This window comes from Lepisma saccharinum, chromosome 1, assembly GCF_977018435.1.
Source record: "Lepisma saccharinum chromosome 1, izLepSacc3.1, whole genome shotgun sequence".
In the NCBI taxonomy this organism is placed as follows: Eukaryota; Metazoa; Arthropoda; class Insecta; order Zygentoma; family Lepismatidae; genus Lepisma; species Lepisma saccharinum.
This window is the reverse complement of record NC_139229.1, coordinates 174,600,014-174,744,192: the sequence shown is the minus strand read 5'-3', so window position 1 is coordinate 174,744,192 and position 144,179 is coordinate 174,600,014. Positions and strand designations below refer to the sequence as shown.

Below are 144,179 nucleotides of genomic sequence, written 5' to 3'. Positions count from 1 at the left end.
AAAGCGCCACTGAACAATTTCTTACAAGATTTCTGTGATTATTCCCATCTGCCCACCGACCCCCTCTTTTATTTTGGCATCGCTACTGGGTGACTACGATTAAGTCCTCCTCGCCCGAGTTGTCATTTACTGGGAAAGATCTCGTAGCGCAAATAAATTGCATCTAAGCTTTGCAGTACTGTCATCACTCGTCACAGATATATGATGTTATATAATCAAGACAAGATCAAAGAAAGAAGAGTTGACTAGCAGGGAATCACCTCACGGAAACACATCCATAACTCATGCGAACGAAAATAATTACCATTGTTACCACGACGTAACAATTGTCTTCTTCGTACGAAATTTCCCTTTCATAAGCCTCCTAGCGTAATTCCTATTATCTTAATTGGGAACAAAATGAAGAATATTGGAATGAATAGCTTTAGGAGAAAGCCCCTGCTCACTCGGTTGCATTAGATTGTGCGTGTGTTCATCGTAATAGCTTTCAAAACGGTGAAACCAATATTTCTGAATTACCATTCAAAAAAGTCAACACACTCCACACGTATATGGCCTGATTGGCATTGTCTATGCTTTTAGCACATACCCCGTATTCTGCTGGTGTTTTATTTCTTCCCGTGAGCGACGCAAGCAGTGGAACCATCATAGTTGCTCAACAGTGGGTTAAGGAAAAACAAAGCAGGCACCTACTGTTACATGCATAATGAAATACATTTATGGCAGTCACGTACCAGCTTTTCATTCGTACCTCATTATAAGTGAGGAAGGGGCGGAGTCAACTGTACGATTTATTACTGTCCCTGTGATAAAACTACCCAAAAATTATGAACATGTATTATTATTAATTCAAACCTTAATATCTCATTAACCGAACGATTGTTTCCTCTTCAACGTATCATGCCATACATGTCTTCCCCTCTTAGCCATGTCTGTCGGTGCTTCACAATGTACGCTAAACGCAAACTTGGCGATACTTTTGGAAAATATGTTTTGGGTTCTCAATTTATATTATCAATAGCATTCACAGCATCGTATTTATTATTTTCAATTATGTTTTCTAGAAATAAAATCTTAGTAACTTTAGAAAGACACACAAATTCTCTAAATGATTAGTAAAATATTTGGTTTCAAATAATTGTTAGCTTGCTACAAACTTGCATTATTATGAATGGATATGGAAGGCATTAAAACTGCCCGGAATAAAACTGCATTGCTAGCTAATCACAGAATTTTAGATTTAGTCTTATACTATTATTGATCTGGACAACTGTATCTGTTCTACAAGAATGAAAATTCACACTTTCTTTCAAATTAAATGAAACATTGAATGGGTACAGCTGTGCATACCTATAGATTTTCTCATTACACGAGCCACTTATTTCATTATGCTTTATTCATGCGTTACTATTAAGATCCAATAATAAAAGTATTGTTGAAGATGAAGAAGTTCTCTCGGGATATCAGCCAAGTGATCTCTAGATAGGCTTATGTGTAATGTTATGTGTAATAACAGTATTGTTTTACAAGAAGCTTAATACGTGATGTTTCATTCCCCAGTAGTTAAAAGAACTATAAGTGTGTGAACTGACGAAACATAAAAATTAGGGCAAGTTATTTACTTTGAGAACAGTTGTGCAGATATAATTTTAAAGTCTAAAATAAACCTTTGAGTTATTTTTAAAAAAATATTATCCTATTCCTTTTGGAGTGGAAATTAACCATTATCTAGGGACATTTAAATTGCATCCTGAGAATAAGTAATTAAGTCTGGTCATACTTTGTTATCGATTCGATTTGTTATTATGAAGATGTAATTTTGTACACTTTCAGAACACCCCAGGAGAGACAATCGTACCTCACCCCCTTCCACACACTCTCCTAGTTCTGCAATAGCTACAATGTATGGTCAAACCTGAATGTACATATAAATTATGTACACGACGTTACACGCTAGATACTTTTTACTGTGTTCTGTAGGTTGCACATAAAGCCTTATACTTATTTTTTCCAATGAACGATCTTATCTGCTGTGGTGCTACATTTCAAACTGTTGATATTCCCTCGAGTTGTAAAAACACAGGTCCATTTCACACGCACACGCAAAATAAATGACTTCGACGAGCGAAAGAGCACGTAAGAACAATGACAGTAAACAACAAAGTAAGTCTGCAATTCAGTGCATCGAAACTTAGTATTGCCGAACATTGCTCATAAACTGTAATTTTGATTGGAGTAATTTGAGGCAACTGTTATCACTTAATGCTAGCAAAAGCTATTTAACATAAATGAAGGAAGACGAGATGGGAGAAACGACACGTTTTCATTGTTTGCTTGTTGCGTGACAGGTCAAGAACCCGCTGGCTCGCAAGATGGGTGCATAATTGAAGATGCAATCTAGCATGGAAAGTTAACTAGCGACGTGGTGTGAGAAATCGAAAGCAGAGGTGTGTGTAGCTGTACTTTTGACACCTAAGGCAAGGCAACACAGCACAGAAATAAATAGGTTTCGTCGCGCCTTTCTCCGATAAGCCTGTAGGTGTTAAAGATTTAAAGAGCTTACGTCTAATGGACGAATCGTGTTGGATGCAGTCGATATGCAACGTAGATGTGCTCTGAAATGCTAAAAAGCATCTCTTTAAACTCAATCGTTTCAAACAGTGATATGCAAAATAGCTAAGCCTCCTTTACCAGCAAGAGGTTATTACTTGCTCAAGTACAATGTTCTTAGACAAAACTTCCATCCATGAATAAGAAACTTCAATATTCGACGAGTATACCCTTATCTGTGGTACAACGCGTTATTGAATATTCATTATGCAGTCGATAGCTCCTTAACACCGGTATTAAAAGTTTTTTAATTAAGACTATGGGTGAAGCTGCGAGTTTCATTCTCATTCTCCAGACTGTTATGATGTGTTTAACAATAAAGATAGGATTTATTTGAACCACAAACTTATCTAGGCTACTACTCTTTATTTTAAAGTAAAATGTGATATTAAATTGGATAGAAAATTATCATACCGTCGATCAATGACTGGTTTCTGAGCATTGTATCTGAAAAGCAAAGAAAGAAGTACCAAAGGATATGGCACATGTCTACTGAAGCCATCTCATTTGCCGTGCACGTTGATTGCATGCTTGGTCCAGGCTCTCTTCACTTATGGTTCCAGATTCGAATCCTGGCGTGGACATATGTGTCCTTTGCGAGTGTCACTTTATCAATTTCATATAATCACAATTCATTCCCATATTCAGGATCATCCTAAAGAGGCAGAATAGTGTAAGAATGATGTAAGATAAAAATCTCCCACTCCTTAATTGCACATTGCCATTCTATACCTAGAACGGACAAAAGCGTAGTTTAGGAATCAACTTCGTGGAGTACTAAAGGAAAGACTGCCATCCGAAGAAGAGTATTTCTTGGAAATTTTTTTTTATTGTAACGGTCAGATGAGGTTTTGAATCAGCGATCTACGGAATACGAGTGCCAACAATAGAACTATATGCTGAATTGAAATGAAAAGTTAGGTGTGGTCGATATCAACAAACAGCAAAGTGTCAAACGTTTGCAAGACCAGCGCAACTATCAATTCCCCATTGTTTTCTACAGGTTCCTGTGAGAAAATGCTGACATCTGAACTCAGGCAGACTATCTCATCACTTTCCTCTTCACCCTCTGAAATCTCAACAATCTGTTACGACGACGACAGTTTCTTGGAAACAAACTGTTGTCACGAAAACACTTTAATGTCATTAGTGTAACTTCTAGCGTCTGTTTTGAAGACAGCCTTCTCTCAGAAATGTCACGTCTTGTATATCTCCTTCCGAAGTGAGCACCTTAACTTGTGTTCTAATACTTTTAGTATCGATTCCCGCCTCGCAGCACAAAACTTAAGAGTCATATCAAAATTCAAATCCATCAATGTCACAAGGCACCGATGCCACTTAATGCAGTCGTGATTGATTAGCAAATATATACTAACAAAGTGTCCTATGAAACCAACACACGTCGGCATCCATGGCGGAACGGTTATCATAGCGTGCTACGACGCCACGGTCTCTGGTTCGAATCCGGACCTGGGCGTTCCTTGTGACTGTCCCCTCATCAATTTCATCATATCATCTCTCATTCTCGTCTTCGCTATTAGCCACAAGTGACAGAAAAGCGAAGTAAAATAAATCAAATAAAGAAACAAAAAAAAATCGCACACTACCACTTTTGAGCAAACAGTAGTATTAAGCGCACATTGATGAAATCGGAAATTCTAACTTAATGTAGCCGAAGATATTATATTGTGAAAAGGAGTGTAAACTGTCACACAATGTGACATTACATAGTTACTGCCGACTTGGTATCAATCGTATCGTTATATTTCTGATATTGCCAATGTTGTAACCAATGGCGGAGATTGGGTTCCAAAACCGGGGGGCAAGGTATCAAAACTTGGGGGGAGGGGGGCAAAGACAATATAATTCCCTTTGTAGATAAGATTAGCTTAGTGTGGGGGCAACTGCCTTCCTCGCCGCCACTGGTAGTAACATATAGGTATCAGAATGAAATAACACGAAGTGGTTGTGACAGCCCTTTATTTTCATCCCGTTCCGACCTTTTTCCAACTGCAGCCAGCGCATGAAAATGTACCGAGCTCTTTTTAGCACATACTCAGGCATTTTATTTGCTTCTTATCAGAATCACTGGTGATATGTATCCATAAATTATTTATTTTAATTAGTTCCAACATGTGCGAAATACATTTGAATTTATTTTGTCACTTAGATTGCCTCAAAAATAGGTCAAAAACTTTTTTATATCAAAGCGAACAAATTTTCGAGGTGTTTGTATGTTTTTTACACTGGGGCAGTAAGTATATTCTGAAGCACTTCGTTCACACCATTTCATTTTCCCGGCATGGGTATGGGTATTCCTTTGTGATTTTCCGTTCAAGGATTGTATCTGCTCATCAATCATCTTCATCTATATTTAGGTAATAGCCTAATAAACAGAGAAGCGACATATAATAATAAATACATATAAAAAATAATTTCACTCTAATGGTTTCACAGTTTCTGGTATGTTTACAGCAGCTTCAGCAGGGAAGGAGAAAGGAGGGAACGAATGCATTACAGAATTACCGGTCAAGTCGTTTTCCAACCCTCCCATAAACCCGTTTCTCCCACTCCATCGGATTTGTAGTTTCAGTGAACTTTGCAAAAAGAAAAAAAAACGATTTCAGGGTCTGGGAATATGGTAGCATTACCTACACCACACTTGAGATAAGAGTTTGTTCTGGGATTCGTATTCCTAATAACTTCAAATGACATTCATGGAACGTTATTAAGAATTTATAATGAAAAGTATATTACATAAAGTAAAATAGGGATGGTATCGAGATTAGACTGAGGTAACAGTTAAAAATTCAAGACTAGAACAATTGAGACGACACCCATTTTTATTGTTTGAAACGCTTGTAAACTTGACTACATGCCACATGAAAATACAGTCCAAAGCAAAATTGCTCTAACATGCAACTTGTTCGTACATACCAAGAGGGTGATTGACAGGTTATTTATTAAGAAGTTCTACATATATTTAAAAAGCTGTCTCGGTACTAAAATCCTAAGTTTTCTCAATTCGTACTTGTTAGCTTTCTGTACAGCACTTGCACACCTGAATTCCCAAAATTATCAACATATAACATGTTTTGGACTGCAAAGAGCCTTGTTAATTGCCAAAAGAACAATATTTCTACAGAAATCCTGATTTATATTACATAACATTCAGTGAAAGACATGTGACATTTTTGTCAAGATTAATGGCTATAAATAAGAACAGTTAGCCAATTGACGAGTTTGAATTTAGGTTTATAAACACTTTTGAAAATTTTAAACCATGAACTGAAAGGCTTAAAAAAGGAACTAAATTTGCATGAAACAATGAAATTATTTTGAAATACTCTGACAACTCTTCTGAGCCTAAAGCTAAAAATGAGGCACGATTACAAGAAATCGTAGCTGCAAATTTCCAATTTTCACCTTATTTTTTCGCCACATGCGCGAAAAAAGATTAAATTTGCATCAAACGCTGAAAATCGTGATAAAGATCAATTTATCGCGCGACGTAAAATGAAATATACACGCATTTTATGCATATTATAAGCACATAAAATACACAAGGTACGTACAGAGCAAACAAGGAGATGCAGCTACAGATGATAAAACTTTTATGAAAAATTAAGTGAAGGACATAATCCACGTTGTTCTGTGTGAAGAAATTGTCAGTGTAGTGCGCTGGGAAATGTACATGGGCGTCCGGAAGGGGGGGCAAGGGGGGGCCGTGGCCCCCCCTGGAAAATGAAAGTCAACCAAAAAATATGTATTTCATACATATAATTTCATTTTAGCCACAATAATATGTGTTATTTATTGCATGAACACCATAAATTCAAATTTAAGCATTGTTTTTAGGGAACAACACTATTTTGGGGGAAAATTTGCCTTCGTTTGCCCCCCCCTGGAAAAAATCCTGCGGATGTCCATGGAAATGTACATTCGTATACATATTCAAAACAGTAACAATATGGCACATTAATCGGCGTGCACATTGGCGTGACAATGACAATACACCCTATTACCTCAGACAACTTTTAAAAAGTTAAATACGCGAAAAGAAGGGGGATGTTACCACTGTGGCATGTTTAAAATAATAGTTTTAGTCTTCCCCATTTTTACGGGATTCTTGGCCACACTACTGCTTATCAGGGAAGGGACCGACACCAACATTGTTTTCAAATCCTAACAGATATTTACAATAGTGATCAGGAAGGTACATATTAATCCAATGTTATATCTGTTCATGCAAAAATAATTGGCAAATATCTAACTGGCACATAGGCTAATCGAAATTCGATGAATGTGGGGCTAAATCTGGGTACTCACCTTGTCCATGGGCATCCTGGCAAAGTCCTAGAAGAAGCGTCCACAACAGAAACACGAAGGGATTCATTTTCAACAAAATCACTTCACAGAGCCCATACACACTCAAGCAACTGCAAGGCACAGTTTCGCCCGCTGCAAGAGAATCCCACACAGACAAACGACACCCATTTGAAAACCAAGTAATTCCGAGGGTTCAAACAGAGTCAGTTCTTGGCACAAGTTGTTTGTAGCCTTGGAAGGCAAAAAAAAAAGAAGTAATACCTCTATTTTTAGCTTCCAGAAACGGTATGCAGAGAAACCACTTCCTACAGTTGCCTTCAGCACCCAAAACACTTTCACAAATCTCTTCTGTGCTTGCGAGTGTCTCCCTGTGTGGCGCTAAGGCCGAAATCTGTTTGGTTTTAAACACCGTATAAAGTCATACGAAGCAACGAACGCACCACAGCCGTGAGTAAACTTCCACAAACTTGCAAGGACGGAGCCACAAAGGTGGAGTCTTGGATCACCACCTGTTTGTATTCCAGCGATGGGAGTGCACACCTCCGCGCTGTCGCTGGGAACCCGCTTCGCCTGTTGCTATAACAACACCACCTGTTCGTCTGCGGGTTCTTGCGCGCAGAGGAGCAGCAGCGAACCGACCAGACGTGACGTCACCGGAGCCGGATCCTTTCATTGGTTGCGGTCGAGCGGTACCTTGTCACGCTGAATACACAAATACGTTTTGAAGCCTTGTCGATGGGCCGATGCTTACGGGATTATTTGACTGCAAACAAGGTTCTGTCCTACCGATTTGATTTTATGGGTTAGGGATTGAAAATAATTAATGGTGGCAATGCACCTTTCAGTACGAAAACTAGGGATAGTAGACTTTCGGACGTTATTTACCGTTTTGCTTCTTCTTTCTTTTCAATTAGATAATTTTACGTCGCTTCTCTATCTCTCGCGCTTATCGTGACGATGAGAATGGGTGATGAAATCGATGGATAACGGCACAGTAACGGGCACATCTGATTTCCAACAATCCAATAGCAACTCAATAGGATCGTTGCAACCCAGAAGTGACCGTGACACACTCATGCCTTGCCCAGGGTTCGAACCAGACGCGGATCCACGAAGAGGGCCACAGGAGCGATCGCCCCCTCCGAGCTGCAGGTTTTTGAGAATATTATTGTGCCTAACATCTTTGAAGACTCAAATATTCTGCCTTTTATCACCAAGTTTAACAGGCTCCCGAATATATTTTTTTAAAAAAAAATTGATTAAAATCAATGTTATGCTCATGATGGGATAATCAGAATTCGACCTACAGTTAAATTAGGTTCTTTGGCCTTATCGATGGAGCGAGAACTGCTAACTTTGTCGCCTTCTAATCAAGAGGTCTTGTGTTCAATATCCACTGGAGGCACTTGGTGGGTAGGATGCTTCTTTAAACTGTAGGTGATCTCCCGCTTAGACTACCTGTGCATAAAGTGGACATTAAACAAAAAAACTCAAAACTAAATTTTGATCCAAACCAGTGTGCAATATACCTCAAAACGGTATCGAACCGTAGACCCCTTAAGAGAATAGGTATTTGTTTAATTTATTTATTTAACCCATATCTAATCGTTCGATTTTCCGGGGCAACGACAGACAAAAAGAACCATCTATTCCAGCCCTGGACCCCCATTTTTGCAAATCAATACTCTAATCTTCAGAACATTGAAGTCATGTTCCTGCATGTGTAGGTTAGAATCGATTATCTGCGAGGTAAGGTATCCGCCTGAAATTCGCCCCTCCCAACTGCAACTTCTGAATCCGTCGCTGGTTGGGACGTGGAATCCTTGGCTCCTCAGCATGTTATCCTGATCACACGCTGCGAAGGTTGTGCCAAGTTTCTTTTTGTGTACGTATGTGCACCCACATACACACACGTTCCGTTTTTCAATTATAGTTGTAAGTACGTACAATTTCTCATGTGCCTAAATATATAATTTCTGTTTCTCTCCTTTCCTTTGAACAATTTTACTTATCCATTAGTATTGGAAAAACACTATTTTGAGCACCGATTTACATTCAACTTTGTTTGACAGCATGATAAGTGATTGTGACAGGCGGATTTTTTCGATTGGAGTGCAGTGGATATAATAATAAGAAATATATATTAATACAGACGCAGATTTAGTTTATTTCTTATTCTCTCCTATTTTCTATCTCTTTCTTTTTCAACTTAATCTCAGACACTGGCGTACGCAAGGAGAAAGGGGGGGGGGTGCTAAATGGGTTTCAGCCAACTCCAAAATTTTGGTAAAAAAAGAAGTTAAAATGAAACCAGTAGGCTACAGAACTCGCGAAAAACCTAAGTGGTAAGTGCAACCTCCCCTTTCTCTCTTTGAACAAATTTTAAAACGAAGCTTAAATATGCTAATTACGAAATATTTTATTGTACATTCCGCCTCGCCCCTAGAACGCAGCTCTGTAATATTCACCTTTACAATTCCAGCCTCCTCCGAATAAAAGTCCTGCTATTTTTTTGGTTAATTCTGTTTCCTTGATACTTTTCTTCCTGTTTCTGTTTCCTTTCCCTCGACTCCCTCTGTTACTTATTCTTATTTGTTGCACTCTCTCAAGATTTATATGTATGTATGTCAGTCATTGGGACTTTGATTTTTGTTCGGGTTGGTATCTAAAGGGGGAATGAGGAGGAAATACTGGCCTCTGATTGATAATTTTTGGTACTTGGGGGAACTCTGTATAATTGGTATAATCTATCTCTACTAGGGAAAATTTGCTTTAAAAAATACCACGATAATGTCACATCACAGATGAATCCCGCCATCTTTACCTCAGGTAAGATACTTCACCCTGAGATTTCCAACAGCTTACAACCTGTGCCATCACGTTTGCGTCACTAAGAAAGCAAATTTATTTAAATATTTATGCAAAAGTAGATATTACAACGTAGCTTTCCGTTATAATGAATACGATAATATGCTGTCACACATGAAATGCCTGATGCCGTCGTGAAAGAACAGAGTACACAACGCACTAAAAGCTTCACCTAATTTTTTTTCATAACGTTTCGTACTTCTTTATATTTTGCATGCATCGTGAAGACGTATGTTTTGAATATTTAATTTTGCGTAGGCGTGATGTGTTGCAGGCACGGGATTTTTTATGCTACGCAATAAAACCCGTAAGGAATGCGTCACATTCGCATGTTGACGCGTTAGATGGGTATCAATATAGAACTTGGGTAGGTAGTGGTACAGAAACTGTGTTTTTTTACTTGTGGCTGTCTTCAGTTAATCAAAACATCACAGTATTTCCACCGTCTACATACAATGAATAATTCATTCAGTGGCAGAGGGGGTGGGGAGGGGGGTGAAGCGGAGAACGGTTCACAGTCGATCAGTCTGCCCCCAGAAAATAGGAAAAGGCTGGTCTGTTTAGCCCAAATACGCAATTTTCGTATGTTTTTTAGGATAGGCTATATTAACTTACCCCCCAGTACAATTCCTGTCCTTCCCTCTTCCTTCCGAATCATTGTTTCATCTTTGAAAAAATCACTTGTTGGCTGTGAATTATTTTGTAAAAGCTTAAGTATTTTTAATCCTTAATGCGGAGCACTTATATGTATTTTGAATGTCATTATTCCTAATAGGACAGAACCTCCCTGATGTCGAAGTGATAACGTAGTAGCCTAGCAAGGAAGGGGTCCCCGATTTGATACCGGCGGTGTAGGCACCAGGGTTTTGGAGCGGAGCGGATCAACGCTCCGGCTGTTGCCCACGCTCCGTAGCGAGGAGCGAGATTCTAAGAAATGGTTCGCTCCGCTCCGGAGTGGAGCAGCGGGAATCGTAAAATTTCTCGCTCCGCTCCGGAACGAGGAGCGTAATTTTAGATAATGGTTCACTCCGCTCCGGAGCGGAGCGCTCCCTTGACACGCTCCGCTCCGGATCGGAGCAGAGGAAGTTGGAAATTTTCTCGCTCCGATCCGGAGCGAAATTTTAGGGAACAGTTCACTCCGCTCCGGAGCGGAGCGATACCTTGTGACGCTTCGCTCCGGAGCGAGGAGCGATATTCAAAGAACTTGCCCACTCCGCTCCGGAGCGACTCCGGAGCGCTTCAAGGTTGGATAATACGAGTGTATACAGAAAACTAACGATCAAAGGTTCCGAGTACTTTAGTAATTTTGTTTGTGGAATTTGTACGCCATTTGAAAATCGCCCGTTATTGTTGTTATAAAACTGATTATTACTAAAGTTAACGCCACGGAAACAGTGCAGACAAGATTACGTCACTCACCTACAGTGTTGCCAATAAGCAAGGAATAATCCTTACACAATACACCAGGGAAGGCACAATGAACCGCATACGTACAACGCGCAATGTGTCAACTGTGAAGCGTAGAAGAAGTGTGGCAAACCTGGAGGGCCAGGGGTGTGGAGGAGGCAAGGGGAAGCTTCGATCGTCACTGGACTGTTGTCGTGAAGAGAGCGATATTATTATTATTACATTTTCATTATCACTTTTACTACTCTACTACTACTTCTGGGGACAATATATTTCAATAGCAGGTGTGCCACCTGTGGTTTTATAAGTTGAGAGAATGGAACCACTCTCTCATTTCCTGCCACCACGGATGGCGACTGAAACTCATTTCGGTTCAACTTCTGGTTCGGGCTAAGCACTTCGGCATATCGGCCCGACGTTACAGTCCACGGCGCGGGAGAAGTGAGTTATTCCGGAATATTGGTTCGAGTAACACTGGCGAAACTACTGCAGAGAATCCATTCGACCTTCTAAAGGCCAGGAGCACGCAGAGGAAAGGCGAAGCAACTTGTACGTAGGAAGATAAAAGGCAGACAGGTGCTCATGCAAGACACTCGCTGGTGCACGATAGCCATATCTAACTTTCTTTTACGCTGGTTATGTATGATACTTTGAACGTAGCGAAAGGGAAAAGTTTAAAGTAATTGGAAATTCAGGTTGCTAATTTTAACTTTTCGATTTTTGAATGTATGAAGTTGAAAATCGGAATCATGCTTATTAATGTTACCGTTAAACACGGCCAATTAGGAAACGTTTTAATTTGAAATACAGAGTTTTCATATCTAACTTTTTAAAAATCCTGACACTAGAAAGTTGAAAACCGGCTTAACCAAAAATGTAAGTTGCCACATTTGGTTTAATTTTATGAGATATAAAGTCGAAAATCGGAATGCTGTTTGTATACAGCCGAACAGGGGAATTTAAATAGTATGAAATACAGGGTTGTCATATCGATTATTTTTCCCAATTTTAAAGGCAGGAAGTTGAAATAGGTATTTAATGGTTACATACGTATACTACTGCAAAAATTATAAAATGTCTGGTTGCCATATCTAAGATTTCAAGTTTGTAAGCAGTAACTTGGAAATAGGCATGGTGGTTATAAGAAAATTGCAAAAATTTTGGAAAAACGACAAATGGAATGTTGCTATATTTAACTTTCTGAGTCTAGAAAGCCAGAAAAGTATACGTATAAAATTAATATTTTTTTGTATTAAGTACGTTATACACAGCAAACTGAAAGCAAGTTTTCAGTCATGAACAATGTGTAGTCAGCAGATAAGTCGAAACAAGATGTATAAACCTTAATAACCGTGATAAACACAAAATGTAATATTATCTACTTGGATAGGGGCATGTCCTGAATTTTATGGTTTCATTTTGGAAAACAGGGCTACGAGCAATACGTGCTTTCCTCACTGATGGCATTTGATTTGATTTTTGTTACTTAGCTTTGAATTTTTGGCTAATCGCGACGATGATAATGAGAGATTTGATAAATGTGTACTAAAAAAAAAAAAGTAGCGCGCTGTACCCCGATAACATAGTGGTAACAACGTCGCCTTGTAATGAAGGGGCACTGGGATCGATATCCGGTGGAGGGACATAGTAGCTCGAATCCCACTTTAGGTAAAATTTAAACTGTAGGTCTATTCTCGATAGCGTATTGTTGAGTCTTAAATCCACCAAAAGTCCATAACAAAAGGCATTGTTTCAACATGTGTTGAATGTATAATTGCAATGTATATTGTGATAAATTAATCCTTAAGCAAATATACATTTGTAATTCTGTTTAACAATAAGAGACTTCACTTTCCTTTACATCTATTCACAAGAGCATAAAAATACAACTTGGAAATTAATTTCCAAATGAACAACCTGTTATTCATATCTTTTACGTATGTGTGTGTGTGTGTGTGTGTTTTCTGAAATCTGGCAAAGTCCTAATAATGTATCACTTCATAAGTGTCTATTACATAACAGAAAGCATCATTGGGTATTTAATATCAGACGAATAACGAATTCCATGGGAATATTTCTGCGAGTTCGTGGATGTGAGTTCAGCTCTCAACGACAAATGGTATTGGTTTGACCCGCGTTAATGTCATTGCTGTTTCCTTAGTGTTTGTTTCTCTATCACAGTATATTTCTTTTCCATAGGTTCGGTGTCCTATTTTTTTTTACCGACTTATCTAGAATTTGTTTAAAATTACGGATCATGAGAAATATACGATTAAAGGCAAGGCAAAGGTAATAGTCCGGAAAAGACAAATTGAAACTTATAGTTAGTTGAAAGGACAATTGGTCATTGTTGATTACAATTATAGAAATAACTTGATCGAAATACTTGGTTTTCTTTTACATACATTTTTGTAATTCTTTTTGTGCTCCTTTCCATTCCTACTTGAACAGGTAGACTACAAATAAAAACTTTGCATGGCTTCCTTCAATTCATTATTACAGTATAGAACTTCCATGATTCTCGTGCTTATGATACATAGAATTAACAATTACGGATTTTTCTTTGTTATTTTTGTATATTGATTTAACAAATCTAGTCACCTTATAATTCCATTAACCGAGACTGGTTGGAATGATTTCTCCATACGCATGGACGTCCGGATGGGAGGGGGCCACGCCACTCGGAAATGAAAGTCAAACAAGAAGTACATATTTCACGCATATAATTTCATTTCAGTCACAGTAATATATGTTAATTATTGCAAGAGCGTTGCAGGAACATGATAACTTCAAACTGCAGAATTTTTGTTAAAGGGAGTAATACTATTTTGGGGAAATTCTGCCTCATTCTGCACCCTCTTCCTTGGAAAAATATCTTGCTTGTCCCTTCCTGAAAAATTCCTGAAGACGTCCATGTATCAGCGGCGTTAAAAATTTCATTAAATGTCCATACACCACCGTTGACAAGCACACATACTGTAATATGCATGTAATGTTACAAGAGAACACAGCTTTTAAAGGCTTCTTTTTATGACAGTGAAGAGAAGAACAACACGCGCATGTAATACTTTTAAAAGAGAACAATCTAGTCACAATTGGTGTAGCATAATTCTAATACAACTGGCAACACTGGATCTGTCTGGCAAGGACGATGTCTCTACCATGTACGGATAAGTCGAACGCAACTTACAGCGCAGCGAACGAAGTTCTCAACCCCGAAAGCACACACAAACAAGCTATGTGCCAGTTTCACTCTCCTTCCCTCTTGAAACGGGCACAAGACCAATGCGCTAGCCGATTGCACTGAGTCACCTGCAAGGAACACGGAATACGGCACAAAACGAAGCTGTCTGTTGTATGGGGGAGGTGGGTCGGACAAATCCGCAAAGCAGAAAAACTGATTGCTTGAAATTATTCGTAACCCATTCAACACATAACATGCAAACTCTTATATCTAAGAGTCACAATACAAAATAGTACATTTCAATACAGAAATACTATTTACGTAATTCATATTTCAACTTACATCAAATGAACAATTTACGTACTATAGCTCTCTCTCTCTCTCTCTATTGAGCCAAAACAACATTCTTGTATTCTTTTACCAATGTTTAATGTACATGATTGATTGATTGATTTGGTTCATTTTACTTCTCTTCTTTGTCGCTTTTGGCTAATCGCGAAGATGGGGATGATCGATGTTATGATTAAATTGATGAACGATACACATAAAGATTGTACGCTCGCCTCACTTAGTACTCCGGCAGTTTGTTTATTTATACAGCATATTTGCAGAAGATACAATTCAACGTACTAGTGTATAAAACAAACTTATTACTAACTTCCTTGACCCTCTACAAGCCCATGCCGGGATTTGAACCCGACCACAAACAAAAAAGCTTCGGCCAAAAGTCCCCGCGCATCTCCCCCTTCACCCGTTCGACTAGGGTCATAAGGAAGCATGATCCACTCTGTCCCTCCCCTCCAAGCGGGGGCGATCATACAGACAAACAACTAGAGTACGTGGAAACAGGACTGCAGGTTCTTTTCCACGTGGTTCTACTATAACCACTCCGTCACGGAAGTCGGCTTTAATGTGCACATTCCCATTATTCATAGTTGCATTACAGCATTCGTGTAAAAACAAACCCCTAACCGGATCGGAGCGTGCTGTCAAAAGCACCACGCTCCGGAGCGGAGTGCTGTTGTCTCACGCTCCGCTCCGGATCAGAGTGTGCGTCTCAAAAAGCTGAACCACTCCGCTCCGGATCGGAGCGTGTCTCTCAAAAAGTCGAACCACTCCGCTCCGGATCGGAGTGCTGTCGTACCACGCTCCGCTCCGGAGCGAGGAGCGGAGTAGAACTGACGCTTCGAAGTCGCTCCGGAGCGCTCCTTTAGTACGCTCCGCACTCCGCTCCGAAACCCTGGTAGGCACTCTTTGATTCGCATCCTATATTAAAGTTTGGGTCAACTCCCAATTAGAGTTAATTGAGAAACAAGAGGAATTAAACAAATCTCAAACCTAACGTAGGACTATGACATAATTGTAGAGCGTTCACACCAATCAGCACTCGCTCTTCTCCCTCAAGTTTTAAATACACAGATTCACTACATACAGAAAAAAATATATTCCTTGCTCCGGTAAGTGGATAAAAATCAAATTTTGAGCACGTGTTTCAGGGAAAAATTCTGAGCTCGACTTTTGGCTGAATATAACCAATGGATGAGCCAATTGACACTGGAGTAACAGTTGAGCGTGAGACTAAAATGTGCTGCTACCGGTAATTGAATCCGGGATATAATGGTGTCAGTAACATAACATTTGATCAGCGAGATGCTCCCAGGGTGTCAAATCATTGAAAACTGGTGGGGGAGGAAGATCTTAAGCTATACACACGCTCGCGCGCAATAAATAAATATATTATGTTATACATATTTATGATGTTATTAAATATAAAAGTAAATTACTAAATATTTACAAATGCATTATTATTGAATATAAAGGAATTAATGTGTTACTTTTATATACTGTATATCAGATATTTATAACGTAACAAACTAATTACTTTGCTCAATATGTCAATAAATTAGAAAATAGTCGAAATACGAGTAGTTATAGTATTTACCTTAAATTCATGTTTTACTTTTATTGTGCGTATATTGTTATTGGTTTGCAACTGTATCTTGAAAGAGAGAGAAAGAGAAAGGATGCAACACTCACAAACACTCTAATTTGGGCCTGTTTCCGATTTTATCCTTAGTAAAGTATATTTGAAGTCAGAACTGCTTTTCTTTTGATGTTACAAAAAAAATCCCCCGGAAATATTTGGCGGGGGAGGATTTTTGAGTCCAAGATTGTTGCCGGGGGAAGTTCTCCCTGTTCTTTCACAGTTTGGCACCCTGGGTGCCCCTGTTTTGTCAGCAATGTATTATTGCAATTCATTTCGCAACCAGAGAATGACCCATCTTTTAAACCATGGTCAGCGCTCACGAAGTCTGGAAGGGAGAAACAAACAATGCCTTATATGCATACTCTGTTCTCGTAACAGCATTTCACAAGAAGGGAAACCAGTTGAAATGGTGGTGGTGTAGAGGGGGCGGGGGGATATATATATACATGTACTTCGTCAAGGCACGTGATTTGTGACGACGCATGAGAATCGTGTGTGATGGTTTCCCATATGCATAAGTGGTTTATGTGGGAAAATGGACGGCCGTAGTATAAAAGCAGTTACGTAAGAGTGGGTGTTCCGAAGGAAAGAGGCATAACTTTAGCGTAACATACAGATTTTTTGTTCTCTGCTCTTGAACTCAGTGTCGGCTGGTAATCTAGAAAATCTCGTGGATCGTCCTTCAAGATGGGAGGGAAGAAGCAGCGTAGCAAGAACTCATTTGCTGTCATGGCTGCCAGACGAAGAGAATGACAAGACTTTCGCCGCAAAAACTGTTTCAAGAGAAAGGCAATTAATATTTTTCGTGCCTTATGAAAACTGCTATGTAGTATGTGGCACGGGGCCACGGATTAAATTAAAGAACTTCACATTCAGAGAGAACTATTTCTTTCTTTCGTTTTGAAGTTATTTCACGTCACTTTTCCAATCTCTTGAGTTAATTGCGACTATAAGGATAATTGACGAACTAATCAAATGGAGGATGGGGTAAACACAATGCCTTACCTAGGGTTTGAGCATGGGATCTCTGGCTTTGTAGCGCGTTACGCTTACCACTCAGCCACGGAGGCCGGTGAAGTTTCATCGGCAAGTTATTGGCATCGAGGAGGGCTAAGTGGTAACTCTTTGTAATTAAGAGGTCCCGAGTTCGATGCCCGGTGGAGGCACAAGGTGATTGCTTATCACACTTTTAAATGTAGGTCCAGTTCCGAATAGCTTATCTCAAAAACTCAAACCCTCACTCCTGGTTAAAATCATATGGGTAACGGTTCCGATTATTTCCTAGCAGAAAGACCAATTATCGTAGAATTTTGGCAATCATTGTCACACGGAATTTGAACCTTCCTTAAAGTAATGAGCAATGTTTGGATTTAGAAGAAAAGTTATTTATGTTGAAAGAAAAAAAACAACTTTAAAATTACCTTACGCAAGCATGCGCGATCCCCATGGACAAGGCATTCTCCGTTGATAGAAGCGACAGTAAGTATCGTAGACTAGTGGGAATGAATGTAGAAGTACGTAATTTAGAACCTTTTTTTTAGAAAGCATTTAGGGATATCATTTTAATGCTAAGGGAACTAAACCTGACCCACCTACGAAAGCATGTATTGAACAAAATCTTCAAACATTCTGGCGTAAGTAATCGCTAAAACTGCGCAGCATGTGTTAACAGACATAAATCGAAATCGCACCATGTAAAAAATTACATACGTAGCATGATGAAATCGCAATAAAACAAAAGGAACTTGGGCCATCATAGCACCACTTTAGTACGACCAACTTACAAGAAACAAATCGACTTTTCTAGCAACACTTTCAAAAGTTCTTTCATGTAAATGTTCTTGACTCCCCCTACCCCTTCCAAGATACGCCCCGACAAGGATATGAAGAAGCAAGCATAAGCGAAATTTGAGGATGTCAGGAATTCCTGGTGGTCTATTTTCTTGTTAATGTTATTGAATTTCGTCAAGGTGACGTCAATTAACGTGTTTCCTGTACGGGTGAAAAACAAAATGTGGAAAACACTATTCTTGGTAAACAATTGGAACGAAACCTTCAGAGAAAAGGCCAAGGTGAAGATATTAACACGAATTTGAAATCGGAATGCTTAATGGATGATTGCTGATGTTGGTTCAAGGTGTAACCTTTATTGCAATCATTGAAATCTGCAAATATAACAAAGAAAAGTCATGTCAGAGTTTCTCAGCATTCGTTTAAATCAACTAATTTTGCACAGACAGATTGGAACGGTCCTGTACAGCTTAAAGTTGAATAGGAACTATTGTGTGTGTTCCTACCGAGATTTGAACCGGAAAAGTTTGATTACAAGGCGACAGAGTTAACCTCTACATTACTAAGAAAGATGTGTCAATGGCTTGTTCAAGTAAATATTTGTTAATACGAACCGTGTCTAGCCATTACCTTCTCAATCTGAAAGCCTCATGGCTTGCTCCGGTCACGTGACTAAGCGTCATCAACTGGAGGCGAGATAGCCGCCATGTTTGATTTGCTTCTTCGGAATCAATGTTGGACCTTTTTAGTGAATATGGAATTGTAATGCAAATTTAAGAACTGCAATCGAGTTTACATGACGTGTAAATATGCTTAAATGTGGAAGAGGTATGGTGTATAAGTCTTGTGTACTCAATTGCAGAGGCAATTACAATGAAAAAGGTAAGAGTAACGTTCACATTTCTTCAAGATGTTGTTAAAAATGAGAATTTTTTAGGGCAATTCCATGTGATTCAGTCACTACGAAAAGATACAAGTTAAGTAACAAATGTTTTATACTAAAAAATAAATAAGAGTAATAGTTCATGATGTAAACATTTCATGTGTCCGGAATAGGCATCAAATATACTCGTGAATGTGGACAACATGTCTACATTTTTTTAGAAATATCAAATAATTTACCCTGAATTACGAACGTTGGTTAATATTACGTCTACCAAAGCAATTTGTTAGTTTAAATTTTATGCAAGCATTCGATAAATTATTCATATTATTTACACAAAGTTTCAGTTTCATAATGTGCTTAATGAAAGAAAGCTATAGAACGGGGCAAAGTTGATACATGTGTACATTTACTCTTATTTTATCCCGCTTTATGCTTCTTTATGCTAATCGGAGGCTAATGGAAGATATCTTGTACATTCAAATACAAAGGTGCGATGTGTAACAAGAACTTCGATGAAATATTCGTGTGTAAAACTATCCAAGAATATATTACTTATGTTTCAAATACAAATGTTTTCACACAGAAATCATTTTGTTACCTAGCTATGTTAATACGAACTACAAATGTATTAAATTTTTAAAACTGTTTCATATGAACTGCTTTTTATACGTTAAAATGGAAATATTAATCTGCTTTTTCTTCCAATGAAACTCTTAAGTTATTGTCACAGATCTTACTAACGACAATGAAAAGATTCAATTTGTTTAATATCTTTCGTTCAATAAAGTCCATAGGATCGAAATTACAATGTGACAAATGATTTAGGTTTAGTCTTTATCACAGAAATGTAACATTGCCCTTGTACCAATTTCTTTCGCTTTTGCTGCAAGAATATAGAAATTAAGGTTTTGTATTGAGATTGTATAGCTACACAGAATATCTGCATTATCTGGTTGATTAATTTTGGGTAAACGTAAAGACAATTTAATTAATTAGGTAACTTGGAAAGTTTACGGTTAACCTAACATGTTTTTTGTTTTATTTAATCAATTGATTTTACATACAAAATTTCATACAAAAGCGGTTACGAGTTTTACTGTAGCTGACCAATATTCCCGATAATATTTTTCAAAGATATACAATGTTTAAATTTTTCCGCCAGGAAGTTTCTAACGGTTTTCAACTCTTTCTTTGTGCTATGGTAGGAATTTTTGTGGTGGCCATTGTGACTTCCTGAATGAAAATTTTGGTGCAAATATTCAATATTATAATTTTTTTTTGTAACTATATTCGTCGGGAGGGTAAATGTCGAAATTTAACTTCATAAGAGAAATTAATATACCTTAATTATCTACGGTAAAATTACGACAAGGAGTTTAGAGCGTTAAGACGATCGCCTCCAGATGATGACGTCTTGAGTGAGCGCTGTGGCCTGAACCTCAAGATGGTCTTGGTCTAGCAGTTCAACTTCTGATGGGAAAATGCCGAACATCCGACCATCAACAAAAGTGAAATTTTTACAGGTGGATCCGTCCAGGACATTTATCGAACACTATGCGATGGTGTCACATTGAAACTTTTGACTTTATGAAGAATAATAATGTTGTGAACTTAACAATATTAGGGAGCTCTTTCTCCGACAACGACGTCTATGTATAAACTTGCGTTGAATTGTCCTTGCAAAGTCCTAAAGGAGGAAATCCATTGTGGTACTTCACCTGACCAGCCGCCAACCTCCGTGGCGGAGTGGTTAGCACAGTTCGAATCCCGACCTGGGCATGGGTGTTCTTTCTGAACGTCCCTTCATCATATCATCACTCATCCTCATCTTCGCGATTAGCCAAAAGTTGCAGAAAAGCGAGGTAAAATAAACCAAATCAATCAATCAAAAGTGAAAAAAAAAACTGAGCAGCGAGAAGTTGCTCATGGTTGCAGCTTGAAGGGCGGATGAGGGGTAGGAACAAGAGGAACAGAAACTTGGCACTCGGAAACGTAAGTGTTCGGTGCATGATATAATTGTGAAGAGGCGTCATAGAGGAATTGATACTTCTACAAGGAGTTCCTGTTCACTTTCCCAGTCCAATGAAATTAATATTGTTGTCAGTTTGCAAAGAAATGAATCTAAAAAGTTTATTTCTCGCTTCGCTCGCAATTCAACGGTTTCCGTTATCAAGTTTATACGTATTCCCTTAAGCAGATATTTTGCATGCGATCTGTTCTTGTTGGAGGCGAATCCAAGGTACCGAGTAAATTACTAATATTGAGGAGCGATATGGTGAAGGGATAGTGAAAGTACTTAAAATAAGCCGACCCGTTGACCGAGCGCGTTAAGAGAATGATTTTCGATCTCGCCACAGAAGTTCCCGGGTTCGAGTGCCGGTGTCACTGTAAAACGCCCCTCCTGGTAAATTGTAAAATGTCCCCCTCCTGGATGTAAAACAAAAGATTAAGTCCATTGTGAACTCCCCCCCCCCTTCATGGTAGAAAGCATAAGGGTTACGAAACACAATGGGACTTAGGGTAATTATGGTGTATTATAACCCCGAAAAAAATATGGTTACACATTTTAATTTATCTAATATATATAATATATATATATATAATATAATATATGTAATATATATATATATATATATATATATATATTACATATTTCTCATGTCTTGGCTACATAAAAATCCGCATCTTAGTGATCGCTTGAATCAATATTTTAAAGCAGGTCGGCACTTCAACTGTGCCTCTACTATGAACAAATTTACACCACGTCTGTTAAATAAATCTGCAGGAGGTGATATTCTAAAATGTTCCCAATTTACCGCAATTCTGTAATTCTCCTTCTTGCAACAACTAACAAAATAAACGAACTACGACCACGTTTTGCTTAGAAAGTGTATTTCTTCTATTGAAGTATGTATGGTGTTATCATTTCCGATCTTTTCTACCTAAGTTCGCTCAGCACGTGCAACCTTGTTCGGACAGCATCTGCGTTAACTGGAGACCTGCCCTGGGGGAGACGGGCTCATTCGAAAACATCTTGAAAATTACCGAGATGTGGGATGTCGCAAGAACACAGGCGAAACGAAAACAAATACATTAAAGCACTGATTTTATGTGTCTTTAATGGCTCGGAATTCCACATTCGCAAGCCCTAACTTTTCGGAAATAACTTGTAAATTGAGAAATAATATTGCGTGATTAATTTCAGGTTCGTTGACTTCCAAAAAATATGTCCTCTGATGTTACTCGTATCTGTTTACGGATCAGGGTATCACATTCACTCAACGATAATATAACTGCTGATGCATTCTCACAGGATATGAACCCTCAGCATCTTGTTCCATTTGCACAATAACAACACATATACCTTATTATATAAATGCTTCTAGCTCAGGGCAATTTGGTATTTTTATTAGGCACATGTTAGGAAACAAACAGAATACGAGGTATTATTCACGCTGGAACGTTATAGGAAGAGATGTACTATGTATATAGTTCCGGAGAAACTTTAAGAAACTCGGACTATGTTCTTCATAATCTTGACTACATGTGCCTTGTTGCCAGTTATTGCAAGGAGACGAAGGAAACCGGATGTCAAGTACACCAGAAGCAAACGTTCTGCACCCGCATCCCTAGCCATCTACAGTATTTAATTTTTCAGATTTTGGAATATCATAGCAGTTTTCCGAAAGGAGAAGGAAATTGTAAGAAAGCTGGCCTGAAGTAGCCAAAGGTCCATCAAATGCAGTCCAGAGTGTACTCTGTGGAAATGAGATTGGCATTTGGGTGCCTTCTGAAAGAATCACTCCTTTCTTTGACATATATATATACATACACACACCATATATATATATATATATATATATATATATATATATATATATATATATATATATATATATACTGTATATGTATTTGTCAGACTTCTTTAAATGGTAAATTTCACGGCATATGGTCGCTGAGACAGGAACACGCGCTGGAGATTACTGTGAACTTCGAGATACTAGGAATTATTGATGGCAAGTCCTGGGTTACTGGATGTGTGAAAACGTTGAACACTCTGGGAAGTCTTGGGTACTATATACACAGGCAAGAATTATGCCTGTGTCTAGTCGGTCAAAAGTGCTGTCTTCTCGCCAAAAATGGCGGCTTGAATAATCTACATAGGCGCAAAATCAAAACTTCTAGTCGCTCGAGACGGTTAGTTTATAACACTGACTGCAACCCTGCTACTTATTCACTCTTGGTACCGTGACCACAGCTACAGCGTGTTTCTATCTGATAAGTAATAGGAGGAAACACCCCTCTCTCCTTTCTCCTGATCCACGATCCCGTAACCTTCGGTCGTTCTTGTCGAACATCTCGGTCTCTTTTCACACAAGAAAATAAGCAATGTTTTCCTGATCGATCGAGGCGTTCAAGTTTGTCCTGTTCCCCATTTCTTCCTCCTAACCTGCGACAGATTTTCAATACCCCCTTTCGGACCGCAGCAAAGGTTGCTATGACAACAAGATGCTATATCTTTGCAGCGGATGCGAAAGAATGCCCATCCCCCGTGCTGCGATGCGAAGGTCACAACGCCCAAGTGGGTTTTCAACATCAGGACCACCGAGATATCAAGATACTTCAGAAGCAACGAAATTACTTTCTATTGGAGAGGTTCTAAAGGATAAAATAAAATATATTCGTAACCTCAAAAACTAAATTGTTAGAAATTCAACTGAATAGGCTCAAAGATAATAAAGCAATATTTTAAGAAAAATGTTTTAAAAAAGACAGGTTTGGAGTTTGAAGCAGATAATAAATATACGAGGTGCCATCAAGAAGTAATGTTTGCGAGTTATTGCTGCCCTTTACTGAAGCCCCAGAGCATGTTCTTACCGCCTATCATGTAGTTGTCGAATTACCGAATTAATGTTTATGTGGTATAGGCGTGTTTCACCTAAGTCACAAACTGTTGACTTGTGGCTTCGAGCAGCCATGATGTTGTCCAGTTCTTGTAAGCATTCGGAATTCAAGCAGGCAGGCGGGAGATACTAACACATACATTCGTCATATAAAACAAAAGTTTAGTTAGTGCACATGTAACAAACGCTACGTGGTGAATATTTCCTTGCAAACAATAAATTGGCCGCAAACATGGCGGCTGTGCGCATCCTGACGTCACATGAAACCCACGTGAGCAAGGCAATGAGAATGTTCTAATGAAAATGTTCATATACAGTGCATGCACCAAGCTGGTAATCATTGACAGAATCCTTGAGAGGAAGAAAATAGTAGAGTTGGCTGAAATGGAGGACAGAAACGAGACACGAATGTTTTATGAGAAAAGAAGAGACTTGAAGAGAGGATATGAATCAAGAGCTGTTTTCTGCAAAGACAAGGATGGTACGAAATCAGACAATAAGAAATTATATCAAGCTTCTCTCTTTCTACAGCTCCCGCTCAATTGAATGGTTAGCACTCTGGCTTTTGGTGCGAACGTTCCACGCTTCGATACCCGGCAGAAGATACATAATTTCGGTATTAACCCAGCATCGTGAGGGCAATTAGGGAGTTACTTGAAAGCGTTAGTAGCGGACTACGATCTCGGAATTCAGAAAACAGCGGAGATGACACTCGATGCGCGACCACGCATCACCCAATGAAAAGCCGTTCGGCAATCTCTAGCCCTAAAGAGACTGTTGCTCGTCAGAGTTTAGTAGTTTTGTATTCTCATATACAGTACTTTCATGACCTATGTGATAGAGTTATGGTTATCACTTTTGCTGCGTAATTAAGGGTTCGATTCTCGATGGAGACACAATTCGGTGGTATACTTTGGAACGTAGCTTCAGTCCCGATTAGCCTATCTCTGCGTAAAAATGAAAAAGCGTGTCCTACTTTAATAAAGATCGTGGATTCACAGCTTCTTTTCGATTCACTCGAAAGGGCAAGAAGTACAATGCGAGTCCGAAAGTTAACGTCCCATAGAACTCAGGTTCCTAGGCAACGAAGCATATACGGAGAGAGTCAACCAAAGGGTCAAACTCGATGTCCGAACCCTTTCTCCTCTTCCGTTTATCTCCGGACGTCAGAGAAGACGAGATTGGTCCGGCCTTTGGGGATTTACTTTCCCCCCTTGACGAGCCCCTTGTCCCGCTGTCGAAGCCGGCCCCTGGAAGCTCAGACAACTTCTCGCAAACGTTTTCCGTTCTTCTGGAAATTGGTTCGAGTTCCCGAACAAATCCTCAGAGGAAAGCCACCGGGAAGCCAGATTCATCTCCGCGAACGTTGTGGGACTTTGCTGGTCCCTTGTTCCTCGCTCGCACGCGAAGAGTGGTCCCCGAGGGGAAACAACAGCTCGTTGATTATGTCCAGATTCTTTTTTTCACCGGAAGAAAATAGATAAGGAAAAGAAAACGCCGCACGGTATCATGTCGCCTGGTTGACATATGTCGAGGCTTCTTCAAAGACGTGCACAAGTGAGATCCAGGTTTCTATCATGTGTCTCACATTTTATTTTAGGAGAAAAAGAATATTGTTAGATCGTAAAGGTGGCAAAAGAAAAATATGTAACACTGACATGCATTCCTGTTACTAAATTTCTGTTACTGAAGAAAGTGGTGAACCAACTTACTCTCCCACTCTCCCCCCCACACAGAGTATTACATAATGATAAGAGGCAGTGGATGCGAGAGAACGACATGTAGAATTAGAGGTAAAGCGAGAGACATGCTTTTATGGGGAGAGGGGGAAAGAGAGAGAGAGAGAGAGAGAGAGGGAGAGAGATATAGAGATGATTGGAAAGAGAGAGATAGAGAGAATTGTAGAAAAAAATCACTTTCAGTAAGAAGAAATAAAACTAAGTACATGCAAAATAGAACATTCTAGTTAAAAGCAATGTAATTATGTTGGTCAAACTGTACATTGGACGAATATGCTGTATAAAGAAGTTAATTGCGTCCCTACTATGCGGGGCGAGTGGATATAAACAGTTGATTACATGTCGAAAGCGTTAACCCTTAAGCTATCGCTTAAACGTTTATGTCAATCAAAATACCAGGGACTCCCCGATGGTGTAGTGGTAACTACAGGGTGGTCCGAAAGTCTTGTCACCCCCTACCGAAAAGTAATAAGATCAATAGAGGAACAATATAATAATATCAAACACATGTACTGTAAATATTGTTTGAATTGTCTATTTAATGGCTGACACGAGCTCCTACAGTTTGGAAGAGAGGCTGATTGCAATTGTATGTGCACATGAGCGTGTGCATTCTGGCAAGAGCATGGAGGATGTGAGACATGACTTCATTGCAAGATTCGACAGACTAGCCCCTATTACGATCGCATCCCGGTCCCCCGGTGACATATTTTTCATTCCCCGGCACGGGGCCAAATGTCACAATGGGCAGGAGGTGCCGTTCATGCGATTGCAAACGATCCAGGTTTTTAGCTCGGGTTCTGAGACGGTCATTGTTGTCGTACTAGTGCGAGGCGGGGATAAAATACCTTGGAATATGACACCTTAAAATCTACCTGACATCTGTCGGCACTGAAACAAAAACACAGCAAATAGCATTGTACCTGAAAGCATCAAATGATAACTCGGACGAACAGTTATAACCCTCTGCCCACAAATGCATTGAATGTGCTGGTAACATTGCAACTGATGTCATACCTGGATTTGATTGGCTGTTATGCTCAGAGCCGCCAGGAGGAAAAGAGCACGGTTTGTCTTGAGGCAACGGTCACTGGGGAAAGAGCGGTGTAGCTCTGACTGTAAACGTGTATGGTAAGTGTGGCGATATGATGGGGAATTTACGTAGTGTGGTTCCTTTAAAATTCTATAGTTTATTTGTTCATTTCTTTACCCTATATTAGGTTTTTGTTATTCTAACTTCTAATTAAATTAATATTAGTTTGGGTATTGAGGAACCTATTCTTAGAATTCTCGGTCGTATGGCCGCATTCACTATACACGCATTGACCCCTAATTACTTGTCAATTTAAGTTGTAGAATATAAATTTCAGTTGCATATCATACAGTTGTGTGATTATGGATATATAAAGAAAGGGAATTTATTTACTTTTTGATTGTTACAATGCTATAAAAGTACTTTGCACCGTTAAAATAAAAAGGAAAAGATCTAAGTTTCTGGTTTTGAATTCGTAACTAATTTCCTAGAATAATGGACTCTGATAACAGCTTGCTTTCACTGTGCCTCTGTATGGTGGATCCTGCTTTATGCAGTTGAGGTTGAGCGTGTTGAATATGAGTAAATGGGCCTTTTTTACAGCTTAGTTGCACAGTAAAATATGAATATATTGCAATCAAAGAAATATTGGGATAACAAATATCTTACAGGCCCCCCCTGATTCATTCTCTCACTCATTCACTCTCCTGGGTGTGTCAACATGGAAATACACATACAAGTCACGGATTTAATCAACGTACCATTTCCTTTTTGTTTAAACATTAACTTGAATTTAGGTCGTTAGTCTGCCCGCTCCTGTGCTCATTTCAATCAATATGCGCCAGCCCTCGGAAAAAAATGATCAGAAAAATTAGGTCGGCGTAGTTGAACCTTTCGTTCGAATGAACATGTGCATCAGAACGGCAAGTATGACATATACCAAGTTTCTCGGATGGGGGTAATACACACAAGTCTGTCTCGTCCCTTGAGAACAATTACACCTCTACATAATGATGCAAAACTTAATTGGCTCCAGCTGCCGGTATACACAAATTAATCATCGGCGCGAGTAAAAATTACAAAATCACTATACAATAAAGAATATCACACTCGCACGACCTTGCAATTTAACATACACATTCAACAAATAAAAGACTAATCAGTCGACCTTCGATAAGCTAATTGACACGGCTGGGCGGTTAGTTATACTAAAATGGAGCACACTTTGACAAGTTACACGAAAATTAACGTATTAAAAAGGAGTTTTTATCTTTAAATGCAGACGATCAAAATATTAAAAATATAAACATGAAACGACCTTTATATAACCATTACTCAAAATACAAGAAACGAAAGTTAGGTTCGGAATTCCTGAGTCACGTTGCGAATCAATGTGATTTCGGCTTTTTATGGTACGGCGTTGACACAAAACAATACATTCATACTTGAACATGAACCTGCTGAAGAATACTCTACCCAGACTCTGCTACACCGTCGGATCATCCATCTTTCCTGGATACTGGAATTCGCACTAGATTCCTTTAGTGGCAAAAAATGTTCCTTCAGGGGTCGACCGCGACGAAGGGTGGTGGAGACGATATCTGGCGCTTTCACTTTCACTGGATGTCGCGTATCCCTCCTTCTCTCAAGCGTCGGCTGTACGTTCTCATCTCGAACGTCGGCTGTAGCTTCTCAAGCGTCGGTCTGGAACCCTTCCTCTCTCGGGCATCGGGCATCTCCCAAACGTCGGTCTCTCTCTCTCTCTCTCTCTCTCTCTCTCTCTCTGGCATCTATCAAGCGCCGGTCGGGAATCCTCGTTCTCGGCGTGGGACGTCTCTCCGTCGTTACCATATGGGTGCTGGAAGTTCGGATGTAGCGTCGTGGTGGATGGAGTTTGGCGTCGGCGTTGGTTGGCTTCGCGGCATGGTGCGTCGTTGCGCAGTTCGGGGAAAGCCGACAGCCCCCTTCTCTCTATCGTCTTAGCCGCCCATGGTTCTGGATTGTCCTTGTTTCACAAAAACAAATCACCGCGAATGATATCTCCGAAACAAGCACACGCGGATTACTTCAGAGGCGGTTACTCGCTGACGGTCCACAAACAAAACGAAGTCCACGAAAACAATAGGTGCACGGGAGTCTAGTGGGGAGATGCTCCCGCTACAAAAATCCTGTCAAACTGTGTGGAAAATGGATGATAAACCTTTTTACGAGCAAGGCCTCATCTCCAGGAAGCTATCAACTCGCGGCAAGCCACGGCACCTAGCGACCTGTTGAGTGAGATGAGTCAAGGCAAAATGGATAATAAACCTTTTCCTGCTCCCACAAAAATAGGCAATAATTAGGCTGGAGAGTTCACTGAAGTAACCGATCTCTAACTACGCACTGGTAATGATCAGGCTGGAAAGTTCATACGAACTAACCAATCACTGATCATACTTCAAACTGTGTGGAAAACTCGAAGTCCCGCAGATTTATACGAGATTCGGAAATGTCAGTTGGAAAGACGTTGCACTTGGCGCGGCTTCAGTTCGAGCGGGGTACAACCTATTGTGTCTAAATGCGGTCAAAGGGCGTGTCTTCAGTTTGGTGCAGGGGATTAAGTATTGCTGTGACTCAGAAAAACCGTCCCCCAACTCCCGATGTCTTGCTCGAATTTCAATTTTACTACAGATACTCATTGGAAATATTAAACGACAAAAACCAAAGCTCACACTTTATACAAGTCATAATATGATTAATTATACAAAATGATAAATATTGAACTGTGATTTTATACGTCACTGAATACCGTGACACCCCTCCGAAGAGGACGATACCTCAAAGCAGTAGTTTTTTATAGTGATAAAAGATTAATATTAACTGGTTTGAGATGTTGTTAAACTGATTAGGAAGCCTATGGAATAAGGAACGTTGAACGAGCGAGAGCCTGGAAGTTGCAATCTGGAAAGTTTCCTTGCTCCATGTTTTATGTCTAGGCCTGTAGGTCCAGTCCCGATTACCCTATCTCAGCATAAAGTGGACTTAAGTGAAAACACTTAATTTCTCTCCTGCAAAGCTTAAATCTTAACCTGAAACATTGCTTTTGAAGCATGGGGTTTGGCAAGCCTTGGAATTTTCACAACCACTTTTGATGAATGTGACAGAAGGATGCGGATGTGTTAGGGAAGACAATAAAGAACTTATGGAATCACGGAACACTTTTCATCGACCCTGTTGGACTCCATCTTGCATATTACAGGCTAAAGCAAGGGCACAAGGCGGCGCGGCCTTCGATTCCACACCAGCCACGTTCCAGTGTGCAGAAAGTGACGGCCCGACATGCGATACGAAACTATAGCTTTACGCGGCGTCTAATTGCTACTCAAATCTTTCGACCTTCCATACCTGCATGAGAAATAGTGCAGGCACGCCATTCGACAAAGTAACGGATCGAAGGTTACAGTTTCTATAATTTAGCCTTCCTTCAACAAAACGGTGCAAGTCGCATTGCAGAAATATTATACATTACAGCAGAAGTGAAAGTCGTCTGGATTGTCATCCGATATGTGGCTCTTCCGCCTTGTGAGTGGTTATCGCAGCGCGCCGTGACGCCGCCAGGGTTCTCTGGTTCGAATCCCGGCTTGGGCATGGGAGTTCTTTGTGTCATTTAATCCATTTCATCATAACATCACTCATCCTCATTTTTGCGATTAGCCAAAACTGGCAGAAAAGCGAAGTAAAAATCAATCAATCAATCTTCAATATTTTAAAAGATACGGGTTATTCTCCGGACACAAAACAATGGACCGGCTTGTCCAGTTCCGTTTATCTACCCGTTCATATAATTTTGTTCTGCATAACATCTATATTCACTCATAAACTCGCAAATATGTTACTTTACACAGATTGCAAAACCAGCCACTCCCCCCCCTGCCAACAAATAATAACTGCAATATAAATAATTACAAAACTGGAATGAATAACTAGGCTTTGAATACTTCTTTCCGGTAACTAGTTTACTGTGCATAAAGTGGACTTAAAAACACTAAATCAATCAATCATTTCCGGTAACTAGTGACAATGTGCCTGCACTTAAAAAAATCTTAGTAAATATGAACGAGCTGAATTTGAAGTTACCCTTTCTCATAACTGTGTTGTATTATAATGCATTTGTGCAAAGATTTAAGCACCCAGTAATTTTGAATTTGATTTTTCTTTTTAAGTGCACTATATGCACAGATATGTTAAACTGGACCTACAATTTAAAGTAGGGTTGTTGAAGGTCCAGGAATTTTAAATAAATTCAATTCAAATCAGCAAGCCTAAATGTGTTCGGACCGTAAAGAACCTTTTTATCTGTAAAGTATTTCAAATCGGTCCAGGAACCTTTTTTCCGGCTGAATTTAAATACGGTCCAGGAACTTTTTCCGGATCAGTTTGAATAGGGTCCAAGTTACGTATTGAAATGAAACAGTGGCGTAGCGCAGTTCTCTGTGGCCCCCCTGCAAGTAAAATATTGGGGTCCCCTTAGTTATTTATATATATATATATATATATATATCGAGATGATTCTAGAGTGGGACGCACGTACAATAGTCAGCTAACCCCCCCCCCTTTACCAGTTGTACAAGAAATTAACTTTTACTCCAAATACTATGCCGTCCCATTGTCATCGACTAAGGCTATATATTAGTGTAGTAGCTTCTCGAAACTAAATCCGGATGGTCTGAATCTCTGAGAATAACTGGAAGAAGTGATTAGAAATATTTTCTCTTACTTCACCGCAGCGGCACAGGCAGCATTCTCTTTTGAAAGAGAGAGGAGAAGCTTGATGCAGCCAAATATTTTGTTCGTAATCCTTTATACTTTTTGCTTCAAACATTCTTTTTAAAAAAATAGGTTAGATATAATGCTCAGATATTCAAAAAAATACTGGGCCATCCCGATGGTGGTAACGTCATAGCCTTGTAACCAAAAGGTCCCAGGTTCGAAAGTCGGTGGAGGCATATAGTGGTTCGGATCTCACTTTAAACTGTAGGTCCAGTGCCGATAAGCCTATCTATGCATAAAGTGAACTTAAACAAACCGGCGATGGGAATATTCACTGAAAATTTGTCACTCAATGAAATGTGGATTGGAAAGAGTGGGCCTCCAACAAGGTTGTTGCCACACGGATATTGTGTTTAATTTTGTTGTTAGTGGATCTCAATATTATTATTCATAAATTTAACGATGCCATTTATTCTTTTCGATAGATCACTGAACAATTTCTTAAATACTTTTTCATGAAACAGGAATCACCTTATTAATAGATCATCAGTGCTCGAAGTGTGTGTGTGTATGGGGAGGGGAGGGACAAAAGGGAATGCTATCCCCCAGGTAAGAACAAAATTATAAAGCATCCCCCCACAGCTAGGATAATTTGCGTAAGCAACCTCCTCCATTGCCTTCAAGTTAATTTCAAACTCGAAAAAGCAAATTCGCAGCTAAGAACACTGTAGATCACATAATCGTAACGCACTGGAAAAGGAAGTGGTTCGACAGACATGTCCGTAAAATTTCAATATGTAAGAAAAAATGAACTTCACAAAATCCTCCAAAATAATGGTGACATTAAATTCCTACGCTGCATGCCCTGCGTGACAGAAGAGGTGTTATTGGACCTTACGGTAAAGGGATAATTTCACCTGGACTCCACCTCTGTCGAGTTTTTGGGCCCCTTTGAAGTAGAACGTAACAAGCGTGGAAAATGTGGGAAATTTCTGTCAGCACTTATTTCAATATGAAAAGGACTGGGGCCCCTTGAAAATATTTGGTGCGAAGTTACATTTTAAATATCACTTGTAAAACTAATATTAGCGGTAAAAGATCATGAATTACCAAGTGTGTTTATTGTATAGCAATAAGACTGGTTGAGCAACTGAATATTTCTACTGGATTCATAGACAATTGACACTACTACGTCAACGAAAATCTGTAGCTATAATGATATGAGATGAGGGATTTTCCTTATCAATGGCCATCACGAGCAAGTAAGATAATTCTGCATTTCGGAGAACACCCACATGTCAAGTTGCCTGAGCCCGTCTGGTTGGAACAATACTTATTATCGCAGACGTCATGTGATACGTTACTGGGAACCCGATTTCTGTCTCGTATATACAGAGTGAGTCATAAGTCTCCATACAAATGGTTGAAAGGGTGACTAATGTTTATTTTTCCTTTCAGGCAGATGAACCAATGAAAAGGAGATGCCACTAACGAAGACAGAACAGATTAACATCATTCTGTTGGGTGGGAATGGTACCACCCGTCATGTAGCACGTACATTCAATGCAACCCACAGAACGCAGATAACCCATGACACCGTGGCACCTGCGTTACCCTCCTTTCATCTGTTGCTGTCTTTGGTCTTCCAGGCCTGCTTTCTTTGGCGACGGAACCTGTCCTTCTGAATTTCTTGATAAGTTTGGCCACAGTGTCATGGGTTATCTGCGTTCTGTGGGTTGCATTGAATGTACGTGCTACATGACGAGTAGTACCACTACCAGCCAACAGAATGATGTCAATCCTTTCTTCCTTCGTTAGTGGCCTCTCTTTTTCATTGGTTCACCTGCCTGAAAAGGAAAAATATACATTAGTCACCGTTTTCACCATTTGTATGGAGACTTATGACTCACCCTGTAGATTTCTTTACAAGTGACACACTCTGTTGAATTACCGGGAGTATGTAAAATTTCAGCACTACAGAGAGAGAACATTGCGGGGTCATTACACCTCGGGGATCCCCCTGCATTGCGGGGGTGGCCGCTACGCCACTGAAATGAAACAATACGCAACTTAAACCGAATTTAAATTGTAAGAAAAAAATATTCTGGTCCTGTAACGGAATCCAATAGAACCCATTAGAATCAAGGACGTATTTAGGGAAGTCCGGACCCCCCGAAAGACTTACTAAGTACTAACATTAAACAATGAAATAATAAAATAACTACAATTAAACAATGAAAATTATACTTGATGTTTAATCGAGGGTTATTTATTTCAGCCGAACTAAGTGGAAGGCAAGGATCACATTGGGATCATTCGACTTTGAATGACAGTACCAAAGGAGATTTATGCAAGATCTGTTGCTACTTACAATAATATGTGTAAAATATTACCAGGAACTTTACTTTTCGTCAAATGGATCTAACATCCTTTTTTGGTAATCAATAAATATTAACTTCATTACCTATTTGACATTAATTTCTTTGCCAGGTCGTTTTCTTGTTGTTTTGTTACATTCTTTTCTGACCTTAGCTATACGTAAGTTAGATAATGAATACGTGCTGTTGCATCATGATCCTTAACCTGTCTTTTTACCTATTCATGTAATAAAAATATAATATAAATTAATTAGAATATTTTAATTAGTACTATTAATTATAATCATTTTCAATTAATTTAATCTAGTTATAATCATTTTAATTTAAACCTTATTATTATTATTATTATTATTTTGAGACACTTGGTTCAGACCCCCTTCGAGATATATTTTAGATACGTACCTGATTAGAATGTATGGGTTCCAGGATCTTTAACAATCACAAGGTTGTTAATGGTCCCAGGAATTGTAAATAAATTCAATTCCCGTCCGGGAGAGAAAATCAGCAAGTTAGACTGTAAAGAACCTCTTTATGTTTAAAGCATTTCAATTCGGTCCAGGAACCTTTTTCAATTAAACAAATTAAATTCTTAATTTAAATTTAAATTGTGCGAGAAAGAAGGTTCCGGTCGTGCAGTGAACCCTATAGAACCTATTAGAATTTATGGGTTCCTGGAACATTAACAACCCTGATTTAAAGTAGTACCAGAGCCACTAAGTGCCTCCACCGGGTATCGAACCCGGGACGAAATAATTTTGCTTGTTTGTGTGTGTAACTACTAACTTACACAGGATTTTTTTTTCGGGGGGAGCTGGATTTGTAAAGGTGGATATTACATAGCACCGTTGTAAGGAGGACGCGGGATACAGTATACCAAATTTCGTAATTATGATTTCTAACCTTCGTTTTAAAAGTTGTTCAAAAACAAAAATGGTAATCAGAGGTCATGAAGGGAGATTTGCATTTCTACTCCGGTTTTTCTCTAGTTCTTTATTTCTTTTACTTGAAAATTTTGCTTTTAAAATTTCTGGAGGGTCGGTAGCCCTATCAGCTCCCCCTGAGCACGCCAGTGTGTGTAACAGACTTAACAGCAACGTTTCTTGGTACAAAGGTTTAAATTATGAAAAAAATACGGTAGATTACTCATTTTAAACGGGATGTTTGTGACTCTTTTTAACCTCGCAAATTAAATGATACAGTTGGATATGTTAGCAATTTAAGTCGAGGGGCCTCCCCGATGCCTTGTAATCAAGAGGTCCCGGGTTCGATACCCGGAGGAGGCACATAGTGGTTCGGATTCCACTTTAAACTGTAGTCCAGTTTAGCCTTACTGTGCATAAAGTGGGACTTAAATCAGCAAATCAATCAATTTAAGTCGAAATTTGTTATTGCTCAGATAGACGCATAGGGACTGGACCTATAGAGTCAAGTAAGATCAGGACCATCGTGCAATGTGCCTCCACCCGGAATCGAACCCAGAACTCCTTGATTACAAGGGGACAGCGTTACACCATCGGACACGTGTCTTGGTAATCGCTAGTGTATTCTTTGGGTAGAGAGTTCTCGCCAGAATTAAATTCAGCTATTATAATTTCGTAGAATATATTTTTAAATTGCATGTTTTCGTGCATTTTCGTTCTCAAGCGTGAAAACAAATAAAAGCTGTACGAATTACACACCACTTTATAATTCCTTGACACTATTGTAAAACCACGTTTCATTAGGCAACAAAAACAGCATAGAATGAAGCAATTTCTTGCATCAATCTTGCAGCTAAATGGAAAAACGAAGCTCTACAAATAGAAGATTTGCATTCAATTGGATCAAACAATGAGTCGTTAAAATGGACAACTAAGAAGTTCAAGTGTTTGAGTAAAGATACGTGCTAGAGGCTCGATGTATATCAGCTACTTTATACACAGTTTTCTCTTGAAAGGAGCAATTTAATACCGATTTCACCTTTATTATACTTGGAAATTCAATGAAGGAGGCAATTTGCTTCTTCGATGTGTCTTAAATGGTACCAGCTCCAGAATATCTAGTTATTACGTAATCTTTTCCCCTCATGCTCGAAACCTGTTAACGGTGCGAAACAACTTCGCAAGTGATTTTTATACAGCTTCGATTTCTAGTTATGGAAAGATTAGCCGAAGGTGCCTGCATAGGCCGGTACAATAAGCTGGGAAACAGTTATGACAGAGGAAAAAGTTACCTCATTAAGAGGAATTGCATAATCTGAAAGAAAATTACAAACACGAACTAAGTCTATTATTATGAAATTTGACAAGAGAATTAGAGATTATATTCATTGTTCTTAATCGTATAGGCTTCAATTATATGACTTTAGAGGGAAATGTTTCATGGACATTAACTTGAGTGCATTTAACCAACATAATATGACTAACTAAAACATCACGACATCACCTTCCAACTCTGTTTAATTGCTAATCAGTAAAAGTACCTACAGCCTACGTCACGATTACAACTTACCAAGATGCCCGACATAATGTGGTCTTTTGACCCATCCACCTGGATTCACACAAAACAGTAAATGTATCAAACATATTTTTTTAAATGCATTAAACAGTAAGTCAATGTGCATAACATTCGTTTCTTTATCGCCATTTATCGAAATTTTGATCTGATAATGAATGTTCTTAGCTTTTTATCGATCTTTCGCATGTAATCATAATAAAATCAAACCGAGGATTATTGTTTATGCAAGATAAAAGACGAACTTGGTCCGCTTAAAATATATCCAGTGTGAGAATCAAATTTATTACTTTGGAGGTTTCCACAAGGATTCTATCGGGGGGCGGGGGAATGTAAAGTCGTTTATAATGGGGAGTGCAAAGGTAAATTTAGTGACAAAATGACCACATTTTGGGTCTATCCGACGCAATTTAGGGGACGTCGCCGAAAATTTATGGTGTGTTAGGGTTGTGTGAATAAATTACTGGGATGCAATCGATAGCACACACAGTCAGCAAGAAGAACTCACAAGCTGCCCCGTCTCCAGTGATAAAATGGATCTTTTCAACGATCTCCAAAGTCAAGCGGCTCTGCCGGGACAACACTTGGATGGGTGAACGTTGTGAAGGAGCGCGACGGCTCCTCCCTCCAGACCACCAAGAAGTACAAAACTTCGAAAACAGAAACTTCCACTCAACCACTTCTCGCCTGTCAATGTTAATTCAAACCGTCAGCTACAACATTATAGTAGAAGCCCGGAGGCAAAGATGAGAAGCTGAAACTCCCAACCTAAGAAAAACCGTCAAGATACGATACATAGCTGGATTCAACGTAAGCAGCTAATTGCAATGGATTCAACTATCGTGTTTAAGAGGGCTTACACGATGGCATAGTGATAACGCCGTTGCAATGTAATAAAGTGATCCCAGGTTCTATACTCTGTGGAGTGGTTCGGATACCACTTTAAACTAACTGTAGGCCCAGTCCCGATTAGCCTAACTATACATTATGTGAACTTTAAAAAAAAACTCAAACTCTCTTTTTTTAAGCAAAATTCAAGTGTAGGTTATCATATATGTTATCTATCTATATTAAGAACACAAAGTACGTGAGAATGACGGAACAAGATAAAGTAAGGTGGGAGGTTGAAATGGTGTACATTTTCTTGTGAGAAAGCTATATTTTAAAAGTAGCTTCGCTACAGCTACAGCTACTCCGCTACTCCTGTGCACTATTCGCTACTTCGCTACTTTTGCATAGAAATTAAAACAACATATGGATATTTAAAAGAAGCCCTCAATAGTTGTACTCACGGGAAAATAGATTCCGTTATTATTATCATGATACATAAGTATATTGTTAGCAGTGTTACCATCTGAGACTTGTTTTTGAGAATTATAACGTGACTACATGTAAGTGCCCTAAAATTCAAATTTGTTATCTTTGTAATGTAATAAAGATTAATATTACAAATATACATAACTATAATTTGGTAGGATTATTTACTTATATATCAATATATTTTATTAGAAATAAACATTTAATTCTTTAATAGGCGAATATGAAGTCAGTATTTGTAAAATTTTCGATTTGCAAAAAAAATTAGTGTTAGCAAACTAGGCTTATATTTTTAATGATTGCTTTCAAGGCAATGCCCGTCGGCAAAATTCTGTCTGTGCACCCTTGTGGACACCATTTCACAGTGAGAGCACTGCAAATTTGATTACATATAATTTGATATTTCAAAAGTATCCAGACAACATTGACAAATCCTATTTCTGTTAATACAAACTAGTGAACTCTTTTTGCATAGAAGTAACAATAACAACCACTCAACCCGATTGGTATAGGCCTCAATTCGTTTTGCTTATGCAAGAATACACGCCAGTCGGTAACACATTCTACGAACTGGAAAGTGAAACACTTAACGTTTAGCAATATCGAAACTCTGTGGCAGGGACCCATTCGCAAACAACTCGTTTTCGCTCTAATGAAATTTGTCGCCTCCCACCACCCACCAATCACAATAAACAGCTGAGTCCGTAATGGCCGTCGACCCAAATAAGTTGGAAACAAAACAATGACTCAATTTGCTGTAGAGAGAAGATATTGCTGACAGTGTAACCGCGGACCTCGTTGAAAGTGATCGATTTTTTTTTTTTTTTTGTTCAATCGGGTCGCTCTTGATGGACTGAAACCCTGCAATTATTAGACTGCTACGAGAGAACAAACACTCATGAACTATGCTGCTCTGGTTCAGATATGACCTCTAAACTGCCGAAGTAATTAAAAAAATGACCTTTCAAGAAATATAATTTCGCGTGCTGGTTAAAAAAGAGTTGTATATGTCAACTTCATTTCCATGTTTTTCTAAAAATTAACTTTCCAGTGATGTGTTTGTTTCCATTTATATTTTACGTTGCTTCTCTATCTTATTATGTTAGTCGCGACGATGGATATGAATGATGAACTCATAAAATACACGATGACATAGGCCTTGCACAGGATTTCAATCTAGGGCGTATTCTTTATATATTGTATACTGTCATGACACTGATCAAGGGCCTCCCCGATGGTGTAGTGGTATCGTCGTCGCCTTGTAGTCAAGGGGTCCCGGGTTCGATACCGGCAGAAGCATATGGCACAGTGGTTCGGATCTCACTTTAAATCGTAGGTCTAGTCCCGATTAGCCTTTCTGTGCACAAAGTGGACTTAAAACAACAATTCAAACAAACACTGATCATACTAAACAACAACCGAAATGTATCTGAGACAAAGGTTGCTACTTTTAAGTAATTTGGACATGACGATCTCGAAAATACATGTAAAACAAACGTAAGAACGCGAGATACTGAAGAAAGTATAGATTCAATCTATTATATTGACATCTGCAAGTAGGGTTAGTTGTGAAGTACACGAGTAATTATCAAAGTAAGTTCTCTGATATCGTAAGCTTTCATTTGATATATTATAAATAATTATTTATAGGCTTCTATTACAATAAAAAAAATATTTGTAGTTGTCGAATTCATTTTGAATTATCCTATATATTCCGTTTTTCAAATGCTCATAGCATCGAAACAAGGCGTCAAATAGAAAAACTTTGCTAAGAAAAGTTGTTAGCCTCAGTGATCTTCTTACGCTGTGAAGGTTTGTACCGTGGTGTATTACAATTGTCCCTAAAGGTTGTTTAAAACTTCACACCCCAATAACAAGAACTGTAATTGACATACAAAGGCATACTGTAGTTCATATGACACACCAACTAAAAAAAAGTCAATGTCTTACATTTTCCAACAAGATGGCGCACCACCACATTTAGCCAGGATTGTGAGTGATAAGCACGCAGCCTGGAAGTGGGGGTGAGGGGCTGACGCCACTACGAAATCCTACAAAATTCTAATTTAAATAGTGGTTAGTGGCAATTCATTTTACTTCATTAGCAGGATTAAATATCTTGTTGCTATAAGTTGTAATATATTGTGAAATTCATATTCAGGGCTTCTACTCCACCGCCCCCACTTCTTGCCTTTAGATGGCGGCTGCTGATAAGGGAGGAGCCCCCGAAATAAAATTCCACCTGCGGGCCTGGTGAGTGATGTCCTGAACACAACTTTCACAGCACGTTGGGTTTGTCTAAATGTCTGGCCTCCTAAGTCCCTGATATTATACCCCTCGACTATTTTTTGTGGGGTTGAGTAACCTTGATGACGTGAATTACCACGGTTGGTGGAATACCGTTTAGATGTTGCACGTGCAACCAGAGGGGCACATATCGAAGTGGACTGAACACCAAAAAACTTTTTGAGTTTGTGCATAATTTGAACTGCAGTACGGTGTTTCCGTATATCAATTACAGATCTTGTTATTGAAGTCTGAAATTCTAAACAACATTTATGGACACCCTGTGCTATATATTTCGGTATTCGAAACGAGACCGAGAGCTTGCCTAGTCTCGCATCTTCTCCGCGGTCGCAGAAGTGGAAAATTCTCGTAGCACTCGTACGTCTGCATTGGTCCGAAAGAAATACCATACCATCAATAAAGGAGCAATGTTAAGCAGGTACTACGAAAAGGTCACATTCTCGAACCGAAGGACGAAGAGACACCGCCCTTGTTAGGCGTGTGCCAATGGCTCGTAACAATGGGCAAAGAGATGACGTCATGGTTTTTGCCTAAGGCTTCCAACTTCAGTAAAACCGGATAAAAATGCAACCAGAAAACTACGTGCCGTTCCCACGCATGAAATCACTTAATAGTTTATTTCTCTCTTAAAGCCACAATTTTACATTGTCCTTTCACTTTCTTGGTTTCGTTTGTGGCTGAATTATGGACACGAAGGCGTTCAAAATTTCGTTGGTCGGAGCCCTACTGAAGTGAACGAAAGTTAAAGATTTCTTCCTCTAACGTTTCATCGCTTTAGTTTACTGAGATATGTTACTCTGTGATTTCTTTTATTGGGTTATTACCATCTCAAAATAGTTTCGTTTCATTACTTTCGAATTTCAATTGGCACTATAACGAGCCCCCGAAAGAACAAAGATTAGCGTTTTTTGTTTCTAGTTAGTCTACGCTCGTGTAAACGAATTGTTAGCGCTCTAGTCTTTATTGCAAGCGGTCCTGGGTTCGATCCCCAATGGGCGCTCCATTGGCCGTAGGCAGGAAAAATTTTCGGAAGAGTTCATTCATAATTGTTCCCATGGGCGTCTCCAGAAATTTGAATAATTGAAATAATAATGATAATACAATAATAATTAAAATTTCATAATAAAACAATTTTATTCCATAATATTAATACTACTACTAATAATAATTATTATTGTTATATCCTTGAGGGGGCTTACTCAATCCAGCAGATGAGTGAATATAAAGCACAAGGTTTTTTTTTTATTACGTTTCATACAGTGTGTACTAATATGCACAATTATTATACTTCGTCATTAAACTTTAGATTATAGTATTGCCCACGAGACGAGACTTTGGCCTGTCTCGTCTCGTGGAAATGCTGTCTCGTCTCGAAAATATTCGTTTGTCTTATGGCACATGGTCAATCTCGTCTCGTCTCGAATTTTTAAAAGCCTGTCCCGTCTCGTCCCGTGGCAACACTACTTTAGATATCTTCAAGAAAAAACTTTAAAAGTAAGATGGAAATTTTAGCCACAAAGTTTGTGTTGTTTGACCTTAAAATTATTTTTTTGGAATTTTGAAAAGTGTGGAACCAGTTATTCTTTTTAAAAACTTAGCCTGGTGCATTGATTATAACCTCAATCGCGAACGTAATGCGCTACGAAACTGGAGATCCTAGGTTTGAACTCCTATCAATGGGTATTTTCGACTTTATTGGACAGGGAATTTAAAAGCTGGAAAGGGAATTTTGGGACGGAATTTTCAGTCTATATTCCTTGTGACGCAGGAACAACACTAGAAAGAGGACAGCAGAAGTGATAATGGAGGGGTCGCGGGTGGGCTACGATTCCGAGAATAAATCCTGTTTCACTCAAGTTTCAGAATTCTAAATGTATGAAAATTCTAGCTCGATCGTTTCAACATTGTCTCCTTGTATTTTTGTGATGCTTCGTAAAAAAATAGAAAATTAGTTACAGGTTTTGGTTTCTGAACTTCCATTAATCCAACATGTCAGAAGTTTCGGACGGCCATGGCGCTCCACAATTTCGGTGTTGACCTAGCATTGCGAGGACAATTGTGAAGCTACTTTAAAAAAGTAGCGAGCTTCGAAAGCCAGGGAACAGCTGCGATGGGACTGATGGGAGACGCGCCACCCAACGATAATCTGATTGGTAGGCCTTGGCTCTTCAAGGGTTGTTGCTTTGATTTGATTGATTTTGTTTATTTTACTTCGCTTTTCTACCACTCTTGGGTAATCGCGAAGATGAGGATGAGTGACGATATGACGAAGGGACACTCGCAAAGAACGCCGAGATTCGAACCCGGGACCCCTGATGTCATAGCGCGCTGTACTAACAACTACGTCACGGAGGCCGGCTCAAGGGTTGTTGCGCAACAGAGGTTTTCTTTTTAAGTCTACTGCTACATTATTCCTTCAATATTAAAATGGCTCTTGCTGTCACTGGTATACCTTTTATTTATTTATTGTTTTGCGATTCTTGAACAAGACTACCCGCTTTTGCCAATTGAAGTTTTTTCAATTCAGAACTGGCGTAAGTTTTACTCTTTTCCATCAGGGAACGATGTAATTTGTAAAAATAAATGGGTTCACAAAACTGTGATTTGAACATTTAAAACGCGTATAAAGAAATACAAACCATATTGAAAGTATTTACAGTGTGTGGAAATTATTAGTTCTACTCATAGAATTGTATTAAGAACCACAATTGCCTATACGATAGAGTAGTGTCGCCTAGTAGTCAAGGAATCCCGGGTTTTGGTTTCGATTGAAATCAAAATAAATTTCATCTAAGCATCACTCATCCTCATCCTCGCACTTAGTCAACAGTCAGAATGTGACGCTATATAGCAAACACTCATCAGATTTCACTTTTGATCTTTCAAGTCATTACCATGTGTTCCGATATTTCGATTTTGCCCAGCTAAGCCCATTCATACGAATTGAGGCGATATTGTTTCCACTGTCTACGAAAATTGATTTAAGACTTCATACAGAACTGCCTACAACAACGACAAACTCCCCACTTCGGGAAGGAGGCACAGGGCTTAACTTTTCAATTCATGAAAAAAGAAAAAAAAAAAGGAAGCGAATAAGCCCTATTATAGAAGACTGAATTGTTTTGCTTTTCTATTTTGCACACATTTTTCAGAAAGGAATCAGCCTCACAATTATACGAGTTCCCTCTATACAATAAATATCAAGAGAAATACAATAGTTATTAGTTGATAGCCATAAATATAATTGGTTAATATTGCAGTTGTCGATCGATACGTTTGCAACATTTTGATTCAGTTTCATGCGCAACTAACATGCCACCTTTCCAGAGTTGGTTAAGTTACTTAAAAAAGTAACATGTTACCGTTGCGTTGCGACTGTCATACAATTAAAACATTTTACTGTTTACACAAGTATAACATCTGTTCTCTGTAGTGTATGTTTTTCACTTTACATGCACAAATTTAAAACAACACAACAAATCAGGTTTCATCCCGGCATATAAGTACATCCGTTCTGAATTTGTAAAGGTAACGAAATACCGTTCCAATGAAATTTGGAAATTCGTTACGTTATTCCAAAACTCTACGTCTTGTTTGGTGATTCGATTATACAAGTACGAAGAACGCAGATGCCGATCAATGCACGTGATGCGATGGGTAAGAGGCTGGTTGCTACGACAACTACATGTTATTCAACTACGATCTGTCATTCAAGCGCCCTTATGGTTTCACTGTTACGTATAAGTGGCTTCGCTGACGTGTACACGCTTATATCAAGGTAAAACTTTATATTTTCCTCTCTCTCTTCTATTTAAAAACACTTTTAAAAAATCCGATTTTCTTTTGGAAACGGCGAATTTTATATATTCACTCCCAAAGAGGTGGTTGAATAGCTCTATATTTCGGTTATCCATACTAATAGTATACGATTACATATCGACTGCTTATATAAGATCTGTTAACACGGTCTACTAACGAAACATTCACCAAATTGCAATGTAGTATTGATTTCTGTCCTTCAGTTTGTAAGGCATACATACATTACTTCTGCTACACGTCATGACTGTCCATTTTCTTGACAACAGTAAAAAAAAAAAAGACAGACACAGTTGCTCAATAAACAAGAAAAGGAGGAAAAGAAGTGGCCAAGAATTAAACAACAAAGGCAAAATGATAGTAGAATGCACGAGACGAGACAGGCCAGGCCAAAAGTAATAGGAACATGAAAGTGCACTGCAAAGGAATTTTGCTAATTAGAATTCTGCGACAGTCACAGAGTTGGCAGACGGCATGTATTTTAACTGCACCAGTTCACCTTGAGAAGAAAAGTTCACGAAACCTGCTTTCCCACTGGGTAAGCAGATCACGAGTTAACATTTAGTGCAAACTTTGTGGAGTAGGATAGCAGAACATGCAGAATAAGAATATAGGTTCCAAAAGAAAATTAGTTTCAAATTGAAACCCTTTTCTGATTCTTTTAAAAGGTAGGCTTAAATTCATTTGAAAATCCGCTGACCGATTTTGCTCAAAATGCAATTGAGGTATCCAATTGCCGACACCACCAGCTCAATAAGCTGTAATTTCACGACCGCGTCCTCTACCCTTGCCCCTCCTCAACTATTTCGAGGTGTTTATTACCAAATTGTAGTACAAGTGTAAGTGACGTCCGAGAATTTTGTTTCTTATGCTCCGAAAATCTACCTACCTGCACAAACAAGGGTGCCATTTTTTCCCCCTGAAGGGCTCAACCTCCAATTAAAAAAAGTGTTAACAACTTGCAATGTCTACCACTCATCCCCCTACGAAATGTCTTGGTCTACACTAGACTTTTTTTTCTTTATGGCTTCTCATTCGTGAAATAAAATACTGTCTCCTTGATTTAACAAGAGAAATAATTCTCTTTCATTGTTTGTTTGTTTGTTTGAATTGTCGTCTTAAGTCTGCTTTATGCACAGATACGCTAATCGGAACTGGACTTACGGCTTAAAGTGGGATCCGAACCACTGTAACTCATTGATTTTACACAAGCTTCTTGATTGTGTGATCAACACGAGCTGTCGCTTCAAAGTGAAGATCACTGTAATCAAATGACATGGATGGAGAAATTCAGACCCTTTTAAGATTTTGCGTGAAGACAGGGAACAAGACTATAAAGGACCATATCCAGGGCTGCAATAAAAAAAAAAGCATCTTAATACAGCTCAGTTGTCCAACAAATATGTGATACAAACTTGTGTTCAGCTGATTTTACGTAAAAACCTTGAATCGGAGATCAATAAATTGCAGTTTGCCAACCTCACTTCCACGTAGTACATTCTGGACTGCATTTTGCAGACTAACAAGACACTGACGTCTAGACCTACAACCAGTATAATCTTCGTAAGACTGGGTGTGTTTTGTTGTGCTGAGTGACTTTTTACAGCCTCAGCTTTTAACCAAGGTAAGAATATTTTAATCCTCAGAAACGTGTTATATTTTTATTATGATAAGGGACTGGGCCTTGTATAGTACGACGGGTGCAAAATAGCCTAAGTGCTGACGAACCCAAAATTTTAATTTCAAATTTAAAAATTCAAATTGCAGTATTTTACCATATTGAGAGACGAACCTCCAGACTAGTTGGAACAGAATAAACTTCAAAGTGATTTCATTTGTTTCTCTATCCAACTACTGTATATTAGGGATGGCCAGATCCGGATCCTGGCGGATCGGGTTGGTTCCGGACCCTAAAATTTTTCGGATCCGGATCCAAAAACTTTCAGATTCGGATCCGTTTTGCCATCCCACATGAGCGCTTCTTTGGAAAGTAAGAATGTGTTTATAACATATTGTTACCTGCTAATATACATATATATATATATATAATATAGTACATACATACATACACACACACACACACATATATACAGGGTGTCGCAAAACTCTCTCAACAACGCTTGGGTGCTGGTAGATATCATAAAAACAAGTAACTTTTCCCTATAAAGTTTACCTCGAAAGCGCTCAGTTTCTGCGCTATAAGCGCTTAAAATCTATCCTGTACGTATGCAACCCAACACAGCAAACGCTTGCTCTGACATAACTACCAGGGGCGCGTGGCAGGGTTGCCACTAGCGTTCCTTGGTAAGAGAGACCACTTGAAAACAACAACCTGGGAGTCTTGCCTGAGCAAAATCCAAAACATTAATTATACTTGCGATGTTGTAAGAAGCATTGACAGTATTTATAAACTGACCAAGACAAATAATCGGCAGACTGAAATTCAAGATTACGTACTCATTCTAAAATATCTCCATAATTGATCGATTGATTTGGTTTATTTTAATTTGCTTTTCTGCTACCTTTGGCTAATCGCGAAGATGAGGATGATAGCTATGATGAAATAACAAATTACACCATTGTCAAGGCCAGGATTTAAACCGGAGATACCTGTCGCCTTAGCGATCTTTGCTAACAACATGACCACGGGGTGTTTCGTGTATCATGCAATATCAACAATTGCAAGGGACACGTAAGATAGGGGAAATCCACGAAGGAACAAAGGTAAACATGATGTGTTTGCTGCCTCGTTTCGAACACGCAAACTGTAATGTTATTACAATTTATTTGAAAATTATTCCTATCTGTGCTACCGTTATTGCTAATCGTGTCCGTCTCATTAGGCATCCCCGATGGCGCAGTGGTAGCGTCGTCGACTTGTAATCAAGGAGTCCAGGGTTCGATACCCTGAGGAGGCACAAAGTGGTTCGGACCCCACTTTAAACTGTAGCTCCAGTCCCAATTAGCCTTACTGTGCATAAAATGGACTTAAAACACCCAATCAATCAATCATAAGGAAATAATTGCAAGGCTCTTTTACTTTAATGATTCATTGATTGATTGATTTGCTTTATTTTACTTCACTTTTTGTGCCACTTTTGCTAATTTGCGAAGATGGGGATGAGTGATGATATGATGAAATTGATGAATGGACACTCACAAACATTCATACCCAAGCCGAGATTCGAATCCAAGACTCCTGGCATCGTAGCGCGATGTTCTAACCACTACACCACAGACGCCGACTTTCAATTTAATGAAAAACTTCGTTTAGACATGAATAAAATTCACACATTAAAACTAGTGCTTATTAAGAACCAAAGCCAAGAAATGCATACTTATGTCAAGCGCTGAACTGTAAAGGGCACTCGTATTGCACATTTGCGCATTATTTACATTTGTTCGTTAGTGGATTTCCCGTATCTTACGTGTCCCTTGCAATTGTTGATATTGCATGATACACGAAACACCCCGTGGTCATGTTGTTAGCAAAGATCGCTAAGGCGACAGGCATCTCCGGTTTAAATCCTGGTCTACACATTGGTGTAATTTGTTATTTCATCATAGCTATCATCCTCATCTTCGCGATTAGCCAAAGGTGGCAGAAAAGCAAATTAAAATAAACCAAATCAATCGATCAATTATGGAGATATTTTAGAATGAGTACGTAATCTTGAATTTCAGTCTGCCGATTATTTGTCTTGGTCAGTTTATAAATACTGTCAATGCTTCTTACAACATCGCAAGTATAATTAATGTTTTGGATTTTGCTCAGGCAAGACTCCCAGGTTGTTGTTTTCAAGTGGTCTCTCTTACCAAGGAACGCTAGTGGCAAACCTGCCACGCGCCCCTGGTAGTTATGTCAGAGCAAGCGTTTGCTGTGTTGGGTTGCATACGTACAGGATAGATTTTAAGCGCTTATAGCGCAGAAACTGAGCGCTTTCGAGGTAAACTTTATAGGGAAAAGTTACTTGTTTTTATGATATCTACCAGCACCCAAGCGTTGTTGAAAGAGTTTTGCGACACCCTGTATATATAGTGTGTGTGTGTGTGTGTGTGCGCGCGCGCGTGCGTGATTTGTAATTAATACACTTAGAAGGAAGGTCTAAGTCTCCCCCTCCGATTTCCATGAAACTTGGCAAGTGTATAGAGCGGCTCAAAGAAATACGTGTTTTTTTGTTTAGGCTAAAAAACTGTCTTAGGGGGCAACCCCCCTCAAATGTCAAAATGAGGACAAATTGAAGTGGGTATTGACCCCTATGTCCCCCTCCGATTTCCATGAAACTTGGCAGTGTATAGAGGGGCCCAATGGAAGAAATACGTGTTTTGTTTCAGCTAAAAAAACGGTTTTAGGGGGCAAAACCCCCCTCAAATGTCAAGATGAAGACAAATTGACGCGGGGATCTGACGCCTGTGTCCCACTCCGATTTCCATGAAATTTGGCAGGTGTATGGAGGGGCCCAAAGGAAGAAGTACGTGTTTTTGTGTTTCAGCTAAAAAATGGTTTTAGGGGGCTACCCCCCTCAAATGTTAAGATGAGGAGAAACTGAAGTGGGGATCTGACCCCGAAACCACGTAAATATGGCATAGGAAGAAACAGGGGGCATAGGGCGCCTCTATGCACCTGCCCACTTAAATTTGTCCTCATCTTGACATTTGAGGGGGGTTTGCCCCTAAAACAGTTTTTTAGTCGAAACAAAGAAACACGTATTTCTTCCTTTGGACCCGTTTATACACCTGCCAAGTTTCATGGATATCGGAGGGGGACACAGGGGTCAGATCCTCGCTTCAATTTGTAATCATCTTGACATTTGAGGGGGGGGGGGTGTTGCCCCCTAGAACAGTTTTTTAGCCGAAACAAAAAACACGTATTTCTTCCTTTGGGCTCCTCTATACACCTGCGAAGTTTCATGGAAATCGGAGGGGGACACATAGATAACCTCCCTTGTTAGTCTTACACTTTGTAATTATATAACACTGCATATATTATAATGTTCTATTTTAATTTTTAAAACTGTAACTGTAGAACAATTGTATAATTTTTGTATAATACGTATTTCTATCTTGTTAAATGTGTTAGAGGTTTCATCCTGGAATGGAATGTCTCACATTTATGTGTGTTTCCATTTCCAATACATTCGAATGAATACATATTCGTTTCAATGGCATTTACAAAATCACCTCTGACATTTTATGTTAAACAAGTAAGATTATTTGTGTGCACAAGTGTGTTAGCCAATGCGTAGCAAATTATTTTAGGAACAACACTTGAAAAAAATCTTGAAGGACTAACTAATGAAAAATTTCTTTGTAATCGAAGATCATAATACCTTTTAAGGTGTGGTAATATAATGGGATTTAGATACGAAACTATCGGATCCAGATCCAGACCCGAAACTTTTGAACCCGGATCCAGATCCAGACCCAAAACTTTCGGACCCGGATCCAGATCCGTTTGGCCATCCCTACTGTATATGTTCGAGAAGACAGTTCATTTCATGCTGATATACAGGGTGAGCATAAAGTCTTTCCCTGATTATGAATATTTATATCTCAACTTCCACGGTAGATAGGCAAATAAAACCTATGGCAATAAGTAGTGCAATACATCAAGTTTTTTACATTTCTTTGTTTTGTCTGATTCTTATTCTCTTGTCTGATTTCTTCTTCTCTTGTGTTTCAGGTAGCGTAATTTTCAGATGAAGTGACGTTTCACATATCTGGGAAAGTAAACAGACATAATATCCGGATATGGGGGTCTGAGAACCCACACGTCGTGTTACAGCACATAAAGGACAGCCCAAAAGTGAATGTTTGGTGTGGCATAATGCACTGCACAACAAAATTATTGGACCGTTCTTTTTCATTGAGCCTCAGTTCAAGGAATTTCAACCATGGGTAGTGTTGCAACAAGATGGTGCACCGCCACACTGGGAGTTAACTGTTCGCCAGTTCTTGCATGACACCTTTCCAGACAGATGCATCGGTAGATGGTCCCATATCTTGGCCACCGCGTTCGCCGGACATAACCCCTCGATTTTTTTTATGGGGTTACGTTAAGGACACAGTGTTTAGTTCACCAATTCCTGATATGCAAACTCTTCAGACACGAATACGGGATGCTATAGAGATGGTGACGGAAGAGATGTTGGCAAATACATGGAGAGAAATTGAGTATCGCCTAGATGTTCTAAGGGCAACAAAGGGAGCACATGTCGAAGCGTACTGATAACAAAACATTACGAGTTAAGCTACCATTTCCAACAAACCACATATCTGTATCTAGCATAGTTCTTTAGCAATACAAGTTTGTAATCAGGGAAAGACTTTATGCTCACCCTGTATTACGTGGCTGCTGAAACCAGGCCAGCGACAATTTTGAACACTTGTTAGTACTTAGCCTGAATATGTACAATTTATTTGGCCTCTGCTTTGACAAATCTGTAAACATCCACATCAATGGTGCCAGACTTGAACCAGGGTCACCAACAGTTTGAATCTCGCAGCTACGAGCAAACTGTCAATTCATGCGATTCGGTGTAATGAGACACACTTGTCCTTTCTTTCAAAGAACATATGAACAGCGAAAATGCTCAAAGATTCCATGGGGTGGGTGTGTGTGTGTGTGTGTGATATGACGTTTATCGAGACACATGACTAGTTATCAGGTTTCTTCACCACATGAAACCTATTGTAACCTCTCTAATAATCTGTGTGAGAAAAATAGATCTTCAATAAAAGCGTAATTGTTGTCTCTAAGTGAAAAAATTTGCAACCAACCTCAATGCATTGTCAACATTTCTACATGACTTGCCAAATTTTGGGAAGAGTCTGGGCCTGGTGAGCCCATGTCTGGCCACGACAATGCATACAAACAAACCCCATGGTGTAAACAGTCTATTGAGGGCTAAGACCAGCCAAGTTGCTTTCGTTGGGTGGTGCATGATCAGTGTACCCAGTCCCATAACTGTGGTTTTATGGCTTTAAAGGCTGGCATCTGCCACTATTGCTCACAAGAAGGCTCCCCAATTGTCCTCACAATGCTGGATCAACACAGAAATTTTGAAACTAGTTAACCAACCAGTAGGCTAAATGGGAGCAGCAGTTTTTGGAACACAAGCAGAAGATAAAAAGGGCATTCACACCACAAGGAAGATCGTAATTCAGTTTTCTTTTCTAAATTCAGAACCCTGGGGGGTAAAGGCGGTCAGGGGCGTGATGCTGATCACATCACCCCCACTCACGACCGGATCAAGAAAGTGTGGGGCGTTACCCCCACACCCCCTATACGCCTTCATGGCATGGTGCTATGCACAGGGGAACACTTTACTTTTTTTTTTACTTTAAATTCAGAACTAGGCCTCTTTCTCAGCTGGACAAAACTGGTCTTGCACCAGAATAAGAAAGCTTCCTGTTTCTCAGACTTCAGAAGTGGGCCTCCCTCATGGCATGGTGGGAAAGTCACCCCATTGTAATCAAGGAGTCCTGAGATAACTGATGGAGGCACATAGTGGTTTGCCTCCCACTTTAAACTGTAAATCCAGTCCCAATTAGCCTATCAGTGCAAGTGAAGTTAAAACGAAACTGACCAAGACTTCAGTATGGTTGCCTAGATGTAAAGCATCCAAGCAATTTTAGTACCAGAGGAGAGGGGGACAGCTACTTCCAACTGCCCACAACAAACTATTGGTGACTAAAGTGTGTATGTAGATGTTTGGTTCTTTTTTTTATGGGGGGAGTCAAACTTTCTGAGCTTAGCAAATATGATTCCATTCTTAAATTTGCATTTATACTTTTATTAACTAGCATTGCTTTTCTGCTACTTTTGGATAATCACGATGATGAGAATAAATGGTGATTAAGATGAAATTCAGGAAGAACATCTATGCCCATGCTAGAGTTTCAACTTGGAATTTTCCATAGTAAAATATCAAGTCAACCCTCAACACAGTCAACCATCAAGGCACCAAGTGCACTTGGAGTCTTAGCTTGCACCAGCTAAATCATTTTCGAAAATTCCTCTACTTTCGATATACTGATATGATAATGCAAATTCTGAAAAAAAAAAATTTTTAGAATTCTGTTGAAGCATTGAAGTGAATCTTCGCTTTCAGTTATAGATATTTGTAATAGAAAAAAATCTTAGTGCCACAAAACTATCAAATATCTAAGGAGGGGGGGGGGTAAACTACACAAATATCCAGTTGAATGCTATACAAGAAATTCTAAACTGATGTTATCTTTCATAATTTAGAATATCATGATGGTTTATTAAAAGGAGGAGAAATCTTAAAAACAAATTTGCTGCTGGAAGTCCAAGGTCCAGCATGCCTTAATGTCGAATATTTATGTAACTATATTTATTGCACAAAAGATGAAAAAAAAAACTATTATTCATACCTTTTCTTCAATTTGGAGTTCAATACGTTAATCTCTGTGCTAGTGCAAGTGTTAGGCATATGTTGATAAGGAAATAATATTGTTTCTTGCATACTTTGGAGAATGTCTAAATTGGATGGTATAAGCATGCATACACACACATCAGCTCACCCTAATTCATAAGACATTCTACGTTAGTAATCCTTCACTACCTTGAATTTTCAAAAACATTTCATCCTGATTATATTCTTTATTTCAGTATCAAGTGACAAAAACAACACATTAAAACCAAGCAAGCACATATGACTATATTTATGCTCTGAAACATCTAGGTACAAAGTTATAAAAAGAAGTAGCCTCCTACTTTTGAAGCAGTATAGAATTTTTTTAAAAAAATTTTTTACAAATCATTTTATAGTTCCTCTATTAAAACAAACCATTATATTCAATGTCACACAAATACAGGGATTTCAAAATAATGAGTAAGTTTTCCTTGATATTGGCTGTCATAGACAAGACCAGAACATACACTTTTTTCCTTAGTAATCTACACAGATGTTTTACAAACATCAGTTTTCAAATCACTGTCTAAGCAAGAAATGCACACCGTTGTTTCAAACTTGGCTGCAGCTTGCAGAAGCAACCTATCAGAATTCCTTTGAACTTTAAAGCCTCTGTAAGTTCCGACGTGTCCGACGAGGTTTTACATTTTCTTTCACTTCATCTTGCTCTAGAAGTGATGCTAGAGAAGAAAGGCTTGATGTTTCAGACTTGAATAACTTTCTGTCGAGTTTTTGAGCTGATTTACTTACAGCTGCTGTTCTTGTAGCATTGCCATCTTTTAAGGTATTTTCATTAGCAGATTTGGTCTTTGCCTTGCAAGGACGACCTCTTGGCTTATTTTTAGGTGGTTTTTCTGTTGATGGTGAGATGAACACGCTATCGTATGGATCAATGTCATTGCTTTTAGATCTGTATGAGGGCAAATCACTTGATAAAACATTTCCTACTGATTGTGAAGGTGTGTGCAGAGGACGAAGTAGATTCTTCGACTTGTTCCCGGCACCTGTTTCCTCAGGAGGATCGATGAATATTTCAGGAACTACTTTGCTCTTTCCTGCAGTACTTCTCTGTTGCTTTTTCTGCCTCACTATATCTCCTTTTGATGTCTTCTCTGCTGGCTCTTCTTTTGTCTTCTCTTTTGAACCTTCTACTGAATTTTGCACATCGTTGCTATCCCCGTCATCATCACTGTCAAATACCAAAGGTCGAACTTTCAACCTTCCAGCAGGTTTGATCTCATCATAATCAAAATCTGCCATCTTGGTACTGCTCTGAAGGATCCGCAAAGGTTTCATCTGACTATGTGGAGTTATGCATACTTTACGAACAGGTGTTACTGGTGCAGCCTCACAATTATCTGTACTTGCACTTGACAACATGGCTGCATCACGTAATGCTGAAAGACAAGTTACAAAAGATGTTATTTTATTTCCTCTTAGTGGAGGATAAACATATTTCACAGAATAAACTATATTTTCAAAATATGCATTAACAGAATACTTTTTCCAGTATGGTATTATTAGGGACGATGCAAGAATAATGACCGAATTGTATCACTTTGTGTTTTGGAAATATTTTATCTAAAACTTCCTGTTGATCATATTGAGTATTTATTATATGTAATTTTAAAGCTAATTTATTGCTTATTTATTAGATGTAATTTTAAACCTAATTTATTGCTTAATCTATGTGCCATAAAACAGTTTTTCTAACCCTTGATTTACATCGATTCTAGACTATTTCATATCACTGTCTAAGCAAGAAATGCACACCATTGCTTCAAACTTGGCTGCAGCTTGCAGAAGCAACTCGAAATGTCATTAAAGCATGGGGTGAAGGAAGCGTTTTTGTAAAGTGCACAGGTAGTTTGAAAAATTCCATACCGGTGATGTGAGTCTCGAAGATGATGAGGGTCATTGGCATCCATTGGAAGGTGACAATGAACAACTGACAAGATGATCTGCTAAAAAAATACACAAGAGGTTGCAGAAGAACTTGATATTAACTAATTGATCGCCATTTGAAGCAATTTGTAAAGATGAAAAAACTCTATAAGTGGGTACCTCACAAATTGAAACAAGAACAAAAAAAATAGCCGTTTTGAAGTGTGCTCTGCACCCCTTTTGAATATCAATAACAACCCATTACTCAAACGTATTGTGATGGGCAGGGCTCGAAAAAGCCAGGTCACCATGGTGACTAAAAATTTCAGCTTGGCGACTGATCTATTGCTGTAATATTGCCATTTTTTAAGTTTCAGTGTACGAAAATTTGAAGATTCTAAGTTCAAATTGCAGTACAGCGTAAGTTAGCAAATGTTTTTTTTTTATCAACGTTGTGAACATTCTGTAGAATCAGTAACAATTTCTTACTCTTTGTCCCCCAACCCCCCATTTCCCGCTTTCTCACATAATTTAGCGATGTTTTGAATACGGTTATGCTCAGCTTATAGACTGATTGATTTGCTTTATTTTACTTCGCTTTTTGTGCCACTTTTGGTTAATTTGCAAAGATGGTAATGAATGATGATATTGATGAATGGACGTTCACAAACATCCAAGCCCAGTCCGGGATTCGAAACCGGGACCCCTGGCATCGTAGCGCACTGTGCTAACCACTCCGCCACAAGGGATGGCTCAGCTTCTTATAGTATCCACAATTACTAGTAGGTGGTTTCCTGATGCCTGATTTTCAGAACTGGCACCTAGCTCTGAAGAAGATTTTTCGAGCACTGGTGATGTGTAACAAAAATTGGATCCTATACGACAATATGATGTTCAGTACAATGGTTAGATCAAGACGAAGCTCCTAAACATTTCCCAAAGACAACATTGCATCAAAAGAAGGTCATGGTGTCTTTTTGGTAGTCTGCTGCATGCAATACAACTTTCTGAATCCTGGCGAATCCATCACAGCAGAGAAGTATTGTCAAAAAATCGATGAAATTCACCAGAAACTTTAACATCTGTGTCTAGCATTGGTCAACAGAAAAGGCGCAATCCTTGTGCATGACAATGCTTGACTGACTTGCAGAAACTGAACGAATTGGGCAATGAAAGTCTGCCTCACCCACCATACTCACTGGACATTTTGCAAACCGACTACAACTTCTTCAAGCATCTCAACAACTTCCTACAAGAGAAACACTTCAACAACCATGATGCTGCCGAAAACGCCTTCCAAGAGTTAGTCAACTCCAGAATTTTATGCTACCAGAATAGAAAAACTTGCCCTTTATTGGCCAAATGGGTTGATTGTAATGGTTTTTATTTTGATTAACGAAAACAAGTTCTGACCAAGTTGTAGCATTTCAAAGTTGTCATTCAAAATCTGCCATTATTTTTACATCAACCTCATACCTCATATGTACAGAAGTTTTATCTTTAAGTATCTTATATACTTATTTAATTCATAACAACTGAAAATAGATACAATCATCATTGAAATATTACACTATGAGCAAAACCAGAACTCACAATAAAATAAAATAATCCTTGCTGATTTTCTAACAAAGCCTAACCAAATGTAGTTTTCAAGGTTTACATCAAAAGGCGTAATAAGATTGATAAAATATACTGAAACTGTTGATGAATTAATTTTAAGTGATTAAGGCAAAATAGAAACCAGTATAAATGTGAAGTTGCAGGGAAAAGGACATATACTTTCTTGCAAAAAATGTCTGGGATTAAAAATTATAAGGTGTATTTTATGGCTTTGTAAGATTTAAACAAAAGAAACCAAATGATTCATTGAGTAAGTGAGGGAGGAGGAAGGGGGGGGGGCTTAACACTTCATAGTAGAAATGCAACCTACAAATGTGTTTGTATGGTAATGGACACTTCTAGGCTGTAACAACCCTACTGAAAGAGAATGATGTTTATAGAACCCAGAAGTGTCCATGATATTAGAGATGTTCAAAAAAAAAATCTTGATTTTGAATTATGCAGTATCTATCAAAAATCTAGGCAAAAGCAAAACGATAACAAAATGCTCTTGTTAAAAACTGACAAGGATAAATATAACCCACTTAGTCTAAGATGGAGGATGGATTTCCATGGTCTTCCTCTTTCTAGAAGTAACTATTCAAGAACTTCATTTGAATAAAAAAATAAATATTTCTGATCAGAGTCTGACATCCTAGAGGGCCTCCCGATGGCGCAATGGTAGCGTCGTCGCCTTGTAATCAAGGGGTCCCGGGTTCGATTCCCGGTGGAGGCACATAGTGGTTCGGATTCCACTTTAAACTGTAGGTCCAGTCCCGATTAGCCTTACTGTGCATAAAGTGGACTTAAAACAACAAATCAATCCAATCCAATCTGACATCCTAGCCAATTAATTAATTCAACTGAAAGTTATTTCATTCATCCAATTTCACTAAAGAGCACATACATGGGCGTACCCAAAAGAAACCGAATTAATTTTGTGGTTGGCAGAGCTTTTGTAGTACCATGTTTAGCCTCTAGGAGCGCATAGAGCGAACTTTCCTGAGTCCGTAAGCCAAGTGCCGTCGCTGAAGCAGGTCAGTGTTTGAGTGGTTTTCCAGTTTCAAAAATGGTGAAATGCCAATTGATGACAAACCTCGTTCTGGTTGTCCTTCCATGGCCCAAACACATGACAATGTTGAAAAAATTCGTGAAATCATCAACAAAGATCGACGACGGACCATTGAACAAATTGTGGAGCTGTCGGGAGTGACTTGGAGTTCAGTGCAGCGAAGTTTTGAAACAATTGCGCAACAGTGTGTCCCGGCTCACACAGCACTGTCTGTACGGCAATTCTTGACCAAAAATGGTATGACCCCTGTTCCTCACCCGACCTTGCCCCATGCGACTTTTTTTGTTTCCTAGAATGAAAGGAGACATGAAAGGAAAGCATTTTGCTGATGTTGCTGAGGTGAAGAAAAAAACGACAGAGGTGCTGTCACGCATCACAAAAGATGACTTTAAAAAATGTTTTGAAAAATGGAATCAAAAATGGACAAGTGTCTTAATGCAAGTGGAGAGTACTTTGAAGGGGATTGAAGGTTTGTACTTAAATTGTGAATAAATAAGTTCACAAAAAAATTAGTTCGGTTTCTTTTGGGTATGCCCACGTATGTATATAACCAGGACCTAAGGTTTGATGCTAAAAATGAGAAAAAAAAATATTTTTCACGTTCAAAATTTGCATTGTAAAATTTAAAGTGTGTCTGGCAGTACATTATTTATAATGTGCATTTAATAGTTCATGTCTAGTCAGATTTATTTTCATACACTGAATGCATTTTTTTCCTGCATTCTCTTCATAATGCACAAGGCAGTAGTTGTTCTAATTCTAAATGACTTATTTTAAGTAGTAGTACATCAGCTGAAACAAATACTGCATGCAATTCCAATCAAGAAGTATAAAATTTAGAAAGACCTAAGGAAGAACACTGTAGTTAGCTATGCATGAGTTACAAAAAAAAAGTATTAAAGAAGGTGCTCAATTCAATTATAAAAGAAACCTGTAAAAAAAAAAGTGCATCCAACTTTTCAGCTCCACTCGCAAATCTTTCATTGGCCTAAGTCATTTCACAATAATGAATTATTGCACACATAGGCAACAATACAAAAAGTATTTTCGTCTTGTATTTTTATGTTATGTTGATTTTCTACCAAATTTAGCTCATCACGATGATGAGGATGAATGCTAATTAGATAAGGCTTTCACATGCCAACCCTCAGACTCCAACTTGAAACCATCAATGGCAAGATTGTGAGTCCAGCACTCAATGCGTTTGGCCACAGAGCTAGCAGGAAAGAAAGAAAAAAAATGTTGTACAGGTGTGTATATGTGTATATTGAGGAAAGAGATTATGAGAAATTGAGCTTAGTATTTGTGCTATAGTTACAATGTTCAGTACTTAACTCTGATAAACTTACTATTAATTTTTCGGCATAAGTTTTGTACAGCATCAAAACCCCGAGGCACGCCAACAGAAGGAAGCTCTACGCCCGCACGAGAACGACAAAAAGTGAAAGGACTGCTTTAACGAGCGCCGGCAGAAGCGCAAACGGAAGAAGAAGGAACCACGCCAGCTGTATCAAGACAGTTCACGCCTGACGAAACCACCAGACGAGTGGCGAAATTGATCGCTGAAAAAGAACTTAGGCGGAAAAATGAATAGTAAGTTTATCAGAGTTAATTACCTATCTCCACATAACCACCAAACTGATATCTTTAGATACAATTTGTTCAGTACTGTATTTATAATGAAATTTAAGAGTTCATATTTAAATGCAGGAATATACATGTATGTCCACGAAGTGGCTCATATATCAATTAATCTGTATTGACTAACTGTGTAAAACTTCATATGGGTTTCAGAGGGTTCTAGGAAACTAAGACAGAATGTCACCTTTTGATGACTGGAAAAATGATATACCTGAAATTCTGAGAATTATATCTACAACTTACCTTTAGTTGATTCTTCCTCCTCCTTAATTGCAAAGTGAAGAGACAGTTGTTTTTCCAGTGCAGAATGAAAGAGATGAATCTGTGCCTCCCACAAATTACTCAGAATGCTCAAAGCTTCCAAATTGTAAAACTGTGCATCTGTGAATCTTCCACGGAAGCCAAGATACTCACTGTACGCAAGCAGCACCTTGGCATTGGTGATCTCCAGGGGAATTTCTAAGCAGCTCCTTGATATCTCAACCTTTTTTGTTTGGGCTCCGAACTCCAGATCCCACGCATGAGAAATACTTGCAAGAATATGTTTACGTTTCAGCATCAAGTGGTTGTACACGGTAAGAGCACCTTTAAAGAAAGAAACTGCCTTTGTGTTGTCGCCCCGTAAGGAACTCAACTGCGCTTGTATCAGAATGCTTCTGAGCACCTCGTTCTGGTGGACAACGTTGGTGCACCGATAGCAACTGCATTTGCGTGGATGAAAGATGAAGTTCGGCATTTTGAACAGTGGGTGTTCAAGAGATGGAGATCCTCTAAGTTCTGCAGTTGAAGCAAGTTTCTTTCTGTTTGGCACTTCTCTCACCTGTTCGGTCCAGTCATTAACCAGCTCTTTCACAATACACGCTGTTGGCATTAAAAAATTATCTGGATCATCATTGACTTCTGTTGTTTTTAACTTTGCCATCAACTCTGATTTTTGTACAAGTTCCTTGGCTGCTTCCTTTTCATCACACTCTAACACCTTTGCCAGCCCAAGCAATTTTACTTGACAATCATCGACATTGTGGCATAAGATATCCACGTCAGCCAATATAGAAAGAAATTGTGCAGTTCTGCAAATAAGGAAGAGGTAACAATAATAACACACTACCATGTAGCAGTTAAAAATAAATTGTCGATCATGCAATTAAGAAAAAATCAGTACACCACACATAGGAACTAATAATAATACAACTGTACTTGTAGTAGGGTTAACATATGTAGGAAAAATACATAGAAAATAATTGCTAATTTAAACGTCTATTTACAATAACTCTCACTTTAAATATACCCCAATATGTAAGGTGAATAAAATATCATTATAAATGATCTAGTATTAACTGCATTCCACAATAGACCAAAGTGAACAAAAAATATGTAGTAAAGTTGCACTAAAACGAGGCTGATACTTTTTTTGGGGGAAAAATAACACTGTACTAGCAAAGCAGTGTTGCCAGCTTACAGAAGAAATTTCTGAAAATCACGTCAGGCACCAACCCTATTGACACTGGATATTCTTTGATGACATGCAATGCCAATCACCAGTATTTTTTTTTAAAAAAAAGGGGGGATGTGCTAAATTTTGGAAAACCATAATTTTCAGGTAATTTGAAAATTGGATGTTTCCTGCTGGACACCTAATTGTCACATGTTGTGAAGACATTATTTTGTTTTGTACTTCTCTAAATTTATAAATGATAAGTATTGTTATTAGTTCTATGAATCAGAACACACAAACTGCAAACATTTGATGGCACAAAAAAAGATGTGAAAAGGGTTGGCATATAATAGCTGCAACATTACATACACATGATATGAACATACTAGACCTGAGTTGATACTGGTATTTTAACCTATACCTCTTTTTTAAATTTTATCAGCAATGACCTACTGATATTTTTCTATGGTATGTGTATCTTGCAGGGTCTGAAACATGCCACATTACTCTGTTGCAGTGTAAATATCCTGTAAATTATGCAAAATGCATAGTTCCTCATCAATTTTTAACCAGTGGTGTATGGTAAAATGGATTTTCTGATTAATTCTAAAAAAATTGATGTGGGACACACTTTGTCCCAGTAGTTGATAAAATTTAATAAGTGACTATGGGAAATAACTGTGGTTCAGATAATGTTCTGGACATTCATGTTTGTATTGATACATGAGCTTTAAAGTGTGGCATGAGTAATTTGATTGCTGTTGACACTATTTATTTTGAAAAGTATATAATTTCATATTTCACACTTAAACACCTGTGTTGAGGCTCTTAACCCTCGCATTACCAAGCGAGGTATTCTGACTACCCCCGGTTGATTTTTCCCTATAATAATTTAACTGAAGAGCTGCATACTTGTGGTTTCATGACTCTGTCCTAAAATGATTGAAATTGTATTCACACTCGTGACTGACAATTTTTTTTTTTGTTTTTATAGTTATTATTGACGGGATATATTGGTGGGGTTGTAAGACTAACCTGCTTGGTATGAAATGTCTTATCTTCTTATTTGTCAAAAATGAAGGATTTACGAAATATGTCTCTCATTCATCTTCGTTATTTAATTTTTCCATTGTTGAGTTTTACCATACATCCATTGTTTAGCTCAAATAACATATATTGTTCTCTATTGTGTCAGGTTACTATTGTTGAGTTGAATTAGAGCGCGCATACATGGCAATGCTGCACTAGTGTCACCATACGGTGTTTATGTTCAGTTTAAATACTTTTAATAATTTGAAAAACTGTATTTCAATACTAAATAAAGATATTCATTGAAAATAACAAGAATCTAAAAACAAATATTACACTAAATCACAAAATTTTATTGGGGTAGTCAAAATACCCTGCTTGGTAAAATACAGGTATCGAAAAGCTTGGCAACGGGAGGGTTAATGCCTCGACATCTAAGGGTTAAAGGACTGCAATTTTAATATTTTGATTATCTCATATGCATGTAAATGTAGATGTAGATGTAGAAAATCCTCAATTTTATGTTCTTGGTCTATACATCATGGTACACTTCTGTTCAGATAAACTGGCACACCCGTTTCAGTTAAAGTACAACTTCGGAGGCGATCGAGCGTGCCAGTACAGCCAAAGTAAATGTTTGGAAACAGCACTCTGCAGTGGTGCTTACCACTAAAGTTTTTCACCGCATGCAGGGAATTTTCTGAAAGGAAATGGTTACAGGAAAGCTTTGCATTGTAATTATTAATGCAATACAGTGTCCAATTCTACAAGCAAACTGAGGGGGAAAAATTCGAAAAAAAAAAGAAAAATGTTCGAAAAACTCTGTATCCCACAACTAATGTTAAAAAAAATCTGCCTCAATTCCTTCTCTTGGGGGAAATCTCATATTTATTTGAAAGCAGAAGGGAGTGAATGCTGGTTCCATTACCCCCTTCCCATAGCTTAATGTAAGAGCAACGTTGACGTTTCCCAGGGGACCCAGGTTCGAATTCCGGCCTGGGCATTGCGAGTTTTCCTTCATCAATTTTCTTATCCTCATTGTCGCGATTAGCCAAAAGTGGAAGAAAAGCGATACTTGTCACACCTTCACATGTATACTAAAGATAAAAAAAGACAGAACTGAAAATCATGTATAGTTTTCAAGAAATGGTGGATTGTTGCTGCGTGCTGCTGCTCAAAATATGGACCATCCTTCCTCAATGGGTATACATGTGGTGGTCGAAATTTTGATCAGTTGTACACTGAAGGTTGAGAGATGTTTTATATCAGATGATTTTAAAAGAAAAACTCAACATGCATTGTTTTTTTTTTCCACTAAATTTGATCCACGGTTGCAGACAGATGAACAAAAGGAACGTATCTTCAAATCAGAGATCATTTTATCCCTCCCCTATTCGCCTAAGGATTTCTTGTTTCCAAGGCTAAAAATAAACACTTAAAGGATATTGTTTCCAGATGATAGAAAACATTAAAGAAAATTTGTTAAGGAGATGTAAGGTCTATTCCACACAAGGATAACCAGAATGCATTCAAGCAGTGGAAGAAACACTGAGAGTGCCGTGTGGATTCACAGTGTACTACTTTGAAGGGTATAAGTGATTCAGTTGCACGAGAAATTAATAGAGAGATATTCAGTTTCTTCTTGGGCAGACTTTGTAAAACAAAACTCTGGTGCACTGAAATGGTATAGTCCAATGGAATACATACTAACATTTATAAAAATATTCTGCACTATCCTACGTTATTACAGTGTTTTGTTATAGCTCGGTGTTGGTCAACATGTTAGCACTGCGCTAACATTGATTCATCTGTTTATATATCTATTGTAAAATATGAAAACTCTTTGAGATGCAGTCTAGCTCTTTTGTTTTGTTATGGTTGGAAAAATATAAGAGAGCGGAGCATTCCCTTGTTTTTAGGATCTGTGCAGTGATCCTGTCAACAAATTGTCAAAATGTTAACATGACGCTAACGTGTCAAGCAACCATGGGACTGCTTTTTTTTTTCAAATTTTTTTTTATTTTTTGTTTTTGTGAATTTTATTGGCAGTTTTGTGTTTAAGTGACTCTTTTCATGATGGACAATACTCATATCTTGCAATGGTTAATGGATGATAGAGACTATGAAAGTGCATGTGAGGAGCAATGCAATATTCTTTATTCAGAAGATAGTCATGTGGAGAATCGAAAATGAACATCAAACTCAAAGAAATGTTCATGGGTCACAGTACACAAGACGTGACGAAACAACAATGTGGTACATTCACATAATGAACAAAAAATGATATTAAGAACCAAAAAAGATGAACGAAATTTGAAAAATGGAGGTGTTAGCATTGTGCTAACATGCCGACATAGTCAACCAACCCCAGGTTAAAATCACACTTTTATGCACAGATAGGCTAATTGGGACTGTGATCCAAACCACTATGTACCTCCACCAGGTATTGAACCTGGGACCCCTTATTACATGTGCCATCAGAGAAGCCTACAATGTCTAAGTATCAGTTTCACGTCAGTCATAGAATATAGTACATGGTGTCAACATGCACTGGGTTCAAGATCTGTCTGCATTCGTTCTATATTTTGTTTAAGATTGAAGAACCAAAATAGGAGGTCGATAAAAATGTTCCATAACAATTCAAACTTCAAGATGTAGTTTTAGTGAAGGGACTAGATGCGCTGACTTCACATTACCCACTGAAGAGTGACTTGGCAGATCTCTAAACTTAAAGGGGTGTTGTGTCACAGAATTTTTAGTTTTCAGTTTTGATCATATGTTGTAATCTGGACTGGACTACAGTTTAAAGTGGAATCCAATCAACTGTGGAATTCATCTTCCTCAGGAATTGAACCTGGACCCCTTCATTACATGGTGCTTTGGGGAACATCAAACTAGAATTTTGCGTACATTGCCAAGTAGTGTAAAATCGGGAAAGTGTAAGTTTAACAAATAAAACATAAATTTCACAATACAGAAAATATCACATGTTGCAATGCAGTTTGTATCAAGAATATACAAGTCCATCATGATATGAAATTCTCAAAAAATGAAAACCTATGTACAAAGTTTGTTTTGTGTCCACTTTATGCACAGATATCCTAATTGATTGATTGATTTGGTTTATTTTACTTCGCATTTTGTGCCTCTTGGCTAATTTGCGAAGATGGGGATAAGTGATGAAATTGATGAATGGACATTCACAAACAACCAAGCTCGAGCGGGATTCAAACCCAGGACCCTTGGCATCGCAGCAGATATCCTAATTGTTACAACCTACAGTTTTAAACTGGAATCTGAACCTTCACCAGGTTACCCTTGATTACCAATGTTGAAAATCTGAGAACCAATAAATAAGAAGTTTACAATTATATGGCATGTTACAACATCACAGGGTGGCTGTCAGCATTTGCTGCTCAACCACATTCGTGTGGAAGATGCTTGTGTTCACAAAAAAATACAATATTCTTGTTAAACAAAATGTAAGCATTTATATAAAGAATAATTATAGGAGTGATTGCTTCCGAAGTGTCTCAGTTTATAGACCCCATGTAGTTGATGAAATCATGAAGTTTTCAGCACAGCAAGTATATCACATTACTCATTTACATCCACAAAATAACAAGAAAAAATGCAATACCTGTTAGAAAGAGCCAGCTTCTGAGAAAGAAGTAATTGCTCCTTTGCATAGCACCGTGCTTCTCGAGGTGAATCCAGTAGAAAATACTGTCGAGCAAGCCAAGATGTAACATCAAAAAGTAATGATAAGCCCTGCATATATGTATCCTGGTTGCCTGAAATAAGATTTTTTTTTTTAAAAAAAGTCAGATTCAGCTACAGGTATATACGAGTATTAGCATGAATGTTAAATGGACATTATCCATTGTCTAGTGCTTTTACCTATACTTATCTAACACCATGATTGGGAGAGATCTTCTCTCATCTTCAGGCGAACAATTAGGTTTATTATGGAAAAGGAACAAAACAAATTCCTGCTATTTCTAGAGGTCCTAGTGGATAGATCAAGGAATCAAATATCAGCAACTGCATGTACACTACACACTACAAATCAAACCATCCCAAGAGTACAAAAGAACACCAAAATCCACTGCCTAAACTCAAGGTCAAAACAAATCTGCTCAAATACAGAAACACATTATAGATACAATGAAACTCAATGGGTATTTGCCAACCATAACCAACAGACATCCGTAGCCAAGCATACGAACAGTGCGACATAAAAAATAACTCACAAGACACAGTATGCATATCATACCTCCCTGGGTTATCAGAAAATATAAGAAGAATTGGTTCAAAATTCCTACTTAGGACATCATTCAGCAGTAAGAAGACACTTAAGAAGCACACTATCGAACAACAAACCAGAAAACCCCATAGACGGTACCAAATCTGCATATATAGCATACCATGCGAATGCAGGCGAACATACATAGGAGAATCAGGACACACTGTACACAAGAGGATAGATGAACGCAAGTAGCACACATGCAAAGGTGAAATAGATAGGTTGAAAATAGCTGAACATGTACGGAATCATCACACGGAATTTAGTGAAACAACATAACAGTATTATACAAAGAACCATATTCGAAACACGAAAATCAAAGAAGTAGCCATCATAGCAATGGTCCAAAAGTCATCCCAGAACAGAATTCAAGCAAATTTGGTCCCCCCCCCCCTCCTCAGAAAATAGGAATGGTAGCCTAAGTGGAGCAAAAAGTAGAATAGAATTCTGGGGTGCACCATGGAGTAGTTAGAGCACCAGATAGTGATATCACAGGTCTGTCATAGGTTCGATATCCAGCACCAGAAAAAGAAATTTGTTCAACTGAATACAAGACAGGAGGTGCTCTCTTGAAACAAAGTGCTAGAGTAAGTATAGGTAAAAGCACTAGACATTAAGTATTGTCCAATTAACATAGCATTCTAATAAAGAACCATTCTCACTAAGATTCAGATTTATATGCTATATTTTGCATATTTTATATTCTACAATATGTAACAATATAATTGTTAAAAACAACAATAAACACACGAACAGCACAATAAAAACACTTTAAGAGTTAGCCCAAGCTTTCGATTCCATCTCGGAATCATCATCAGGGCTGGTCAAGAGATGATGAAGGGGACGTGGTTGAAGTTCTGCTGGCGCTACTTGCTGTATCTTCCGGAAGATGCTGTTGCGGTCTTGCAGTGTTGGTAAGTTCTTGTTTGTTGAGACTGATGGCTGAAGAAGATGGGTTTTTAAGCTTAACTGTGTTATACCATGCTAAATAAAGATTTTCACATAAATTGTCATTGAGATTATGTATTTGTCTTTTTGATCACGTGTGCATGTAACATCCCATTCAATTTTTCCTTTAGCCCATGCCAAAAATGAAACTCAATCCTGTGTTAATTGGTGCTTAGTTTTTGGGATGTGTTTGGCCACTCCAGAAGAACTTTCTTTCCTGCATATGTATCCTATGTGGTCCGTGATTCTGTCTTTTGCATTGGCCTATGTATTTTTTGTTGCATTCACATTTAACACTGTAGACGCCGGAGTTCATTAATCTTCATTTATCATGGCATGACACAGTTAAACTTCAAAACCCATCTCCTTCAGCCATCAAGCTCAACAAATAAGAACTTACCAACACGACAAGACCGCAATGGCATCTTGCGGATGATACAGCAAGTAGCGCCAGTGGAACTTCATCTGTGTCCCCTTCGTCATATCTCGACCAGCCCTGATGATGATTCCTAGATGGAATCAAAAGCTTGGACTAACTCAAAAGTATTTTTTATTGTGCTGTTCGTGTGCTTTCTGTTATTTTTAACAAGTATGTTGCCGGCATGTGACGTAAGAAGTTTTTTAATGTCATATAACAATATAATATACAAATTCTCATTCATCTTCATCATTGTAATTAAAATATCTATCTCCTTTCAATGATTTTACATCACTTTTCTGTTTGCTTAGGTTAAATGCAACAACGAGGGTGACTGATGATTAGATGAAGGATCAAAGACACTGAAACCAGGTCCAAGCCAAAACTGGAACCTAGAACCTAGTGGCAGGAATGCGAGTCGAGCACTTGGTGAGCAGGCCGGCAAATGAAACAGGTGAGAGAACAAAAATGAATATTTAATAGACAAGACTAAAAAAACCTTTTGCTACTGTGTGCCTGTTAGCCTGAATTATCTCCTACACTCTCTGCACATTTACTCTTATCACATTCTTGATTAAGGAGACAGGTTGGTTGGTCATGATTGATAACTTTTGAACATCCTTAACATAATTTATCACTCTAATTGTGTACTGCTTTATGCAACAAACACTTCTCATAGCAAACAGGAAACATTTCTTAGTGATTATATACTTAGCAGGATGTTGTACACAACAGTGCACTATTAAATGGTTGTGTGCCACTCAAGAACAGTTGTCATTTTCAATAATGAACTGTGAAGGAATTACCTAGCAGATGCTAAGCTATCAAGCTGGATTGCACTGGCATCTACTGATGGCATTATCATATTTCATATTAGTTTATGACATACTAAACGACTTTCCCTTGTAGTAACACAGAAGTTAAATTTTTAATATCTTCAGTCAATTTTTTAAATATTTTACTAAAGAGCAACCAGTTTTTTTTGTGTTGTCTGCAGGAAAACAATTCAATTTTATCTCATTGCACACTGTCAAAACAGAAAGGAAGAAATAATAAAAAAGGACCAAATCTGTATAAAAAATTATCTACACTTTTGCCACAACTTTTCTCAGGTTGGCCACACTGCCATCAGCGCTTGTGTGCTACAAGGTTGTACTTTTGTGGTCATGTGGCTGAGGTTTGATCTTAATCGCTCCATTTTTCTTTCTTTTGTTACAGTGTAAACATGGCCGCTCCACTGGCAGTGTGCACCAAGGAAGAACAGCCATGTTTACACTGTAAAAAAAGAAAGAAAAATTGAGTCATCAAACCTCAAGCCACGTGAGCACAAAATTACAACCTTGTAGCACACAAGCGCTGAAGGCAGTGTGGCCAACCTGAGAAAAGTTGTGGCAAAAGTGTAGATAATTTTTGACTTACCCTCGTATAAAAATAATTAGGGCTGAGCTGATACCGATACCGTGGTATCGAAAAGTATCGGTTCAATTTTTTTCGCCGATACCATCTGATACCAAAGATTAATTGATTGATTTGCTTTATTTTACATCACTTTTTGTGCCGCTTTTGGCTAATTTGCAAAGATGGAAATGAGTGGTGATATGATGAAATTGATGAATGTACACTTACAATCATCCATGCCCAAGCCGGGATTCAAACCCGGAACCCCTGGCATCGTAGCGTGATGTGCTAACCACTCCACCACGGGGGCCGGCGATGATACCAAAGATTTTGAGTGGCTAGAGCGGCCAAGAGAAACAACTCAATTGTCAATATTTGTCCAGTTCAAAGGTTCGTTCACCCTGGGGTCCCGCACAAGAATTCCATGTACATTTCCGAAAATGATGCACCCTCCTGGGAAGCAGATGACAAGATCAAAGGCAGGGCTAAAGTGAAAGAGCTGCACCCAAACATGACATTGAAGGCATGGCCAACACCATCTGGAAATAATGGAAACCATTCATTGCCAATTCTTGCTCGCAAACTCTTGGGTTATGAATGTGACTTTTCAAAACCAACATTATTATAATATTATAATACTAGGCTCATTCCTGAGTTCCTGGGAAAGGGATAAATGTCGCTGTGGGAGGGAGGGTTGTGGATTTTCTTCATGTGCTCTTACCCTTCTGTGTGACTGCTGCCCGATGCCGACACTGCAGTGACTTGTTTTTTATTGCAAATGACAGAGAATAATGGACAGCAAGGCATATACAGAGCTGTCTAATGAGCATTAAATATATATATATATATATGTATTTGTGCATATTTTTACGTCGTTTTCCTCCTTCCCAGGTTAACCCAAATGATAAGAATGTTGTTTACATTTGTATTTATTTTTTGCATTCCTTGTGCAAGCTGTATGCTATATGCACTACATACATTTTATTTTACACACTATAATTTTCTCTGGCAGGTACCGATTTTTTCTGTGTATCTGCAACACTTTAACAATGCTTGCAACATTTCAAAAACTTCTTCTTCTTTTCTTTTACATCCACTGGGGGTAGAAAGAAGTTCACATAAAATGTCAGGACATTTTGAGTGATATAATGTTATATGAGAATAATTTAGGAGTGTTTGATATCATTAATACTAATGTGATGTGATGAGTTTTGTGACTGTGAGTAGCCTTTGATATTTTACTGGAATTATACAAGTATCGGTATTGGCAAATGGTGGTATTGGCTCAGCCCTAAAAATAATGTAGTAATATAATCTGTGTGTTCCATAACCATCTCATTTTGATCTGAATATGCATGTAGTTTGATTACATTGGAAGGCGAAAAAGAAAAGAAACTTACACCATGAATTATTCCTAATATTGAAAAAGTAGTGTAATTTGGAGAAAGCATTGGCACCAGCTTCAAGTGATCCATATCTATCCTCATCTTCTAATGCTGGCACAAATTTCTTTGGTAAAGTTAGATAACGTCCAAGTAGATACTGAGCTTCAACGTGCAGCAGCAAAAGACTTGAATTAGGAAACTTCTTAGGAAGGGATTCTAGAACTTTGTGTAAAAGACTGCAGCCTTCATCTAGCTGTAAAAAACAAACATGATTACTATCATTACTAATAAACTAATAAAATATTGGAGTAAACTCACCAACAAATATTTCACACATTCTTACTAATTCTAACAAGTGATAAAATCCAGCCAGAGAAACAACTGAAACTTAAGAGAACATTAGGTTCAGTACGAGGGTCGGACATAAAGTCTTTATCATCGTAATGAAAAACAAGACTGAAGCAAATGTTGTGTTTTTCATGTAAGCACACATCCCTCTAGTGTCAGCCCAACAAAACTAGCCAGCACCCTAGTCCTTCGGAACATTGCTGGAGCGTCGCTTCCAAGATGGCTGCCCCAGTGATTTGTTTCCTGTTTTTGAAGGGAAATAACGTGAAGGCGATCCATGCGGAACTGATCAGTGTGTATGGCAAAAGTACCCCTTCCTATGACAGTGTGGTAAAGTGGCACAGGCACTTTCAATGCAGAAGCACACAGCGTCGCCACCTCCAAAAAAGGGAAAGATGCAGAAGTAATCGGGAAAGGAGATACTGAGCATTCTTTGGGACTGCCAGGGTGTGCTCCTCACAGATTACGCTCGGAAGGGTCAAACGATCACAGGAAGGTACTACCAGAACCTCTTGTCCAAGTTACAGGAGGCCATCAAATCACAGCATCGAGGAAAGCTCGACAAGGGTGTTTGTCTGCTCCATGACAATGCACCAGTTCAATCTGCACAGCAGACTGTGACACATGCACCTGCGTTAGGTTTCAAAATTCTACCCCACCTGCCCTATTCACCCGACTTAGCCCCCAGTGACTTCTTTCTCTTTCCTCGCATGAAGAGCTCGCAGCATGGAAGTCGTTCCCGAGACGACTACGAGGTGATTGCTGAGATGGAGCACTTCTTCGGAATCTCCAACAGCTCATCCACCACTGGGAGAAGTGCATCACTCTGTGTGGTGCATATTTAGAGAAGGACTAACCCCACCCCAGGCATTCATGACACCAGCTCAATTTCATCACTACGATAATAAAGACTTTATGACTGACCCTCGTAGAATCTTGATTATATGTTCTTTGTGGATTTATAAAGAAAGGTCTTGTCATGTAAGAAAATGTAAACTCTGATAAAGACATACGAAACCAAACTTCATGGTGCAAAGAGCCCACTCAGAAGAAATATTGAATATGCAATGTGGGAAATTGAAAAACCCAGGAACATAAAATTTGATGCATGTTAGAAATGTTGAGGGGATGAGTATTGTAAGTATATTTTAAGGTTGAGAAAGTGAGAATAAAGAAGAAATAGTGTATATATATATGTGTGTGTGTGTGTGCGTGCACCCACATGCATGTGTCTGGTTCTCTCTCTCCACTCATGCCCAGACAACAAACCTTCATGATTTGCAAAGGTTAATTATATTTCATCCAAAACTGACATTATTGCAATAATAAAACAATATTTATATCTGTTAATCACACAGAAAGGTTCACTTCATTTCATGGGATAGGTAGATTAAAAATAATTGGCACAAAGGCTTTATTCCAATTTTTCAACATATAATCTAAATGCTGCAAATCTACTCTTCAAATTAATCAAATACATATTACTATTTTTAATTATTTTCAAAATAACTAACAAAAAATGCACAACTGTCATTCATAAAGGGACCAAACCTACAATCCTGGCATGCCATGCTAACATTCGACCTACTCAAGTACCACACCTACTTCTGATTCCAGCACAACTTAAGATCCCTTCACACTGATCAATTGCTCTCCCTACTGGCCAGTAACTAATGTTCCATCAATTGTTTGTGGAATGCGAGTGACTCGACAAACGTATCATTCTGTGGAGCCACCACTTGGTGTCAAGCATATCCAGATTAACAGATTCTACCACAGAAGTTCATGAGATTTTCTTGTCACTTAAACCTGTGAAAACTGATGATTTACTTACAAACACACAAAATATTCAAATATGCACTGTACAGTTCTAAAGCTGCTTAAAAGAACTCACGTGTACAGTCAGGAGCAAATTATGAATGTTAAAATTGCTGAAACTCACCTTTTTAGCAGCCAAAGCATGTAATAGTGAAAAATAAGAAGCAATACACAATGCAAGGTTATTCTTGAGGGGAGAGAGTAAATTTTAGGAAATTCAGCATGTTTTCCAAATGGTAGTTTTTTTTTCATGGACTTCATGTATGTTCTTGTGCAAGCAAAATTCGACATAGTAATAAGTAGGAAAATTACCTGATCTGATAACAAGCAGTGCCAACTTTTGCTCAGCCAATAATTTAAAAGTAGGATTTGGTCTGCATCCTTAAATCTTGCAGCAATCTCTTCAGATTTTGCCACCCAATGAGCTTCGGGTTCCAGTTTTGCACACTTCAGTAACTGGATTAGAGCTGAAATTGTACACCTAGGATTACTTACTACTGTATACATCTTGTGTTTTATACCTTCTACTTAGAAACTAAAAACTTCATGCAAGACTAATCAAAAAGGGGGCAATGTCACTTGCCTTCTTAACAGTGGATTAGGCAATGTATCCATGGTTTTAATATTTTCCAAATTTACAGTAAAAAAATATTTGTTTCATACACTGTAAGTAGATTTCATGTACTTTTTAGTTTGTTATTTCTTTTGGTTACTGCATACTGCATATACTGTATACATAAATATCTGTAAATTCCTCATTGTAGATTTTTATCTGAGTTAAACTCAATAAGTGAATAGCGTTCTTTATAATTCTATAACTTAAAAGGAGAGGCTACAGTTTGGGACAGTTTGTACTACAGTTTGTAGTGGTAGGATATCATATAAGTAATGATATGCTAAGGTATTAGCCATTGGCGAGAAAAAGCGTTTCAAAGTTTAGAAGCTTCCTAAACATGCCTCATGAGGTGAAGATATTGCCCGACTGCCCTGCCAAATGGGCTAATGGTTACATATCAGTTTCACGTACAAAAGGTTTTGGGTTTATTTACATTTAATTGCCCTGCTTTTTTATGAACTAGAACAACTACTTATTGCATTTTATTTAATCATTAATTGCAAGGAAGATGAAATAAAAGTTTATTTAAATTTTTTTGGGGGGGGAGAATACTTCTTTCTAATGATTTCTCAATTTTACTTATGAAAATGATTTTTCACGATACTTTTTTCAATTTTTTCATCATTTTACAAACATTTGCATATTAAATTATCCACACGTTATATTTGATGAAATATTACGTATAGCGAAAGGTATACATTTATTTTTTTTTGGAGAAAATAATAAAGAAACGAAACAGAATACTATTCACAATCAATGTATTTACTTACAAATATTTCTCGATGATTCACACAGCAAATATAAGATGAATTTTCACAATAAATAAAATGAATAAATAGTTGTTTGAGTTAATAAAAAAGAAAAAGCATAGGGGCAATTGAAGAGGGATCGAACCATGAACCTTTGGCATGTGAAACTGATACATTATCACTGGGACAACGGCCCACTTGGCAGTTGAATAACATCTTCGCCTCATGAGACACTCTTGGAAAACTTCAAAACTTTGAAGCACCTTTTCTCGGGCAGGTTAGTGTGCGCTAGTATCTTGGCATATCATTACCTGTAGGGTACCCTACCACTATACAAAGTTCCATCACAAACTCAATTTGCCAAGCCATAGCCTCCGCTTGTTAGTTAAACAAGTTAGTTGTTGTGGAAACATAATTTAAAAATAAATAATAGATATAAACACTTGCATCCTGGTTGTATTCACCTCATGATCATTTAACCTACCAGAAATATACATAAAGAACAAACATGTGCCTAAATAAAACAAAATATATTAATTTAAAGTAGCTGAATTAGCTATGTGGACTAATTAATTGCACCCAACAAAGGATGTATTACTGAAAGCTGTGCATCAATTGATGTGTCCTTGCACCTCAAAGCAATCTCGACTTCCACATAACTTTTCAGCAAGTAAAAATATTTTAAAAGAATTTAGTTTATGTATTTACTTGGTACGAAGAGATGGGAAGGGCAAAAATCAACTGATTTTCACACAAAGTCTAGCACTTCCAAGACTACATGTATGGATGCTCCTGTTCACATAAAGTGGTACACTTTATAGTAGGGATGGGCCGATATGAAATTTTGGCCAATACCGATAAAGTACCGATATAAAATTTACCGATACTGATCCGATACAAAATTAGAAATGGTCCTTGGAGAACCTGAAAAGTTAATTGATCACCTTAATAAATGTGTTTCAAGATGACTGCAGTGCAAAAAAATTTGCATATTTAGACATTTACTTTTTTAGAAAGTAGGGCATGGAGATTATCCATAAAAATTACAACAAAATGGCAGAATTTTGCAGTAAATTATCAGGTATTTATCGATATATCGGATCGGTAATTTTACCGATAAACTCATACACTGATATGCCTATATTGGCTGATACTGATAGAGTACCGATTTATAGAGTTGACTAGTGGAAGAATGTGCCACTTTATCTGAACAAGAGTGCACCATAAAACAGAACATATTTTAAAAATATAATTTTGATATGCAGATATAAATAAAAAGACTATAATTTAACATCTAATAGTCATACCTTTAAAAGAAACCTCCACATTTGAGAGCATCAACCCAAACTTGTAATAGACTATCCAAGTTTTAATTTTCTGCACATCACATGCATACATAGCAAACGTCTGTGCAGCAGTATATATACATTTCAAGACAGATGTAATATCTATTTCTTCAAGTACATCAGAATTAATCTCCTGAAAATAAGAGGTTTAAGAACTACAATAAAAGCAATATACAATAAATTTAATTTTAATGCTCCCAACATTAGTTTCTCATCATCATTTTTTAAATACTGTGACAGATGTCACTAGTTTAAGGTGAGCCTGTGGGGCAAATAGTTCAATTGTTCATCGATCAGAATAAACAAATTCATCAAGGATATGTTTTGTCACTGTTTAACCTTAATGTAAATTGCAGCATTCAGACTTCAAACCTCATACAGCATTCCTGTTTTAGTAAAAAAAAAAAAACACCATTTGCATTTGACATCAAACAACATTGTCAGTAATTTTATTAATATGTCCATTCATTTGGGTATCTTATTTCCATGTGAGACATCCATGTCATATCTCGGGCATAATTTTTTTCATCTATGTCGATGTGTAAATGGCAGTGAAGCTCACCCAGCCTCTCATCAATGAGGAACCTGGAGAGAAAAGGGGTGATGCCAGTAAGATGATTTACTTCCAAATCACCCAGTAATCTGAGTCTGAAAATTCATTTGCCTCATATATACAGGGTCCAGCAGCAAAACACAACAGGAGGGGTAAAATGGAGCAGGCTTCTCCGTGTTTGGAGTTAAATGGATGGAGGGGAAGATGCACAAATGATTCTGGCCAAACATTCTTTTGTTTGTGGTCCTTTTATAGTTTTGAGAACCAGTGGTAGGTAGATCACATTCTTGGTGGCATTCGACGACACACAAGTAGCCATTTTAGCAGCAGTGCCATGTCAGGAGCTATGGAGCAGTGGAACGTGCAACATGCTTTTTAAAAGTGGAACAAGGCAACAGTTCCGTTCTCGTTTTAGTGTGAGCCATCATGAAAAAGTTAATATGATATTGTGAATAGAAAACTTCAGAACACACTAAACACTGGAGAAGCATGAGGCAGGCTGCAATGAACAGTAAGTTCCATTCTGCATCAAACCGTGGCATTGTGCTGAGCATTTTAGATCATTGTGCGAAGGATATTACACTTGAAACTGAATTTCCATCCCTATAAGATGGTTGTGCAAAAATTAAATGAGCATGATGCAAAATAAAGTTTCATGGGCACAAATTTCCCAGTTCAGTGACTTGCCATGGTCTGCATGTTCACGAGGAGGTTTAAAAAACTTAATATTAAGATCAACGATTACAGAGCTGATTATTTCCTCTGGGTATACCTCAAGGGGTTGTCAATAAACTACACATACGAGATGAATTGAAAATTCTATTATCTGGAAGTTACAGCAGTATCTTAAGACATGGTATAACATGCAATGCAAAGCTTCCAAGTTAGAAGAACGTGCATGAAAAATGAAAGATTTTGGATGACATTATTTAAAAAAATTAATGAAAATTTACTTGCATGGTAAAAAATGGACACATTGTTCTGTAGATTTACCAAATAAAATCTATGAATGCACAACAATCGTCTTCATGGTATTTGTTTATAAATGCCAGACTTTGATATATGTAAATATTGATTTATTCTGCCATTTTGCAGACATTGGCAAAAATATCTTCACCTCCTACTTCACCCAATAATAGATATAACAGCAAGATTAACTTGGCATGTCGAGATTTCACTACTTTAACCCTCTGTCAGGCATGTGAGATACCAGTATTCCCCATCAATATTCATTGGGAGATTGCAACACTGTGAACTATACTGCACATGGATGCTTTTGTGTAGCTGAACGTTCTTTCTTTATCTTTGTTCTAAGCTCAGCTGTTGTTGCTCTGTTGCACTTCTAAGCCACATAATATTATAAAGTTAATGTCAGTTGCATGTTTGGGGGGGGGGGGGTTAAATATGAAAAAGTGCTCCCCTGTGCATAGCACCACGCCATGAAGGCGTATAGGAGGTGTGGGGGTAACGCCCCACACTTTCTTGATCTGGTCGTGAGTGGGGGTGATGTGATCAGCATGATGGGTTAAATACACTAGTTGATCCTCCAGGCTTCCATCTATCTAAGCAGGCTTTCAGAAATGCGTGCATCAAGCAGCTGAAGAGAAATTAATATTTGTTATACCCTTGTTATTGTTTAATTTTTATTATTTTTATTGTATTATTCTGGTTACATATGTGTGCGTGCTTCTCATTTGTTAATTTCTATTTTTCTCGCTGTTGATATCCTGATATAAAATGGATTTTCTCTGCATTCAGGATTTCTCAAATAAATAATAAAAAAAAAAAAAAGTAACAAGAAAAATATCAAAGTGTAGAAAGACAGATCACAGCTCATTCAGATGTTATATGGACATGAGTTAGTGAGGAAGAGGAGGACACGTAGTCATGAGTTACTGACGAAAGTGAACATGAAAGTGAGCACATGACTAAAAGTGAACATGACACCATTTCTGTTGTTATGTATTTAGGCATGTGGGGGACAACTGTCTCTCAAGCATGCGACTGACATTAACTTAATAATTTTATGTCACTTTGAAGAAATACAAAAAACGAACATTCAGCATGAATGTGCATTGTGCAGTATAATTCATTGTGTATTTAATATCTTAAAGATTGTTAAATTGTTGGGGGGACAGGTGTACCCAATACACCTATGCACGTTACATAAAATAATGTGCTTTACACAGGGTTAAAATGAACAAATCAGCATATGGAACATTTATGAACATTATCTTGATTTCATAAGATAGTTTACACAAACACAATACATATTTTGGATTATTAATTTTATTAATGACTGTTATTTATACCATTTAATTAAAAGAATAAGAAAATTCCCAGAATTTGTGAAATTATTACATCTATTAAATATTTGCATGAAGGTACGAAAATATATAAACTGCATACACATATACATGTGATTTTAAAAAGCAAAGTACGTTTCCAATTTTAAGTAAAAAAAATAATCAGCAATTCATTTGTTACTATTACCTTTTCTACTGCTTTCTCCCAGTAATTTACAGCAGTGTTAAGTATGTCCAGAATCTTTGCTTCTTGGGATGTAACAAGATCTCTGTAGGCAGGAGTTACATCACATGCATCTTCCGGGTTCTGTTCCTCCCCCTCGTTATCCTCAGCTGTCAAGGGAATGACTGCTGACTGCTCAATTTCTTCCTGCAACATGATAAGAATGTGTGTTCTCAATTGTGTTTAAATGTTTATCTAACAAAATTTACTTGACACAAAATGAGATCTAATGGCTCTTGCTTGAAATATATTTTAAAAATATTCATTAATTATATCCAAGTATAAAACAGACATCTTAAAACAAATGAGAAAATGGTTCATATTCAACGAAGTTATAGGAAGCAACCAGTATACACACAAATACATACCTAAGTACAGTGGAACCCCAATTTTATGTTCCCAGATATTGCATTTTCCAGCATTATACATTCAACCTTATTGGTCCCAACATAGCAAAATTTTAAGAAATGTTCCTTGATTTCACATTTTAAGTTTCATCATCTTGGTCCCCTAAAAAATGTAAAATCGAGGTTCCACTGTAATGGTAAAATGAAGCACCCTCTAAGCGAACTACAGGATGGTCAGAAGTCTCCAGACTTGAAGTCTGTGAATCTATTGGTTATATTTTATTAAACATACAAACATAACATGCATGTACATATATTTATTACATATACCTTTAAGTATACAAAAATTATTTAGAAACAAGTTTCAGAAATTCTGCAATACAAAGGCACAATAGCAAACCATTATCTATTTTAAGTTCTAGTTCACAGAAAATACTGAAAATGGCTCCCACTTTCTTGCAATCACATAACCACATGTGCCATATATTTTGTTTCAATGTTGCTGGGATTATTTCTGAAAAATATGGGATCCAAAAAAGACAGATTATCATGATTTTTATCCACCCTAGATCCAACAATCACTTACGATGTGACACACCCAACTACTTTCTTAATGACAGGCAAGGTACGTAGAATTTCATTTGTTCACATTTTAGTGCTCTCAAAACATGTGTCGAACAAAGAAATTTGCTGTGCACACACACGCTCAAAAGCCACTGGCTTCTCACTTAAATTGTACATACGCAGCATACAGTAACAGGAACTGTTCTAGAAATAACTAGTTATGGAAAGTTGAGTTGAGCTGGTTGGTGTTTTTTTTAAGTCCACTTTGTGCACAGTAAGGCTAATCGGGACTGGACCTACAGTTTAAAGTGGGATCCAAACCACTATGTGCCTACACCAGGTATCAAACCCGGGACTCCTTGATTACAAGGCAACGATGCTAGCTATGGAAAGTTATGCTAATCCCTGTTGAAAGGGGTACCAAATCATCCAGTCAAATACCCTAGTAGCAATTTTTGGAACTAGGTCCAGGAACTTTTTAAACACAGTGTTGTTTCAGAATATAGCCCCCTTCCCCAAAAACAACTCTTAGGGCTTACTGGAAGTATATTACACTTTATGTACAGATAGGCTAATCAAGACTGGACATACAATTTAAAGTGGCACCTGGAGCACTGTGGAATGTGCATTCACCAGGAATCCCTTTGATTACAAGGTAACAGGTAACAACATTACAACTGTGCAAATAGGAGGCCTGACATTATTGGATTGATTTGGTGTTTAAGTCCACTTCTTTATGCACAGTAAGGTTAATCGGGACTGGACCTACAGTTTAAAGTGGGATCCGAACCACTGTGTGTCTCCACCAGGTATCGAACCCGGGACCCCTTGATTACAAGGCAACGACGCTACCACTGCGCCATCGAGGAGGCCCGGGGCCTGACATTAGAAACACAACATGCAATCTTATCAACTGTCAGTTTTGCATTTGACAAAACAAACTCTCTGACTTTTCTAAGCATTCTGAACTAAATTTACATATCATCTTGCAACATTTTCCTTACATTTATGCTGTTTACAACTTTTTTTTAGTAAAACAGGACAGGCATGAGGCCAATGCCAAAAAACAACATATTTTAAAGTATTTCCTTGTTACATATAAATGCTTGTTGCATCCAATTGGGGGCTTACAAACATTTGAATAATTCATATTCATTGCAAGTTCAACAATCCTATTTAACATTCCCTGTAATTTAAAGGATTTATAGGTCACGGAGAACTCTGAAGTAACGAGATAGAAAGAAATGTAAAATCAGAATGAAAATTAAGCACAAAAAGTAACTTCAAAATGAATTTGGAAATAACCATGTTCAAGTCCTGCTCAAGCCTAAGATCTCACAATTGGATCTCTTTACATCATGTGGAACTCTCATCATTAAAAAAAAAAGAGAAAAGTAGTAACATCTAATGGAAAATATGTACTAACATATCGCCAGGTGAATACTGTTTTGTTGTATGCCATTCTGCACTAACTCTTCAGGAGAGCTGATTAAAGTTGGATTTAGTATATGGATCTTGAAAACACTACAAGATTTGCTGAAACATTTTATTAATGTTGCTAATTCATCCCACTTGCCAACCAGATTCATTGCTTTGGAACATCATGCACTAACATGTACGGAACACGATAATGTCAACTCATTTCCAACAAAAAGTGGATATACGACACAGTATTCAGCTGCTGATAAGGTAGCAACAAAATGTCGTGGCAAATTGAATGTCTTTTAAGGCAATATTTATTTTTACAATAATGCCAAAAATAATTTAAAAACATGATAAAAGTACAAATGACACTTTACCTTCAGTTTCTTCTTTTCTAACTGCAACTCAGAGAAGAACAACCAGTAATATGCCATGCCAAGGTAGCACATCAGTTGCTGCTGATTATTGGTTTTGGACTTTGCCTTGAAAACAACAGGCATGAATTACATTTATGATTTACAGAAAACAACCAATCAAAAGATAGCATAACATTACAGCACTGATATCTGCCTATCTTTGCAGATTCCCTATGTAGCGATATTAGTAGTAGAACTAGTAAAAAAATAATACCGATGGTACATTTCTCAGAATGTAGAGTATATAATAAACATACCTTAACATAAACCCTGAACATCATCCTTCTTTTCTGTTGTCATAGGATGCAACAACATTTTCTTAAATTATAACTAGGGGGTGGATTTTTGCATATTTGCATGTTTTTCCTTGGGGAAAATTACTGTGCTTTAAATGGATTCACTCATTCCACTTGATTGGGAACACTCTGGCAAAGTTTTATAATGCATCTAAATGCATATTTGAGCTGTTAGTGTATATTTGAGCTTAATGTGCATATTATTTGCATATACAATATGTATATGTCGTTAATCCGGACCCCAATAAGCAAACTTCGCTTAATCCGGCCAGGTAAAAAAAAAAAAGAAAAAAAAAGCAGAATGCAAGGTTTTAAATGTGGCTAGAACTCAACAAGAGAACTTCCCAAAGAAAAGGCAGTCAACCACTGATGAAATTCTATTTCCCACAGACTTTGTACTGTGCTGTATAGTGTATTTAGGCCTATGCCCTTTAAATACACCATAATAAATGTGTTTTGTTGCTATAAACGGACTTTTAATGCACTTTCTACTGTTCTTTTACATTATTTCAGTTAATCCGGACTTTCTTTAAACCGGTCAACTTATCACCCCATTAGTCCAGATTAATGAGGATTTACTGTATTGGAAGTAATTTAATGCAATCATTAAGGGCATGCATATTTTGATTTTGACAAAAAAATGAAATGTCAAAAAAACACATTGTAGTGTTAATTTTTCATGTTTTTGAAAGGTGTTTTTTGCATTTTGCTACCATGTTTTGTCACGAAATAATGCAAAATGAATTGCAAAATGCAAAATGAATTCTTAAAACATGAAATTTAGTGTTTATTTACCAACACAACACCTTCCGAGGTCTGAGGTCCTGTGAGTTATGCAATTCACGGAAAATTGATTAATTCTGCTGTTAATATTGGAGAAGCAAAAATGGACTACTTTACACAGAAGTAAACTTAATACTCTGATAACTACAAACTTAAACTCTGATAACTACAGAAATGTGCTATTAGAAGTGAAATGTTAATTTTGTGTAGTAAGTTTAGTTTTTAAATCAAATTTAGGATTATGTTCACAATTATAAAATCAAAATGTTATTTTATATACCGCTTTTGATCCGATTTCTCACCGCTATAACACCAAAATTTTATTTTATTATCCACTTTTGAACCAGAAATTGACTCAGTTTTTGTACCGAAATTTTGCTTTTTTATTTACCAAAATTATGTGCCTCTAGCAATCATTTATTTTGAGTGTGCTTCTTCCATTTTGTTATCCTTTGTGTCAAGAACATCTAGTAACTATAAACTACAGTTGTTGCAAAGATAAAGAAAACCACCCTCCCACCAATCACCCACATCAAAAAGAAATGAGTTACAGTTATGGGTGCTATTAACAGCAGTTGATATGTTAGGTTTGTAAATCTGTGCGAGTGCTTATCAGAGATAAGACATCTGATCATACAGAGATGCGGCGATAACAAGGAAAAATAATTAACTGCACAGAGAAGGAGTTAGAATATTCGTATATTTGTGCGAAATAAGCCAAGCGACAGCATGAAACAGCTAGAAATTCACAAGAGTTTTGCAAATTTTTAGCACATTGAAACATTGTTTTTTTTGATTGATTGATTTAGTTTATTTTACTTCCCGTTTTGTGCCTCTTGGCTAATTTGCGAAGATGGGGATGAGTGATGAAATTGATGAATGGACATTCACAAACAACCAAGCCCGACCGGGATTCGAAGCCGGGACCCTTGGCATCGCAGTGCGATGTGCTAACCACTCGGCCACAGGGTCAGGCCACACATTGAAACAATAGACCAGTACTACTCCCTGAGCAGAACCCTCCTGCCAAGATTCCTATTGAGTGCACATGGCACAGGTTCACGCAGAATTGTGGGAATCTCCCCTACTATACGTTTGGTAGCATTCAGCTGTTCTCGGATGACACCCTACAACAAGAAAGACGAGAGACTTTCCCCCACCCTTGAGGGTCTGAGACCCTTTTTTGCAGCCACTATGTTTACAACCACGGCAGGGTTTCTCTGGAATCATCAAAATTAAACTTCTTTTTCAGCATTGTGAAGAATGCAACGTTCTTGTTTTTAAGAGGAAAAATACATAGTGAGCAATGAGTGATATTGTTTTTCATTATCAAAACCAAACATAGAAGCTTGACTTAACGTGACTTGAGATTTCAAAGTATCAAGTAAGCTCCATGTGAAAGACTCAATGATGTACCTATTTCTCTTTCTTGCAACAATTGGCACTCACCTTTAAACACAACAATTGAGGTGCGTTTACATTTCAGTTTCAACCACGAAGAGAAGGGTGAAGAAATTGAGAATTGTTGCTTTTTCGTGTATGAGTGGAACTTGTTTGGGGGGATAAATATGTCATTTTTCCTTCTGGTTGCAACTGTTCATCCCTTAGGGGATACATGCTTATGTTTCCAAAGAATTTACTGCAACCTCTCCTTCCAACATGGAAATATTTAAAATACCGTATTTACGAGTGTACAATGCAGGTGTGTGTATAATGAGTAGGGACACTGAAATTTCGCGAACGCTTTAAATGCGAAATTATTTTCAAGTGTGTATAATTTTGTTTCGAGACAAGTGGATAAGAGTTATGACCATTTTTGGCTCCAATTTATTCATGAAGTTCCGCGAAATACAAATCAAAATGCGAAATGAAACGAAAAGTGTCGAAGTTCACGAAATAACACCGAAATTCAGTTGTCAAAACAAAAAAAAACAACATTAATTTACCTTCTTTCATAACATTGGACTGTTATTTTGCTCGTGAAAGTTCAACATTTCATTACAGGTGACAATGACTACGTAAAGTAGTTTTACATCATCAGAAGCGCAATGCCGCACAGTGCAAACGGTGTCAGTGATAAGTATTTAGCCGCTTTCTTCTCCGTTCGTTCATTTCTCCATTCCTGCAACTCAGGCTATCTCGCTCCAATGTAATGCGTAAATACGTTGATGTCATGCAGAAAATACGGAAATTAGTTTTCTGCTGTTAATGTTATGTTTTTGTAGCTAAAACGCAAATATTTTAGTAGGACTATTTTTTTCAGCCAAAGTTTGCAGTCCAAAAAGTTCCAATCAGAGGCCTACAGAAGATCGTGTGTAGTCTGTGTCTCCATTACGTGCCACACAAAAATACGAGTTTCAAGGATTTTCGTGTCCGTGCTTCTTGGGGGCTTGCTCATAGTTTCTTTGGCGAATTACAATGCCCAAAGTTATTTCAGTATTTGAATGTGCTCGAGAGTTCAAGGCAACAAGGCTTGTACAAAATTAAATGACTTGCTCCGCGAAGATCCAGGCAAGATTTTTTTTTTGAAAATGTTAATGTTTTATTCAGTATTCAAGAAATATTGTCAATGAAGACTTGTACGACATTTGCAAGAATGTGCCTATTCTAAAAACATGTTCACAATTAAATTTTTTGAGAGGGTACAAAGCTTTTCAGGATATGGTATTGAGGGATGTGAAAGAGTCAGGTGTAACTTCGAATTTAATTAATATGCTGATAGCACTTAAAGAAGGTAGGTGCAGACTACTTAACTTTGAATTTTATTTACCGCTTTTCCAACGAAATGATCTTTTTTCACCACTTTTATATACCGAAATTGTAACTTTTTAAATGCGAAATTCATGAATTTTATTTACCATAAATCATTGTCCCTAATAATGAGCACCCTGGTTTTTGATAGGGAAAAGTGACAAACAATAATATCTCGTATATAATGCACAGTACAATCCAGGTTCAAGAAATGGCATTCTTAGTTGTAGGTCGTAAAGCTGTTGTTATGCCAATCAACAGTGAATGACATCATTCCTATTCAATGAGTCACCTGTTGCTATGTGGACCAAGAGGAGAACATTACATTACAAAGTGAAAAATTGTGGCACATGGCCTTTAAACATTTATAAGTAGTTTTGCTAATTTCCTCTATAAAACTTCAAAATATATACTTTTTCTATGACTAACAAAACATTTATAGGAGGCACATTCAGAACTCGCAAACTAGCAGTCAGCAGAACAAGATTTCTTCCATTAAGGCATTTACACACTTCATGTGTGTCATATTATTTGGCCAGTAATACATTTTAATAATTTTCTTTTTCCTTATCTTTTTTTTTATACAAAGTACCATAAAAATCAGAACGTTCCTTCATTTTGTAATGAGCTTATTTCAACTGCATTGCAAATAAGTGTCGCTATCTTGATCTTGAATGGAATACTGTTACCATATTCAGAAACTGCAGAATTCAAGCTTTACAACGATATATAACATGATTGGTTCTGTAAACATTAAAAAATTATTCCGTGCATAATACGCACCACACTTTTTCGGGGCAAAAACTTTGGAAAAAAGTGTGAATTATACGTGAGTAAATACGGCATTACAGCGTGTGCTAGTTTCCCTTCACTGTAAGAATGAAGTAAAAGTACACCAAAAAAATGTGAATCCATAATTCTGAAGAAGGTTCATTTTTAGGTAGGCTACATAAAATAAGACCCCCCTACCTTTTTAGGCAAATTACATTCCTTTGTCAAATACTCTATATTCTTATGTTTGAAAGAGCTACCACTGGAAATAATCAATGGATGGACCATGTGCTTCTGTTTACATCCAATTCATGCTTGCTGTGGATGGATTATATTTAGAAATTTGAAATACCGAAAGATGAAGAGAAAATTACTTTACCAGTGAATAGACACGATGATATGGTTACCACTGATGCCACAGTTACTTACTGTCAAGTCTACTAAGAGTATTTAAGTATTAGGAGATTTTAGATCGAAGCAACACATGACCCTTGAGAACGAGAAAATTAGCATCCATGTTTCACATTGTAGTGCCATGACAGGCTGCACAAGCCTGCGTTCGAATGATGAAATCTTCAAGCGACACATGTCACTTGTCTCTTCGGTGTGAATTCTTCCTAAAATGTAACATCTTAGGTATCAAGAATAATTATGGTTTACACGAAAATTTACATACAGGGTGGAAAGTAACCTTTTGCTAGGGGTCCGCAGGAAAACTGTGTTAACATGGAGTCATTTGAAGTGTGGTGTGTTAAAGTAGGCTTTTTTCTGTGTTTCAGGAATAAATTCCAAGATGGAGAATCTATTGTGTGACAGTGAGGAGCAGTGAGTTGTCGATCGGATAAGAGCCAATGCGTTTCGTGAAGCAATGGAAGGTGGAGTAGCATTCATAAAGCGCAAATGGGTCGCAAAGAAACTGCATCGAAGTGAACGTTGGGTAACTAAAAATTGGAAGAAAATGTACGATGATTGCTATTTCCGGGCAACACTCTTGCACATCTGGAACAAGTCCTCCGTGACATGGAATGGAATACGGGTTTGTTTGCGAATCTTCTGAGCTCCTACCCTGATCGTCTTCGTGCTGTGAGAGAAGCAAACGGCAGACGTACTAACATTTAATTTTGTTTTTGTAACCACAATTGTCGTAGTAAACAATTGGTATTACCATAATTCCTTAATTGTTGTTACTTTTTACTGTGGACCCCTAGCAAAAGGTTATTTCCCACCCAGTACACTACTATTGTCATTACAAATGATAATTGATCTTTATGGATGCTTTCTCGCACTAACACACACCTTTCATGGTTCCACTGTGAACATCATGGGTCCCTTATTCCATACCATAAGGGTTAAGCACAGTGTTTTCTAAGGAGTCCTTTGACTATTCATTGAATTTCTGTCAATTTTATCCACAATGGTATCTAATAGGGTTTTCTTCTCTTAATTTTGATTTTTACCACTTTTGTCCGTGTATTCTCTATATATAAGATTACAGTAGGAAACTAGTCCTTTTGCTTTTCGCCAGGATTTTGGGGTTTTGTAGACTTTGTGCAACAGTATAGTTCAATCAACTTTTTTGATTGCGTAACAGCAGTTGTTGTGCAACTCTCTTAATTTCATTTACAAAATTTTGCATGTAATGGAGGGTATTTTTACCATTGCTTAGATGTTAAAAACTAGTGCATAATTATCCTGTTATTTGGGACAAAAAACTAAAATAAGTTCCAGCAATTACTCATCATTTTCTGCTTTCTAAATAGTCTATATCAGTATAAATAGACAGAAATGTAATATTTTTCACTAACCATATTAGCCAACTATGCTGGAAATATGGGTCTATAGGCTGGAATAGCTTCAAATGTTGGAATTATGTGGTCAGTGGCATGCCCCCTGGGAAGTCATAAAGCATATATAGATTGTAATACACATTTTTAAAATTTATAGTGCATATTTTGCCAGTTTTTAATGCACATTTTGGCCTTTTTAGTGCATATAAATCTGCTCTTAATTATAACAATACATGGAATGTAATGGGTTAATGAGGTAAATACATGCACCCTCACAAAATGAAAGACTTCTAATTGTCCACTTACTTGTTTGTTTAACCACTTTGAACAAATTTCACTTTTATGTAAAGTGACAAGCCTTTACAACATTTATTTGCAGTGTGGTTTTACTAAAATTCAGAACACACACATACCTTTTCTTCATCCTTCAGCAGTGAAATAATCTTCTTGCACAATTTGATGGCCCCCATATCTGCTATATTCTCTTCTTTGTCCCAGAGCACAGAAACAATATTCACCATTCCTTCCACTCTGTCAACTACCTTTACAGCTTCATACTGTAGAACATTTCCTGCAGCCAATATGGCATCATACATCTCAACACTGAAAGTAATTCAAATAAAATACCAAGTAAAACATGCATCTCAATCCATTGAAGTGGCTTTAATTGACACATATAAAACAACATGAAAAAAATCTTCATCAAAATCAAATATTTTTATTAAATATTGCCTACCATAAAGTATATGGCATATTTCAGAAATAAAAACAGTGAGTCAAGGTGAATATTATTAAAGTATGTGGAATATTGTGCGTTTGTCCTTTAAATCCCAAATAAAAATGTTAATTTACTACTTTTATTGGTCCCTTACATTAAAAGACTAACATAAATTAATTAAGAGTAGTATTCGAAAATAAAATCTTTACGAAAATATTTGGACCTAAAAGGGATGAGAAGACAGGTGAGTGGAGTTTACATAATGTAGAATTGCACAATATATATTCCTGTCCAGATATTATTCAAATAATTAAATCAAGAAGACTTATGTGGACAGGCCATGTGGTACGAATCGGAGAGGAAAGAAGAGTTTACAGGATTCTTGATGGGAAACTTGATGGTAAGAGACCTGTAGGAAGGCCACGACAAAGATGGAGGGATAACCTTGAGATGGACCTAAAGGAAATTGGTAGGGTTAAAAATATTGTTTTGATCTTGCCCAGGATAGGGACAGATGGAAGGCTTGTGTTGCTGCAGCCATAAACCTCCGGGTCTAAGAAGGCTAGAGAGTTAATTACTTTTACTGATAAACTGTTCTTAAATGTAACAGTTGGGCTGAAAAGTTCGTAGGCTAACATAGTAAAAAATATTTTTTTGACAAAATTCGATTTTATTATTCAATATAGTTGCCTTCGAGGGCGATACAACGATTATAGCGGTCATACAATTTTTCGATGCCATTTTTATAGTACGATTTCTCTTTAGCCTCAAAATAGGCCTCAGTTTCGGCGATTACCTCTTCATCAGTGCTAAATTTCTTTCCAGCGAGCATTCTTTTAAGGTCTGCAAACAGGAAAAAGTCACTGGGGGCCAGATCTGGAGAATATGGTGGATGGGGAAGCAATTCGTAGTCTAATTCATATAATTTTGCCATCGTTTTCATTGATTTGTGACACGGTGCATTGTCTTGATGAAACAGCACTTCTTTCTTCTTCAAATGGGGCTGTTTTTTCGTGATTTCAAACTTTAAACGCTCCAACAAAGCTATGTAATAATCGCTGTTGATGGTCTGGCCCTTTTTGAGGTAATCGATGAATATAATACCATGCGCAACCCAGAATACTGATGCCATAACCTTGCCAGCCGACTGTTGCGTCTTTCCATGCTTTGGATTCAGTTCATCACGTGCAGTCCACTCGGCTGACTGTCGATTGGACTCTGGAGTGTAGTTATGGAGCCATGTTTCATCCATTGTAATATATCGACGGAAAAATTCGTGTTTATTACGATTGAATATCGCTAAACATTGCTCCGAATCATCAAAACGTTGTTGCTTTTGATCGATTGTGAGCACGCGCGGCACCCATTTTACACACAGCTTTCGCATGTTCAAATATTCATGCACAATATGTCCAACACGTTCCTTTGATATTTTTAAAGTCTCAGCTATCTCGATCAACTTCACTTTACGATCATTTAAAATTATTTTGTGGACTTTTTTGATGTTTTCGTCGGTAACAGCCTCTTTGGGGCGTCCACTGCGTGCATCGTCTTCGATGCTCATTTCGCCTTGTTTAAATTTAGCAAACCACTTCTCAACGGTTGATTTTTCTGGTGCAGAGTCCGAATAATGTTTATCAAGCCAAGCCTTGGCTTCAACAGTATTTTTTTTCGCCAAAAAGCAATGCTTTATTAACACACGAAATTCTTTTTTATCAATTTTTTCACAATAACAAAAGCTGCTTCACTCTCAATGCTATATCTCACGAACTAATTATCCGGCAGCTGTGAAATTTATACACGTATCTTTTGAAGGTTAGTACTAAGTAAAAATCACATGGATTTAATTCTAGTAACGCCATCTATGAGTCAGCCTACGAACTTTTCAGCCCAACTGTTATGCATTGTTTCTTACTTCATTTACTTCAAAAAATGCACGCAAGCAAATTACTAACATTTTCCACGAGACATACTTGTAATGATTCTATTAATTTTGGTAAACCCAAATTCCACATAGTGACTTGTGAAAAAATATGTGTATTTATTACACTACCATGTCTTTTATTCCACAAACATGAATTTACTTACTTTATTAAATAAATTGATCACTATGAGAGGAACAAACAGGAGTACTGTATCTGCCCCCTTTCTAATGATTAATTTAATTAGTACCATAAAGTAAATAAAAACATACAATGTTTCTGGATATGTGTGTTGGGTATCTGCTAACTGCATCTGGACTAAGCTCTTGTTCTTCCCATGCTTGCCAAACAATGGTATGCAGGATTGCATACATGTGTATAGAGCACCACCAACTATCACAAAAACTGTGCAAAACTAGTTTCTTTAACATGACAGAAATAAAGTGAGGATAAACTACAAAGTTTCAATAGCATGTACGTAAGCGATGTTTCTTTGGTTTCCATTTGGTCCTTGCTGTCAGCAGAAGACATTTCACTCATTTCCGATTCACACACAGACTGTTGAGTGATTGAGGAAGGGTTACAAATTGGCTCAAATCACCTTCTACACATTTAATAATCAAGGCAATCAAATATAACGTGCAGCTGACATTTGAGTATCCTAGCCTGTACATTTCTTATACTTTGCATTACCTTTCAGCAGCATAGGCTCTGATTTCATATTTGAGCAGAATAATAGCATCTGTAACCGAGAGGTCAAGGGCTGGATAAATATCTTCCAACTGAGAGCAATCTTCTGTGAGGATGTGGTAAACTGTGCAATTCTGAAACATAAAAAATAACACAAATTAAAAATTGTGATATGAATCATAAAATAAAATAATGGAACAAAATAAATACAGTATTAATGATTTCATAAATAAACTATATCCTTAAATGGTTATAGAAGTGAAACTCAGCGTTGCAATATCACTATCTCCAGCGGAACAGATCAAATTCCCACACTTTTTGAGTATCACTCCACAATATCATGTTAGTGGGGTGTCCGATTGCTGGCAGGTGGTCCAGGTTCGATTCATGAGGATGATGATCTAGGTAGGAATGTTTCCATCAATATCATTGCCTAAGTGGCTATTGTGCCCATCCATCTGGAAGGGGAAAAGGTGTCTAGAGCATGGTGCTGATCACACTATCACCAATATAACTTACACAGTGTGGCAATTTGAAATTTAGACTGGTGTAAAAAATAAACATGTGTTCATAAAAAGTTACTTACATGGGATCATTCAAAGTAGGACCCTCCTGCATCCACACATCATTGCCATTGCACCCTGCCTACTAGTGCATGGAAGGATTGCTGAAATTTGTTTTGTGTAATGCTGTTCAAAATCCTTGTCGCAGCCCTCTTGATGGTCGGTACATCATCAGAGTACGAACCTTTCAGTGCAGATTTTAGTTTAGGAAACAGAAAATAATCACACAGGGCAGATCTGGTGAATAGGCAGGATGTGACAATATACGGATTCCCTTTTGGGTCAAAAAGTCCTTCTCAATCACAGCCTTGTGACTTGGGGCATTGTCATGAAGCAGACATCAGCTACCATCATCCTGATACTCGGGCATCACATGTGTTATTCTTTGCACCAAACATTTTATAACCTCAAGATAAAATACAGCAGTAAGTGTCTGTGTGTAATTTCGGTATTTAGGAATGATTGTCCTCATTTTCTCAACCAATTCTGGTGTTCTCACCGTCCTTGCTGCACCCGGATACTCGTTATCTTCAATTGACTCCCGTCCTTCATGTGAAACACCTGTGCCATTCAAATGCGTAAGGGATAAGCAATTGTCCCCATACACTTGGCTGCAACATGTGAATTGCTTTACCCAGGCACACACAAAACATGATGTTTGCTCTTTTTTTCATGTTGAAATCACGACGCACTTTCAAGACACGTTCCCACACTCAACAATGCCACATGTGGCAATGTCACTCAAGGTCAACGAACTCTGCACCAGTTGTTTGTGAGATACCCCTCAATTGTTCGCACCACAGAATGCTTGCACAGCGGCATCACCTACAGCGGGAAAAAAATCAGTCTCGATTTTAAATTGCCGCACTGTGTATATAACAAAAGTGTGGAATCCCACCTACTCACCTCCTATGGTCCTGCATGAAATAATGTAATGAACAGTACTCTTTCCAGTAGTACTATAATTTAATTCCAAAGAAAAGCTTCTACATAACAATGTAGCTGTATTGCAAACAACTTACCTGGATTTCATTCCTGTTGCAAAGCTTAGCGCAATTCTTGATATTGCACCAGCGTCTGAAAATTTCCTTTTGGCAATCAGGTGAGATAATAAGAGCAATTGTCAAGTACATCAAAGCATCCTTTAGTTTCCCCATTTCTTGGAGTATCTTTGAATACCCATCCACAGATTTCCAAAAATCCTTCAAGACAAATATTAAAAATTAGAAAATTGACAAACTATCTTATCAGTAATTTTATTGTGCCTAAAACTTTTTCATTGATTTTGTACAATGCTTTTGAGTTAAAATATAGACTATTTGATGATGGTGGATGAACCATGATTGTACATGTTTCAGAGACCTCTTTGTACAAAATGTAGAATGCAGGAAATGCAAAATGAGGCTTCTAGTGCATAAACATAAATGGTGGTTACAAAATAAAACTAAAACATAACATCAGTCTTTCCATTATGATATCCAATTTGTTTTCATACTTAAAATACATGCAAATAATGCAACAAAACAGAAAATACATTTTTAACAACTGCTGCAAGTCACGAACAGGGATCAAGTGATTATAGATGATGACCAGAGTTAGGATTTTTAGGGGAAAATTTCATTGGGAAAAAGGAAGGGAAAAGGTGCTAAAATAAGACCCAAAAAGGGGCAAAAAAGGTGCTAATTGGGGGAAAAAAAGGTGCTGATAATTATACTATTTATTAAAACTTTCTTTCCTATTTTATTAGTCTAAGCTATTCACTCGAAGGTGTGTACACATCACACACATAGGTTGTGTTACAGTTATTCACCAGAGTCAGGAAAAAACACAAAGATGTTGTATCTTACAACATTAAGCATTTCTAATTTTTAAAAGTGAGTTTGTTTCTTTTTTGGAGATAAAATATCTTTATATAAGCTGAAGCTTCTCTCTACATCCACAGAAACAAGTGGGGCAAACTTAGTATTCACTTGGAATGGAAACTCTGTGGAAGTGGCAAATTCCAAACCATGCGGATTCTTGTCAACAGTAGCCTCAAGTTTGTCTCTGGCAAAACTATCTAACTGCCCCCTCACAGTAGTAAAGATATCACATTGTTTTTCCTTTTCAGGTACTTGTAGGAATGTACAGTCGGAGAAAGAATTACCTGGGCCACGGGATCTAGAATTTCGTAACGTCTTAAAGCCTGTTGTTTATGCAACCCAAATAACAAATTATTCGCTTAAGTTTGTCTGGTGGATCTCAGTTCTCGGGAAGGATTGAGCATTGATAGCATGAGTCACATGACTCATGCCCCAGCAACACCAAACAACAGCTGGGTGCTACGTGGCCTCAAGAAGAACATTTCAGCAACTGGCTTCTTAACAAGATCTACTCGTAAGAAAATATTTTTCGAGTGATACTAGTCATTGTCAAGAAGGTTCACTGAAATTATGGTTCTCATCACAGGCCACATTCCACACGCTAATTGTTTAAGTCCAGTTTATGCACTGGACCTACAGATTAAAGTGGGATTCGAACCAAATGTTCCTTCTATCTGGTATTGAATTCGTAAGCCTTTGATTACATGTCGAAGACGTTACCACTATGCCATCGGAGAGGCAATGGAACGCCTTGAGAAAGAGACGAGTGAAACCATATTTGGCGTAAATTTTAAAAATAAGACAATATTTTGTGGTCACAGTTTCGAACCGTGGGAGAGGCATATATATTTTTTGCCCCATCGTCCATTTCACGAGTTTATAATTCTTCCTCACCGACACGATTAACGCCAGTGGGAGAAGAAAAGCGAAGTAAAATAACTGAAACAGAAATAAAAGGAAAAAGCGAAACAAATTTTATCCATAATATTCTGCAGTCACTTCAGTCGTGTTCAAGGAATCCTACCTTTAAAGAGAGCCGTGGTCTCTAACTTGTCTTTTCCCCTTCCTTTGTGCTCTCGATTCCCTCTGTCACGATTGGTCTAAAACTAATTAATGCGACGTTAATTAAACAATCCAAACAACGAAACAATGCACAATCAACTGCTCAACATTCCAATTTTTTTCGAATCGGAAAACAATTGAGATGCAGTAAAATGAAGCAAGAAGCAGTAATAAACTGGGAATTTGATACGGTATAGAATTAAATCGGTGAAGATGTTCCATTTGATTGGATTTTTGTTATTTAGTGTCGCTATTCTTTCACTTTTGGCAAATAGCGACAATGAAGATGAGTAATGAGTGATGATATGATGACATTGATTAACGGACACTCACCAAGAACACCCATGGCCAAGCCGAGATTCGAACCAGGGGCCATGCTGTCGTAGCACGCTGTGCTAACCACTTCGCCACGGAGGTTGGTTAGGAGTGGACATTATATCATATTTTGTGTGCGCAATTGGGAGCAATCAATGGAATGACTAGGCATATTATATTATTAATATATTCATATCATAATATCACGTCATATTATTCGGCACGAAGTAACATCATAGACATTCAATCTTGCATTATTGCCTTTCAACTATTTCTTCGACTTCAGGTTAATAACATCAATAAGATAAATTATGAAACAAATGATAATGAATGTGGGATATTGACAGTTATTTCGAATTACCTGACACAAGCAACATTAAGCAGACTCGGTGGGCAAGCACATTAAGTGGTCAACCTTCGATCTCGTCACCAAAGTTCCCGGATTTGAGTACCCTCCTTGTCACAGGTGTTTGAGTATTTCGTCATTAATTTCATGTAATGGTCACTCGTCCGCGACTAGGAATAAAAGTGATGTTACGTAACAAAACTAATAAAAATAAACATGATCGAAGAGTACTTATTTCATCTCTCACGAAATCTCCTATAAAACCGGGATAAATGAAATATATGTATCTTCACATACTTTTTCGATTTCTATATTTAACTAGCAGAGACCGAGAACGGGAGAGCAATTTTCAATTCGAAAAACCGAGAGACGGAGACACTGTAAAGTCTTGTTTCTTTCTTGATATCTCCCTAATTGAGTTGTTGTTCTGTTCGTTATTGGCTTTGTATTGGTAATTATTGTCATTATTCCTCCCCTGTAGGTAAACCTTAACGACGATTTATGATGAAATACAGTAGAGCAGATAAAAGGGCAAGAACAAGAGAGTCATGCGTGACCGGGACTTCAACCCAGAACCTTACGTAACGAGATTTGAAATTCTGGAGAAGGAATCTGTGTTTCGCTTGGCTTTCTCTTTCCTCAACTTCTGTTATTTTATCACGCACGTATAATTAAAATGGTTCTGAGAAAATACGTTGCTATCCATAATCGTATTGGTTAGATGCTATAAATGTGAACTCCAACATGGAATAAATTATTCCCTTTTGTATGTGGTTGAACATGAAATCTTCTTACACTGTGACAATTTCTTTTTTAGTTTTTCTGCACAGATAAGCTAATCTGGACTGGAGCTTCAGTTTAAAATGACATACGAACTACTACATGCATCAAAGGTGTGTCGAACCCGGGATCCCTTGATTATAAGGTGACGACGTTATCATTACGCCAACGAGGAGGCTCCATGAGAAAATATTATACAATCGATCTATACAATAATTTATTTAAACATTTACATTTTCGTTTTCTTCTTTCTTTTTTTTGTTAACTACTCTTCTACGACTCTTTTTCTTGTCTTGGAATTTCTTCTCGTTTCAGGCAAAAAATAATACATGCAGGCTGTATAGCCCCCCCTATACAAATAGATAGAAAGCTCACTCTCGAGAACTAATTTATAAATAACGTAACCATTAGGAAACAATTCGAACGTTAACTGATATAACTGCAGATGAAAAAATACTTACAGACGCTAACGAAATATCTATTCTTGTATAAGCTCACAGGCAACAGGTATCTGGTGAGTCATTGAATCTTGCTAACTACGAGCGAAGGTCACGGAACCAAAGGGTGGCAAACAGGCGTCTGCTCTACGAAACTAGGGTTAGCAGACGAGGCCAGTGTTCATGTTATCAATGACGTACGAAATAAGGAGGAACACAGCTTTCATATCAAACTAGACCTGTGTTTTGGTCCCGTCATTGCATGTAAAACACTTTCTCGTCATGGCCTTGAAGGCCTACGTAAAGGCTTATCTGCATGAAAGATATCTTACCATTGAGGGGAGGAAAGGTGTGTGTGTGTGTGTATCGAGGTCCTTCAACTTTCGTATTCTTCTTCATTTCAGAACGCGTGCTGTATCGTCGATTTAATCTAATCTAGCCGTTCTAGGTTCTGTTTCTGTTCGGTAATTTCACACTGTCTTCCTGCTTATGTTATTCGCGACGAAGGTAATGGTTTCGATAATCTGGACGATAATGGGATTGTGTTGGTTGGTTGATTTGGTGTCTTAAGTCCACTTTATGCTCAGTAAGACTAATCGGGAATGCACCTACAGTTTAAAGTGGTATGTGCCTACACATTACTTTCCTGCTAGATATTTGCGTGCTAAGATGTAGGAAATGCTACATTTTCAGTGTGTGCAATTAAGATTTATTTCTGATACGAAGAATCGGAGAATGGAGTAGTGAGAAAAGTATCACCTCACATGTTTGAATTATAGCCCCCCCCCCACACAGGATATCGGCCGTGGTTTTTATAACAAAATATAACATGGATGAATTGTGTCAAGAAAAACTGGAGCCTATTCACATCCCTACGGAACTTGGAAGAAAGTCCACATAGAAATTAGAAAGTTCTGTTCCGACAAAATCGGGACGTATAGTAAATGAAAAAGCAAAGTGCTACCTTGTGCTTTGCACCAAGCCATGAAGGCGTGTAGGGGGTGCGGAGTTAGGGTCCCACACTTTCTTGTTACGGCCGAAGGTGGGGATAATGTGATCAGCACCACGCCCCTGGCCGCCTTTACCCCCCTCCCCCCTCAAGTTTCCTAGAGATACCCACTTTATACGACGCTGGGTGGGCGCCGGAGCCACTTGAACAGGTGGACAAAATTCCAATTCTCTCCAGTCAGAGATCGAACTCAGATCTCTCGCATGGTAATCAAACTCCCTAACGACCGAGCTACCGCAGCACATATAGTATAGTAGCCTTTGTAATTAAGGCAAGAATTATTTTAGCGTTTCGTTCAACGGTTTTAGGGGAATCATTTTCGGACATAGGCTATAACTCTTGTCGGTTCTGCGACCCGGCTTGAGAAAAGGCGATTTTATGACGAACAACATTCCACCTGAATTCACGTGACTTTCCTACATTTCCTCTATCTGTTGGCTGTTGCATGAAAGACGAGTTGCTTCTTGAGACAGACAGAATCACCCGATCACCTAATGTTGCAATGTGTGTTGCCTACCTTTCCGGCATTATTTACTGCCATTAAAGTCTTATGGGGAAGAACTTTTTTCCACCACTGTACACAAAATAATTATTTTTGCAAATCATCTATCTTGTCTGGGAGGAGAAGTTGCTGTGATTGGAAATTGCACCTGCGTCGGTTGAATACAGGGAAAGCACAAACTCCTTAATTTTTTAAAAATTTTTACACAGAAATGCAGCACACTCAATCCATGATCCCCAGCGAGTAATGATGGGGAAATGTGGCAGGGGCAGGCTGTTAGTTTCTCTGTAGGGAAGAATGCGACTCGGGGCCTGAAGGAGTATTATCTTCAGATCAGATATGAACTCATTTACAATGTAGTATTCGTTCCTAATAGATTCAGAAACCCTGTGAAGGGCATGAGCCAAACAGGTTACATGCTTTAACTTAGGGAACAAGGGCTCCAATTGGTTAAATGCTGAAAGCATGTAGGGAGCCTGGTCAGTAACTACAACAACAACTTTTTCGAACTGAATTCCACCGGGCCATAGTTTTTGACAGAAATCCATAAATGACTGCATCACTGTACTGGCATTGGTTGTCTGCAACTCATACATGTTTAGTAACATGGGCTTAACTTCCTCCCTCACCTGTCAGAGGAAAAACCAAAATGTTCAAAACATATCGTTGCATTGAGTCTGTCGTCTCATCCAGAATGACAGCTATATCGCAATCTGACACTTTCACCTTAATTTTACGAACAGTTTCTTCATACACAGGTTCAATATAGCTTTTCCTTAACGTACTCTCATCGGGAACTGACAACCGTGTGTACATTTTAAGGAACCCTTTCAAGGCCGGATGGTTCACCTTGTTAAGTGAACACAAGTGAACATTAAATTCCTTTAAATTTTGGTTCTTGGAAGAACACTGCTCAAATGCATTGCGTAAGAGAGGCTGCCGAGATTTACTTCCTTGCAGATTCTTGTTCTTTTGATGCTTAGAGCTGGAAATATGTTGCTGGATGCAATCTCTCTGGTGTTTTTCACCAGATTCCCATATCACAAACCGTGCATCGAATAACAGTTCCATTACTTTCTATGAACTCGTGCTTAAATTCTTGAGCCAGACTGAGAAATCGGGATCTGGGCACTTTCGGCACGGTAAAGTACATGCACTAACAGGATCTAAGAGAGTGAAAAAGCAGGTAAGGAATTTACATCCACAAACAATATCTGTCCACTGCGCACACATGAAACGCGAAACCCACCACTTCAGAAACACATTGTTGCTTCACTGCTTCTTCCTTCTATCTTAAAAAAAATAACGGTGATCTGGAGCATATCAGTAGCGGTCTTTCCATTGTTGATTTCAAATGGGCAACAATCAAGCACAGTTTAAATACATTCAATTTCAGTTAACAATGTGAAAACATCTTAAAGAGAAAAAGTGTCGCGAAAAAAAATAATTCAATGATTTGCTGAGGAAATATATTTAACACCACCAGTAAAAGGACACAAAAAAGGGAGGAAAAGCGATTAAGAACACGAAAAAGGGGGAAAATGGATAAATGTCCCAGAAAAGGGAGGGAAGGGGAAAGTTTATCAAAAAAGGGGAAAAAAGGTGCTGGAAAATTAGCTCCATTCTCACGTTGAGGCAACATTTCACACACTGAGTCCTTCCAGAGAGGTCTCACTTTCACTACGAAAAAAAGGTGCACACCTAAAAATCCTAACTCTGATGATGACTAAGGAGCGAAAAGCTCAGAACTAAATAAAAATCTAACCTCATACACTTGTAATTAGTCTAAGGAAGCTTTAATACCAAAGCAGCAAGCGACACATGTCACTTGGAAGCAGACCCTCAGTAATCAATGTAACCTTTGAAACTGAAGCGACACTACAAGCTACATGTGCTGCTTGCATATTGATCAGAATTGGGCAGGTTTTTTTTTTTAATGTACCATAGATTGTGTCATCTCGGTCTGATATTCGCACATGCAAGTTGAGTGCTTGCTTATACACTATAAGAGCACATGTCAATTGTCACTTCAGTCTGAAAGATCCCCAACATGTTACCAAGCCAGATGCTTTAGGTTAGAATCATTGGTAAGGCATACATTTCATTGTATGATCTTTCATCTATTTCATCAATAATTATCAGCACTGAAACACACAGCAAATTGAACAAATGCAAGAATTTTGACTGATGATACAATCACAGGGTAGCCACTCTAGGACCATGATAAAATTCCAAGTGAAGTTCCTGGTTTTCAAGGCAAACTTTCCAAAAATTCAAGGGTACAAGCACATGTTTTCCCTATTTCAATCTTTTTTTTTACCGCCTACCACCACCCACACAAATATATTAACAACATAAAGAGTCTGTGTGAATTCCAATGTATCCACAATTTCTAATTCAATTCACTTGAATGGAATATAAAGGTGTGGACTATACATTTGCAATTTCACATACTCCTACTAGAAATACACCTACAAACACAAGTCATAAATGATGCAGGATATAGTAATCTACGAAAAATTATTAATTGAATAAGAACTTCAAATGTACCTAATGAACTTCAAGATATCTTATCTTGCAACAATCTTCCATCTGTCAGACAGATTGTTGTGCAAAGGACACTAACAAAGCAAACGGATTGAGAGAATTCATTTTTTTCCATGCAGCTTTCTTTTCTTTTCAATCTTTGATAAAAATAAAAGCTGAATAGTGAAAAACTTGCTTCAGGTCTTTTATATATATATTTATAAATTCAATGGGATTGGGATTAATAAGAGTTGCAGTTTTTCACGTCTAAGGAGAAAAAATCAAACAGAAATCATGCGTAATTCCCGGAGCCAATAATTCACACATAATTCCCAGAATTCAAGGAATTCCCGGTGAGTAGTCACCCTGAAACAGAACTAACCTTTACATTTTCTGGAGACAGAACCATGCAGAAGTAGCGACAATGGAGGTGCATTAGCGGATCTGCAGCTTCAGGCAGTGTCATCTTGTGGTACTGGAAGCTCATGTGCCAAAATTTGTATCCTGCAAGAAGAAATTAACATGCCTCTTAAGATTCCCTGATACTACAGCCAGATCACAACATGCCCTGAACAATGTTAACATAAACCTTTCTGTATTATTATGAGAAATAGAATATTTGGCTCAGTCGGTAACGCGTCTGACTACCATGCTCAAGGTCCCGGGTTCGATCCCCGGCCGGTTCAAATCCGGGAACTTTTCTAACGGTCGAAGCGGCCCCGGTGCCCACCCAGCATCGAATAACATGGGTACCTGGGGGAAACCCTGGTGGGTAAAGGCGGTCAGGGGCATGATGCTGATCACATCACCCCCACTCACGACGGGATCAAGAAAGTGTGGGGTGTTACTCCCACACCCCCTATACGCCTTCATGGTGTGGTGCTATGCACAGGGGAACACTTTACTTTTTTTTTACCTTTTAATCAATATTGGTCTATGACATATTAGTATATCAATATATAATATTTACGTGTATGTGTATAATGCGCACCCTGGTTTTTGATGGGGAAAAGTGACAAAAAATTTTATCTCGTGTATAATGCGCAGTATAATCCAGGTTCAAGAAATGGCTTTCTTAGTTGTAGGTCGTAAAGCTGTTGCTATGCCAATCAAGAGCTAGTGACATCATACCTATTCAATGAGTCTCCTGTTGCTATGTGGACCAAGAGGAGAATATCCTCTTGTGTAAACAGTAAGTCACCAACCCAAGCCCCCTCCCCTCTCCCTCCCCTCTCCCTCCACTGTGTTTAGCCTCCCAAAGCTTTCACTCTTTAACCACCATATTTATTCTGTAATAGTAGAAAGGGAGATCAGTATTACGTTATTGATTTGCAGTACTCAGGAAGTTATTTTCTGTTATTTCTCATCCAACAAATAGAGCTGATACACATCCCATGTGATGGGAGGTGCATGCTTAAAGTCTGCCAGAATGGCACTGCTTTTCTTGTGCAGCAGAACATTATATTACAAAGTGAAACATCGTGGAAAATGGCCTTTAAACTCTTTATGCGTGGTTTTGCTCATTTTCTCTTTACATTTTCTAAAAAAAAACTTCAAAATATATACTTTTTCCGTGACTGACGTAACACTCGGTACTGTCAAACTAGCAGTTACCAGACCATGATTTCTTTCATGAAGGCATTTACACAATCCATATATGTCAAATTATTTGGCCAGTAATACAGTTTAATTATTATTTTCTTTCTCCTTCTTTTCTTTCATCCAAACTACTACAAAAATCAGAACGTTCCTTCATTTTGTGACGAATTCATTTGAACTGCATTCACATTAGTGTTGCCATCTTGAATGAAATACTATTTCCATATTCAGAAACTACAGAATTCAAGCTTTACAATGATATATAACATTATAGGGTTCCGTAAACATTAAAAAAATATTGTGTGCATAATATGCACCGAAGTTTTTGGGTGCAAAAATTTTGGAAAAAAGTGCGCATTATACATGTGTAAATACGGTAATCAACTAAAGTAAAGTTGCCCCCTGTGCTTTACACCATGCCATGAAGGCGTATAGGGGGTGTAGGGTTAGGGCCCCGCACTTTCTTGATCTCTGCCGAGCTGGGGTTGATGTGATCAGCACCATGCTCCCGGCTGCCTTTACACACCAGAGTTTCCTCCAGGTACCCACTTTACACAATGGTGGGTGGGCGCTGGAGACACTTGAACAGGTTGAAAAAGTCCCGGATCTTCCCGCCGGGGATCGAATCTGGGTCACTCGCATGGTAATTAGACGTCCCAACGACTGAGCTACCGTGGCTGCTCAATATAATCAACTGCAATTTTTAAAATCTTATTTCTGTATTAATTGATTTTGTGTTTTAAGTCCACTTTAAGCACAGTAAGAAGGTTAATCAATTCAAAGTGGGATCCGAACCACTATGTGCCTCCACAGTCTTCTATAAATATATTGCAGCTTGAGATTACATACATTTTTCACAATGTGCTTATATTAATTAAATATAAAAAATCATGTACCTTGTCTTGCAAAATACATTTCTATAGTAAAAGCCAACAGAATCACAGTTAAATGCAATAAATACAGAGTTCAATTTTTCCATTCAAGTTTTTCATTAAAAATACGACAGTTTAATCGGTACTCTATCACCTGATATGGACATATAGGTGCAATGGTAAAATTGCCACCAATACTTATATTTTTAATGAATATGAGTAAATGTATAATTCTTGTACTCTGTACAGTAAATATTTCAGTACATAATTACAAGCAAAACCTATTGATATTACCTTGTAACATACATTAAACACAGGTTCATTATGGAACATTTGTCATATTATATTGGATCGGTGGAATATGGGTTTTCGGGGAAATCTTTATATCGATATTGGCCAAAATTTCATATTGTTCCAACTCTAATTTTCACAATACGTTTGATATTTTATTTATACTGGATATGTGCACTGCTGGTTTGATTGATTGTTCGATTTGCTGTACTTCACTTTTTGTGCCACTTTTGGCTAATTTGCGAAGATGGAGATGAGTGCTGATATGATGAAATTGATGAATGGACTCTCACAAACATCCATGCCCAGGCCAGGATTGGAACCAGGGACCCCTGGCATCATAGCATGATGTGCTAAACACTCTGCCACGGGGGCCGGCTGCACTACTGGTACAAGAACTGCAGTTTTCCTGTCAGTAGGGTACAGCAGTCATGTAAGTAACTTGTGTTTGAATCCTGGGGCTGGTGCAGCTCCTTGCAATATTAAGTTGTTTTTTACTTCTTTATTTTCTATCATTTCTGTGGTCAGACATTTAGAATGTGCCTGCTCCCTCTCTTTTTCTTTCCTCACACCAGTGGCGGCTGGCCAAGTGCAACAAGTGCAGATGTTTTCACCTAATTTTCAAATTAATATTGACATTTTTCATTTGCTTGTTAAATTAAACTATTTCCCAGCAGAACGCACACGATAATACTCAAATAACATGCCGCTCGGTGCTACGCACATATTGAGTTCGTCCCAACCCAAGAGCAAACACCGCTAGGTTGCGGAAAACTTAGTTGGTTGTCATGGCAACGGTGACGTCACCTAGCGTTGGCCTTGAACGGGTGTCGCCTGCTAGATGAAGCAGTTCTCTCGTCGGAGAAAACATTGCATCCAGTGCTTGTGGCAAAATCTTTGCGTTCTCGCGAGCTCTTGTTCCGCGTGTGTGTTTCGCGTTTCCTATCGTGTGTTGGGTTCATGTGTTGAGCTGTGGTTTGTACAATGAACCCAGTAAATGACTTAGTGTGTAATTTGTTGCAGACACCATTTTCCAGATGGACGGATGAAGACAAAAAAGACGTTTTAAATTGGGGAGGGGGGGGGGGGGCACTGGCACTTACTATTTGTTTTTCATTGCCTATAAATATACTTCTTCACCTGTTATTTTAGGCACGAGCCGCTACTGCCTCACACTTGAAAAAAGGTAAAAGACTGATCTTCTGTTGCAAAATTTTGGGAGAAGCAAATGTGAATACCAACAATCTAAAAAAAAAAATAAACTGCAAAATGAAAGCAATTTTTTTCTGCTTCTAACTGAAGGGGGAACAGACTACTATATAAAATAAGTCTTGAAGCTTTCCTGGCAATGAATGATGAATAAATTCTCTTTGGCTATTGGAATCTGTTCCATAATTGAATTGGTCAATAGCTTGAGAGAATATATTCTACTAATATAAGTTTGTCTGTGGCATGTTACAAAGATTAAGATTTATGAAACATCAAAGAGATCAGATTAAGGGTGAGAAAATTATATTTCCTGAGGGGAGTAAAAGGATAGGTTGCCTCCCACCCCCTGCAAATAGAGCCTTTACCGAAAACTTACCATATGAATTCCATCCAGATATTAACGCTGCCTTATCTTTGGTTCTAATCTCCTTAAGGTAACCGAGTATTTCACTCACAGCCTTTTGATTTGTGGACAACAAAAAGTTCTTGTCACAATCTTTGCCACACTCCAAGGCATACTTTATCAGTTGCAGTATCACATTCCAAACCATGAGAGAAGGTGGAGCTCCATTGGTGGAATGGATTTTGTCATTGGGCACGGCATTTGGATATGAAGAAATGCCTTTTAATAGTCGTGCATAAGTAAATAACACATCTGGTAAATTTGTGTAGCTATCTTCACTTATAATTCTTTGTGTTAACTCCTGAAAGTCATCCTTATTCACACAGGCTACCATATCTTGAATGACGCCAGCCAACAACAATATTAGGGTCATGGCAACGTCTTTATTCTTGCTCATGAAATGCTGATCAAATAAATCTAACACATTTTCATGAAAACTTTGCAACTCATAACCAAGATTGTTTGGTGGTTCCCAGATATACTGTTTCACAATCAGACATTTGCTTTCGAACACCGTCATGCACTTTTCATACACAACATTCGCACGAAAAAGAAGACGAACTGCACTCGTAGCAGACAACACTGATGCAAACACTTTGACAGTTCTGGACCTGACACAATAGGATAAAGCAGCAGCAAGTAACAGTAAGATGTTCTTAAAAACATCATACGACACTGCTTGACCACATCTGCCGAGCATAGATTGTAAAAATTCAAGACAGCTGCTGTAAAATCCATTTACCAAGTCCTTGTTGTAATTTTCTTTTTCAAATTTTGCAACGCACTTCATGAATATAGAACAGAACCTGGGAAGCAAGTTAAAATCCGATAAACTAAGACATTCTAAGGACTCCTTGAAGGTGTTCACTATTAAAGCTTGACTTTTCTCATCTTGACTCCTCAGCATCACTTCCGCTTTCTTTCCTAACAACAAATGAATGTTAGAAAATAAGGTATCCTTCAATTTCTCCTCTATATGCTCAATTTGTATGAAGGACTTGAGATCTAGCATCCATTGCACTTGGTCCTGTAATAAAGAAGGAATTGAGTTCTAACACTTTGTACATTAAACAAACATGCAAATCTTTGAATAGATAGTTCCTGAGGTGTTGAAAGGTTTTTAGAATACTTTACAAAGTGCATACAAGGCCTGTTCAAAAATAAACCAAACTCTTTTTGTAAAGTTTGTACATAAATTTGTTGAAGAGACCCGACAGTGGTGGTGCCTAGAGGTGACCTTAGGTATTAACTTTGCCCAGTTTTAAGGCTCTTGCTAACCACAGTAATGCAGTAGATCATGTTGAGTTCCCAAGTCGATTTTCAGTTACCCTACCGTGAAGGGAATGGCAGAGCAGCGAGTATGTGAGAAATTCTGTGTGAAATTGCAGACAACATTCAAACTAGAGGTACGACATGTTACATGAAGCCTATAGTGAGGAATGCTTCAGTTGAACACAGTGTTGCAAATGGTAGTGGGTTGGAAAAAACCTCACCACAGCCCAAAAAAGGATCAATGAGTAGATCCCATGTTAAAGCAATGTTGATCGTGTTCTTCGACTGACAGGGCAGTGGCATCTCATCCCTTGGGGCTTCAGGGGCTTAGCCCCTAAAGAAAAACGGACGTAATGACGTAATTTTCAATCACCATAATACATAACTATCATACAATCTTTTAAAAGGCGATTTTTATCGATGTAAGTTCATCGTCAGCAGCAATGGATACGACAGCGCTCCTAGCAGCATTGATGTCAGTTATCATCTCGGGGCTCGTCGCAGAGGAAGGCGTGGTCTACGCTACACCCTACAGTGAAGGTCACGTGCTAGCAGAAAGAGCGAAGGGAGGAGTGCAATGGGTTTGGATGTTGATTCGGTGGCGTCGCGTTCGTTCGATCCCACGTGTTGTAGTGTAGCGTTGCGGTGGCTTTTATTCGCTATGAACAAAGTGGATTTCTTGTTGGCAATACCATTTCAGACATTGAGTGACCAAGAAAAACTTGTTGTTAAACAATTAGGTCCTGACCATCCGAGTGTTACATTAATACAAAAACACAAATAGGCATATATTAAATAGAATTATCAATTGCTTAAAATTCTGTGGTCAACATGAACTTGCTCTACGAGGACATAACGAAAGAGAACAATCTTTAAACAGAGGCATCTTCCTAGATTTAATAAATGAGATTGCTAAGCTAGATAACAGTTTGCATGAACATTTAGAGGAATCCAAAGTAAATAAATACACATCAGCCGTGATACAAAATGAGTTGTGTTAACAAAACAGCATGCGCTATTGAGTGCTGCGATATAATTATTCATCAAGCCGAAGAGAGATTTGGGGCAACTGAACATTTGGAGTGTTTCAATTTAGTTGACCCTGCAAAATTCAATGACTGGAGGAAGTCTGATTTTCTCGATGATTCGTGTAAGAATTGTGCCAAATATTATCCCTTCATAGAAGAGGGAAAACTAAAGAGTAAACTTCGTGTTCTTTATTGTAGTGAAGAGTTTAGAAACCTAAACTCTATCAGTATATTGCATTCGTTTTTCATAGAAAATGATTTAGAGGATACCTTTTCAGAAACAGTAAAAATGACAAACATAGTTTTAACAACTCCAGTGGCAACAGTTGAATCTGAACGATGTTTCAGCACATTGAAGCGTATTAAAACCTGCTTAAGAAATGCAATGGGACAAGACAGACTCAATGCCTTGGCAGTGCTTACAATAGAGAAAGAATACATTGCAAACGTAGAGGGCTTCAATGAAAAAATAATTACAAAATTTGCTGAGCAGAAGAACAGGAGAGCACAGTTCTTGTTTAAATGAGAACCAACGTTCGTAGAAAGGTACGTTTCACAGCAATACATGTTTCTTTTGTAATTCATGTGAATGGTCATTATATTTTAAATTCTTTAAAAAAATAAGTCCAATTTTGTAGTTTAGAAGAAGATAAATGTCTGTTTTTTGTAATTCATATGAATTGTTATTACCTTTTAAATATTTTTTTTAAAAAATAAGTCCAGTTTTGTAGTCTAGAAGAAAAATACCTATTTTTTGTAATTCATGTGAATTGTCATTATATTTTAAATTCTTTAAAAAATAAGCCCCGGCCAAATTTGAGGCTATTTGGAGTTTGTGCAGCATGGTTCCACAGTGAATGTAGCATTCCATGTTAATGTCATGCAACAATTACAAGAAAGGGTACAGCGTAATAGGCCACAGATATGGCAGAACAAGTTCTGGATGGTTCATCACGATAATGTACATGTTCGTTCATTCCTCATTTGTTGTCCAGGAGTTTTTGGCAAAGAATCAGACACCTGTTGTACCACAACCTAGATACTTCCCTAATTTGGCACCAGCAGACTTCTTCCTCTTCCCCCCAGTTGAAATCCACCTACAAAGGTCACAGATTCAGACAATAGAAGATATCAAGGAGAATTCACTACGGGACCAGTGAATTCCAGGACTGGCAGAAACGCTGGGAGCTGTGTGTGCACAGTGGAGGGAGTATTTTGAAGGAGACAGGTCCAAATAGCTGGTGAATATTACAATTTTCTCAATTTTGTAAAAGTTCGGTTCCTTTTTGACTAGCCCTCGTATATCTAAAAGATATTTTAACCTCACTTAATACAGCTTTCCTCAGGAAATTTGTACAATTAGATTAAAACTGCTAACAATTTCAGCTCTTTTGCCACTTGGACTTGTTTCAAAGAAAATAAAAATCTTGCTACCATACATTACTATTGTCTAAAAGAGCATGGATTAAAATAGCAAAATTCTGATTCCTGCAGCAAATATAAACAGTTATTATGTTAACTGGTTAAGATGAAAACTGAACCTGTACTTTAACAAGACATTTAGATTTGCTTTAATTATTATTAATGCATGTAAAAATGAATGATTCAGACCTCACCCTGGATGGGGAATGGCCACATTACTTTAATATATTTTTACAAAATTTCATGAATATAAGAATGTAATTTTTAAGAAACGAAGTGAAAAAATCTTAACCACAACTCAATACAATTTTAGATTTCCAAATATTAAATTTTATCAAATCCAAGTATAGGTATATAATAATGTAAATTACTATACTGTAAAAAATAGCAAACATTCTTGACAACAAGCATAACTTCTTGACCTAGCTGTTGATTTCTTGACATTCTTGATTGGCAGACACCCTGTATTATTTCTCACCCAACAAATACCACTGACACAGTAGGTGCACGTTTGAATCCTGACAGAATTGCACCGCCTTTCTTCGCATCACAAAACATTCTTACAAAGTGAAAAATCATGGGAATGGCCATTTCACTTTTGTAGTGTTTCTTAAAATCATTATTACTACAGAAATCCAACTTGTTTGGTTGGATCTAATTTGTATTTGTGCCTGTTGATACATACCTGACATGTGCAGTGATATAGTGAAAACATGCATAGTTTCAAGTTGGCTGTCTGAATTATTCCATACATAATACGCACCATGCTTTTTTGGGGGGAAAAAGTTTGGAAAAAAAATTGCATTATACATAAGTAAATATGGTAATTTACAAAATTGTCAAAAGGTAGTAGCGATAACGAATATTAAGTACTAAAGAATCAAATAATAAGGTATCTACAGAACTGTGAAAAGTTATGGTGCAAAACATATAGCAGCATGCTGGTACATAATCATACAGGAGATAAATTTTAAAATTATACAACATTATAAATATAGGTAGTGGAAATCAAGTTTTATAACATTTTGCTATGTTGGGACTATCAAGACTGAATGTATAATGTGGGAAAATGTAAAATCTGGGTTCCACTGTACATGTTTTAAGTATGTTAGAATTTTAAGTATTAAGCATTATCACCTTAGTATTTTCACACTTTCCTTCATATCCTACATGTGTATATAACTTACTCCATATGGAAAGAATACTTCAGACAGCAACAACTTTTGGGCATAGTCACTTACCCAACCTAAGTTTCACAATAAAAATACTCACAAATTAAAACCTTCTGCATCTTTAATATGCAGAAATTGATCTTGCTGAACCTCAAACTTAGTTTCACGACCATTTCCAATATTCTAAACATGTTCCTCGTACTCCTGTGCAACTAGTACACAATCAGAACTGGGAACAATAATTGCTACGTGTTCACATTACTTGCAAAAATTATGCTTATTGTGCCTCTGAAATAGTAGGAGCACCTAAATAACATATACCGCGATGCTTACCCCTTTGCCAATGTAATGCATTACATGATAAAGTGCAGGGCCAAAGTTAGTTATACCCTCTAATTTTTCAGACATTTTAGAAATACAGAGACAGCATGTAAGAGCCAGTTCATAGATAATCGCAATGTCCATAGATGGTTCCAATTCATCCTTCAGCTTATGTACAGCTACAGCCAGTTCCCTCAGTACCCTGAGTCCCGAAGCTCCATCACCATTTGAAAGTAATTTCTGGAATGGACCAATACAAACCAATTAGATGAGAATTTTTATCATGTAAGGTTAGGTGGCAATATCAGTATGAAGACTGGGTCAAGTATATATACATAAGTGAAAAAAATAATGAACTATACAACCTACCTATCCTTATCACCCACCCAACCACACAGCATGATACTGCATAGGGAAACTTAATTGTCATTTAAAAAAAAAAAAAAATAGGGAGGTGCAAATTGAACAAATATTCATTCAGTTTGCTACCAAGATAAAACTAAATTATAATAAGTTTTCAAGGTGCAATTTTCAAAAATTCAAGGCTACGAATGAAATGATATTTAAAAAAGTTTTCATATTTGGAACATAAATACCAACAGTGTTTGCAATGAAATAAAGTTATGATTTATACAGGCCCAGAAAATATACAGTTACCAAATGTCCTCTTTTTCCTGAAAATCATAAATGTTCTACATTCTGAGTGTCTCATAATTTGAATCAAGAAAATACATGTTTCAACTAAACAAAAAGAAATCATGCGAGTTACAAGTCCATGGACTGCACTCCCAAACTCAATAGTGAAGACATAATCAACAAAGTTTTGGAACCACATTGTTACTTGCCTGGCCCACCCACACTTTACCTCCACACTTAAGGATCGGTGCACTCCATACACAATGATTTGTCTAAGTGTTATATTTTGCTGTATGGCACGTGGGTTGCAACAAGTCAACATAATTATATAATTAACTACAAAACACCAAGAGACAATGGATAACCTTTGTGAAACCTTTTTGCTATAGGGGATAAATTCGTAATCTGCATGTTCCCAGTCGGAATACCATTTTACTGTGGGTAAGGAACTTCAACAATGAAAAGAATACCAGGCGGACATCATAAGGTTTACACTCCCGAGAACATTAAATGAGTTTGGGTCTCAGTTTTGAGGAGTCATTCAAAAAAATGAACTGCCCTTGTCAAGAAACTGCATGAAACTGCCACTCATGCTATTTTCCTAAAATGCTTTGAGACGTAGTACATGTATTAAATAGCAAGTTTTAATTTTATTTGTAATTAAAACAGCCATGTTCAGTTGCAGTACCATGTATGTGTCTACGATTATTTTCACATTTCCCATTGTAAATGCTCAAGTGTGGGAAACTCAAACGAGTACGAGCGAGCGAAATCCATGCAGTATTCTAGTAAGCAGTCACAAAATATGACTTCTGAAATACACATTTTTAGAATTCTGATTTAAATATACGTTCCATAGTCATATTTTATATGTGTGAGTCCCTGTAGTGTGGCAGCACACATTGCACACCCGTAACAGAAGCCCTGACAGAATAATTAAAATATTATGGACTTAAAATTTTTACATTGAGGATGTAATTTTTCTTTTTGTATCATCCAAGGAGCAAGAAAAATTTATGTAAGTGTATATCAGATGGTGTGACACAAATATTATACCGTCAATCACATGTTGATAAGTCAGTCATACAAGGTTCGCCCATAAAAAACCACACCTTTTTTTCTTTAGGAAACGAACCAAGTAATTACCTTCAAATGACTTTATCACCTTCAAAATAATCACCAGAGGAGGCAATACACTTTGACCAGTGTTTGTACACTGTTGATAGTCATTGACAGTAAGTGTTTGCAAAATACGCGTAACATTTAATTTAATGTCCACGACGTAGTCAAATCTTCGCTCTTTCATAGCCATCTAAAGCTTGGGAAAAAGGAAAAAAATCAGCAGGCTATAAGTCCAGAGAATATGGAGGGTGATTGATCACTGTCTTTGAATGCTTAGCAAGGTATTGTTCTACAGACAATGCGGTATGAGGTCGAGCATTATCGTGTAACAAAAACCATTGGCCAGAATCACAGAGGTACTTCCTAACCCGCTTCATTCTGTTTGTGAGTTGACCAAGTACTTCCTTGTAATGCCACTGATTGATTATTTGGTTTTCAGGGACAAATTCATGGTGGATCAGCCCTTTGGAATCAAAAAATGCAATCAGCAGCACCTTTGTCTTTGATTTCAACATCCGTGCTCTTTTCTTTACGGGCAAGAACAGTCCTTTCCACTGCACACTCTGTCATTTTGTTTCGGGGTCATATTGTGAACACCAGGTTTCATCTCCTGCCACAATGCACTTTAGGAAGTTGTTGTCCTGGTCCGCAGTTGACACCAAATCCTCACAGCACTCTTTCCTATTGTATTTTGTTCTGTAACGTTGTTCTACCTTGGTGCGTGTATTTTGTACGCCACCTATACACAACCACACAACCTGCATCTAACGTACACTTGCCCCGATACAGACTGCCTGTAACAGGCTGAAACATGCACTGACCGGAAGTGTAGATATAGCTCTTTGCAGTGTTGCCAGAGTATGGTACCTTTTTTTTTTTCTTTCTTTTGATAGTTCGGTTTCTTTATGGGCGGACCTTGTATATAGCATAATAGACATGAGAATTTATTTTAGTTTCACTTTTCAAGGAGGTGCTTATGTGTATAAAATACTATTTAAAACATTTACTAAGTTCTCATGACTAATGATCCAACATTACTTACTTGAGCTCCAATCAGAGCATTTTCAATATCCCCCTTCTTGATGTTACTCAGAACATTTGAAATATCTGCTACTGCTTCCTTCACCACCATTCTGAACTGAAAAGCAATTGAAAAATTAAATTAGATAAATACACCTATTGAAACAAAGCATAGAAAAAAATAATTAAATATATACACTTACCTCTCTAAATAACACTGTCATTAGTTTCTTTATGAATTTAATTTACAAAAGATTCATAAAAAAACTGGTATTATTTTATTATATGCACAGTTGGGAGCTGAGAAGACTGCGAGTGCGGGGTGAGGTTCAGGGTGAACGGGGAGGAAGTGTGGGGAGGGTAGCTTCGACTTGGTGTTCTATTTTTCAGTGTTGCCAGACATGCAGAAGTCCCTGTAGGAAAGGGTGAGAATCTGATAATGGAATCGGGACTAACAGTGTGAGGTGCAGTCTGGCATTCGGAAAAGTTTGGAACCATTCATGAACCTCCAGCCACAGGACATCTCAAAGACTAGCAACGGCATAGGAATTCACACTTCTTCCGTGTTTTCCTATGCTAACTTTCGGATTATGGAACATGAAGTTGTATTGTCTCGGCCCCAGTGATTTATCCACCAACTACGCCCTAACACCCCACACAATTTTTATAAAAGGACAAATTTATGGTCATTTTGGGTCTAAGTCTAAGTATACCTTTTCACATCCATAAACACAAACTTACACCCCTCAAATAAAACATTCTGAATAAACCTTTGCTCAACCCATGAGCCGGCTTTCCCGCTTTTCGTTGCATGTTAATTCTGGTAACTGTTCCAATTGTTTTATGATTTCTCCTAGCACAAAGACAAATCATCGTAGAAGCACGCACACACCCTTACTTTCTTAGTCACGTTGGAAGCAGATTGCTTTGATTTGTGAAGTTTTATTCCATTATTAGTATTGCTTTCACTTGTTACTAAGTAATATGTTCCATTCATTTGCAATGCATTTTCGTACCATGCCTTTTTTATTTATGCTGCTGCCACCCTGTAAGGAAGACGAGCTGGCTGCATACGTCGACAACAGGCAGTTTCGCATTCCTCAGCCTCGCAGTCTTCTCAGCTCCCAACTGTATGTATGTTATTGTCTAGCTATTTTCCATTCATTCAATTGATTTTTCACCCTTTATACTGAGGGTGCAAGTTTCCTTAATTAAGATTACAAAGCAAAAATATGAGCATCAACATTGCTGTGTATAAATTAACAAATCTACTAAATGCATTGATTCCTTGGTAATTAGACATGTAAGAAGTTTCTTGCAGAGTTTGCAGCTGAACTCTATTAGCACCTATTACACTGATCACAGGACCAACTGGTGACTGACCTACATAGTCCTATCTGTCCACCAATCATCATCAGAGGTGTATGCTTCGAAGAGTGTCAACAGCCGCAGTTGCAAAGTAAAAGCTGCAGGAGTAACATTGCTCTCTGGTTACCACGTTGCCAAGCGGATGCCTGTTCTTATTAGCTTGTTTATAGAGTGCTTGGGTGTTTTGTGTACTATTTTTCTGTGCTTACTTTTATCCAGAAATAGCGCTGATCAACTCTCTCTCTTCTCCCCCCTGTTTTACAGTAGGTTTGGCAACATGTTTATTTGATTCATTCCGCCAGCAATGTTCGGGTGCCTTGTGACACAAAAATGCTCGATGTCAGTCAAAACGAATTCAACTGATAGCTGATTCATTGTTTCACAACCGCCATTTGGAAATGCGATCAGTATAACTTTTAAAAAACTTGTTCAAGAAAACTCTTTGAAATTAAGGGAACAATTTAGTCACAATTTTTTTTATTTTTTTATTTCAAAAACTAGTGGTATTTGCAAACTTTGATAATGTAGAAATAAAACACCAATGCGAGCATGCAAGTAAAAGAAAAACAAAAGTTCAACAACTTCAAATATTCTGGCCATTTCTATGTACATGAAAAAAGTTGGTATAGCAGGTAAAATACGTCCCTGATGTACATAAAAATTATGAAGTGTCATTTAGGTAATGGTTCTGATTGTTTTATGATTTTATTCAAATTCTCCTAGAAGAAAGACTAACCTTCCTTCAAGTAATGAACGGTAGAATTCAAACCTTTTGGCCGTGATCCGTAGTAGCATTAAGATCCCCAAATGCTTTCTAAGAGAACTAAACCTGACCTGCATAACCTAACCACGAAAGCATTTAGGGTTATTATTAAAATGCTAAGGCAACTAAACCTGACCCACCTAAGATAACTATGAAAGCATCTATTGGGAAGTGAAGAACCAGTATCAAAGAAACATGCAGTAAGTAATCGCTAAAACTCCGCAGTATGTGTTAACAGACAAATCGAAATCGAACCATGCAAAAATTGCATGTGTAGCATGATGAAATCGCAACAAAACAAAAGGAACTTGGGTCATCATTTACAATAACCTGCACAGTAAATAACTTTTTGTCATTTGAGATTTTAAAATCCAGTGTTTCCCAATAATACACTCTGTGTTTCCCAATCATATACTCTGTGTTTGAAATTGAAAGCTATTTTGCACTAAATTAAACATAACACATATTAAGCTTTGGATATTTTCAATGCTTTTATATTCACCTGCATCAGAGCTAATTCCTTGCCCAAAATAATGTTCCTGCATAAAATGATCCAAGAAACTGCCTGAGAATTGTTGAATTGCCAGTGCATTGAAATAAATTACATTAAACTGGAAAATAACAGTGACCAAAAGAACTAAACAGTGACTAAAGTAGAGCCTGCTTTTGCACTAAATGCATATTTTGTTGCAGTGAAGACATTCGCAGGATTTTAGAACACAAGTATACTTCAAAGTCAACTCATAAATTTTAGTGTAAAATGCAGGAACCAAGTTGGTTAAAAGTTAATAACAAAACCGAATATGCATTTCACTACACTAAAAGAACAATTTGTGAAAAAAAAAAACAAATTTAACAACAGGGAATTTCTCCAATTTGTTTGAAATTTCGGATACTTACTAATTTGGGTCTCCTAATCACGAATCTGCATTTAAAATTTGGCGCTCACGTATAGAAATTCCTGAATTATGGCTAGCCCCACGGACCATTGGCGCTAGCCCCACGAACCATTGGCGCGTGGTTAGGTTAGGAAACATAGTTAAATTTTAGGGTCGTAGTAATATATATTTCATTCTTTAAGTATTCGAAACGGAAAATCTTGCGATAAATAATGAGCAATTGTGCATTGTTGGTTGCGATGACTGACCCTCTTATTTGCAAGTTTGACACGTGAGCGCCAAATTTTAACTTCAGATTCATGATTAGGAGCCCTAATTTAGTGAGTATACCGAATTTCAAACAAAATGGAGAAATTCCCGGTATTGTAAAATCGCTCCCAAAAGTGCTAGATATTCACTCACCTGTTGTATAAAGTAGAAAGTCTTCCCAAGAATATAATAACTTCGCAATAAAATAATTGGAATGACTATTTTCACCAGGTAGTGAAGCTTGCTTTTGAGCTATTTTCACATTCTCACATGTGCATGATTTATAACCTGGCCTGTCCCGTTACATGGATGTGTGTATTCTTTAGTTGTTGAAGGGTATGGAAGCTTACGTCGGCGTGCATTTATTTTTGTGCAGTACTCAAGTACTTTCTGCACGCCATGGAGTTGGAAAAATACCACGAGATGTTTTGATATGCACTAGTGTTGCTAGTATGTGACATGACAATAGTATGAAGGGGTATTACGTTCCTAAATGCTTTCATTGTTAGATTAGGCAGGCCAGGTTTAGGGCTATTAGCATTAAAATTACTTCTGTAGATACTCCCAAACACCTGATCACGTAAATGCTGGTCTTCAACACTTTCTGCTATTCTCACCACCTGGTGACAGTAATAGTCGAACCAATTTTTAATTTAAAATAAATTTTTAAGAGTAAGTTCAGCAACACTCACAATGAATATAATAAGATAAAATAAGTTATGGAAAGATACAGGTGATTACTTTTGCTGGTGAAAAAGAAAAATATGCTGTTTTTAGCACCTCGTAAAAATAGCCCTACATACTATTCTTACTATCTGGTGAAAATAGTTGATGCTTAAAATTATAGTTTGTCATTAGCTAGTAATTTGATTATTATTCCTAACAATTTATTGGACATTAACTGCTTGACAATCCTTAAAAAAAAAAAAAATTAAAAAAATTCTAGTGATGCTCATATTCACCATTTGCTTCTTTTGAGGACTTCTCGACTTTTTCCCCGAAGTAAAGAAAAATATTTCATGACTGCAGAGTAGCTAGGATTAGTTGTTGATATATAAATACAAATCTTTTTGGTAAAAATCTAATATTCCCCGGACACCTATAACTTCTTCGTTTTGTCAATTTTTGACATTTGTACTTACCTATTTACTTCGCAGAACATTCTTTAACGTGTATTCACGTTTTTTTGATCAAAGTAATTGCAATTTTTTTTTTAAAAAAAGTGTTTTTGTAACTGAAGAACGTATGTTTCCGCAAATGGTTTGTGAGGCTATGCGAGAATGGTGGGGGGGGGGGCTACACATATTTTTTTGGTAACACTTTACTATACCAGAGACGGATTTCTTCAAATTTACAGGAGAAAGTAGTTACGCAAATCATTTTCTGTAGTGTTGTTATTGTTCGGGAATGTAGTTTTGATCCATTTTAATGCGAATGCATGTGGTTTTCTACGAAAATCTATTTCCAACGTGCTATTGCTGCTGCCGCCATTTGCTTTCTCCTATTGTACGTATATGCTAAATTGAACGAAAGGAGTGCTAATGGAACCTAACCTAACAGGCCTAACCTAACCTAGTAGACATACCTCGTCCCCGTAATGGTTCGTGGGGCTATCGTGAATTTTTGGGCTAACCTCAATGGTTTTTGGGACTACCCGTGGATGGTTTGTACATTAGCAATGTAAAAAATTGCGAAATAAATCATTGATAGGTGTGTCTGGTATAGTAAAGTAGTACCATTTTTTTAAACCAATTTTTAACTATTGTAACCTATACGTGACCTTACCTAACCTAAGCTTACCGGAAATGGTTCGTGGGGCTATGCATCAATGGTTGAATTTCCACTATGAAACATTCCCACATCACACAAAACACCTTCCACATGTTAGACAATGCTACAGGAACTTATTACCGTAAGTAGTTTGTTCTGTAAAAATGAAGAAATCTGTCCGGGGAATATCAGATTAGTACCCAATACAGTTCATGTTCATGCACAAATTTTACGATCTTGTGCCTGTGAGATGCAATAAAGCTCGTCAGTGTTGTAGAAACATGGACTTTTACTCCAAAGATTTTGAAATTTAGGCTATTTATTTTTTAAAATATCTGAACTTCATATCTATTTCAATTCCAGAAACCAGGCTCTACTTCTAACCTAGTATCAAGCTAGGCTAGTAATTTCTCTGCATGAAAAATCGACGTCAGTCAGTCTTATTGCGGCAAGTTCAACCACTACACAATATCATTTCGCTGTAAAAACATTTCCATCATACGTGTTTTTTAGAGGGTGTATATCATAACACTAACGCAATGTAATGCCATCCATGCAACACATGGACTTCAAATTGAACATTTTTTGGTATAATATCAAACTATGGATTGTCAATGAGACAGAAACACCAAAATACGTTTATTCTAATTACTTCGTGGTTTTAAAAATTTCGAGTTTTCCCACATATTAAATATGTCATACATTTTTTTTTACAAAAAATGTGACTCATTTCATTTGAACGAGTCATGTAGGCGTCATGTAATATTGCATTTACATTTAAAATACATTACATACAAGATTTAAGGAGGTTCAACCAAACAAAATTATCTTCTCTGTGGTTCAACAGTACTTATAAACAACACTGTTCTATGCCAGTATACATCGCTTCTTGATAAAAAGTTAGTTCTTATAAAGTTATCAAATACACTGTGTCTTACCTTTCTAAATATAACCACGATACAAGTATAAGACTTATTGCTACAGCAGAAGTTGATTTTTCAAGTCCACATACATTAAATTAAATGTTTCATCTTAAGTATTTTCAAACGGACCTCTGGTAGAGAACGCAAAACAATCCAGATTGTGACTATTGAACACACAGTTCCGCCTAAAGCCGTGTCTGAAAAGTTGATTTTATACCTTGTCTGGGGCATGTAGTATCGAGTGTGTCCGCCATGGAGGTGTCAGCAGGATGTCTGTTTCCATCCAGAAAGCACGCTTGAAGCTGTACATGAGGTATGGTCTTGTTGGAAGTGGCATCCCCTCGAAAGCCGCAATTAAACGAGTATTCGAATCCGCAGCGTGCAGGACTCGAAAATGCAGTCCTTTGTACTTCATCAGCATGGGCGTTGCCAGAAATTTTTGCAGGGGATGGGGGTCGGGCATTTGAAAACGCTGAATAGTAGAAAAAATAACAATGATTATTCTTAACCGCGATTATTAATGTCATTATATAATAATAAATATTATAAACTAATAAAAACAAATATTTTATTCGAAATAAAAATAATAATTGTTATTATATAAATGTGGAGACTCGATCCACAAAACGAGTGAATACCAGCCAGTGATGTGCGTCTACGCGTAAACAACGATAGTCTACAATCTACACGTAGACTACTTTATACACGTAGATTACGTAATCTATGTAAACAACGTGGCGAAAGGTGATATCTTAGCAAAGGGAGCCGTGGAAGTAAAACAAAATTATACCACGTATCAGTTGCTGATGTGTGAGGAGAACTTTTCATACTTTTTCTTCCAAATTCGAACAATTTCTCACCTAGGAAGGAACGTAACACAGGAAACATTCTAGTGTTTTATGGGGAAAAGATCACTCTTGCCATCTGTTGTTGTTTTTTGCATACTATTTATCTTCTTCCATAGTTGATAATAGAAGAGAAGAGAAATTTTGTTTTAAATAGGATTCTTTTCATTTCGTTAGGAACCAGTATAGTTGAAAATTTCACTTTCCTTTCATGAAACCCTTGAAAATTAATTTTAATGTAGTTTAGATTGTCTACGTAGTCTATGTAAACTACAACCCAATGTAATCTACGCGTAGATTACTTGTAGACAACGCATGTAGACGTAAACTTATAGTCTACGGCACATCACTGATACCAGCACAACTATTTTCCATGATTTCTTTGCATTTTATGCAGTTGCAGTTAGTATGTGAAATGCATTTTGTTATTAACTTTTAAGGCTTCAAATGATATGGGGATTCTTTTTCATAAAGTTTGTTGCGTGACTTCTCACCTACAACTGTAATTATTAGAATTTTGAAAACTGTGGAACCATTTGTTCTTTGGATGATATTTTTTTTAACATAACCTTGTTCCTGTATGGGCGCTATTCACAGGATGTTTACATTTTTGTGCTTCCTTGGCGCTGGCGGGGACTGCTCTTCCGGTTTTCAAAATAACATTGAATTCAAAGGAGTAAATCCAGTGTCTCCTGAAAAAGCGACAATATTTGTGTGGCTTTTGGTTTCAACATGAGATAGGGAACAAACAATTGTTCAATTGTGCATCGTTCTCGTCAGACAGACCCGATACGGAAAAATCAGTGGATTTAGGTATTAACTCTTTCAGGGGCAAGGATTTGCTCGCCACTGCACCGGTTAAGGGGCGGTGGTTAGTTGCAGTAACCACATATATTGGATTTTTGTGGGGCTACATGCAGATGTGGTTAGCTGTGCTGGCCACAGATATATTTCGTATACTTGCCGGTAGATCGCAGCACAAGAAAGTTATTGCATTCTGAAAAGATTACCGTGAATAGACAGCGGTCTTGTGCTTGGCATGGTTGGCTGTTTTCGCGTGTTTGTGACATTTTTTAACATTGATGAATGGATCAGTTGTAAGAAAAGCTTTGTTGTACATTTAGTGTCCGTTTTTTCTATCTGCACTCACTATTGTTGATGGTAAGAAGTATATAATGCTTTGTTGCATGTTGTTTGTTGAAATGCTATATTTTGCATGTGGTTAGCAGCGATAACCACGGCACATACAAGGTACATTGCTTTGTGTTAGGAAGAAATGGCGTCCAATAATATTTATAAAACTACGATAGAACAGATTCTATTTGAAGACATTTCTTGGGACCCTGAAAGTGACCTGGATGATTGTACCGATTCAGATGACGATCCAACCTATAAACCAAATAACACTACGTGCATCACAGCAGGAGAAAGTGACAGTGATAGTGTGAGTGAGGAGTACGAGCCTGTTGGGAATCAAACTGTTACCGTTCCTTCATCCCACATTTCAGTGCCGGTAGTTGTGCCACAAACTCCGACATGGACTCAGACTGCTTCCGTGCCTGACGTTCCTAACTTCATTGGAGATGGAGGAGTTTCGCAACATATACACGATCTGCAGAATCCTACGCCATATTCTTTGTTCTAGGAACTCTTTACGGACGATTTGATAGATCACATTGCTTTCACACAAACCTTTATGCAACCCAACAAGGAAAACATTTTGTACCAACAAGTGGACAAGAAATTAGAGTAGAAAGGTTCTTCCCAGCTATTGAGAATATTGGTCGTCTGCTCCGGATTTGCATGATTCCTACAATTCATCCCTAATGACAGTCAAGCGCTTTAGTTTTTTATTGAGCCATTTACATGTAAATGACAACAATTTGATGCCCAAGAAGGGGGAAGACAATTTTGATAAAATGTACCTTTGCTGAATTTGATAGAAGAATAATTTGCAAGGTCATACAAACCTCATCAAAAAGTTGCTGTAGATGAGTCTATGGTGAAATTCAAAGGGAGGAGCGTAATGAAACAGTACATGTGTAATAAACCCACAAAAAGAGGTTATAAAATTTGGATGCTGTGCGATGAGTCTTATTATAATTTGCGTTTCCAAGTGTATACAGGAAAAGTAGGCAATAAGCCTGAAAAGGAACTTAGTCTCAAAGGAGACTACGAGACTGACAGAAAGAGCAGAAAATGGTGGCACCGGCTGTTTTTTCACTTTGTTGATTGCTGTGTTGTGAATGTTTTTATCATTCATACGGAGTTGGAATTGGAACAGTACAGTCACAAAGACTTCGAAGAGCAGTTTATCAGGGACTTCTGAGTAAACAGATAGTGTCATCAAGGAAATCTGACAGTCCACGATCGCAGAATACAGGAATTGTAGCCGTCAAAAAATACAAGCCATCGGTGGATGCGGCAATCCGATTGACGGAGAATGCTCATCAGCCAAAGAAGTCTACATCAAGAAGATGTGCTTACTGCAGCACAAGGAAAAAACCTGTGCAAACCATCTGGTCATGTAGTACATGACAAGTACCCTTATGTATGAACCGCAAGACCTGCTTTCAAGATTTTCATTCCAAGTAAGAGTTTTTTGTGAGTTCATCAGAAAATATCAGCATATTTCATCATAAGAAAATTTATGTCAAGATTTAATTTCACATGCAAGAGTTTATTGTTCTGACATCTTCTGCTATACAATTTTGTGCATAATTGTCATGCAAATTACCTTCGAACTAAGTGAAATAATATTAAAATTCAGACTTTCATCTCCACCTGTGAAGTAATTACCATAATTTGTTTGAGCACTAACTAAATGCTACAAATAAAATACATTTTCTTGTCTCTCTCTGTTTTGCTTGCATTTTGTGCATCTCTGTATATGCAATTGTGTGTGTGCAGTGGTTAGCATCAGTAACCACATTTGATGACGTTATATCTAGACAAACATTGATCACAGTTTGATGTTGTTTATAGAAATGATATTACAATTAGTATAAGAATTATCATTAGCATTATTTTCAAAATTGAAGTGCAATTTCTATTTGTGCCCCTCAAAGGGGTAAAAAAAACGTGGTTACCACAGGAAACCACCACCCTTCAAAGAGTTAAAGCGAAAAGATTGGACACAAACACGAGGGAGTAGGCTCTGCAGTGGGAACTTCAGCAAATCAAATGAAAATATTTTACGTGTTCGAAAATTATAATTGTCTAACGCACATGTGTTGATTAAATTTAAAATTTGGAACTATTTATAATCATGTTATAACGCATTTGCCTTTTGTTTGTTGATAAGCGCTCTCTCCATGGGCGTCGGTAAGGTCAGTCGACCCCTCCTCCCCCCTTCTGGAAATTGACATCCTTCATTTCAAGTTGCAAAAAAGCAGGAAGTTTGTTATTTTTGTTGTTAATAACAAATAAAGTTCACTTGGTTAGTATTCGAACAGAGTAATCAATGTAAAATATGCATTAGATCGATTATATTCTACCATTTAATACAAAGAATAAATGGTTCCACAGTTTTTAGAATTCGAAAAATTATAAATTTAGATGAGGTCACACAATATAAACTTTGTGAGTATCTTTTTTCTAACTTCTAAAGTCCTCTCTTGAACGAAATGTGCAAAATTTAATAACAAAATACAATAATTCTGCATTTCAGCATAGTTAACTAAGAATTGCAAAAGTATTAATGGAAAATAGTTGTGCCGGATATTCACTCGGATATCGAATAGCATGATAATAATAAACAACAATAAGAAGAAAATTTGAATAAAATTTATTTAATTAGTTATATATTATTAGACCGTGTCCCAAAGGTGCAAGACCGTACTTGAAGCGAGCATCCTCCGAAGTTCGCAAAAAGTGCAAAAATTTTGTGGTCTTGGAGTGCGGTCTTGAAATCGTGGACTGGAAGTGAAAGTCTTTCGAATTGCACTTCGACTGCAGTACTCGTTGTTTTCCCCACGTTTTAAACACTTGTCTTTCACCATAGAAATCACGTTGCATTTTCAAATGATCGTACACATACATTTCCACACATTAGAAGCCCTTTAACCAAAAACTTGATTTTAAACAAACGAACAACGAGTGTGAAAATCACGTGACCAAGTCAGCTTCAATCTGCACTGCGAGCTATGCACTTGCGTATTCCTGTTCTAGGCGCTTTCGAACTGTACTTTCGGACAGAGCCTTAGTGTATAACAATAATTTGGTAAGATCTGCCAAACAAAACAAGTATTTTTCTGTACCAATTCAAAAGTTTTATGTAACATATCTTGTTTAATCTAACAGTGAAGTTGCGAATGTGGAACTTCGATAGCTGCACGAGGCATCCATCAGTGGCGGCTGGCCAAGTGCAACAAGTGCAGATGTTTTCACCTAATTTTCAAATTAATATTGACATTTTTCATTTGCTTATTAAATTAAACTATTTCCCAGCAGAACGCACACGATAATACTCAAATAACACGCCGCTCGGCGCTACGCACGTATTGAGTTCGTCCCAACCCAAGAGCAAACACCGCTAGGTTGCGGAAGACTTAGCCGGTTGTCATGGCAACGGTGACGTCACCTAGCGTTGGCCTTGAACATGGTGTCGCCCTCTACGTGAATCAGTTCTCTCGTCGGAGAAAACATCGCATTCAGTGCTTGTGGCAAAATCTTCGCGTTCTCGCGAGATCTTGTTCCGCGTGTGTGTTTCGCGTTTCCTATCGTGTGTTGTGTTCATGTGTTGAGCTGTGGTTTCTACAATGAACCCAGTAAATGACTTAGTGTGTAATTTGTTGCAGACACCATTTTCCAGATGGACGGATGAAGACAAAAAAGGCGTTTTAAATTTGGGGGGGGGCACTGGCACTTACTATTTGTTTTCATTGCCTATAAATATACTTCTTCACCTGTTATTTTAGGCACGAGCCGCTACTGGCATCCATGTTGCTTCGCAACTTCCAATTAGGCTGGTAACTGGAAGAAGAAGTACCAGTAAAGATAATCGCCACCAGATTTCCAGTTACGAGCTAACTGTACATTGAAAAACCGAAATTATCACTAACTTCCAGTTGCGTGCTAACATGAATCTTAACTGGACATTGAAAAACCGGCTCTTACTGTTTTGATCGAAGTATTTCAATGTTTATAATTAATGTAAGCTTCATTTCAACCTGGAGAAGTATTTTCAAATACGAAACTGATGGTTGAAGATCATCATTGCCTTGGAAAATATTAGTTGTCCCTTATATCTGCGGATCCGGGAAATTGCCAATCTTTTGTAGGTACCTTTGTTTCTCTATATCACTCAAAAATTTCAAGTGATCTATTTTGTTTCTGATCGTTTATAAGAAAATAAGCCCGGTGACGATCTGTATTCCACTTGTTTACATTGGAAAATTCGCCAAACCGGAAGTTCTTCCCCGCCATCAATAATCGAATTGTCTGATCGTTCATTTTTTGTTTACTCAGGAATAACCCCCATTTATCACTCAATGCATTTTTCCTTTGATTATTCTGTTCGAATACTAACTAAATTAACTTCTTTTCTGTTCTTAACAATGAGAGAACGATAAGAGTAACAACCTTTCGGCTTTCTTGTATCTTTAAATGAACGATGTAAATTTCCAGGGGGGTCCACCGACCCGTTCGACGCCCATGTTCATCAGGGACCACGGGGCGGGGGGGGGGGGGCGATAGAGGCGATCTCCCCCCCTACTGCCCTAGTGATGGATTTTTGGGATGTAATAATGATTGATATTACTAATAATTTAATTGCTGCATGCAGTGCCGTGCCCAGGATTTTCGAAAAGGAGAGGTTACGCATACTTTTTCTTGGTAGTCTGCCCTCATTTTGTCATATTTTCCTACCTTTGACGTTCTTTCTTTTAGGTATGCTGGGCCAAAAGGGGGGGGTTATAACCCCCACCAATCCCCCTTGGACACGCCACTGGCTGCAGGTATGCTTTTTAAGTTACGTTTCCCTCATTAACAAGGTAAACGTGATTTTCCACAACAGGAGCATCGTTACTCCCTGTTGAAGTGAAATTTTGGTTTCCTTCCCTCTGCTACTGACAAAAATAAATAATAATAATAAAAAAAAATCAGTCAACACCGAAAAGTCGCAGTCTTCGTTGGACCTGCACGGTAATATGATACTCACGCCGGACTTGAAGGGTCCAGCCCATGGTCCAGCCGGCACCAGTCAACGTAACTTTGGGTTTGGCAGTTCTCGCGTTCTTTTCCGGTCGAGTGAATGGATAGTGTAGTTTGGTGCGATACGTTTACATCGTGATAGTGTGGTGTAGTGTAAAAAAACAACAAAAAAACGCGTTTGTTATTATTGCACGAGACGTAGCTTGCATGAGTGGCGTTGGTGCTGTGAAAGAGGTGTTTGCGTTTCTTACTTTCTTTGCGATTTGTGTTTTACATTGAAGATATGAGTTGTGAGGACAGGAAAAAATTAGCAACGGCTAAAAGAAAACTCCAGTCGAACATAATAGAGAGTTTTTCACATACACACACACACACACACAAAAAGAGGCTACGGAAGGGAGCAATGAAAATGGGGAGGGTGTGTGGACGAGGATATTTTATGTGACAGTGCAGAATCTACAGATTCGACCAGATTGAGTGTAGATAATGAATTTGCGCGGAAAGTGAAACAGCTCAGCGAGTTCGAAACATTTATATTTTTTATATTGGATTGATTTTTTTCGATTAACTGATTTTTGGTGTTTTAAGTTCACTTTATGCACAGTAAGGCTAATCGGAACTGGACCTACAGCTTAAAGTGGGATCTGAACCACTATGTGCCTCCACCGGGTATCGAACCCGGGACCCCTTGATTACAAGGCGACGACGATATCACTGCGATATCAGGGAGTCCCTTCATTGATATTGGAAAATCCCTGGGGGACAGATAGATAATTTTTCAAAAGAGGGTATTTTAAGGCGCCATTGAGTTCCATCGGTTGATATAAATATCCGTTCTCCTTGCAAAGGAATTGCGACAAAGATGGCCATCGATACGCTTCCAAAAAGCACCTGGGATCGTTCGAGTGGCTTGTCATTTCAGATCACCTTCAGGGCTACCTACGTAAATTTTGTCCTATTTTCGTACCTAGTCAAATCGGGGGAAGCTGGTTAAATACAATGCGAAATTCGTTACGAAACCTTTGAAGGATTTTTCAAATTTTACAGCGAAAAATGGTGATTTGGTCGTTCACGAATCTAAAGATTATCACAAAAAGGCAGTGGTAGATGAGAAACTGTTTTTGAAGATGCGAAGTAATCCTAGTCTCGACGTAATAAATATTCAGCAAAGAAAATAGCTGAAAACAGGCAAAAGTTACTTACTACCTATTGTGAAAACTGTCATACTGCTTGGACGTCAAAACGTTCCCTTCAGAGGTTCAAAGGGATGACGGAAAACTCTCCGAATATGAAACTAAAAGTCCAGTCCCTTGCAATGAAGGCAATTTCCATGAATTTTTGCGATTTCGTATTGATCTTCTAGCTTCTGTATCTGCCCCGATATCATCAGGTACAGTACCATTATTTTATTCTTGTTAAAATAACTTTTACTCTAAACGTATGTTTTGATATAATTATTAGTAGCTTGGAGGAAGTGTATTTGATATTTACATTTTAAGTTATGAAGTACGAGGGTCACTATTTATATTTTGAGCCTAACAATGAAAAAACAGGAATTTGGCATTGAAAACTGCTTTATTGTTTTTCGAAGTATTCTCCTTTATGGTCAATACACTTTTGCATTCGTTCGAACCATTTGTCAAAGCAGTTTTTCCAATCTTCTTGAGACACCTCCATAATATGGTTTTTGAACGCATCAACGGCGTCTTCCGCCGACGAAAATCGTTGTCCACGCAATTTATTCTTGACATTCGGGAACAAGAAGAAGTCATTGGGTGCCAAATCAGGACTGTACGGGGGATGACCGATCAATTCGATTTTGTGACTGTTCATAAAGTCGGTTGTTAGACGAGATGTGTGACAGCTGGCATTGTCTTGATGAAGAATGATCCGACGGCGTTTGTTTGTTTTCCGTATTTGACCGAAGACCTCTGGCAAACAAATTGTTGTGTACCATTCAGAGTTGACCGTTCTACGTTCCTCTAAAGGCACAGTTGCCACATGACCAGTTTTCCCGAAAAAACAGGCGACTATTTGTTTCGATGTGCTTCGAACGCGAACAACTTTTGTTGGATTGGGTTCATCTTGAAACACCCATACAGTCGACTGCTGTTTACGTTCCGGCTCATATGCATATATCCATGAATCGTCATCTGTTACAATCTTATATACGTCTTTTGAAGCACCACGATTGTATTTATTGAGCATTTGTTTGCACCAATTGACGCGAGCGTCTTTTTGAGTTTTTGTCAAATTGTGTGGGATCCAACGAGAACATACCTTTCTCACAGCTAAATGATCATGTAATATTTTATATATGCTGGTGGAACTAATGCCTATGGTTGCCTCAATCTCACAGTATGTCACATGACGATCTTGCAGTATTAGGTTTGCACAGCATCAATGTTTTCTTGAACAACAACTGATTTTAGACGACCTTCGCGAATCTCGTCGGTGAGCGAATGGCGGCCACGATTAAATTCGTTATACCAGCGTTTCACAGTGGCAAAGGATGGGGCTTCGTCGCCAAATGTGGAAGTAAGTTGATCGATGCACTCTTGTCTTGATAATCCACGTCGAAAATTGTAAAAAATCATCGCACGAGTTAATTCCATTTTATTGTTGTCGCGCAATCTCCAAGGCAACATAAACAACACAAATGAAGCTATTGACAAAACATTTGAAGTACGTTATGGTCAATAATGCCAGACGATTCCGTGCAAACGTCAAATCGCGCCTAAATTCAATCAGTGTTGCCAAGGCTCAAAATATAAATAGTGACCCTTGTCGTTCTGTCTCACTGCATTGTAGTCAGAAAGATTGATTGATTGATTTGTTTTATTTTACCTCGCATTTTATGCCTCTTGGCTAATTTGCGAAGATGGGGATGAGGGATGAAATTGATGAATGGACATTTACAAACAACCATGCCCGAGCGGGATTCGAACCCGGGACCCCTAGCATCGCAGTGTGATGTGTTAACCACTCGGCCACGGGGGACGGCTGTAGTCCGAAAGAAAATCGCAGTCTGCCAAGGTGACAATGTTCATGTAATGAGTGACAGTTTTGTTTGTCATCAGCTTATTTACAGATTTACGATGCATATTTTTATGTGTGTCGCGAAGTTGGAATGAATTACGACAATTATGAAAAAAACGAATCTAGAATTGGAATTCTCAAACCCTTGTTTCGAACCAGTGGCGCAGGAACGTTTTTCATTTGGGGGGGTACAAAATTCATCCTCCCATATATATATATGTCCAATCAAGTGTAGCAATAATAATAATTAGGATAATTATATTTAATTAAATTAATATATTAATTAATTAAATATGTACATTAATTAATATATATTGTATTGTTATTATGTTATTATTACATGAATAGGTAAAAGATACTAAAAGAATAGAAATATAACAACAAGTATTCATTATCTAGCGTACGTGTAGTTAAGATCGCCAAGATTTGCACAAAAACAACTGCCCTGGCAAGGAATTTAATGTCAGATAGAAAAGAATTGAATATTTATTGAATAACAAAAAAAGGAGTTAGATCCAATTAACGAAAAGTAAAGTTCCTGATTAATATTTTATGGATATTATCATTAGTAGTGTGCATAAATCTTTGGAATCCTTCAAAGCCGTATGAGCCAAATTCCTTGCCTTCCAATAAGTTCAGCGGAGAAAACCATCGAGTATACAGGGTGCAGCAGAAATAACTCTCGGATTTCATTCGTGAATAACAAAGCAACGATCGATGTTATGCAAAATTTTATTTCACATTTGAAAAGAACAAGGATTACCATTTTGTTTCCCATATGTACCGAGACAACTCCATGAACGCCCCTACTTTTTTGAGGAAGACGGCACGCAGTTAATGTAACGTCTGGCCATTTTGTATGGTATGGATGTTACGCAACTTCCTGCAGCCGCAATCGAACGAACGTGGCAAATTGGCTGTGTTGTTCCAACAGGATTGTGCCAAAGCACACACAGCACGCGTATCGATGAACGTGCTACGTGAAATGTTTCCAGGGCGTCTGATCTCACTTCGAAGTCACCTTCCATGGGCAACTCGCTCCCCCGAGCTCGCAACCTGCGTTTTCTTTCTGTGGGAGTACCTGAAGGCTAAAGTTTACCAAGGAAGGCCGAGGACATCTGAAAGATTGTATCAGACAGGAAAGAGCGGCAATACCGACCAGACATGACTAGGAGGGTAATGCAGAACTTCAGAGCGAGACTTCAGAAATGCGTACACTGTGCAGATCGGCATTTGAACGATATCATTTTAAAACAAAGTCAACTATGTCACACAAAATGGTGACTTGTGGCAATTTTGATAAAAAATAATTGGAACATTTTGTTCTTTGGAAATGTGCAATAAAATGGTAAACCTTGTTCTTTCCAACTGTGCAATAAAGTTTTGCATAACATCTATCGCTGCTTTGTTATTCACAAATGAAATCCGGGAGATATTTCTGCCGCACCCTAACTTTTAATTGTTACGCTGTTCAAGCATGGTATTGGCATTGATGGAAATTGAGTATAACAAATGCTAAACAATCATATTTTGATAAATTACTTTCACTACTTGGTAAGTCTTTCGGGGGGAAAGGGTCCGGACCCCCTGGACCCCCACAAAAACGTCCTTGATACCTAGGTATAATGTGAAGCCATGAGAAATATTCTCTTTTAGAACAGCACACACGAATGTCCTGTTATTTAATGCAAAATATACATAAATATTCTGAATCATATAAGGCTAAGCTCTGGACCTCATTCTGGGCTTCTTTGGATTTCACGGAACGGAAAATCAGGAGTGAGGGGGATCTTGAGCCACCCCAACCAGCAATAATATCTCCCACCCACTGGATATAGAAACTACATTATATAGAGTTCCACTTCAGTTCCGTTCATTCTAATTTTAAAAGTCCCATAGCTACGCATAAAAATATATTTAAACAATTTATGGCAGATGTGTACCACATCCAATGCCTTTTAGAAGCCATGTATTTGGTATTTTCTCAGACATCTATAGGGTGTTGTATTAAAAAAGAAAAAAATGAGTTCAGATGGTTCCCAATCAATTCGTAATAAGTCTAACTTTGAAATATTTGTGAAACATTTGACAAATCATTTATTTGTAATATAATTAGCTGTACCTAATGACGCTCTTCAAGTACTGAAAGTAATATCATTCGGTACATTTACATAACCGAAATCCTTCAGCTCTCAGAAGTAGCAAGGAAAGCCATACATAGGCTACGCTCAAAAGTTTATTCTTTCTATTCAATTTTTGGTGGACAATGTGAGGAGCCGGCCAAGGTTTATTTTCGTATGTAGTGGTATTAAATGCAGATACATCCGTGTGTTTTAGGATGACATGTCAATTTATCGTTTATGTGAAAAGGTAAACTTTAAAGTAAGCAGAAGCATGTGCGCGTCACAGTTAAAGATTTTCACATCTACAAAGAAAATCCAAAACACATTCCCACCTCGCCGGACTCCGTGGCGGAGGGGTTAGCATAGCGCGCTATGACGCCTGAGGTCCCAGGTTCGAATCCTGGCCTGCCCATGGGTGTTATTTTTGAGTGTCCATCAATTTCATCATATCATCATCACTCATCCTCATCTTCGCGATTAGCCAAAAGTGGCAGAAATGCGAAGTAAAATAAACCAAATCAATCAATCAAATATTCCCATCTTACTCCCAGAGACCTTGTAAATCCAATCCAAAATCTACCAATAGAACCTGCAGTGAGTCTCATTTATCTCTTGCATTCATCTGACTAATGAAATTTTCTTACAGTTTGACTTTAGTGTTTAACTTAAAATGGCGTTGTGTTTGTGTTGCATTCGATATCACAATTAGATTTTAAGCAATTAATGTCCAATTATAAGTATACCTAATACATAGGTAAAAAATAGTCCTCCTTCTGATAAAATCGCAAATTGCACCCTGTTTAAATGTCTAGGAAAGATTTCATTTCACCTAGGAATCATATATCGCGATGCGCTGAGTCGAGAATTGTCACAGCCTCATCTCGTCTCCTGTGTGGTGAGGTCCTTCTCGTTCTTGTTTGTGCTTATTTTTCTTTCGGTTTCCACTCTGAAGTTATGAAAACTTATTCCAAATTCACCTCATTCACAGATAGGCTAATCGGCACTCTATTATGTAAAAAAATATATATCTTAATATATAGGTTTAAGTATAGTTTTCCCAACACCCTCTTACAAATTTATGAAAAATATGGGTGAGGTACAGGAGTGTATTGTACCCCCCCCCCCCAAGTTGGTCTGTCGTGTCTCGTCTGCCTCGTGTAAGTGTTCCGTTTCGGAAAATTCCATTATAAATATTCAAAAGAAAATGGGGTCAGTCATATACGCTTCTGATGAAGATTTGTATCTTATCTTCGAATCGACGCGACCACTGCTTTAGAAATGTGTACCCTCCCTTACGCAAAGCAGCAATCGTCTGCAGCGTAATTGTCTGAGAGTCAATCTGATTCCATCGTTCCACACACATTTTAAACAATTTTCATCTCCTTAAAGAGGTTTCCAAGAACTTAGGTCAATGAACTAACTAGTAGCAAGCACAATGTAGTAAGTTTACAATTATATGTTTTGAATTTCTGTGGTAAGGACTATAATGCTTAAAATTTATAAACAATAATACATTTTTTTATTTGGCGAATTGATAATAGTTAATTTTAACAGTAGCACCTTCCGTCTGCTGTCAAATTACCAAAGGGGGGTACAGGGGGTACAACTCGATTTACGGATTTAGGGGGGTACAGTACCCCCCTTCAAAAATTTGCGGGGGTACAATGTACCCCTGTACCCCCCCATTCCTGCGCCACTGTTTCGAACGCTACCAACGAGACCTCAGGCGACAACTCAGCTTCTCTTTGAAGCAGCATTGTTTACATAACCATTGAAAATGTGTCAAGATAGTTTCTTGGCTTGGTAAGGTACTGTAATCTACCTGGCAAAAATCCCTCCCAACTGCCAATCCTGGATCCGCCAATGTCACACTACCCATCGTCGTCCCTGCTTCACTCGTGTGCTTACGTGATTCTGATTTATATGATTAAAAACAAGTGTTTATAACGCGGGGAAAAGAACGTGTTCGTAGTTTTATCCAAGGTTATTAGAATTATATAAGGTTGGGTCGTAAGCTTGTTTACTCAAAATGCATGCGGAATCGTGAGATCAAGTGAATCTAACCCCTGAAAGTCCACATAAAAGTGTTGCATTATTCACATATAAAAAACGTAGTGTCTGCTGCCACGTTCTTTTTCTGCTGGAACCTAAAAAAAAAAAAAAAAAAAAAAAAAAGCGCGTGGCAGTAGACTCGGTATTTGTTTAATTGCTATGTATGCAATTACGTCTGTAACACATACTGTGAAATTATAGCGATTACTTTCAGAAAAATGTTTTAAAATTAGGTCCCTGAGCATTCTTCTAATAATAAACCTAAATGCTCTCGTAGTTAAGTTAGGTTCTGTTAGCATTAAAACAATATCGCTAAATGCTTTCTAAAAAAAAGGTTCTAAATTACCTGTACATTCATCCCCACTAATCATAAACTTGCATTTCTCTCGTCTTAATCTGTTCTTAAGATTTGTAACATCCTCTTAGCAGACGAATTACGTGGCAGGAGCAAATTTGACGCTTATTCTTACTGCTGACACGTGCGTGGCAGCAGACTCGGCCTATAAAAAAAGAGCACGAAGTGAAAACATAGCTTGAAATGCAGCATAGAAATGCTTATATCTTTGTATGCCAGTTCTTTTATGCTTCGTAATTACTAGCCTTAAATATTGTATGTAATTTCACTCTCATAGTGTATTCTTCCTTTATTTGGATTTCCTTCATGTGGAAGTTCTTCAAATCATTGCTGTAATTCTTGTCTATAATTCTATTAATATTTTATTAGTGTATTTGGATTTCCTTCATGTAGTAGTTCTTAAAATAATTACTGTAATCCTTGTCTACAATTGTATTAATATTTTATTACTGTAGCCTATGTATATGACGTTCAAGGCGTAAAAATCACGCATCAAGACGATGCTTATCACTTTCTTTGACGGTGATGGCATGATCCACAAGGAATTCCTGCCGGAGGCAACAACAATTTTTCCGCCTTGGCCTTCTTCCGACGGGGTGATGCACGAGAACGCCATTCCATGCTTTGGCGTTTCGTTTCAGGGTCGTAACTCACACACCAGCTCTCATCCTCTGTAGCAATGCATTACAAGAAATTTGGATCTGAATACTCCAGATTTCTTTCTCTTCCCACGCCTCAAAATCGCTTTGAAAGGTCAGAGATTTGAAGATATTCCGGACATCCAACGGAACGTGACGAGGGTCTTGAACATCATCCCGAAAGAAAACTTTTCTAAAAGTTTCCAGGACATGTACAGCCGTTCTCAACGGTGCATAGCCATGGGAGGGGACTACTTCGAAGGGCAGTAAGGTAGGTTTCATTAAGAATTCGTCTACTTTCGATATTCAGGATCATTCACCGAACTTTATTGTCAAGAGGTTGTATCTACGCTTGCAAGCACGAATCCTTTGGTCACAAAGCGACGAATCATTTGGAAAATAGTCAGTCCCCGTGGCAAAGTGGTTAGCAAATCTTTGCAAATTAGCCAAAAGTGGCACAAGAAGCGAAGTAAAATAAAGCATATCAATCAATCAATCAAACTTTTGGAAAATAATTGCACGAAATGGTTTGCATCTTTGGACCTACGACTGTCAGTAACAGCAGAAGCTAGTAGTACTGTAACTTGACCATTTGCATATTAACAAAACAGCTTAGTGTATTTATAAGCACAATACAACTTCTTCCATGTGCAAAAACTGGTTAAGAATTGATATGGAATACTGCTTGAATCAAATTTCATAATGTAATCTGGCAACAGGTAAATCACAATTTTGAAAGTCATATATTGAGAGAAAACAATTAAGCGCTCTTCTATGATACAACAGAGATAAGTAAAAACATCAGTAATGTATTTTTCCGCAGTTGAAAAATTGAGTTCTAAGGTCATTTCTTTTTAGAAATGAGGTATTAATTTCAAAATTACGTAATATTATATATTTTTTCACGATTCAATAAATATTGATCATATTGAAATGCACTGTACTAATCATGTTATAAATTATTCATAAATTATCACGTAATTATTTCTACCAATTTTCACTAAAATATACATCTTTAAATTTTTCGAATTAAGTAAATCATACGATGTTTCATGTCAATATCATGTTACGCGATATTAAAGTGACGTATATAATCAAAATCAACAAAGTACAAATAAGAAAAGAAAAAGTTTCCGCTACCGGATTCGAAATTAAACCTTCAGATCATAGGCGTGCACAGACCCTCTGATTAGGGGGGGGGGGGGCAAAAGCCTTGATGAAAGTTCAGGTGAAGAAAAAAACTCATTTTATCTCAGTTTTAGTTTCATTGCATTGATGGGTGTGTGTATGTATATGTACAATGCAACAACATAAAGGCACCATGACGAATAAATAAATTGTCTCTGAAATGTGCCGCGCTTCTTTTCCTCCAAACAATTGTGTTCATGCATTTAAGACAAACTGTTTAGCAGCAAGAGTCTGAAGTACTTAATGGTTATAACTTCTCTCTCTGGTAATTTACAATGCATTATAGAAAACAACAAAATTTGTAGATCCAAAGTTTTGCAAACTGAAAACAATATTGATTCAATATGGCCCAAAAATGTCATTGGGCGCCATGGCATTCTGTTTAACAATTTTCTTCCTTTAGATCATTCGGCGCCCAGGGCCAAAACTTCCGCCGCCTTTTGCTACAGCTTTGAACTTGACAAGACTGTGAGAAAGCAGATACCGCAAGCGATCTGTATTTTAATTTTATAAAATTTGATGGGGGGGGGGGGGGGGGCAATTTCCCTTTGTGCCACCCTGCAGGTGCTCTTGGCCATCTGGAAGAAGTAATGCAAGAAAGACTTGAAAACTTATTCCATGTTCAGTATCCTTTTGTACTGCTTTCTTTTACCTCAATGTTTGCCCCCTAGAATTGATTCCCGTTCAAGGTTGGGCATTGTCCCCCTGTGGTCAGGGCTGGATTAAGTCGAAATTGGGCCTGATGCTTCGGTGAACAATAAACACAACTACATTACAGTTATGTCACAGTGCAAAGAATAATAGTAACTGAATAATAAGTAAAGCTGTGTCTAGGCATCCGAAATTGGGGCTCCAAATTTCATTCTAAGATTTATTTTCAGGTTAATATAGCAAAAGAAAACTGTTCAGCTTTTGGAAAATTCTCTTCTGTTTTCATCTGGGCTTATTTCAGGAATTGGCCTAATGCTGCAGCATCAATAGCACCCACCTTAATCCGTCACTGTTAATGGCCACTGCATTGTATAATTTATCGCACGAACAGCGATGTGCATTAAAAACTAAAATATCAACACAGTTTTTGTCAAATAAGTTGGGGAAGTCTTCGTGGTAGAAGTTGAACCTGTGGCTGCTCTACCACTTAATCCGCAAAACTATTCTTCTTTTATTATTATCTTTCGTTATTATCTAACTTCTTAATATTGTGTCAATGGAAATGTTTAGAATTCATTTGAAAACTCTGAACATCGAATGGTCTCTAGACAAAATTATTTTAAAATGTTGATCAGCATTCTCAACAAGATGCAATAAACAGTGATTTGAATTACTAATCGGCACTGCTACGTCAGTAGAGTGTACGATAGTTGGATCATCCGCCCACCTCCGTGTCAGAGTGTTTCGCACCAAGAAGACAGAGGTCTCAGATTTGAATCCCGGCGTGAGCACGGGTGTTCTTTGTGATGTCCCTTCATTAACTTCATCACTCATATTCATATTCGTGATTAACCAAAAGTGGTAGAAAAGTGAAGTAAAATAAACTAAATCAATCAGTAGTTGGATCATCCACAACAATGATGTCTACTGTTGTTCAGAGGCGCTTGTGATTCAGGTAGATTTTTTAATGACTTCGTGTTTTGCCGAAAGGTATAAAACACCAGAGTTCAAAACATTTGTTGCATAGTGAGGCATCTCATTTTCTAGCTAAAACATGCATGGATGTTTTATTGAAAACCAAGCTGACTTCAGGCAAATAAACAATACCTGTGGCTACAAATTCCATTAAGTAAATTATTAAGCAAAAAAGACCGACCCCCTTCGGACTTGGCGTTCCCACCCGAAATGCCCATGCTACACCACTGTGAATAATACATAATAATTCCACGCAACTGTACTTTTATCTTTAGCCTATAGTTGATTAACAGGGGACTCCTTTTTTTTTTTTACTAGATATCATACTTTTCCTCATGGCTAGTAAATATGGTTCTCTATTTTATACATACACATTTATCGAGAAGAATAGTTATTACAAAAATGTTTTATATTCTGTTTCATGTCTCACAACCTCTCCGGCTTTCTTATTTACAGAAATTGTAATTTTAACATTATTGCAATTAACAAAAATACGGGGGAGGGGGGGGGGCAGCTGGAGATTTTTCCTCATAGAACTCTGCTGCCTGTTGTGATAGCCAGTTACTCACGGTCATTTTCACTTCTTCATCAGCGCCTAAATGCTTGCCGACAAGGAAGGTCTTCAGATGGCGAAAGAGGTGGTAGTCGCTAGGCACAAGGTCTGGACTGTATGGCGAATGATCGAATACCTCCCAGCCAAAAGATTCGATCAGATCTTGAGTTTGAGCCGCAGCATGTGGCCTTGTATTGTCATGAATCAGTACGACACCGGCTGACATCATTGCACACCGTTTGTTCTGGATTTCTCAACGAAGTTTTTTTACGGCCTCACAGTAGGAACCTAAGTTTATTGTTGTTCCTTGCGGCAAAGAGTCCACTAACATAACACCCTGCCTGTCATGGCCGTAGACAGGACATTTTTTCGGGGGGGGGGGGGGTTCATTCATAATTGTTCCTATGGGCGTCGCGAGTAATTTGAATAATAGTAATAACAACAATAATTATACAATAATTAAAATTTCATAATAAAATAATTTTATTCCATAATAATAATAGGCATAATAATAATAAATACAGTGTGTACTGAAACCCATAATTATTATACTTTGTTATTAAATTTTAGATACCCTCAAGAGAAAACTTTTAAAATTAGATGGAAATTTTAGTCACAACGTTTTTGTTGTTTGACCTTAAAACTTAATTTTTGGAATTTTGAAAAGTGTGGAACCGGTTATTCTTTTTAAAAACTTAGCCTGGTGCATGGATTGTCACAATCGCGAACGTAATGCGCTACGAAATTGGAGATCCTAAGTTTCAACTCCCATCAAGGGGATTTTCAATTTTACCGAACAGGGAATTTGAGTTGGAATGGGAATTTTCAGTCTATATTTCTTGTGACGCAGGAACAACACTGGAAAGAGGACAGCCAGATGTGAAAATGGAGGGGTCGCGGGCGGGTTGCGATTCCAGGAATAAATTCTGATTCACTCAAGTTTCAGAATTCCAAATGTATGAAAATTCTAGCTTCATCGTTTCAACATTGTCTCCTTGTATTTTGTGATGCTTCGAAAAAAAAATTGAAAATTAGTTACAGATTTTGGTTTCTGAACTTCCATTAATCCAATACGTCAGAAGTTTCGGGGGGGGGGGGGTTGAACCCTAGAAACCCCCTTCTAAATACGGCCATGCTGCCTGTCCCATCATTTCCTGTGTCGAGATAACTCAGAAACTCAACAACTTCCTCGTTGTAGAGGGTTAAAAATGTTAAAGCACTGGCTATAATCACAGGTGGCAGAGTTCTACGAGGAGGGTATCCAAAAACTCGTAGTTCGTTACGATAAAGGTTTAAACCGGCAAGGAATTTATGTATAAAAATAAAGAAGTGTATGTAAATTCAAAAAATAAATATTTTTTTGGAGAAAAGTTTACTTATTTTGATTTTATTGCAGAACGGACCTTACTTGAAAAATAATCCTCGAATATATACATACCACATTGGAAACAAATTAAAGTAGTTTGATGTAGAATTTCTTATTAACTGAATTTCAGTTAACCATTTCTTTCATTACAAAAAACCATTTCTTTCATTACAAAAAAAAAAAAAAAAAAAAAAAAATGGGGAGGTGCAACAGCTTATGAGGGCAGGGTCTACCTTCCGACTGCTGGCCTCACTTCCACCTACCAGTTACAGGATGACGTGTGGAGAGCATGACGAACCTCCAGTTATTGTTGTAGGTTTCCATGACCAGGTTACGGTACTCATTTGTAGCTTCCCAAATTCTTCATGATGGTGGGTTGCCACCCGTCCCATACACAAGCTGAAATCTCTGGAGAAAAGTTGTTACACTTCCCTCAGGAGACCCGAACCTGCATGCATTCCGTAGCCAGAGCCCGAAGCATGATACCTTAGAGAGACACTTTCATTACAAATGTAGTTTAAATATAAGTGGTGATTTTTCTCTACAAAGACATTATTCATACCATTGTGTAAGGTAGAGTTCTCTCGTATATGTGTGCTATCCAGAAAGTACCTTACCTTTTGGTGGAGTGGGGCGAGGGGCAGGGCTAACGCTGCCATTTTGGTGTCAGAGCATCCCCTCACTCAGTATGCATCCATCTGTGAGCTGGTGTAGCGTGTGGTTCATGCTGCTTCTGCTGTGTTGTTGTTGATTTATATTGGCTCACACCGCCTATCCTTTGCGGTTTCTAGCCATCAATACTGCTTTATGTGATCCTACTTCTGCTTGTCGTCTTCCTCATGTTCCTTATGGCACTTGCACGATACACTTTCACTCGGGATTTTCAATATGGGAGGGTATCCTGGTGGGAATGTTACACTTTGAATGCCCTTGTTCTTTTTGTTTACATGGAAATCTTGTGTTGTCGTGCGAAGCTATATAACGACCACATGATGGGTAATCGAGGCTGACTTATCAGGGTTGGGATTGACACCGGAAATGGAACGTCTAGTCGGAGTAGGGTTTTATATAACGTTTCCCGATGGACTTGTCTTAAGAGGCATTGGAAAAACAGATGCGTTATTGTTTGGCTGGGATCTCCACATGGACAGGAAGTTGAGGGTACTGCATCTATTCTTGCCAAATGTTGATTTACAAGAACGTGACCCATGCACATTCTCAAGGTGAACACAATCACTGCCCAAGGTATTTTCAAAGATTGATACCGATTTGTGCGTTGAACTTGTAAGTGGTTGTGTTTTGGATTTCATCGTCCCATTCTTGTTCGATTTTCATTTTTACTCGAGGGAGCAAGTCTGTGTACGGTCATCGTAATGGGGTTATGTGTTCGTGTGTTCGAGCTTGCTTTGCGAAAATGTCTACTAAGTCTTGGAAAATCATCTGTGAATGTTGAGTTTAATATTTTGTCATGTTTGTATTCCAAGCTGACTGAGGAGGGGGGGGGGGGGGTAAGGAGGAGATGAAGTAGTTTTCCCAGGTTCGGTCTAGCGTTTGACCTTACTTTGGATGGGTTCACATATGGAATTAAATTTGTGCGAGATGGAGCTTATGCTATCGCTGCGATCTAATCTATTGCAAAAATCTTGCCACATTCCTCTCTTCGCGTGGGGATAAGTTTTTTGGCTTTCGCTTGTAGGCGTTTTAGTTCAAACAAATTTTCTTGGGTGTGGTGTCGTTCATATTGTGGGAGTTGTTGTCGTTTTCTGATCTTAATGTTTTCGCAGTCTCGCGTCCACCAACTTATGGATGGGTATCTGGCCGGGATACTGCATCTGGTATGAGTCGCACTGTAATCCATAGCAACCGTGATCGTTTCAATAGGATTGTAGTAACCTGAGGTTACATTTCGGATTTATTCCATCGCCTTACCGGGGGTAGTTGTCGGGTGTCCAAGAGATTAATATGGAACAGGGATGTACCTGTAAGAAGGTAATACACAACACATACTATGTGCCAATAATTATGTTCAGTCGGTAATGCATCTGACTACCATGCTAAAGGTCCCGAGTTCGATCCCCGGCCGGTTCAAATCTGGGAACTTTTCTAACGTTCGAAGTCCACCCAGCGTCGAATAACATGAGTACCTGGGGGGTATAGGTGGTCAGGGGCGTGATGCTGCTCACATAACCCCCACTCACAACCGGATCAAGAAAGTGTGGGGCATTTTTTTTTCTTTTTTTTACAGAGACTTTGACAATGACAGAGAGAGACAAAAGAAAGATGCAGGCAGTGGAGATGAATATTTTTTGGAGTATATTGGGGAAGACTATAAGAGATAGAATAAGGAATGAGGAGATCCGACAAACAGTGGGAGTGGTGAAGCTTCAGAACAGGATAGATCAGGCACAGATGAGATAGTTCAGACACATGAAGAGGATGGATGCAGAAAGACTACCAGTAAGAGCTTACAATGCACAAGGAGTGGGAATAAGGTCAAGGGGGAGACCAAGATGTCGGTGGAGAGAGCAGATAATGGAGAGTATTATAGAAGAGGATAAGATTGGAACACCATGAAAAGAGAGGAGTGGTGGAAGACCAGTAAAAAATGGAGAGACTTGACTTCTATGCCGACCCAGCCAGAGGCAGGAAACGGCAAAGGATGATGATGATGGCTTGAATTTATACATATTTCTTAGTGTTTTGCCAAAATAATACATATCTTTTAGGTATAAAGTGAAAGGAAGTCAAAAACCTTTAGTTTCACAAATGCATTGCGATCCGCGCGCGAGAGACAAAAGACAGACGATATATTCGGGAGTTGAATGGCTTCGTCTACGCGGCTGGTCCAGGGATACGTGCCTCCAGGTTACGTTGCCGAACAATAGGATAGTATAGCCAACCTAAGGTTGGGTATACATCCCCAATACATACAGGCAGCACTCCACTCCAACCAAAGTACAAGGCCAATTCAATTCAGGTAAAATTAATAGGAATAGACATTCCCAGATATGTTAAGATTAACAGAAATTAGGCCTAATTAGTAAAAGTATGATAAAACATCAAAATATTAAGTAAATAATAAGCCCCAGACCAAAATTCATTGGTTATCAAAAAGACATCCTTTTGTGGATAAACAGAATTCAGAGAGCACATGTTGCTTTTCAGGCAAATTTTTTTTTTAATACAGATATTTTCAGGATAATATTTGTGCAAGCACAAATTAACTTGCTTTCCCTGAAAATAACTGCAAGTCACAATTATTAGTACAAATAAACCAAAAAACATCAAAAAATCGATGTTTTTGGACAAAAGACAATCGGTCTCACAGCACCAGAGCCATCTGGTGAGAGTCAGTGGAACTAGCCCTGACTAGACTGCCATCTATTGGGCTTCTCAAGGTACTTGATGAAGGCAAGTAACCCAAGGTGCTGTGGACCAATCAGATGGCCTCATGGGCGTGGCTACCAGACAATACAACTGAGATAGCTTTTAACATGAGAGGAAGCCATCTTGATTTCACTTCTTGCTAACAGTTGGTACAGTTAACATCGCTCCAAGTTTTGGGCCAGAGTAGGCCAGTGGAGAGAGGACAATGGAGTAGCCATTGGACTCCAACATGTGAAATATCTACTAAGTGCTTGGAAATAGTCCAGTAGTGTATAATATGAACGAATTACAGCACTTGAAGTGCCTTAAAGTGCATGGAACCAATATCCATGAAAATTCTGAAATTCTCAAAACCACATGGTGAGGACAATGAGCCTTCAGGAAACCATGATGCTTTGTATCCAAAGACATCCATAATTAATCGGCACATCCTTTGTGATATAGCTCCCTGAAACAGTTCATTTGCAAGACAATACCCATATGTCTTAAGATACCGCTATATTTTTAGTGTAAATTCACAGAAAATCTCCCCATTTATAGTTGGAGTGAAAAGTGTTTGTTTCAAGGCCCATGTGTGATGAGGTGGAAGCAGAAGATGTAAGTACAATGCTTTTGTTACCCATTTTGTTGGTTCCAATTGTAAAAACAATCTTATAAGTTTGTGCAGTGCTTGTATATGGTTAAAAGTGATAATTTCCCGAATATTAAATGTGTCTTTCCAACAACTTGATTTATCAATTCATATTTGGGCGGGTAAGTCCGGGAAGCGTACTTCTCGCTCCGGAATAACTAGGCTGAAAGTCCCTATGATAAACCAGCAATCATTCCTCGGAATGGATGCTGGTCTACTGGGGACATCCTCCATGTTAATGGTCACTGGAGGACAGTGTAGAGCTGCACGGGGATGGGTGCGTCCAGGTTGCACAGCAGAGTAGTTTCATAGGTTCAATCAAGCCCAGAGTGGGTGAGTAGGTTAGGTTAACCTATTGCGATCCGCGCGCGAGAGACAAAAGACAGACGATATATTCGGGAGTTGAATGGCTTCGTCTACGCGGCTGGTCCAGGGATACGTGCCTCCAGGTTACGTTGCCGAACAATAGGATAGGTTAACCTAACCTACTCACCCACTCTGGGCTTGATTGAACCTATGAAACTACTCTGCTGTGCAACCTGGACGCACCCATCCCCGTGCAGCTCTACGCTGTCCTCCAGTGACCATTAACATGGAGGATGTCCCCAGTAGACCAGCATCCATTCCGAGGAATGATTGCTGGTTTATCATAGGGACTTTCAGCCTAGTTATTCCGGAGCGAGAAGTACGCTTCCCGGACTTACCCGCCCAAATATGAATTGATAAATCAAGTTGTTGGAAAGACACATTTAATATTCGGGAAATTATCACTTTTAACCATATACAAGCACTGCACAAACTTATAAGATTGTTTTTACAATTGGAACCAACAAAATGGGTAACAAAAGCATTGTACTTACATCTTCTGCTTCCACCTCATCACACATGGGCCTTGAAACAAACACTTTTCACTCCAACTATAAATGGGGAGATTTTCTGTGAATTTACACTAAAAATATAGCGGTATCTTAAGACATATGGGTATTGTCTTGCAAATGAACTGTTTCAGGGAGCTATATCACAAAGGATGTGCCGATTAATTATGGATGTCTTTGGATACAAAGCATCATGGTTTCCTGAAGGCTCATTGTCCTCACCATGTGGTTTTGAGAATTTCAGAATTTTCATGGATATTGGTTCCATGCACTTTAAGGCACTTCAAGTGCTGTAATTCGTTCATATTATACACTACTGGACTATTTCCAAGCACTTAGTAGATATTTCACATGTTGGAGTCCAATGGCTACTCCATTGTCCTCTCTCCACTGGCCTACTCTGGCCCAAAACTTGGAGCGATGTTAACTGTACCAACTGTTAGCAAGAAGTGAAATCAAGATGGCTTCCTCTCATGTTAAAAGCTATCTCAGTTGTATTGTCTGGTAGCCACGCCCATGAGGCCATCTGATTGGTCCACAGCACCTTGGGTTACTTGCCTTCATCAAGTACCTTGAGAAGCCCAATAGATGGCAGTCTAGTCAGGGCTAGTTCCACTGACTCTCACCAGATGGCTCTGGTGCTGTGAGACCGATTGTCTTTTGTCCAAAAACATCGATTTTTTGATGTTTTTGTGGTTTATTTGTACTAATAATTGTGACTTGCAGTTATTTTCAGGGAAAGCAAGTTAATTTGTGCTTGCACAAATATTATCCTGAAAATATCTGTATTAAAAAAAAAATTTGCCTGAAAAGCAACATGTGCTCTCTGAATTCTGTTTATCCACAAAAGGATGTCTTTTTGATAACCAATGAATTTTGGTCTGGGGCTTATTATTTACTTAATATTTTGATGTTTTATCATACTTTTACTAATTAGGCCTAATTTCTGTTAATCTTAACATATCTGGGAATGTCTATTCCTATTAATTTTACCTGAATTGAATTGGCCTTGTACTTTGGTTGGAGTGGAGTGCTGCCTGTATGTATTGGGGATGTATACCCAACCTTAGGTTGGTTATACATATCCCGGGCCCTCGGGAAAAGAAAAAGGATATGTGAAGCGGATCATTTTTCTTTACCCTTTACTACACTATACCCAAATACATACACAAAATATTTATATACACACTGAATTGTTATGACCACGCTGGTCCGAAAAGAACATATACATGAAAGAAAATAAATTTGCAATTATTCTTGCCCGTCACTTGGATATATGTTTGAGATATTGTTCTGTTCGATATATCGAACGATTTTCTAGACGGTATATAAATGGTTAATATAACACACACTTAAAAGTTTTCAATAAATGATTTTGGTTATTCATGTTATTATGTCTGCTTTTTGTCGCACTGAATACAGTTTTTGTATTCGAACTGAGCTGCTTAGTAGTTTTTAGATATGTATCTACTGTCTGCCCCTCACTCACTTGAGGGTGCAGTACCTTCAAAAAATGTTCACCATACACCTTGGTATGTTGTCCACATTTGATCACCTCACAATTGTTCTTCAATATCTCCTTAGGTGGAGATCGCTGTCGCCTGGCTTTGTGCACTTTGCGTTGCCATCAAATGTTTTTGTTGCTCGCTTGGCCGAGCAATGCTTTGACCTGGCTGCCCATTGGGATTGTGTACAATCTGTGGAATGCACTCATTTTGTGAAGTCTGTAGGATTGTCATGGTGGTTCGTTTCTGGATGTCAATGTTCGATTACGAACCCCTGACACACTCCCTGCTTCCCCATATTGCTGGAACGCTGAAAAGATTG

At 38.0% G+C, this 144,179-nt stretch overlaps 2 protein-coding genes across 5 annotated transcripts in view; both read right to left on the bottom strand.

Moving 5' to 3' along the window:
* Nucleotides 1-6,954, bottom strand: part of LOC145987293 (uncharacterized) — an 85,639-nt gene extending 78,685 nt beyond the window's left edge. The window contains exon 1 of the mRNA XM_083121811.1: nt 6,940-6,954. Within this exon, the coding sequence (XP_082977937.1) occupies nt 6,940-6,954 (15 nt within the window). The remainder of the gene's footprint in view (nt 1-6,939) is intronic.
* A 45,521-nt stretch (nt 6,955-52,475) lies between these two features.
* LOC146004300 (uncharacterized) lies at nt 52,476-117,818 on the bottom strand. Of its 4 annotated transcripts, none has more exons than XM_083143034.1 (16): nt 117,739-117,818; nt 111,572-111,667; nt 108,784-109,011; nt 103,530-104,583; nt 99,565-99,686; nt 91,366-91,545; nt 89,784-89,914; nt 86,864-87,053; nt 80,024-80,128; nt 77,278-77,460; nt 74,193-74,364; nt 71,833-71,987; nt 69,370-69,607; nt 64,540-64,693; nt 58,679-59,505; nt 52,476-53,636 (listed from the first exon to the last, which is right to left on the bottom strand). In XM_083143034.1, the coding sequence occupies exons 1-16, from the start codon at nt 117,802-117,804 to the stop codon at nt 52,843-52,845; spliced, it is 4,695 nt and encodes a 1,564-aa protein (XP_082999160.1). In that variant the 5' UTR covers nt 117,805-117,818; the 3' UTR covers nt 52,476-52,842. The 4 variants fall into 4 exon arrangements, with proteins under 4 accessions (XP_082999160.1, XP_082999167.1, XP_082999175.1 ...); XM_083143041.1 differs by lacking the exon at nt 117,739-117,818 and adding an exon at nt 117,537-117,718; XM_083143049.1 differs by lacking the exon at nt 117,739-117,818 and adding an exon at nt 117,394-117,474.
* Nucleotides 117,819-144,179: the final 26,361 nt, after the last annotated feature.

Excerpts from the sequence above, each read along its gene's own strand:
- LOC146004300 (XM_083143034.1), bottom strand. The coding sequence starts at position 117,804 with ATGGAAACAGACATCCTGCTGACACCTCCATGGCGGACACACTCGATA. Across the intron at positions 104,584-108,783 it reads TGCATTACATTGGCAAAGGG|GACCAAGTGCAATGGATGCT; the intron begins GTAAGCATCGCG and ends TCTTTATTACAG. Across the intron at positions 89,915-91,365 it reads GCAACAGGAATGAAATCCAG|AATTGCACAGTTTACCACAT; the intron begins GTAAGTTGTTTG and ends TTTATGTTTCAG.